This window comes from Grus americana, chromosome Z, assembly GCF_028858705.1.
Source record: "Grus americana isolate bGruAme1 chromosome Z, bGruAme1.mat, whole genome shotgun sequence".
In the NCBI taxonomy this organism is placed as follows: Eukaryota; Metazoa; Chordata; class Aves; order Gruiformes; family Gruidae; genus Grus; species Grus americana.
Genome location: NC_072891.1, coordinates 41,544,289 through 41,688,467, shown reverse-complemented (window position 1 = coordinate 41,688,467; position 144,179 = coordinate 41,544,289). Strand labels below are relative to the sequence as shown.

The following is a 144,179-nucleotide window of genomic DNA, read 5'->3' as shown; positions in this document are numbered from 1 at the left end:
AGCACAAGTTTCTGACTCTGCAGGGTAACAGGCAAAACTGGTGGGATCAGCTGCTGGGAAAATTTGAGACTTGAAAATATGTTTTTTGACACCAGAGTCAAAGCGGTGTGTGACTGCCAGTGACCAGCCAGGAGTGCCGGGGCTGCCACCGGCGCTGGCCAGGGCTGAGGGCCCTGCATGGGAGCACGGGCCTGCGCTGCAAGAGAGCTCCTGGCTCCGGTTCCCTCCAAAGGCGGCCTGTTCACAGAAAATACTTTTCCAGCAGAGAATTCACTGTTCCTGGGGAAACTGTAAACACACAGAAAATGTGTTGGGACCAGTACTGAACGTGTTCATTGACACTGTATGAACTTCAGTAACACCTTGGAGCATTCCAGCATTTGCCTTGTCTGAAATAACCTCTGAACTATACTTTATGGCAAATATGATGCTGAAAGGCTTTCTGAGATAAACTGGACTAAGGACTGTTTTTAGAAAGACCACACAGAGCTTGGCAAATAGAGCAAAGTTATTTCTGCAGGGTTTATTTTCTGCATAGTTTATTTTTATTTAGAGTAAGTACGAGGCACATGCTGCTCTGTTGGGCTCATCTGTTGATCCAGCTGATAACGCCACGAGCTCAGGCTGTCCTCCACGCTGAAAAGTAGCGACGGGGACTGGGAGGGCGCACAGGGGAGTATTGCAATGTGCATGTATTGCACTTTATTCTTCCCTGAGCATCCGTCTGTGACCACTATTGGGTGCTGATTGCTGGCTGGGAGGATGCAGGGTTGGATCTGCTGGGGCCTTTTTGGGGTCCTTTGATTACATTCTGAGCAATAAATCGTGGCGCACATTTGTTAGGGAACAGCTCCCTGTGGGTAGTGTTCAGTGCCTGGTGAGATCTGGCAGCCCAAGTGCACTAAGATCAGTGTTTTATGGGTGTTCCTAAATTTCATTAATGCCTGTGTGATCACCCTAGGATATTTAGGATGTAAAGTAAGAAGAATGAGGCCTAATAGCCTTAACAATCCGTTAGGGGAAAAAATAATAATACTTCAAAAAATCTAATGAGGGCCCATAAACTCTAATACTTTGGAAAGTTTTGACAAGCTTTTACTTACTTTGGCAGTGAAATGTGAGTCAGTGAGGATATCATGAAGGAAATAGTGTCATGAACTGGATGGCTCAGACTGATAGATTTTTTCCAATGACCAGTTCATATCCCAAGTGCTATTTCTGTCTTGATAAATGTGTCTTATAGCTCAACTGGGGTATGCTGAATGCCCTTGCAAGAAAATGCTTGAGGTTAATACTGGATATTCACTGGAATGAAATTGCAGTAAGTGCTAAAATTTGCCAAAAGTTTCAGTGGCTTTTCACTTCCAAAGTTATCTAGAAAAAAAAAAGGGGGGGGGGAATATTTGGGGCCTGCGTTAAGAATAAAGTCTGAACATCTGCGATGACAAGTGTCCCTGGGCAGTTGGGGAGCGTGTGAAGGGGCTGCCTGATGGCATTCGTTTGCTGACCATTGCCTAGCGAGGGGAAGCAGAGAGGCCACCACGACGTGACAGACGTGTGAAGAGTGGACGGGGCCAGACAGATGGCAGAGCCCTGTGCATACTCTGGGTGACATTCGGTGGCTTGAGATTAATTCGGTTGTATAAGGTGGTTCACTGACTTGGACTCAGTCCCAAAGAAGAATTTGACTGGCTGTTTTAAGTAAAACACAAATCCCAGGGAAGCTGAAGTGTATCAAAACTCTGTTGATTACAGACAGCAATTAGATACCTGGTGGAAAGCAAAATACTGGTTCCTAAGTCTCCTAAATGCTGAAATGTTCATTGGCATCTGTTTCTTCCTGTTCCCTCAGACTGGAGTTTGCACAAGAAAGTGTCTTGCTTTTGATACCAAGTGATCCTTACAAACATAATTCTGGGTAGTCCAAATGTCTCGCTGAGAGCCAAAGCTCCACAACTGAATCCCCTGCCAGTGGTACTAGAGATGCCACTACTAAGTTGGAGGGGAGGGAGCTGTAGAGCACCAGCCCCTCCCCACAGAGGCATCCTGTAAAATACTTTGGGATCTACTGATACACTTTGAGACCAGCAGTAAATTTATCAATGTGCAATTATCTATAATCCTTGTAAAAGCTAGGAAGTCATTCTGGGATTAATAAGTACATGCAAGTTTCTGGAAAAAAATCTCAACAAACTAGAGCAAGCTTTCATTCCTGCCTTTTTACTTCTAGCATTTCATATTTTTAAAATTATCCACTCAACAAAAACAAGTAGAGAGTAATAATTAAAGAAGAAAAAACAAAACTCAGAGTAGCCTTGATAGGTTGCATTCTAGGCTGTGAAATCCACCTCTCATTTAATTTTACCATTTTTAACAGTTTCTATTTAAGGGTACTTGGCCAGAAGTCATTGTTCATGTTTGTGGAAAGGAGTGCCCTTGCAGGATTAAGGTTATGATCAGAGCCCCTATTTTCAGCTTGTTATGGATGTACTCTACCATGGAGCATGGATACATTTCATTTGAAGGGTACTTTCTGCTTGAAGGGAAGAGGCAGGAAGCTGGATGCATTATATGTGAATGAAAAATCCTTTGTTAAAGATCTCTGGGCATAGGGGAGTCGATATCTAATGCATGTGATGATACAATAGGTTATACTTAAAGCTGAAATGGCAAATATAGATTTCAGGATTAAATGTATAACTACTTTTCCTTCCCTTAAAATGTGAGTGAGATGTTTTAGAGATTACAGTTATCTAGCCTTAGGCTATTTTAATAAACCCTTGAAAAACCCCATTCTCCAATTTTGTGAATTTTGGCTCAGTCTGTCCATACACACTGGCACACATCCTCAGTTGCTACCAGGCGCCTGCCAGGCAGGGACGATGTACAGAACTGCAAGCCTAGAAGCATCCCTGGTAAATTGAAGCCGCCAATGTTGATCTTTGAAGTGGCTAACTGCCAGATGCAGTTTTGCAGAGCTCCAGGAAATACTAGCCATGGTCCCAGTGGTTGTGATGTTCAACATCAATAGATGTGTTCCTTGGCTGCAGGTTTTGTGGTTGCAGATGCTGAATCTTCACCCATTGCATGTTCCTGGTCCAGGATGAGGCTTGCTGGGACAGAAAATGAGTCACTGTGGCTGCTTTCTTGCTTAGAGTGGATTACTCGAGAGTAGCCATTGAGTAAACACAGCAGTAGCTAAGGGGCTGCCACGGCAGCAGCTGGTGATAGACAAATTACAAGGCAGTGACCTCCAACGGCTGTTGGAATCTGATGATGTGGCTAGGCTGATTCCCTCAGGTGACCTTCTACCAGGTTACTGCTAGCACCCAGCATGATCTGATTGGCCAGCCATTTCAGAACATGGATATAAATACATACCTCATCTGTTAGCAGTTCCGTTTGTATTTTGTGACATGACATCACCGATCAGCCCACCATAAGCCTGCCAGTGACCCTAATGATCCTGGTATAAAAAAAGAATATAAAACTACTGCACTTATGGAAAGCAGGAAACTGAATTCACAGGAGTTCAACTTCTGAAGCCCAGGGCCCAGGTGATCATCAGAGTAAATGTAATTTATTACTAATGTAATTTATTTTACTAATTCCAAAAATATTTATAACTTTCCTTGGAGGGACAAGGCTTGTGGGCAAAGGTAACATTTTATGAGTTGATTTGATGTAGCTGGGAGAGACAGACAAGCGTTTAGGCAGATGAGCTGGTTTTCAGGGTAATGCAGTAGGCCAAGTGATTTGGCAGATGCAGAGAGAGCAGATCCATGCAGCAGAAAAGTTTTGTTTTTATACTCTTTCATGGAGTGCATCCCTGTGGTTTGCAGATGCACTCCAGAAGGCTACTGGTTGAGGGCTTTTTCCTTCCCCGAGGGCAGTGTTGCAGCCTGGCCCAGGACACCCTGCATGCTGTAACCCAGCTCCCTCGTGTGCCTAAGCCAAGTCATTCTGGGCAGACTTTGTCCCTGCTCACCCCTGGGCCCCAGCTCCAAGGCTCGCTTGTTCTCTCCTTCCCGGGGCCGCTGCTCACAGTGACCAGAGTCTTCCCGCTTCCCTGACTGAGTGCAGGTTTGCTTCGGAGTTTCGCTTACCCATGGGCTTTTTTGTTTAACCCCTTTGGAGCTTATCAAGGAAGTTTCTCAACCAAGAAGTCTTTGCTTTTGAAGCACAAGAGCATGGTCTTCTAGGTTAATGGAAATCCTGACATGCAGCAGTCAAATCAGCATTGGTTGGGTTGGACTATCTCTTCTCTCTCAAACTCTTACCCCTCATGGCTGTGCATGTCACTGACCTGAGGAGAAGTGTGGCCCCAGAAACCCCCTCTCTTAAAACACAGCAAGAAGTCCCCTGTCGCATGGTCTGGCCCACCAACTTTATTGTGTTGGTTCCCCTGTGGGGTGCGGGATAATGGTTTGGTGTGGGTTGCAAATCCAATGGATTTTTCTTCAAAAAAGTGCTAAAGCTGTGTGGACTGCAGATGGATAGGTTTGCCTTGGGCAGGCTGAGATGTGCTCAGCACATAACACAAAGCAGAGCTCGTACTACGTTACAGGCATACTCCACCGCATCACACCATGTGCATCTGCATAAATAAATGAAAGGGTCAGTGAACAAAGTAAATAAACAACATCATGCAAGGGAATGACATAGGAGTGAAATTTCATATTCTTTTGTTGAAGGAAGGCAGCCCTGTGCAAGCAGCTGTGCTGAAAGAGCTATCACAGTGCTTTCCCCTGTGTGTTTGATCCTGGTGGAAACATGATTAAGCAAAAGGATAGAGCTTGTAATAAAAGAGGTGAACACTCTGAACAAATAGATGCCTGATGGTTTCTACTTTATCTGGTTTTTTATCTTTAATATTCCCTGGCGACAATGAAAACTGATTTAGGATGCCAAAGAATAAAGAGAAGGCTTTTCTGAATTATTTCCTATTCAGAAATTCACAGTAGAGAGTCTTGTGTCTCCAAATCTTACCTATGTCCTGCTGAAGTGCACCAGCTAATAAAAATCACGGAGATGGCTTTTTTAAAGAGCTGTTTTAAGGAAAACCAGAGATACTGGAGAAGAACCTGGCAACTCTTGTTTCAGCAGATAAAAAGTTGTCAAAGTTATGTAATGAACAGCATGAAACGGAAAACTGAGTGGTCTGAACAACAGCTCACTGGACCTAATGGTTGGAACAAACAGAAAGCAAGCTTGAAAAGTGTATAAAAATCTGTGAGGTCATTGTGAAAGGAAACAAACCCACATGCTTGTGTTTGGAACAGACAGAAGACGTGGTGTAATTGGTGCATGATGTAAGGACATTGGGACCTCAGGAGGGAGAGCAAGGAGAGGACCTGGCTGTTGCCAAAAACTCTTACAAGTTCAAGTGTCCCCAGTGCAGCGGAGCAACTTCTCTAAATCAGAAACAGAAAACGGCAGCGCAAGCTGGGCCTTTGCCAGACTTTCACAGGCACGCTGACGGATCCAGGCTGGAAGGCATTGCCAGTGTGGTAGTAGCTGCAACCAGATGCTGCAGTCACAGAGTGTTTCAGGGCTAATTGTATTACTTTTATGATTTTGACAGGCTTGCTAACAGCTGTATTTCTGAACTTTTTGGAGGAGCAGAGGACAGGGCAGAAGATGGGGTTGGTAGCTAATCCAAGCCCTCTGCCTGGACAGGAGCCCTTGAAGATTCATCCCCCGGGGTTGGGAAACATGAGCTCCCTGGCCTGGTCTGGTGGCCTTGGCAAACAAAAGGTCTCAGTCCTCAGAGAGAGACTCAGTAAAGTAGGGTGAGCTTGGAGAAACAGCTGCCAGGGGAGCTCCTGTCCTGAGGGCTGCAGATCCAGCAGGAGGAAGGTGTGTGACTGCCTGGGTGAAGCGCCTGTGTGTTCATCGCCCGAGGCTGTGCTTTTCTACAAAATACTTTTGTTTTGAATAAATACTACTCAGCTTTGTGAAAGTTGCCTGGAAACCCCATTGTTCCTCCTGAAGAAGCTGAGCAGTACAGCACCAGATTTAATGGGATCCTCAGTTGCCCTCCCTGCCTGGGCAGCAAGGGAGGTTTGAGGAGCTGGCAGCGGCCAGGCAGGACCATGGGCTTTTGCTGCAGAAAGGTGACAGCTTTAGGCTTGAGATGCTTCTGAAGACACATGAGAGGAGGAGAACCCTGGAGAGTAGCAGTGCGTGTCAGTCACTGCAGACAACAAACACAGACCACCTCCTGCTTCTCCATCCCTCAGCTATTGTCATAGAGCTGCTTTTAAGAAATCACGGAGGAGACAAGGAGGTTTAAAGACCAAAAAGTTTTTTCCTATGATGACAACTGTAATTGGTCCCAGCATATACCATGCAGGGGGCCTGGGTGGTGGACAGACCTCCTCCTTGGGTTCAGCAGCGGTGGTGAGAGGCGATGCTTTCTCCGGCTGCCTGGGAGGCACTGCTGCTACCACTTTGCCAAGAGGTCTTGACTCTTAGCCACCAAGCAGTAGCTTAAGCTCATCCTCTAATCTCAGCACAATATTGTGAGCCCAGCTGAAATATTTGTGCAGGCTTTTGTGTGTTTGATTGGTTTGGGGATTTCTTTTACTTTCTTCATGGAATTGTAGAACAAAAGCTTTACCTCCAATAGAAAAGTCACTTGCTTGTGCAATTTTTTGCTTTCCCAAGACACTGAGTAAAAAAATTTGAAAAAAAACCCACCTCACCCTCCAACTCTTCCCTCCAAAAGGCCTTACCAAAATGCATGGTGGCTGTTCCTGATTAGAGGAAGAATTTTCTTTGGAAAACCTAAACTTTTTGTAGATAGGACAAATTTAACATTGATCCACACGGTTCTGTTTTTCAAAACAAATTGTCAGCAAAAAATGTCCACTTTAGTTGAAAAGTTTGCTTTCTACTGAAAAGAAATTGAACCAAAGGCAGAGTGTTGAGTCCGAAGATTTCCTCTTCGGTGTCACAAGCCTTCTTCTAGATTCAGCCAGAATCTCATACGAAGAAGCTGGTAGAATTTCTGTGTTCTTAACTTCAACTCTGAACCTTGATCTAAACCTCATCTGTACCCACGAGTATTGTTAAAATGTTTAATTAACTTTTCCTGGTGATCTAAGAAGTCTTAATAGGTATTAAAAAATGAATCGCTTTGCTGCTTTTTCTTTTTTTTTCTTTTTTTTTTATAAGTAGAATATTTTCAAAAAATCCATAAAGCCCAAAATCCAGATGCTGAGATTCCAGAGAAGGTATCAGTAGATCAATTTTTGTCCTAAGAAATCCTGGTAATATTCTTTCCTGTTTCTGTATAGGAAATACAGAGAAAATCCAAACATGACTGGCAACTTTAAGACATTTCTTGCAAATTTTCTGTACAAATGAGTACCTAATCAAATGTAAATTCCCAAACTTTTTCTGCTTTGTATTTCCTTAATAATGTTTCTCTTGGAGCTCAGTGCTTAGATGCAGTTTTTCTTGTAAAGCTGCACTGTTGCTGAACTAAGCAAACAACTGTGTCAGATATAAACCCCACAAGGGGTCTAACATGTCTGTGGTTACCCTTCCAAATTTTTACAGACAAAATATATAATTGAAAAGCTAACTGGTAGTTTTAGTTATCCCAGTTGTGGTTTTTTTTTTTTTCATTTTGTCAATGGAATTTGGTTTAGTTTATTAACCAGTGTCTGGCATTTTGCCTGGTTTGTGTTATTTACAGAGAGAGCAATCAGTGTATTTTCTGCACTGGTTTGGGGAAAAAGTAGTATTGGACTCAACCCCCCTTCTCCTAAACCATTGATATAATCACTGCTGACTGATATATTGGTGCCTATTTGGTAAGTAAATAAAGAAAAAAATTAAATATAGATTTGGACAATTTGGGTGAATGACTCATAGAGTTAAAGTATAACCAACTGTACTTGAGAGAGATTCTGTATGGAACTGCTTATTAGAGCAGCAAGATGAGAGACATGCATACAGAAGGATTTTAAAGGTCTCATTTTGTGAGTCAACCGCCAAAATGCATCGCTGAATTGAGGAGGCATAGGTTAGCAACATTGGGTCCTAATCCCTCCAGGGCTCAATATTTTGCTTGGACATGGAGGAACGTAAAATGAGCACATGCTTGGTCCTGTACAGTTTGATTCAGCTGTCAAGGAGAAGACAGTGAAGTTACACAGTAGGTAAAAAGTCATTATAGGAATGTGGTTAAAAAGTGCATTGCTTGCCAGCTTGAGTAGTGAGCGAGCGGTGAAGGAAATACATGAGAGTCCCATTTCCCCATCTCCTTTCTTGGTGGTTTCACTGGGAAACTGCTAGCTGTTAGCACACAAAGGTAGTTAGCGATCCCTGGCTGTTGTCCGTGAAGAAGCTTATACGGTGTCTTCACCATAATGTCAAAACCCCATGCCATTCACCAAAAATGGAGAGAAAGTGCAGCTTTCCTGTATTTGCACATCCCTTTATACTGCTTAGGGCTGCATCTACCCCCTGAACAAGTAATTGCCAGGAATTGTATGCTTGTGTTTCTGCGTCATCAGGCTTTTCCTAGCATTTTGTGTCTACCTCTCCTGCTTTCCTGTGATTTTGAAGAGTAGCCGCCTCTTGATAACTCCTGAATGACTGCTATAAATTAAGTGCTATGGGCATTTGGAGGAGGAGGATTTTGAGGAAAAAATTGATGTGGCATGCTGCAAAACGAAGCTGCATGTTACATTTTTAATGAGAGGTTTCAGGCTACAGCACTGTGCATTCATGAAATTCTCCACAGACTGCTAAATACCCTTCTGTTACTCCCACAAACAAGTGTGGAAAGTTGTCTGCTTCCTTACTCCAAGGAACCCTCTCTTTGCATTGATTTGCTCTCACAATTGCTCTGTGTCAGTCCTTGAAGTCTGCATGGTGAGACCTTCCTTTCTGCAGCAATGGCACGTCGTTGCTATTATTGAAATACAGTTTAGTATAAAGGCCATTTAGTCAATGGCAGCATTCATTTGGAAGATGTTTAACATTAGCATTTTCTGTGCTTGGTACTGCAAATTGCCAAGCTCCCCGATCCTGATTAGCAAAGCATTTAAACTTACACATAAAACTCTCTATCAGTGTTCCCATTGATTTCAGTAGAGCCAATCACACACTTAAATTTCCAGAACATGCTAAAATGATTAGGAAGTAGAGAGTGAGAGCACTCCATTTCTGGAGACTGTAATGAACAGGTCAAATTAATCTTTTTTTTTTTTTTTAAAAAAAAAAAGAAACCCTGAATAAGAAGAGAGTTCATGATCTTTGCTCTCGTATCAGTAAGGAATCAGACCAAGTGAAAGCAAGTGTACAGCAAAGTAGAGGAAGCAGAGTCAAGTTTATAGAAACATAATCATCCCAACTGGAAACTCTAAGAGGTTTTCTTTCTCTTTTAAATCGCTATTTTTGTAGAAGAACCTTAGTCTACTTATAATTAAGCCTTAAAGCTAGACAGCCATTTATGCCTCATAGCTGGTAATTTGAGGTCTGCATGTGAATATGTTTTCCTATGTCAACACTAATTTATTTCTGAAAGAAAAAAAAAAGGTAAATATTATAAAAAGGCTCTGTTTCCTATGGGTTTTCTCATGAAGTACAGACAAAAATAGGGCTGAAATCTAAACTGAAATTGCCAGGCATGGATTCTGAATTGTAGGTTTCTTTGTAGGCAAAATGATCCAAATTCAGACTAGCTTAAAAACAAAGATTCTTTTTCTGAACTGGATATTGCCACTTATATCAATTAAAAGCAAATGTGTCAGAAGCATTCGACTTCTGATAGACCTTGGTGATTTGCCTCTGTCCTCCATGCATGTGAAAAACATGCATACCTTGGACTAGAACATGCAGCAAATACATGCTGCATGTGCTAACTCTTGTGAACTAACTTGATATCTGTATGCAAGTGGATGTTTTATGCATTCACATTGTACATAGTGGCAGATTAAGTATTTGGCAGCTGCATTAGGTGCCTATTTTTAAATATTTATGCCTGTGTTTATTTTTCTTTCATATGCTGCTGCAGTAACAAGTTACTCGTACTTAACCAGTGATTTTGTATATTCCTTCAAGAGACTATAACCAGACACAGTAGATACAAAGAGAAATTATGGTAACAGGCAAAAAAAATTCCATTCCCTAAAAAGGGAAAGAAAATGCAGCTTTCTTGTATTTACACAGCCCCTTATACTGCTTCGGGCTGCATCTACCCCCTGAGTAAGTAACAATCATTTATCTTGCATCTCTTAAACAAAAAATGTACAGTACACATGGGTTGCTGTGCACAGTGTCTGCAGGTGAGAGAGGGAGCAGATGCAGGGCGATGCTGTAACATGCACTGCCCAAGGAATCAGGTGTTGTCAGAGCTGCTGCCTGCTCCAGGCATCTTCCCCAGGGCGGGGTGTGGGAGAGGACTTCGGGAACCTCACAGACCAGATCTGTACATGCTGTTTGCCCTGGGGTTGGTGACTGTCTGCGCAGATGATTTTTTTCACGTAGGAGAGAATAGTTGTGAATGTGAGAGGACGATACTGGAGCTCCTAGGAAGCAACCCTAGGGTGGCCTGGTAGAGTTGGAGGATTCAGGCAGGATTTGAGAGGGGAGAGTGTGCCTCAAAGGCAAGTTATATATTTAACATCACTCCAATTGCTGGCGTGTCCAAGTTAAACAGGTGCTTACATATGTGTGGTAACTGAGAACGGGCTCTGTGGTCAAGCGAAATGAGATTAAAGAAGAAGAAATACATGCTGTAGGATAGGTGTGATGTGCTGCTGGGTGAAGGACCGACTTGACACAGTCCCTGACAGCTCTTGCGACTCTTGCTTGCAGCCTGGCTGCTGAGAAATAGTGTCAGGAATGGCATCTGTCTGATATACATTGCCGCTAGGTTAGAAGGATCATTTTCCTGATTATCTATGGGATAATGTTTCAGCCATGGATGTCCTAGCTCGTTTTATTTTTGGTTTTGTTTTTAATTTTCTTTCACTGTTTCACTTGTTTCTGGCATTGCATTCCAGGTTTCTGTGACTCCTGTATCCTGTTTTATTCTTCTGATATTGGTTTTGATGTGTTAGTAAAGTCTATAGGACAAGACTTGTGTTTTGCTGTGATTTATTTATCCTCCTTTTTCTACATGTTGTTTCTTTGGCATTTTTTTGGCCTCCTCTTTTTAGCTTGTCATCCCATACTTGCTTTTGTTCTTATAGAGGAGGTGATATTTTAGGCCCTGCTCCTAAAATATCCACCTGGAGATTAATTTTTAAATAATCCCATTGAGACAGATGATATGTTTAAATGTAACTTTACATTTAGCACTTCTTTTGAATCAGCAGATTTGCACGTTAGTTTTACTACTTATGAGTGTCTTTCTAGTTTTCTTCTTTAAAACTAGAAATGCTTTGGAAGTTGTAGCTATCAGTTTTGAAGAGAAATACTTAAATTGAAATAATAGCTGTTTGTCTTAATAATCTGCTTTACACTGATTTAACATCTTTCTCTGAAGATTTCCAGTAATTTAAAAATTGTGACTAAAAATGGCATGAGACACATGAAGTGGCATTTGTATGGGTATAGTGAGCTATCAAAAGGTTAAATGAGTGGCGGTCTCAATCTCCTGACCTAGCCCCAGAACAACCATTCCTTTATAAATAAATACTTTTATCCAGTGATGCAAAAGCAAAGCCTCTAACATTTATTATATGGATGTGTGTCTCGCCTTTGTTCCCAGGACATTACATTTCTGTGGATACATCCTATGAGGGTGAGAAAGCAGTGCTGTCCAGCCCTGAGCTGTACTCTGAGGAGTGGAGCTGTGTCAGACTGATTTATCAGATAGCAACGACTTCGGAGACTTCACCTGATCCTGCCAGGCTCAACCTGTACCTGAGGCAGGAAGGAGAGAGCTTTGACCGTTTGCTGTGGTCAGCCAAGGAGCCTTCAGATAGCTGGCTCATAGCCAGTTTAGACTTAACGAACAGCACAAAGAAGTACAAGGTATGCCCGATTTTGGAAGATGCTACAGGCTTTCCTGGTGCACGTGCTGTGGCATAAGGACTACTTTTCGAACATTTCCACCCTGGGCCCTATTCTTGGCTTCCACCTCTGTGTGCGTCAGTCAACCCCTCTGTCCCCAAAACCAGTGAGCAGAGCTGTGCCGAGCCCAGCAGGCAGTAGCCTTGCCAGGCAGCGCATGGTGCGGCCGAGCTGGGCGCTGGCAGTGCCTCACCTCCTGGCAGCCATGCGGAGCTACCAGCGTCCCCTCACGGACACGGGACCTCCCAGGTCTTGGGTCTGCAGCTGCGCTCACTCGTTCCTGTCCTCTGGGCCCTTATGAGAGCAGCCTGAATCTTGAGAGGAGAGTATATCTACCCAAACCCCATCAGACCGCATCTCCTGCAATAACGTCCTGTGTGGCCACAGCTGAGGAAGCTGGAGTTCCATACTCTTACATGAAGTGTGGGCTGTTTTGGCCTTGTCTCATTGTCCTTCAGTGTGCTTTCTGTCCTCAAGGAAGGGCACTAACTCCGTCTTTAATGCATTTTGCCAAGCTCTGACAGCAAAAGCACCTGTCCTGACAGTAAGGACAGTAAGTTCTCCACATATGTTTAATTTGTTCTCCTGTTTATCCTGTTTAAATGTCCACGGTGATAATGGAAATGCTGAAACCCTAAAATTTACAATTTGGTTTATATTGTGCAGATTATACTGGAAGGTGAAATGAGACAAGATAAATCCGCCAGTATAGCAATTTTTGAAATTAAAATAACTCCTGGATATTGTATTGGTAAGTACGGTCTGCTCAGCTCCCATATTCTCTGCATAGAAAAATATGCCTTCTTGGCAATTTTAAAACTGAATTAAAGGTCTGAGTTTAGAAAAAAGACAATGTCTTCTTCCTTATTGGAAGTAGGCTGTCATACTCCATATAGATATTTCATTGTTTTTAAGCTAAGTTTGCACACACTTGTACATGCTTTTATTCAGCTGTCTCAGTGATATATATAGACAATTCACATACAGTAATTCATTCTATTCTTAAGCTATTTATTGTTCAAGCAGGAACAAGTGTTATGTTGTCACAGAACTAGACTGCTACAAATATTAGACATAACAGCTGCAACATAATTTCTGCTGTCTGCCTGCTCATGCTTCCTTACAGTGGCATCTTGCAGGCTGCAGACTCAAAACTCTGTTGATACTTACACTTACTGCTATTTCCTCATGACATTTGCCAAAAACCGCTAATGAAGTTCAAAAATTTCAATGTCTAGGGGACTGGGAGACCTTTGCATTTCTGGGGAGCTCTGGTGGAGTCCAATAGAATTGTCACAATTGTTTGGCACTGCAAAAGAAAGAAAGCTGTCTCATTACTGCTGTGAAATACTGGTCCTGCTTTGCTTCTAGACATTCCTGATTTACAAGTGGAACTTTGACTATTTAATACTATGAAGCAGTATATTTTAAATCTATTTTATTTGGTTCTAAATTGCAGCAATCCTATATTGCCAAATAATGAAAAGATAGATTGGACCAAACGGGATGGAAATTAGAATTTCATAGTCATGATCAAATACTCTGGCTAAGTTTGCTTCCATTAATCATAAGCTTTTAAGTTCTGGGTACAGTTTTATAAATGTAGGTGTTAATTGCACTGCCATAGGTAAAATGAGGCTGGTGCTTAGCAATAGCCTCTTTTCCAGTTTCTGTAATGAAAATGTGTGCACTGAGCTGGTGATGTCTGTAATTGCAGAATGTGACTTTGAAGAAAATCATCTTTGTGGCTTTGTGAACCGCTGGAACCCCAATGTCAACTGGTTTGTTGGTGGAGGGAACATTCGCAATTCTCAGTCTATCCTGCCCAAAGACCACACACTAAACAGTGAACTGGGTAAGCAACAAATGTAAAACAGAAGTGTAGTGGAAAATTTGGGTCTGTGATCCATGTATGACTCTTATACTGCAAATTGTTATGTGAGATCTTTCTTTTCTCCTGGCACTGGGTGGGGGAAGAATGACTTATGTCAAAAAAGGGATTAGAAAAAGATGGGGGGAATTTGCAGAAGCTCACACAAAATTTCCTGTAAGCTTTGTAATAAGGTTGTTATGCCCTTTGCTAGGTTTTAAAATTACTCAAAAGAAGGATAAAATTTTGGACAGAGAGGGGGAAAATTCTGTGGATTCTAAAAGTATGGGCCACAATACATTTTAAAATCTTGTACCGCTGCTCTGAACATTTGGCAGAGGTTTTCTTTCCAGTGGCTATTGGGAAAGTTGTGTAGCAAAGCTAAAGGATTAAAACACATTTGGTTAAATTGCACAGGGCTTAGGAATTTTGTTTCAGTCAAATGTAGTGCTGTTAATACTGTCCATCAGAGGCAGAATGCTGTAAAGGCTTAAAGGATTTTCAGCACTTTCCCTTTTTGAAATGATTGTGCCAGCCACCTTGCTGAGAGGAGAACGTTTTATGTAGTCACAGAGAAGGGTTGGGGGATATCTTTAGCCTTTGATATAGTGTTGCATGAAGTACCACAGCAGGCGATGGTCAGGAGACCTGGCTGCTGCAGCACACTCTGTCTCAGACAACGTGATGCTTGTGACAGTGCAAGAAATTGCATCATGAAAAGCAGGGTTGATCCTCTTTCCTTAACTCATGCCGCTGTGCCTTTTTTTTTTTATTTCACAATTGTGTGAGTTGAGTACAGAGTGTCAGTCCAGCCCTGCATAATCCCATGTCACCTAAATGCTGGTAAAATTTTGATGGCAGTTTAACTCACCACAACTTCAATGGCAGACAGCGGCTCTACATACTAACAAGTACTGAATGTGATAGCAAATGCCACCAACTGGGAGGGATCTGTTTTCTTGTAGCCATACTGTTTCTTTTTCACACCAAACCCTCACTCCTTACCCCAGAAGACTGAGAAGACCCCAAGAAGCCAAGAGTCACAGAAGTGTGCTATGAAGGTATATCAACTGTTTGTCAGGGAGATTGTAATTAAGCTATGAAATGTGGTAAAACTGCAGAGGAAAAACAAAGCCCAGAACTTCCCAGGCCAGTACTGCTGAAGTGTCACAAGTCCCCTGGCAGTGGGGAGGCTGGAGGAGGAGACCCAAAGCCAGGTGAGCCCTTTCCCCTCCTCCCACTGGAATGAGGCAAGAAGTGACAACTCCAGGTTTGAGAATGCTATTAGTAATTAACGTAGTGGTGTAGATAGAAACCTAACAGCACACTTTGCAATCTCCAGGCTAAAGTACCCTGTCAGTTTGGCACTTCATTCTTCTGTAAGTTTTCTACTTGTGAAGAGCCATTTTTCCATTCATCAACTGATGATCTTTGATGCTGTGTTTCTGGGAGTGTAGAAGAAGGAAAAGTACAGATGCACAGCATATCTGTGCACATGGATGTGTCCTGCTTAAATTGAGATATCTCTCCCAAAATCAAAATTTGAGAAGCTGTACCCTTTGAAAATCCTGCAGGTCATATTGGCTGTTGAGGGGGAGGGAATCTACTTATACATTTTTCTGTATATGAACATCTCCTAAAAGTCTTTTTTAAGGATTTTACAAAGAAACCAATCTCTTCAGTAAAGATAAAGCATTTAGAAACCAAACCCTAGATAGACCAAGCACAATAATACAGGCAGTGAAGTGTGCAGAATAAAGGTTATTTGCCAATTTATTTGATACATTAAATAAACTGCTGAGTAAAACATAAGGAAAGACATGGTTTACAGTCTTGTTCATTTACTTAGGTTGCCTCAGTAAAAGAAGTTGCACTTGGAAAAAGACTGAATACTATACTGAGCTATTGGGGGGCAGGGAATTTACTCAGTTGTCACACATTTATCCATTTAAGAATGGTTCCCAAATTTCAGACAGTTTATTACTTTCTTTACTAGACAGGTCTCAAATAAAAACTTAAGAAAGAGCTGAGACTGACTTTTTTGCCTGTGGTATCTTAGCCAACCAACTTTGGGTTGTACATAGGAGGAAAGGAGAGGAAAAAATTTCTTAGAATTACTAAAATTTCCTAGGAACCCACCATTATTGTCCAGGTCATAGAGACACATATCTAGTCCCTGCCCATATCTTGACATCTTCTTGTAAGTAAGTGATGTCCTTTAAAGGGTGTCCTTATACGAAGTTTCTTTTATACCTTTAGGTCACTACATGTATGTGGACTCTGTTTACGTCAAACATTTTCAGGAAGTGGCCCAGCTGATCTCACCGAAGACCACGGCCCCAGTGTCTGGCTGCTTATCTTTTTATTATCAACTTAAGCAGGAGAGCAGCATTGTTTTTACTGTTTACTTGAGAGACACGAGTGGCTTTTATGAAGAGATCTGGAAAACAGACAGTGCACTGAGTGCAGACTGGGCGCTAGCAGAAGTTGACTTTAATGCACCGTACCCCATGGAGGTAAAGCAATCATTCCTGTACAGTCCAGCTATGACTTCCAGGTTGCATCAGACATCAGTGCCAACTCAGGCCAAGTTGGGAGCATGGAAGCGGCTGTCCAGTATCTGAGAGATGGTTTTAAATACGCTGGCAATCTGTTGTTTCCTTTGTCCATTGCATAAGGGTCAAGGAGGAATCACTTTCCATACGGGTGTTTGATTTTCAGCCAAGATGAAGTCAGGTGGTGAGGTGCTTGAACAGACCACCTTGGGGTGTTGTAGAGTCCTACTAATGTGAGATCCCTCCGTTCCTACTAAATAATGTCAATTTTCTCTCAGTCTCATATTTCTGTGACATGATGATCCTTTTTCAAGGATCATAAAATAATGCATGCCTCCCAATGCAAAAGAAAAACTTAAAAAATATTCTAGCTCTTTTCTCTACCATATACAATCCTGCAATTCAGTCTGTCTGTGCTTTCATGAGAAAGAGTCTAGACTTGGGTCCTAATAGTCCTTAAATATGAAAGCCAGCTCTCTATGGTTACTGTAACTAATTTCAAGAGTATCAGGAAGAAATTAATTTTTTTTTATTCCTAGTGTTTACTAAAAAAAATCCCAAACCATAGAAGGTTGGAATAAACATTTTGTATATATATATACACACACACAGACATATATATGTATATGTGTGGTTATATATGATATATATGGTATATATACAGATGCACACATATACATTATATCTTTATATAGATCTAAAATATATATTATTCTAATATGTATATAAGTATCTTAGAAGACTGAAATAAAGTGTGTGTGTATTATTTATACACATATGTACTTGATAGATGTATTTGATAGATATATATTATCTATATATATACTTATAATATTAGGATTACAAACAAACCAGCTTTAATTCTGCTTTCTTTAACTTCCCATAAGGCATTTGTTAATTCACTGTAAGCCTGCAGATTTTCAGAAATTATTAGGTGTAAAGCTAATTTTCATCAGATGTTACATAGTCCTTTTATACTCTGTAAAGTCAGTGACCAAGTCATCTGTTGAAATTGTCAGCCTTCAAATGGTATGGAAGAGGAGTTTAGATCTGATAAGGTCTCATAATACTGAATGGTAAGTGAATTACTTATTTGATAAATATTAAGTAGCATGCAAGGAGAAAAACACTCCTAGCATTATAGATGGAATTTGATTAATGATCACTTAAAGCTTGGTGTTATTGTGGGTAGTTTTGGAAAAATATCATCTCAGTTCTTAGTGGCATTCATAAAACCACCCAGAATGTTGGAAATTATCTATACAGGAATAAACAGCAAAACAGAGGATGTCATACCACTGTATGAATACACAGGGTAACCCTCTGTTTGGCAGACTATGCAACTTCAACCTTCTCAGTTTAAAAAGGATATCCTAGAACTACAAGAGGGAGATGAAGATAATCGAAAATATGGAGAAGTTATGTTAATGAAATAACAACAATGACTGAAGTAGAATATAGTAGAGGTTCACAAAAATCATGAATGATACAGAAAAGATGAACTGTCCCCTTTTTCTCAAAATTTGCATTGCTGTTCCAACTTCTTATTCATCAGATAACAGTTTTAAAATAAACCAAAGGGGAGGATTTCTTCCTACATCACCTAACTGCAGAACTCAATTGCATATGGATACCATCATTCTGATCAGTTCAAAAACTGATTAGACAAATTAATGGAAAAGAAGGAATACATCAAGAATGAAATGTGAGGAAAGAATAACTGAAAGCCTGTTGTCATCTTCAGTTCTTTCTGTAGGTGACCTCTTTTGGAAACAAGATGCTGGGCTAGATGGGCCTTTCTTCTGCTCCAGGAGTTTTTATGTAATCCAACATATTAATTATTTTAGAGATCACTTTATAGAAACAAGAATAACCTTGCATATAATTTCTTCAGTTGCTTCAAGAAGGTCTTTCTTGTGTTTCATCCGTCTAAAGGAGGTCTTTCAGGATTCTTTCACAGCGCTCTGCGTTTGGCTCCCATCCATAGGCAAGACATCACAGGCATTGCTTTCACTGAACAGGATCTCACTCTGGAAGCATTTGTCCTTATGTCCTTGTTTTGTCCCTGGGGTTGTCTTGTGATTCAGACCTTTTCTCTAAGTTTTCCTGTAACTCAGAGCTTTGATACTAAAGATAAATTTTAAGACACTTCCTCAAGTGTTATGGACTGTCCTCCACTTACTTGAGGAAATGATGTCTCTTGGGAGTGGCTGAGTACAAAAGTTGCTTGATTTTGTGGTAAACAAAACACAGCAATAGCTTTTCTTGTTCTTAACTGATTTTTTTTTTTAAGGAAATGCCAGCTGATGCCAAGGCATAGGGTTCAGTGTCTGAGGATGTTTAGAGGAAACTTAGTATCACAGGCACAGTTCACACAGAGTAATCCATGCAGTTTGTTTTTTGCTTTTGATCCAGGTAGATACTAGATATAATAATAATTAGGCAGCTTAGGAGTTATAGTGAATACAGAGTGATGACTCTGAATACTGGCTTTATATTGTATTATGACAATAGTTTTACTGCATCTTTAAAACTGATGCTTCATAAAGCACCCAAAGAGCTATGCTCCCCTTGATCTTTCCTTGACCTTGAGTGGACACAGATCTGGCACCAGGGTCAGCTCTGATTTATATCTCTAACTATTGATATAATTTAATTTGGCTCAACACCTGCAGTGCTCTCTGAGATGCCCTGGAGTCAGTCTGAGACATCCAATCAGAATTCTGTAACACAAAGATGTGTACAAAAATTACTGTTGTGTATATGGTAGATGAATAACAAATTATTATAATTTCCAGGTAATATTTGAAGTTGCTTTCAATAGCGCCAAGGGAGGTTATGTTGCCCTTGATGACATTTCTTTCTCTCCGGTTTACTGCAGCAATCAAACAGGTAGGAGTTATTATTGCTATTTACCTTCCTTGTTTTCCCCTTTTGCTTTGCCCCTCTGAGCCGTCTGTCAGTACTTGCAATATTTGGTAGTGATGTGCAGATGCTACCTTCTCCACTGACTACAGCCTCTGGGCTCCTCTTCCTCCTGGCAACAAAACTGCGGATAAACACTAATGCCATTCATTTGATCCAGAAACCAGTCCTTAATAATTCCTCTCCAAAGACCTTGCCTCAGGGATCTGCAACTGGAGCACTGGACTGAATGCTGTATTTGCATCTTCCCAGCTTTTGAAGAAATTACCATTTGCAGGCCTGCCGCAGAAAGACAGGGGGATTTCCCCAGGTGTGATGGTATGAGGAAGCAAATGTCCTGGGCTTTTCATTATTGCCAATGTTTGGTATATCTTCTTCCATGTCACGTACCCTGAGGTGTTCTTCAGAGCCAAAACAGGAGCCTTGCCTTCATATCTTCACTCTTCCAGGAGGTATTATTTATCTCAGAGAGTGGCGTGTTATTAGGTTATCATAGCAGCAGTAGTCAGCTGAATCCACATGACCCCTGCTGTAGAGGCACTTGGGACCATGGACCTTGTCATTTGAGAACACCGCCTCCTGAATAGCTGTGTATTGGTTGCTTGGGTTTTACTGTAGTGCTTAGCAATAGTCAAAAGTAGGGTAGTAGTTTCCCACTGAGCCCACCTGTTCTTTCAGTTACAAGTTTGAATTTTTGACTAATGTTTTGAAGTGATCAAGGAAAAAGATTTTTTTTTTTTTTGCCCTTTTTAATCTGCTTGGAGTCTCTGCTAGCTTTACCTGCACTGCTCAAATGTCAATAGGAAGTATACTCCAGATATAAATCCTCCACTCTTGGGTGAATAAATCTAGTTGTTTCACTAACTCCTCAATGCCTGTTCTGTTTTTGCTTTGTTTTGCAACAAAAATCATGAGTTATGTTTGCAGAGTGCCATGGATTGGAGCTGTGTGCTCAGCTGTGTTTTCCATTTTAACTTTCAGATGCCTTGTATGTGTTGAGGTCTGAGATAAATTTTATAGTATTTTCTGCCCCAACCCCGATTTAGTCACGCTATCATGGCCCAAGTTCAGATATACTTTGACCCCTAAATTTGATAGGTTCAGCTAGAGCTTTGCTTGCTAACTAACTCTGATTTTGAAGTTTTGGTGTTTGGGGGATTTTTTTCTGTTTGAGAAATTAATACAAATCATTTGATGTTTTCATTCTGCTTGCATTCAGCCACAGCAGTGTATATTACAGCATTAAGTTTTTTCCATATTTTTCTGGAAGTGTTGGTCAACAAAGGTCTCAATGTTAGCCAAAGGGAGGCAAAAGGTACCAGAGTATTAAATGAACAAATCAAAAGGTGGGTTTAATGCTGCATGTACCTGGTAGTGCTCTAACTGTGTTTTCTTTAGTTAGGAAAGCAGCAGAGGGAGGCCAGGGCTGCCACTTTTTTCTCTGTAGGCAGCAAAAGACACCCAGGCAGTGCTTAAATCTGGCTTATTTGAGGCTGAAAATACTGCAGGCATCTCTCCTAAGCCAAAATTTTGCTTCTCCTGAAGCTGACTGCCTGTGTCCCTGCCCTTGCCAGGGAGTCCCTCTTAGCCTCCGTGCAGAAGGGTCATGTGTGTTGCTTTAGAGTGATGTTCACAGTGTCCTGGCTCCTGACGTAGCTGAAAATTGCATGATGGCTTCAGGTGGTGCCCCTCCTTCTGCCAGCATATGGTACAAGTGACTGAGGAGGCTTTTAAAGAAGTCGAAATGTTTTACTTTACTTAAAAGCTCCCCATCTCCAGGGACATGTTTTCAGACTAAAGCAAATGCTGACCCATGAATTCCACATCACAGGTCAAGAAGGAGCCATCAGCAGGGCTGGGGGGTTTAGCTAAGCTTTTAACCAACTTGGCTATAAATGGTGCAGCTTTCCTTGCTCCAGTGCTAAAATGAGCGAGGCATAGCTCCAAGGTCAGCTGCCATGAGGTGGTACATGAACCAAAAGCTGTTTGACTTATGTGCTTAATGGAATGTATATGCACGCACACACTATACATTACTACAAAAAGGTTTTGAGAAAAGTACTCTTTAAAAGAATATTAAATGTTGGTGTTAGAAAGCTATCCCCTTGGAAACTGAAAACAGGACAACCATATGCACACAGGCGCACACTCACACTCATTTTGTCCAAATATTTTTTGAATGAAGGAGCAGGACGAAAACAAATGGTCTCAATGTCTTTGTGTGTTATGTCCTGAAGGAGGAATCTTTTCTTAATGTCTGCAGCTTATTTGGGTTTTGTATGGACTGTGAAGAAGGTTTCCCTGCCCCAGCAAAAATATAAGACAGTAACACCCACTTGTGCTAGAAAATCAATAGTTTGATATCAGTGTGACTTTGCAGTATATATGTATAAAATCTTCTGTAATGTGCTCAGCTTCTGTAATGCAAAGAAAGATGAAACAGAGTGTTCTTTGGCATCCTTGTGCTTCAAATACCTGTGCTTATTATACTGTGCTCTTCCTAACAGAACATATCCATCTATCTTTTAGGAATTCCTTTCAATCCTGCTGATGCAGGCTGCAATTTTGAGGAAGATCTGTGTAATTTTTACCAGGATCACAAGGATGGCCCAGGATGGAGCAGAGTGAAAGTGAAGCGTAACGTTTACAGAGCAGGAGATCACACTACCGGGTTTGGTAAATCAAAACTCCTTTTCACTGGAAGAGTCAAACTGGATACAAAGGTTAACTGTTGTATCATTGTTCACTCTGTTAAATAATGTCCCTGTCACACTGGTTAGATTGCCTTACTGCAACCCCCTACCATGAAAAATCAGTGTATGCCACTCTGTCCTAGCTGAGACTCTCTGGCTGTGCCTCCCCACGAGTAAAAGAGGAAGGTAACCTACCAAACAGTCATGCAGGGCCATAAATCAGAGTAACTTCACTGGGCTACACTGATCTGTGGTCAATGAAGGGATGATTCCACAAAAACATGCAAGCAAATATAACAGTAGCTTAATGCATAGCTTTTAATATAGAGGAGTGGTGGGCTTTTAGCTCTTCCAGGCTTAGGATATTTGGGATTTTTAAGGGAAAACTGTAAAATGTTGTGTAGTGAAGCCACATAGTGAAAGGCATGCTAGTAAGTTCTGAAAATATCTTTCAAACTGTTGTAGTGCTTCTCACACATCCCTTTGTGTAGAGTATTCATAGATCTTAATTATATGTGCCAAAGTCTTGCTTCTTTATACTCAGTGCAGGGAATTATATGCCTTGTGCCCCGTTCTTCATTCTTTGGTCTCAGAGTTGTACCCCTGAAACGGCCAGGTTTCCAGTGAGGCCAGCAGGCCAGAGAATTTTTCAGTGTAAATCTGAAAACTGTGTATTTCTGGTAACTTAGCCATGTGCCAGTGTAGCTTGAAGTAGCTGGGATGCTTTTAGAAAAACTCGTATTTCCTTTCAAACAGAGTGTGATAATCTGTTCCCTGCCAGTAGAAACTGTTTTTATAAACAAAGTCTTCTACAACGGAAGCTGCTTTAATAGCAAATCAGTTGTGCTAATTGCTTATTAGAAATACTCAATGATTGCACTGTCTTGCAGGTTATTACTTGCTGGCGAACACAAAATTTACATCACAGCCTGGGTACATTGGACGTCTGTATGGCCCGACCCTGCCAGGAAACTTGCAGTTTTGTCTGCGTTTTTATTATGCCTTATATGGGTTTTTCAAAATGAGCGGCACACTTGCTGTTTATATCTTTGAGGAGAATCATGTGGTTCAAGAGAAAATCTGGTCCGTCTTGGACTCTCCAAAGGGAGTTTGGACTCAAGCTGAAATCTCCTTCAAAAAACCTATGCCTTGCAAGGTAAGAGCCGACTCTTCAAGTCTACCGAAGTATACATGCAGATTTTCCTTTCCTTCTCCTCCCAGGGTTATCTTTGTTATCTGAGGATTAATCCTGAGTGAGCTATACCTGCAAAACAAAATAAAGGTCCCCACGCAGCACAAGGGGGAGTAGAGTATTTCTTCGCAGTGGGGCTCTCATGGGAGCCTCAGTAAAGGGGCTTCTTACCGGGAACGGGGCACTGTTGCTGCCCTGGTGTCCTCACCTGCAGTCACAGTATTCACAGGGATTTCACTTGAAGAGCTATAACAAGAGCTGGTTGTGTCTTGGTGTCTCAGTGGGCTCCACATTCACTCATTTTTGTTTGTTTGTTTCCTATGTGATTCCCTTCACCCTACTCAATTACAGATTCTAATTAATCTAAAAAGTCAGTACTGGTAAGTTCTGGTCAAAATGGGGAGCTGATCCTAAAACTCAACCACTGTGTTAAAATATGAAATCAGAAGTCAGTATAATTTAGAGCAATGGACTTGAAGACTTTGCAATGGCTGGTTGGAGAGGTAAATTTCTTACCTCAGCAAGTTAATAAGAATAACATAGTATTTCAGATCACCTCCTGAGTAAGTCCTCAAGCTGCTGTTACTCCTTATTTCCACTCTTTTTACAAAGACTGACTTTTACACAGATTTGCGTAAGCACTACTCCTGCAGTTATCCTGATTTCTGTAGTGGGTTTTCACTATCTCCAAGTCATCTGAGGTGGACCAGATGGATCACTACTTGATGACACTGAGATATATCCAGCTTTTTTTCAGCGTATGATAGTACTATGAACATATGGATGAAAGCTTGTCTCAGTAACTCAAGTATTTCTAAAGTATAGACAAACATCTTAAGCATTTCCCCACTATAAGGTAATTTTTGAAATGCAGTAGTTATTGAGTTTAACTTTTCTTGAAAAAAAAAAAAAAAGAAGCTTTGCCTGGACGTAAATACACTGTAAAAGAAAAAGTTCACAAAAAAAAAGTTACCTGTGTTAAAAAGGAAATTTACACTGAAAATTTTAGTCCTCATTGTTGGCTAGTGTTTTCTCTGAGGTATCTGATACCTTAAAAAAATGATGAGATTTTTATGCATATATTTTTCCAAGTAAAATGTAACAGTATTTCTTATTCCATTTCAACTGATGCAGAAAAAAAAAACCCAACAAATTTCATTACTGCCCAGCAAGTGCATGATAGAAATCTTTCATAGTATCATCCCAAAATATTTGCAGAAAAGTATTTTTCTGGTTTTTTAATTATGAAAAGGTATTGGTTAAAAAGACAAGCTTATAACATACTTTTGCCATGTCCTGTTTACATATTTCTTTATTCTAAAAATTAGGTTCAGTAGCTTGTGCAGCGTAATACACTGTATAAGTAGTGATGACAGCTGAGCATGACTGTTAAAAAGTGGTTTATAGCCTTGGAGATGGTAGTTTTTTAGCATCTGACATTTACATGGAAAATCTTTTCCAACATGAATTTATTAAGAACTATTTTTATGTTTTCCTAGAAATTAGTATATCTAAAACACTTGTGAAGAAGTTTGCCTGGGATGGAAAGCCTTTACTGAATCGCAGCTTTCGTGTCTGTAGTTACCAGTCTGTAGGCAGTAACAGATGGGGACAGCAGGACAGAGGAGGAGAAAGAAGTGAAAGGAATATCCTCGCTGCTTCTGAGCCCAAAGGTCTGCAGGAGGGAAGAAACCCCATGCCCTGCAGCAGGAGGGTTTGCTGGCCTCCAGCAATTCTCAAAACCTTCAGTGGGTCCTTTGAGTCCTGTGATGGAAAAGCCTTCCTTCCCATGGAAACAAGTTGCAAACGTTTCTGTTGAGGAGGCATTCCTCAAATATCACAAAAAGTGAGATTTATTGGGCTTTAGAGAACTCAGCATGTGTACAGCATATCATAACTCAGACACCCTTTAGCCAAATAACTATGTAATCGGGCAGAGGCAGGAATGAAGTTCTACCTTAGCCTTGGTTTAAACCTATTCTCTCACACTTTTTTCCTGAATTGGAAGATTAAATTAGGTTTAGAATAGGGATTGAGTTGCAGCTTTGAATATGTAGTAGATGCCATTGGTACATAATAAATCATGCGCAAGCTATGAACATTGTATAGTGGTTTTATGGTTTTCATGATAGCTGTGTATGTATGTACACCATCAGTTTATAAAGTTTTCCTTAGATAATTAGTACATGGTAGACAATGGGTGAAGTTCTGAAGCAGAGGCAAATGGACATGTTGATACAGAAAAGTATATCAAGGTAGTATGTTTAAGGCCAAGAATGTAGCATACGAAAGGCAGATGGTGCCAAAATTTAAGCATGCGTCTGCTTGCCATAAGGCAAGGGTGAAAAACTGGTGCAGTTACAGGTTATCTGCATGTAGTATCTACAAACAGGCTTGAATGAAGTTGCACTGTGAACTCGATTCTGGCTTTCCTTGCAATCTCATGCCCAGTTCTTCAATCTTAATACTTTAAAAAGTCCTTTCATGCTTTATTTTGTTTGTTCTTTTTTTTTCCAAGCCAACAGAAGGAAACAAGGGACTGTGGGGCATTGTATGAGCACGTAGGTTTGTTATCCGTAAAAAAGTCTGCCTAGCACCTCGTGAAACAGTTGACAAGTAACACTCATTTCAATGTCTGTCTTCCATGTAGGCCAGCAGTAGAGGTGCATCAGAGCACGTTTTGCCTGACAGCAAGGAGTGGTGGGAGCCAGCAAGACCAAGCCCTTCAGGCTCTGGAGGGAGGCAGTATAGAGAAACATGAGAGAAACAAGCTCACTGAAGCTCAGCATCTCTTATCCTGTCTCCTCCAACCTGTACTTGTGTCTGTTGGCTCCTCACTGATACATCTTTGTCTTATCTATCCTGCCTCATAGTCAGCAATCCCCCCCCCACCACATTCCCCATCTTCATCCTGGTTCCTCAGCTCTGGCCAGTCCCATTTTTTTCCTCAGATCTTGTTCATGTCCCAATCTGTCTACCCTGCTTGTCCTAGTTCTTACAAATTTTAGGTTTTCAAAAACTAATGACATAAAGCATAGTTCTGGCACAAAGACCAAACTTCGACACATTTCATGCTCCTGCTCCAAAGTCTAGGAGTGACCAAGCTTTTCAAAGAATTTTTAAAATAGGGGCAAAATAAAACCTTTTTTCCTAGCCTTGTTCTCGGAAATGATGGAACTGTTTTGGCTTAAATCTTCCAAAACAAGCCTGAAGCAAGGACCCAGCATGGAAAGTCTGAGCTGAAATCATTGTGTTTTGGCAATGTTATAAGCAAGTGAAAACCGCAGTCTTTTAATGGAGTGAGGTGGTCTCAAAATAAGATAGGGCTACCACCTTTCCTCTGATACAGATGTGCCTATCATATTGTTTTCTGAGATGCATCATGTCTAGACCCGCATGATAAGAAGTTGTAGGCATGCACAGTAGTTGGCTGATGAAGGTCTTGGTTACCGGGTGTGACCTGTAGATTGGGTCAGTGCCTGTGGAAACAGTAAACAGTCTCCTGGCAGCTCCTTAATGGCCAGTAAAGTCAGCCGGATGGTCATTATGCTGCTTTGGCCAGGGAGTCTTGAAGGTCACAAAGATTTTGCAGCCATAAAAAAATTGTGCTAAAATACCTGATTACCTATGTCCTTCATCTTTCTTCTTACTATGAACATTAATCCCAAGGCTTTGAAAACAATATAAAATCCATCTGACACATTTTAATTTTGATAACTTTTTTTTTTTCATCAGGACAATAAAAAGGCTGAGATTTTCATCTCTTGGTTTGTGTAATGGTTTTTGCAAGTTCTTTTTGAATTAGCTAACTGCAGTCTGGCATAGATTGCTGGCTTGGGTTCTGTGAGCAGGAAATGTGAAGCTGGCCAACAGGCTTTAATAGGACACTTTGAAAATAACACATTGAAAAGGTTGGGTGGGTATGATCCAGCTAAGCAAGTCATAAATGTTTATACATATATAGTGTGTGTACGTACTGCAAATACATATGCTATATAATGCTAGCAAGAAGGCAGGAATTGTAAAATCCTGATTTCTCACTTTGTACTTGAGGCATCCTCTCTTTGAATTAGCGTGAGTACCTATGGTCCTATACATATAAAATATTGGTTTTATACTCTGTAGTGCCCAGGGAATAAATGTGAGAAGAAAGAAATAAAAAAATAATTTTCTAACATATATCAAAATAAATTAAACCCTTCATGCTTTATTGTGTAAGCCTCTTAAAGAGCAGCATAAAAATCTGAGTCTGAAATACATACATTCTTTTGATCTGATTGAAGGTACTGGAGCCGATCTGCCAATACATGGCAGGAAAATGTCAGAGCTGACTGACAGAAAAATTCATATAAGCCATATTTAACCTGGAGATGCTTACATGTACCATGGAGCAAGAATCTGCATTTTAATAGTGGGGGGGGGGGTTGTGTGTGTGCAAAGATATTTCTTTTATGCAACTGCACAACAAAGTCTAAATGCCTTGATTAAACTACAGGTGTGAGTGCAGTTGGGTCTACTCACACCAGTTCTGTTCATTTCTCCTAGATTTCATTCTCTATTCTAAAGCTCTGGTTTTCAAAAGCAAACATGTCACCTTGTTTGTCCATTCATGCTAGTTCTGCAATGTTACCAAGTGCTGTAGTGCTTGAATGCCTCCCAGAGAGTTCAAAAACAAATCCTCAAAAAGGTAGCTGACATTGTAGCAGTCCACCCTGCTTCCCTCAGAGTAGTTGCGGCAGCTTTTCTTGGGTTTGGATTTTTTCTGTCTACTTTTCTTGCTTTCTGATGTTTGTTTTTCCTTGCTCTCTTTCCTTGAGTTCATCTATTTGTTTTCACCCATCCTCCATAACTAATTTTAGTTGCAGTTGTGAGAAAGCAACATCAAGTGACTGAGTGTTGCACTTCAATATTTACATGTTTTAAAACAAACTAAAGGGAGGACTTTCTCGGGAATGACTAAACACTGAAATCCTTTGCTGCAGGATGCTGTGGAGGCCAATTGTATACATGTATTTAAAAAGAGATTAGGCAAATTCATGGAAAGTGGACCTCACTTTGACTAGTAAACACAGTGATCCAAGGGGGACCTCTATTTCAACAAGTTCTTCAATTCTTTGAGAGCTGAACATAATACAATGGGACAAGTTTCTTTTCTCTAAGCATCCATTATCACCCCTTCCTAGGGCTTGATATGAGGGTCTTTGGACTTTTGTTGTCACATCATAACTGTGACAGCCCCTTTAGACAGTCTGGGTCAGCTGTCCTGGCTGTGTCCCTTCCCCGCTTCTTGTGCCTCTCCAGCCTTCTGACTGGCAGGGCACAAGAAGCTGAAAAGTCCTTGACTTAGTGTAAGCACTACTTAGCAACAACTACAATGTCAGTGTGTTATCAACATTATTCTCATCTTAAATCTGAAACACAGCACTGCAGCAGCTACTAGGAAGAAAATTAAACCAGGACACCTCCCTTCTCTCACCTCTAAAACAAGAAGCTCCTTAAAGAACAGTCACTGGAAATGCTCGTTTAAAATAAGAACATTAGGGTCTGTAAATAGTAGGATTAGTGCTTGCAAAATGTGTACCCCACTGACTGTGGTGTTTGATAGACAGTTATGGAAATGATGTATTGAAACAACTGGAAAAATTATTCAGGTTAGAAAGTGTTACCTAAGTGGCCCAAGTCTTCATAGTAGCTAAGCATGGAGATATATTGCATTAAATATTACATACCTCCTCTTGGTATCTGTGATACTTAACTGACATTTCCCTTTTTTGCCCAGTTTTTGTTCTGGGTAGTTAATATTGTGATATTACGATGCCACATCATCTGACAAGAGTCCTCAGTCTAAAGGCAAAAACCTTTCCCTCTTAGAAAAAGAGCTGAGGAAACTGTTTCACTGAAAAGAAGATAGAGCCATAATAGCAGATTTCTGGAAATCTAGGAGGGCCCTGGGGGGACAGCTGAGGATATCAGTGTTCTGGATACATTTCTGTGCAGGCAGTATTCTCTACTAGACAGTGCAATCCAGTGAATATAGATGTAGTGTTAACAGCCTGTGGCCCTATGTTGTTCTGTTAGCTTTATGTTTCTTTTTCACAGTTTGTTTCTGCAACCCATTTGCCCTTGGACAGGAAAGATTTTCAAAAATTGTTTGTTCAAATGTCACAACCTTATTACCAATGCTTTCCAATTATTTGTGTTGAAGCTTTCATAATCCATTATTTTTCATGCAGAAGCTCATTGTATTTACACGGCAAGAAATTGAACTTGCATGGCAAGTGCCTTTTTAAATCAATTTATTTAAAATGATGAAAGCTTGCAGACATTCTAATTTTGGCTTATAGCTTACTTGTGTTCTTGATAAATGAGTTTCTGTTTAAGCCAAAAAAAAGCAAGCCATTTAAAATCTAGCTTAATTAAACTAGTTAAAAGTAATTTGGGTTACACAGATAACTTTTGTACCAAATAGCCCTGGGACAATGGTTCTGCCTTTCCCTAAGCCGGTGATGGGTTCCTGGCTTACAGGCTTTTAGGGCTGTGTATGGGGCTAACTGAAAGGTCAGGCTCCCTGTTTTGTGAAAACATCTTGAGTGCTTCTTTGTGTCAGGTCACACTTTTGTTTCTGGTGCTCAAATTATTTTTGGATTTTGTAATACTGAGTTTTGTGTCACTGTGTGGAAGTTACAAGAATTGCTTCTCACAAAAATCCACAGACTCCACTGTAACTGCCTTCCTCCTTTCAGAAATGGAACCTAAGTATGTGTCTAAGTGACAGACCGAGTTTTGTGCCCACCCTAGTTCAAACCTAGGAATATTCACTAGGATGGGACAAGTTAAATTGATTTGCTGCACAGGCATAGCTTGCTTTTAAGTCACCAGATTTGGCTGCTGTCCCAGTTTTTCTTATTTTTGGCTGGTCTGGCTTTCTACGTGAGCAACAGCTATACTTTCTGGGATAAACAAGTAGGAAAGAAAATACACAGAATCCATAGTCATCTGAGGGCATCTTCTCTCCTTTTCTCCAGTTCTCAGTCCAACTCCCCCCAAACTTCCTTTCACAAGCTTCCCCATTAGTCCTTCCTTACGCATCTTGATGGAGATACCCTACTGCATGTCCTACTCTTTTGTCTCCTCCAAAAGCAGGTAAACTTAATATGCATACATTCAGCTCACATCTACCTGTAGAGATGCAGAGTGCTAAGGATGAGAAGTCCCTTCTACCTCACTCAGTGTCTGCAGCACAACCCAACAACGTGCCATGGGAGAAGCGAAAAACGCTGCTTGCTCTACCAGTTGTTCTCATGTGGCGTTGTTAATTACCGATAAAATCCAGGATAAATGCTAAGAACTGATTATTGATACTTTAAGGCTGCAGGCCAGGAACATTGATTAAGTACTGGAAAATAAGCAAACCTGCTTCCAGAAATTTGGGCAATGATTTGGAAAGAAACTAATGTCCTGGCTGTGTCCTGTTACTGTAACAAAAAGAGACATGAGAGGAAAATATGTTTTATTTTTCAGTAACACAGGCAACAACTGCCTGCATTTGATAATGTTTTTAATTTAGCCTCCAAGATAGTATGCAAGTCCAGGAAGATTTCTTACCTAGTTTGAAACAATTAGTATATTGTTCATGTCATGTTTTATGAAGAAAGTGTGAGTTGAAAACAAAGATCCCCCTGTTGTCTTCTCCAAGGCATGAGATAACGTCATTAAAAAATATTTTGGAAGAATCAACCTAGGAAATATTTTAATTCAAAACAAAAACAAATGTAAAGCACCATGAGACTGGTTCTGTCAAGACTGCAGAAAGGATTCAGAGAGCTGACATAGGGTGAAAATGAGTAGTTGTGTAGATCCAAATTGATACAGTTTTGGCAGGTAAAGATCAAATATTCAAGGATGTCCATTTAGGACAGAAAAGTACATTTAGGACAGAAGAAGAGTGATTAAATTTGACCTGTTAAGAAAAATGTCTTCTACCCCACTGCTTAAAACTAAGTCAAGAATTTAACAAAAAAATAACCCAAGGGGACAATGGCCAATTTCATTACATTTGCTATAGCTATTATTGGAAACTCCACATTCCCAAGCGCAAGCTCCCCCAACCCCACCCCTGCGCAATTACACAGTCTGCTCATGGCAGCGTGTCACTCAGCACCACAAAAAGCAAGGGGAGAATTAGTAACACTAAAGCTACAGATGACAAAGCTGAACAAGTTTACAAGTGTTACACAAACAGATCAACCCTTTGTACAAAGGCTACTGGTTCAATGGCCTTCGACAGACCAGCAATTATTTTTGCGATGCTTTTGAAATGGAGGGCTTTCTGCAGGATCCAATGGGTAATTACATACCTTGTATGGAACAAATTATTGCAATTTAAGAATAAAGAACTTGATCCTGCTCCCAATGATGTCAATAGGAAAACATTGCTTACAACATAATTCCACAATGTGGAAATGTTGTTTCACAAATGAGGACTGACCTCACCCTTTCATGTGTGGTTTTCTGAAGATTCTTGGGTTTAGGACTATAATATGTCTTTAGTTTATTACAAATGTTCACCAGAATGCATTTATTAAGTCTGGTGAATGACGTCCACCCAACGTCAGTATTTATTGTACTTTTTATTCCAAGAGATGCTACCATTTTTTAATAGATTGCACCTGTTTCTTGAGAATGACCTTACAAAATAGGAAACAATTTTTGTCCTGTTAAACCTTAATGCTAAGGGAGCAGCCCTACTGACTTAAAACCCAAAACTAAGGCCCGTTTTAGGCTGCTATGCACTGAGAAGTTGTGCCTGCTGTGCAGTGGCACTCCTCAAGTCCACCTGTAATGGTTTACAAGACAGATAGTCACTATTACCAGGATAGGTAGCACTGAATGGAAAATGGTTTTGAAAATTGCTCTGTGCTGGGCAGGATAACCCATACATGCTTCAAAAGTGTAAGTGTAGTTACACCTCAGGCTGCACTACAAGCAGATGGCTCAATAAATACTACCTGGCAAAACAATCCAGCAAAGTCTGGCATAATGACCTCATTGAAGGTGTTACTGAGCCTGTTAAAAGAGGACATACTAAATAATGCATAAAGAACTTTTAACAACCTTTTTATACCTGCATGAAACTGTCAGCATTTAACCTCAAATATGTAAGCGAGGTGTTTACAGTTGTTCCAGAATATTAAACTGTTAGAAGTGACACTGAGCCCTCTCCAGTCACTAGCTCAGACCTCACCACAAAAGAATTGTTTTGAAAAGCTCTTCCCAAATTATGGTCATAACCCCAGTGGTCAGACAGCTGGTTTGCAGTAGTTAGGCAAAGAAAACTGCCAGCAGTATTTTCACAAAATAAACCTTATTGTGTCTTCTGTAATTTGAACAGATCTGTGTCAGCACTGGGAGGAGGGCAGCTGGAAATCTTACAGTTTCTTTACATTTTATTTTGTCATCTCATGAGTGACTTGTATTTTCCATGGCAGAATTAATGTGTCGTCAAATAAAACATCTTGGACACTATTTTTCATCTTCACAAACTCAGCTGAACACTGTAAATGATGCTTAGCGTTTCCAGTCTCCTGTGCTATGATATCATGGTCTTGTGTCATTTCTGAATAATCCCATTTTAGGCAGTAGTTTCATCTCATCTCTATTCTTCTTTTTTTTTTGTCTGGGCCATTTCTCTTGGCCATCACTCTGCATTACTCTTTCAAATTTATTTTTATTGATACAACCTCCTGGTTGTAAGGACAAGATACCTGAGGACATTTGAGCTGTTCATGTTGGTTTTTGGGGGAGGAAAAACTGCAACAACCTTGGTGAGTCGTGTTTTCTCAGACACTGAACAATACAGAGTCTCCTAATAAAATGGCAACTTCATACAGAGATATATAATTTGGCTATAAAAGTGACAAAACACTTTCTATTCAATGAAAATACACATCTAAACCCCACTGGATCTAAAATTTTAGTCATTGTCAGTATTAGTATGTGCCAAAACAAAGTGAATTCATAATTTGTTTTCTCTAGATGTCAAAATCATTAGTGTATTTCAAAAAATCTTAAATTTCAGACTCTTAATAGTGCCATCTTTTGTTAGAAATTTCCTGAAACTTCCTTCATGTATTGCAGGTTGTCTTTGTGAGCTGGTGTAAGAGCTTCTGGGACTGTGGACTTGTGGCACTGGATGATGTATCATTGAGCCTGGGAAGCTGCCAGGCTGCTGGTAAGACCATGTATATTTGTCATCCAACAGCTGCTGCCCTCCCCATGCCCTTTTTAGTAAGAGTTCATCATATACCTTCACTTTTCAAGCCTGTCCTACAGCTGGCTTCACCACACTGTGGTTTCTTTTCTTTTTCCAGTAAGTATTGCATTAATCCTATTTTTGCAGTAGCATGCACATAGTCAGGACTGGTTTTTGTTCACAGGGGTACCATCTAACACCTAATTAACTTCACTGATTCTGGTGCAGTTTTATGTAGGTGAGCATTTCTTTTGGGGCATCACAATTTAAAAAAAAAAACAACAGTCGAACTGACAGTAACACAGTTTTCAAATGGCTTTTAGGAAACCAGGAATGGACCCAAAAGCAACATTTTCAAAACACAGCATCATTATTTTTAGTCCAGAGGTACAGTTGTGCAAGGCCAAGACACAGTCCTTTATCTGAGCTGCAGTTCTCTAATGAAGACAGATGAGTCTAACTCTCCCTCCTGTAGTGGGAGGAACTGAATGTTTCTGAGCAAGACTTTACCCCCTGACATGCACAGGCTAACCTCTCTGAACTCACCCAAACTCCCTCTTCTGGGGCTTTTTGAGGTTTGACAATGCAACGATTGTATCCTCATTTGGAAATCATTCTCATGAGACAGGCACAGTCTATAATCCCATTCTTCTTCGGAATAAAGCCATGTCTTTGAAATGGTGATAAGGCTGATCTACCATGCCATTTATATTCCCATGTAATAATAACTTTTTAATGACCTCTTTTGATTGGATTTCATGCATTCAGGCAGCTAACCATTACAGAACAGAGACAAGTCACATGTGTAAAACAAGATGCCATTTTTCCAAAGTATTTCCGATGGTTGTCTGTTTTGCCTTTCTGTAGTTCCTAAGGAACCAAAGCTGCAGAACTGATACTGGGATTTGTCACTGATGGCAATAAAAAAAAAAAAGCATGAAAATGCCCCAGAGTATGTGAGGCATCAAGGCTTCCTCCTTTTCAGAAGGTGAAAGCAGCTTAGAGTGTCTATTCCTGAACTACAAATTCAAACTGTAGCAGACGAGCTGACAGAAACTTCCTAGTGAGCACCTGAATTGTCAACTTTCTTCTGCATCATCTAATAGAACTAAAACCACGAAAATACTCTAGTAATTGCAGCTCTGTGGTCTGTTGTATCCGATATTAGAATTGGGTGCCAAGGGAGCATAGGAGAGCTAAATGTGGTGTTTGATTTCAGATCACAGAAACCCCAGTCTTTGACAAGACTCATTTAATATGCATGTTATGTACGCTGCAGCTTATTAAACTACTTGGGGTGCCACAGTTGTGAAGAAAATTATGCTGGTAGAGCCCATTGTGGAGTAAGAACCATGATGAGATGATAAACTGTACAGATGTTTTAAAGAATGTTAGTACATGTTGAGGAGCCAGACTAGGGCACAGATTTCCCCAAAGCTGTGAAGAAAATGAAATTAAATCTCATGTGCCAGTTTATGGCTAGCTTTTATAGGCTTGTGACTACTGTAAGTAATGCTAGGTAGATACAAGTGATCTCAGTAGGTGAGTGAATGCAGTACATTGCTTGTGCAAGCTCTCCATATATCTGTCTGATATATTTGCAGCTTTAGACCATGTCCTCTCTTTATAGATCTATTGCCACCCAATCCTGGAGAGTGTACTTTTGAAAAAGATGAGTGTGTGTTTACCCAGAAGAAGAGAGGTCGTGGGAGTTGGCACAGGAGGAGAGGTCCAACTCCCACTTCTTACACCGGTCCGAAAGGAGACCACACTACTGGGGTAGGTGAGTTAAGCTCCACATTGAACTTTCAGAAGACAGATTGATAGTTAATCAAAAATACTTTGAAATGATAACCTGCAACACAGAGAAAGTCTTTACTGTTCTGTTGTGAAGAATTATTAATTAAATAAAGCAAACACACTTCTTAGGGACCCATGGATGGTTTTGAGAATGTGACATTTAATCTGAATTATCTGCAGACCAAGTGGGTAATTCAGTCTTCATGTCCTAAAGTAGCTCCTTCCTTTAGGGGAAAAAGGATAGGATGACTCTCCAGACCCCACGGAAAAGCCTTCTTCCAAACTCCTAACTTATGTGAATATTCTTTGAAACTAAAAGGCAAACAAGTGGTTGGGAGCTCCTCTGCATGAACACCTTCCTATTCAAACTTATAAGAAAATACAGATAATAAAAGAGGTCCCACAGACCCTTAATCTTGAAAATCTGCTCAATAACCTCACTTGTGTAATTTAAAGTATTTAGGCAAGTGAGGCCTCCATTAGCATGAACGAGCTGAAAGAAAACTGCATCAGAATTGCCCCCAGACGAGGGGCAGTACCTGGTGACTTTTGGAAATTATGAACTGCATCACTGCATTGGGTGCTCATGTTTCTGCAGAAGACGACCTCAGTAATAACTCCACTGACTTCAGAATAGTGGATGAAACTGCCCTAAGGCTTGTGAACTTTAAATGCTTACAGGGGTTTAAAAAGGCTTTTGGGGCCTTTGGACTTGCCTTCCCTCACAGTGGTTCATTCAACAAGTTATAAAAAGTCAGCTGCAGACAAGCTGTCTTATTTGCAGTAGCCATCTATCCAGTCTGTCAAAAATTGTAGCTGGATTATGAAAGCAGTTGGCCTGTTCAAAAGCCTCATCAAAAGCAAGTATTATTATTATTATTCTGTCAACTGTGATTGAGTGTAAACCACGTTAAGTATTATGAAGCATAGTTATTTCAGCTGTGCATATGAAATCTTGCTCTGTGCAAGCTTAATTCAAGTTACTCTGGAAAACTGTTTTGTTTCTATTTAACAAAATAACAAATGTTTTGTTTTGTTTCTGATCTCTTTATCTAAAAAGATGGCATTGTGAAAATTCAGCAAAATGTTCTTTTCCTACCTCCTAGTAAAATTTCTGTAATAGCTGCATCCTGAGCAGGGTATGGAAACTGACTAGGGTAAATTCATGGCGTGTGGGACTGTTTGGCCAAAACCCTGCATGTGGAGTTGAGAATGCAGATGGAAATGTTTCTCTTTGGCTTGAAATTTCAGATCACCGTTGTTATTTCTAAACTGTACTGATTCTGGGTAGAGATATGAATAGCCTTGAATAGTTTTAAAGCTTAAAACCAAGAAGCATTACTTATAAATCTGATCATATTTTGGCCGGTTCTATTGGCTAAGTTAGCTAAAATGTAGGCTATGTACAAATCAGGAACATTTTCCCAATAATGATACCTTTGTACTATGAAATGACCTTCATTCAAAAGGGAATATTGACATTCTTGTCCCTTTTCCATTTAAAATTTAGATGACATTAGACTGAATTAGATGACATACTGTCTGTAAGTCTTTGTTACCCTTGCTGTCCAGTTCTTCTGTATCAACTAGACATATGATCACCAGCTTTAAAATAAGTGAGAATTTTTCCTAACAGAAAAGTTTTTTTAAGTTTAAATGAACTTTTTAAAGTTCATTTGAGAATTTTTATTTTGAAATGTGGGTGACACTCTCGGAGAGGCATCTGTAGGCCATCTCTGTATTGTCTGGTGTTGACTCTTCTTTTTCTACAAAATATAATCCAAAAGGACCACATCACACTAAAGTTGCTGGTTGTTTTGGCAGGTAGCTACACTTCGTTCCATGAAAGGATTCAACATGCAGGTTTCTTTGACACTTTTTTCCATCTGGTTATTCCCTAGATAATATATTTTATTTTATTTTACTCTTTCATATACTCTATATCCCAGATCTTGTGTTTCCAAGGATATTAACCCTCTCCTTATAGTAGGAGCAACACTTAGGAGTTTCTTGCTGAAGTAAAGGAATGGGCTGTTAGTACAATTTTTTTAATTTCTAAGGCAGAAACTGATATTAGACCTATTTTCAGTTTATATAGATCACTAAGTATTCTGAGATCTGAGACTGATAGCTTGACTTTAGAAATGGTGAAGCAGGAGCATCTTTTAAGCCTGGCCTGTGACATGAAAATACATTTACAACAACGTTTACTCCTTATTTCACACACCTCTTTGCAGCAAGATGTGCTGAGAAATACGTGGTTTTAATTAAAAAAAAGAGCTGATCTAGTCTTTCCAACAAGTTTATGAGTCAAGCCTAAGAACTAAAGGCAAGCTATTTTATTATACTGTAGTATGAGATGTAGGTTTTGATTTTTAACTCAAAGACCTTTTAAGCATAGTGAACATCAAAATCCTCGCAATGGCTTGCACTAGATTTGGTATAAATAACCTTGGGAATTCTCCAGCAAACATGATCTTTTCCTTACAGACCTACGGCTGTAGATAATCTTCCTCTTCACCGTTTCTCTCTACTGCTGCTCACCACCAAACTACAACCCAAGTTACAGGGGATGTCTTTGGCATAGGTTTGTGTAGATAATAGGACTCTGAATATCATGAGACACCCCGATCATCCCCTGGCTGCTCTTGCCACTCTCAGTTTTTCTCCTGCCTCACCCATCCTTAGGAATCCCCTCTGTCCCCGACGGCAATCTCACCACCAGGACTCATGGAGGGAGAAGGGCAGCTTGTCCTCTCCATCACCCCAACATGGGAGCAGTGGGGACTGCATGAAGAGCTGCTACAAAATCTGAGTTCACTGCCTGCTGGCAGAGTGTACATCTCAAAACACGGAACAGCTGCCATATGCAGCAGATGGGACGTGGAGATGCTCCTCAGTCCTCTGACACACCTCGGTTTTGCTCCAATTGGAAATAACTAGATGACGGATCAGGAAGGGGGGGATTGATTTGCCTGGCACCAATTAATGACTAATTTTTCCACAGATCAGAGTTCATGACAATCTTTCATTCATTCATGGATTCTAGAGAGTCCAGTTTTCCTCACTTGTGTCTTCACATCTTGATCACAGAAAGAAAAATGTTATTGATGTCATATGTGATTTAAAAGAGGTATTTGAATTCATTTGCTTTGTTAACAGCATCAGTTCCAACCATTGCCTAAACTGCCCTCAGATGTAGCTTGTACATGCAACTGTCTTTGAATTCCAAGAGATCTGTGAGTTAATTGACCACTGTCAGAGTGCATTCCTGGTTTAATTTTTTTTCTTATTTTGTATTCCTTGTTGCTATGTATTTCATCAGATATAAACAGGTTTTTAGTATTCTTATATTAGCATTCACAAATATTACCATTATTACACTACCCAATTATTACAATATCATAAATATTACAGTTCACAAATATAACAGTCTATGGCATAAAAATCTTTACCAAAATAGTTTTTTATATAATCAGCATGTTGACCATAAGGAATATGCTGAGACACTGTATTCTACTGTGCTAATATTTGATTGTATATGTTTTTAAGGATACTACATGTATATAGAGGCATCCAACATGGTCTATGGACAGAGAGCGTACCTAGTTTCAAGATCACTAAGAGGAACCTCTGGAAAACAGTGCTTGACATTTTTCTACCACATGTATGGAGCTGGGACTGGATTATTAAGTGTTTATCTGAAGAAGGAAGGTGATGATGAAGAGATTCCTTTGTGGAGGAGGACAGGGGAACAAAGCATCTCATGGCTAAGGGGACTGATAGAATATGAAAGTGATAGAAACTACCAGGTAAGAAAAAACAAAACAAAAAGCAGTCAAAAGGGAATATCAGACTGAACTATGGGCCAGAATCCAAGCATAAAATTAATATGTTAAAATGTAGATAGCATGGAATGGATACCTGAACAAGGAGAAGTAACATGTGATTTCTTACAAATGAAGGCAGGGAGGGAATCATTGAACACGTTAATAGATTGCAAGTATGAAAATAATTCATTAATTCAAAATTAATTTTTAAGTATTTACATGCTGTTTTCCCATCATTTCTTGTCAGTAGTGGTAGTATTTATTTAGATCACTTGTGCAATTTCTTTTCCTTCAGCTGTCTAGATTTGACATAACCACTAAGCTGTGATAGAATGGCTGCTTCTTGCAGGAGGGTCTTTCTGAGGTGGTACCAAAGGCAGAGGATGATTAGGTCAACAGCTGGCTGAATATGAGCCAGCAGTGTGCCCAGGTGGCCAAGAAGGCCAACAGCATCCTGGCTTGTATCAGAAATAGTGTGGCCAGCAGGACTAGGGAAGTGATTGTCTGCCTGTACTTGGTGCTGGTGAGGCCACACTTCGAGTCCTGTGCTCAGTTTTGGGCCCCTCACTGCAAAAAGGACATTGAGGTGCTGGAGCGTGTCCAGAGAAGGGCAATGAAGCTGGTGAAGGGTCTAGAGCACAAGTCTCATGAGGAGCGGCTGAGGGAACTCGGGTTGTTTAGCCTGGAGAAGAGGAGGCTGAGGGGAGACCTTCTCGCTCTCTACAACTACCTGAAAGGAGGCTGTAGCCAAGGGAGTGTCAATCTCTTCTCCCAAGTAACAAGTGATAGGACAAGAGGAAATGGCCTCAGGTTGTGCCAGGGGAGGTTTAGGTTGGATATTAGGAAAAATTTCTTCACCAAGAGGTTTGTCAATCATTGGAACAGGCTGCCCAGGGAAGTGGTGGAGTCCCCATCCCTGGAGGTATTTAAAAGACGTGTAGATGTGGTGCTTAGGGACATGGTTTAGTGGTGGACTTGGCAGTGCTGGGTTAACAGATGGACTTGATAATCTTGATATCTCTTCCAACCGAAACAATTCTATGATGCAAAGCCAGAGCTCTGCCTTTGGTCCCAACAGTGCCATCATTTCAGTATTGCCAGAGACAAAGCTTGCTTCAGTTTCTGTCAAAGAGGAAGCTGAAATTGCTATTGACTAAAACAGTGCTGGGCACAAAACTGCATTGATCACTAACCAAAGATGGTGGGATTTTTCCACTTTGCCTTAAGAGCCTGGGAATGAATTAGAAAAAAAACAAACCAACTTTTACTGAAAAGAAAGTTTAGCTTCATCAGTAAGACCACCACCACATAATATTGTAATGCCTTTTTTCCCCTCAAGTCTTGCCTGCATATGGGCAACATACAGCGACACATTTGGGCTGAAAAGCAAGACAGAAATGCCACATCACTAGAGAAAATTTATCAGCGGCCTGTAACACACAGCAATTTCTTAACACATTGTGAGAACAAATTTGCTTCCTTTGGTGCAGCACGCACCCAAATTCTCTGACCAGGGCAATCAGTCCACTGATGGAGCCTACCAGTTTCTTTCCAAGAAGGCGGCTTTCAGATCCTTGAATAGACTGCATAGGGTTTTGGTTTTTTAAGTCGTCCTCCTGTGGGATTCATTAAAAGCTGTGTCTTACCTTCACAGATTATTTTTGAGGCAATCCGTGGTGTCTCAATCAGAAGTGACACTGCTATTGATGATATTCTGTTCCAGGCAGGACCCTGTTTAGGTAAGTTTAAACATACTTTTTTTTGGTCTCTTAGGAGACACCTAGCAATTCACAGTGCTTTTTGTAATTAGGCAGGTGAAACTTCTTCCCTTTAGTCCCCTGTGAATGGATCTGAATTTAGTATCATGCTGCTGGGTTAGTGCAGAATTTTTGTATTCTAGTAGGATGCAAGACCATCTTCAGAATCTAGACTAGTAAAGATGCTGTAACACTTTTTAAAAACTGTACAGCAGTCCCATTTATATCCAGCATGGTAATTATATTGTCTTATGCATTCTTATGTATGATAAAAATACAAATAATTACAGTATTTCCCCCTTCTTTGTATTCTAGAAGTGGAAGAAATTCAATTCTCATCAGGCTATCCTGACAGCTTAAATGAAATTGAGTATTAAATACAGTCTGCTGAAAGGAATGAAGTGCATAGAAGATTTGTATGTGAGAAACTGCACAAACTGCCTATTTTAAAATATGTTTTAAGTAAATACTGGACTGGTTTGAATATGCACCAATGTATAGGAAGAACTCAGAGCACTCATGTTCCTCGCCTTTGCAATGAAATTATTGACTCAGGGCTTCTTAGACTGTTTTTGTTAATATTTTTTCTCTTTTGCATGAGGTATCAGTTATTATACAAAGGCTTCCTGTTTTGCACAGATCACTCATTTTAATGCTCCCCCCCTTTTTTCTTTAACCTTTCTGTTATATAGGTAAAAAGAGGAAAGTAAAGGTGCACAATTAAAATCTAATATTGTGTTAACTTAAATCTGCATTCAGTGAATGTTTTGTGTTGGGTACAGAATGGATTTTGTTAAGGAAATTATAAATATTTTGAAATAATAAAGAAAATAGTATTAGCTACTAGTAATAGCCTACAGGTTAAGTGCAATTATTCATGATGACAAATCTCTCTGGGAAACTCTTAACACTCTGCTGGCAATTTTTTGTGGTTTTGTATTCTTTTTCTATAACAAATATATTTGTTGTTCTTGCCAATAACAAACTCACTTTTAGTGTTCCAGTATAATTCAGTGTAAGCTGCTGACATGTTGAACTATATGAAATGAAACCCTTTGAAGCCCTATGTTTTCTGGTGTACAAGTCTTGGGTTGTTAGGGGGTTTTTTAATAAATTGGTTTGTACACTCACAGAGAAGGTACTTACACTTTACCCACCCACAGATGCCTTGCATTTATATTAATAGGAAACTGAATTCACACAACTTGATAATTTTTAAGATTTTCTATGTTTGTGTATAAGGTTTTGTTTTGAAATTATAACTTCCTAATAAAAATGTAACTTTGAAAATAATCTTACTGCTCTGCTCTAGACTTCATAGTTATTGGTGTAACAAGAAATTGGTGTAAACTGAACCTAATATAATAGCCTGAATTCAATATTTTGAATACAAAAAGAATGAAATGTGTGGGTCACATCACCTAAGACAGCTGACAGAAAGCAATCTGATCTGCAGAAAGTTCCTGTACTGAGCCACAAAAATTATTCTTAGAGCCACCACATTCAAGCTGTTACTACAAGATGTGAGCCCTGAAAAGCGGGATAGCTTTTGCTCCTTTCAGAACAAAGTATAAGTTTTTCCTAACGGCCACTAAGGATCAACAGCACCTAGGACAATCTAGCAGCCCTATGCATCTTTAGTAAGTTTTCATTTTGGCGACACACAATAGAAGAGATTGTTCAGTTAAATACATTCAGTATTAACATGTTTATTTGACCACACAGATTGAAGCAGTTTATTATTTCCGAGAGACTGATGAAGAGCCAAAAGGAATTGACACCTTAACTGCCTATCCTAGCTACCTACAGTCCCCACTGGCAGGTGGTTATGAACACATCACTCTTGCTGCTACTCTGAAAATGAAAACAGCCAGAAAAATCAACTGTTTCCTAAGAGTCCATACAGTTTTACAGTTGTTCTGTAAAGCTTATGCTTCGGTATCAACATTCAGATCAAATTACCTAAGGAGAAAACAAGTGAAAATGAAGTGGTTAAAATCGTCAGGCTTGATGGTTCTCCATACTTCTGATGGGACTTTTCTGGAAATGAAGCACAAAGTATAACTATTGGATTTCTATCTCTAACAATTTATGCAACTCTACTACACTGCATCAAAATAATCAGATTTAGGCTGATATGAGTAAGAACATAAGCAAGGTACTCTATTCTGCTCTCCATTGAGTGTTCTCTAGGGACCTCACTGGTACGATGATTTTGTCAGTAACACCGAGTACTTATCCATGGGGTGTGAAGCACTGTCCTGACTAAAGAAAAAAGAAAAAAAAAAAAAAAGTCCAAGTTTTTCCTTCAGTAGCAAACTACAGTACCTTTCCATTCATTTCTGCTGCAGGAATTAAAGAATGGAGGGAGAATTTGAAAGGTTGCTTTAAATTACTTCAGTGCCTGCTAAATATCAGTTTATAGAATAGGAAATTCACAGACTAGTGAAAGAATGGCTGCAAAACATCTGAAAACAAGGGAATGTACATTAAGGTTTCTCTACCTGCAAACTTGTTTTATGGTTCCATCCGTTCTGTCCAAATAGGAAACTTGTTGTGCAACTAATTTCTGCCCTGGATCCATTTTTGTTTACTATTTGTTCCTTTCTCGCTACTGCAGTAGCCGTACAGGGATCACAGCAGGGGAAAGAACAGTCTGGGGACTTGCTATACTAGGCCTGTTTACTGTCTGAAAATTTCTTCAAAAGCTACTGGAGAACCTACAAGTAATTGCTTTGATCCTGGTTGTGGCACTGTCCATAGAATGGGAATGAAAAAGAAACCTTCAAAAGCAGCTATAACATCCCAAATACTAAAAGGCTTGTATCTGATTGTTCTAAATGTAGCTTTGTGCTGAAGCAGAACTGAAGTTGTCCTGAGATGAGAGAAAAAGCCCTTTTATTGCACTCTTGTTTAATACTCTCTTTATTCTTTAAATATTTTCCATTAATAAGGATAATGACAAAATGTCAATTGATTTCCAAAAACAGGGCCGAGCTCAGATCTCAGCTACGCCAAAGGAAAAACAGAATAACAACACAAAATATTGTTATTCTAGCTATATGCTAATGTAAATGAAACTGTATGCTGGCTGACTATTGTGTCACACAAAAATAAACCTAACATAAATCCAACTTTATAGTCATGAAGCTTCACTAAGACATCTCAAGCTCAGCATTAAAAGACCTGGCATTTTATCTACCTGGATCTGAACACAGCTCACAAGTGTGACCGCCCACACTCAAGAGACCCACTGCTCCAGAAGGACCACTGTGTAAGGTAAAAGGCTGAAGAGAGCCTGTTTTCCCTTCAACAAGACACACCAAGTCAAAAGGTTCTACCCCTTACACTGTGAAAAAAAGAAATCGGTCTCATCCTACCTCAAACAAAAGATTAGGTGTCAGATGTCAAATTTACTTAATTTTAACATTTCCTTTGGCAAAAACATTTCAATTTGTGATTTCAAGTTTCTTAGTTGTGCAAGTATGAATAAGTAAGCTTTCAATACTCCTTTACATTACTTTGATCTATATTAATCTTCTTGCTGTTTTCTTCCCATCCTTCCTGTTGTTTTCCTGCCCACCTCCTGTGCCTTTCTGTTTTTCCCATTTGCATATGGTTTTCCTGAACATCAGCATTTTGGTATCTTTCTTAGCCAAGTGCATATTCTGCTCTGTTCCTTTGCTCACTGCCAAGTACTGTGTTACATCTTGCTGCTCCTATGTTCTATATTAGCTTTTACATCTTCCCTCTCTTCTTTCAAGAACTCCTTTTGGTCAAAGCACTGCCTACTTTGCGGCCTTCATCATCTCTTTTTTTCCAGATCTTACCAGCATCTATATTCACCAGATCCTAGAAAATGCTCCCTGACAAATTCTGGGAAAAACAGATCTCTTCAGCAGTCTCTAGTAGGAATACGTTGAAATGGTTCCTTAATCGCCTTGTTCTCTTTTGGCTGAAAGTCACTGTTACTTAATGAGTCCAACTCTACCTTTTTGGTCTGCAAGCTTGAGACGTAACTGATTTAGGAGGCTACAGTTTTACTGATTAAGTAAAACATTACCAACTAATAAATCAACTAATAGACACACTGGTGTTACTAATTTACAATGATACAATTTCACACTCTAGTACACAGCTATTACAAAGCTATTATCACAAATCCTATGAAAGACATACTTTCAATTTTATTATCCTTCCCCCTTTGTACCATATAGTACTACAGTGCACTCCTATGGTTCTTTATTTCTCTACACCAAGTCTTCTTGACATGGACCTGGTGTAAAGTCCAGTGGGTTGTCCAAAGTGGCTGTCTGATGTCTTGGTGAGCTTGGACATGCAGGTCAGCTTCATTACTGTCTGTGGGCATCTGCACTCATATTGTTGAAGCAGAAGTCCGTTTCATTCTTTAATGGATTTTAGTATTTCTTCCCTCATTTTTTCCCCTGTATCTGGAACAACTTTTTCACTGTCCTTGTACCTCCCTTTGTCTCCCTAAATTCCTCTCAAAGAAACCATCTGCCTTAAATTACTTTTTCCTCATTGGTTCCAATTCTGGTACATCCATACCCAAAGATGCTGTTCTGACATCTTTACCTCCATCTTTGCAGGGTATTACAGTTGCTTAGGACAGGTGGCCTTGCAAGCCTCTGCATGCTAAGCATCTAGTTCACATTGGAAAAAAACTTTGTTTTCCCTGTAAACTTTCTAGGACAAACAGCTCTAGTTATGTGTTGATTCCTTTACCTAGTTTCACTCAAGCACAAGCAGTTCATCTCTTTCAGCAGTCTTAATCAGCCTCCTAGTCCCTCATAGAAGCTTGGGCTAGTTATGAGGCATTGTGCTCCAGCAGGAACTCTGTCTGAGAGAAAAAATAAAGCATGTAGGAAAGGTAAGGAGTCTCAGTGACACTGGTGATTGCCCTGCAGTCAAGATGCCAAGGTCTCATATGTAAGCATTACCCTAGGATCATTTTAAAGGACAACTTCCTACAGACTTCCTGATCTCAGAAGTAACATATGTAAAAAATGTCTTCCGTATTACTTTGCTAAAAATTAAGAAAAAGTAAACAAACCCAGACAGGCGCTGGTATATGAAAACAAGACTTCGCTGGACCGGAACCCAAGCCTGTCCCCATGAAGGACGGGGGATACCTAGAAGGTGCCCACTTCGGAAGCACTGGCCGCCCACCTGCTCGGCTGTGCTGCCACCTCGTGGGAAAGCCGCCGCTACCACCACTCTCCCGCGCCGCGTTACGCTGCTCAGCCGCCAGGGAAAGGCGGCTAGAGGTAGCGGGCGGTGACAGCCGAGGGGGCCAGGGCCGCCCCGGCAGGGGCCTCCGAGAAACTCGCTAAAAGCGGGCCCCGGTGCCGACCGCCTCTCTTCATGCCCCGCGCCGCCCCACCGCAGGGCCTACAGGCCCGGAGGCGCCGTCCTCCCGCCACAGCGCCCGCCGAGAGGTGCGGCCCGTGAGGCGGGAAGGGATTCCTGTCTGCCGGCCGATTCCTGGCCGCATCACGCCCGTTAGGCGCCTCAAGGCTGGGAAGCACGGCCGCAGAATGCGGCCGCGTTGTAAAGCCAAAACCACCAGCGCACAACCTCCTTCCCCGGTCTCCCTTACCACCCCGTTCTCTTCCAGCCAATGGACACCAAGGCGGCACGCTACAAGCCAGTGGAAAGCTTCACCGCGGTTTATTCCCGCCCTATCCGCCAATGAGCGCGCTCCTCACTTGCCCGCCGTTTTCTGCCCGCCAATGAGATTGAGGAGCGGGGCGCGTTCTCGCGACCGGGGTTGGGCTGGCCGAGGGGGAAGATGGCGGTGGCGGCGTCAGGGAAATGGAGCCTGGGCGGCTGTCAGCTGGGAGCCGGCGGCAGCCAGCGGGCCGTGAGGAGCACCGAGGCGCGGCCTCGCTTCGTCGAGGGGTCTATCGTTAGGATCTTCATGGAGAACTTCCTGTGAGTAAGCGGTGGGCGCTTTCTCCTCCCAAGTGGCAGCGGCCGACGTTGGCCGCTGGCGTGCGGTCTCCCTGCCGTCTCAGAGGTCGGTGACTAGCCTGGACGGCCTCGGCTTCCTCCTCGCCCCCGGCCCTGTTTTAAAGCGGGTGCGAGGCTGGGGAGCTGGCTGTTAAGTCCGGAGGGCCAAACGTGGAGCAGCAGGCTGGCGAGGCAGGGATGCACTCGCTGCGGCCGTTCTCCGCCGTAGTGTACGGACCGGGCAGTCTCCCTCACTTAACAGGGGATCTTAAATACGGCCTCGGATACCGAGGCGAGTCGGGGCTGGAAGAAGGAGTGAGTGAAATATTTTTTCCCTGGAATGTGATGCCTAGCTCGGGGCGGGGTGCCGGGGTGCGGAGAAGACCAGCTGTGAGGATTACGGAGTCCCGTGGGTTCTTAGTGCAGCGTTGCTTCTGTGGGGATGCATTCCTCAGTGGTGGTCGTGCTGGCCCTTCTTCTCCTAAGGTGGTGGTTCCCGTTGTCCATGTCAGCTTCTGCATGTTTTTTTTTCTCCCAGTGATAGTCAAGGAGTGGAGACGGGGAGAGTGCAGATGATGTTCATGGGGCAGTGGGGACAGGCCTTGGGAACCACTGAGATAAAATATCTGGTGTTATCTTTTGCACGTGCTTTCTCTAGCTTATGTGTGTTAGGAATACTGTTCTGTTTGGAGCTATCATAGTTACTAGTAGAAGTTTTCAGTCCATTTTCTTATGATTTTCTTACAAAACCGTATTTAAGGATTGAGTCTAGATTTGATAAAATTATCTGTCGTATTTAAAATAATAATAAAGTGGTTTTAAGCAAGTAATTTTTTTTAAGGTGACCTAGTGTTTATAAGCTTCAAAAAATTATCATGCTTTCCAGAACATACGATGTCTGTGAAGTACGTCCAGGACCCAGTCTGAACATGATTGTAGGTGCTAATGGAACAGGAAAGTCAAGCATTGTTTGTGCCATCTGCCTGGGACTGGCCGGAAAACCTTCTTTCATAGGGCGAGCTGATAAGGTAACTATGTATTTGTAATTTTCATGTTTAGCCTGAATTTCATTAAGAGCCCTGTCCAGCAGAGGAGGGTAAAAAAGACTGTCTTCCTTGATTTGCTTTATTTTTATAAAAAGTAAGGTGTCTAAATTGTAGAATAACCTGGTCCAGAGACAAATGTTTTTACCAGAGGGCTTTTGTCTTACTTAACTGCTTGCTGTCTTGGCTGAATTATGAAATGGAAACACCTGAATTGTACTGGACCCTAAGTAGACTAGAAGTTATATTTGAAGATGTCTAAGCCTCCACAGTGGGGTAGGAATAAATAACATTTGATCAGAAATACCACCTAAAGAAGAAATAAATAAATACATTAAAAAGTTTAATTTAAATTTCCAAGTATATAAAACCTGTAGAAATAACGTATCCTTGATGTGTGTGAGAATTTATCTAAAAGCATGGAGCCACTGATATTTAATTTAAATGGTAGTTGGATGGGTTTGAGTTGTTCTACTATTATTTCCGTGTTTTTTGCTCCCAAGAGGGAAGTTTGTATTGTCAACTTTTTAAGTTTTGCTTTTGCTTTCTTGGATATTCTGGTTGGATGGAATATATTTCAGTAGATCTTTGGAGCACTAAATCCAGATACCTAAATGATTGTACATATTCTCTGGTTGCAGCTCAGTCTTGAGCAAATGTAAATATGGAAGTTGACTGTGTGGCAGCACTGTGTGTTGATAGTTTTATTGGCTTTTAATGTTTTTTCATATTATTAGAATTAGCAGTTCTGTTAGTACAAATATTTGGCAATGTCTTTAATTTGTATTGCCTTTGTTCCCTGAATTCGTGAGAACTTCTTCCTGTCTATGCATCTGCTGATTATAATTTGTTCAGTTTTGGAGGTTCAAATTGATCAGAAATTGTTAACCTGTGGAGGAAGTTCTAATGCTGCTAGCTGATGAGGAAGATAATAGTGTCTTCTTTTATTTTTAGTTAATAGACTGCCAAAATAAATTTTAGTTTTTAATTGTAAGTTTTCAATAAAATATCCCTTTACAGCAACTCTATTATATAAATACATATTTTTGTAAGAGATTCCATTTTAATACACTGTTATTTTGCAATAATAATTTCTATAATTAATTTTGTAGGTTGCTCTCTTTGTAAAGCAGGGGTGCTTGAAAGGTGTAGTAGAAATTGAACTGTAAGTAGTAAAACTGTATTTCCTCATGCATTTTGGATTAGATTATTTCCCCACACAGTCATTCACAAAGTTGTGGAAAAAAAATGTGGTGTACAGAGGTCTGTCTTTAAGCTGGTAATTTTTTGTTATTTTTTTTACACAGACTTCAAAATTTTAAGGTTAAAAAATTACAATGCAAGAAATAAGCAGTGGTGGCTGGTCTTGATTTCACTTTCTAAAGCATTTTACCTTGTCTTGATGTACAAAGAATGTATAGGTGAAGATTGATGTATATGGTGTTTCTAGCTTGTGATTACATTTAAAGTTCAGATGATTCAGGTACAGTCAGTATTGCCATCATGATACAGTGTTTGGAAATTATTTTTAAAGAAAAGAAAAAAAAAAACCCTGACAAGGTCTAAATTTTAAAACCAAATGTTCTACCTTCACTTTCTTATACTGATACTGCTGGTATGAGGGGCTGCTCTACATTCTTACTGAAAACATCACATCCTGAAACAAAAGAAGAAAAAAAAAAAAAGTAGATCTGGCTAATGCAGTCTTCTAGGTGAGCTTTTGCAAACCAGAGCAAATGAAAATCATTTGGACATACTCTGTAAAATTCCATCAGTAACTTGTGGTTATAGGGCAATATTACGTGCTTCCTGTAAGTTTGGGGAGGGGGGGGTTGACAACTAAAGAGAGACTATCCTAATAGAATTCCTAAATGGATGCTTTTTCATGGAGATCTTAACATGAAGCTGCAATAATACAGGTAGTTTTGATAAGCCTTAACCTGATCTGTTTGTCTGAACTAAATAGAACATAGAGCTAATCAAAAGATTCTGAGCCCAAGTTAATTTCTATAACAATTGGCCACCCTGATCAAATCGTATACAAAGGAAATTGTGGTAAGGAGAAAAGATATACCAGAACAGGTCTCTGAAAAAGTCCTATCCACTTTTGTTCTTGTGGGAGTAATCAAGTAAGACATTCTTTGGACACTGGCCAAGCAGCGGGTCAGGACGTAGGATGTCTTTCAAGTAGACCGTGTGATTGTTTCAACATAGATCCTGATGTTATTTGAAAGTCTGAAGAGAGACTTGCAGTATATGAAGACTTAGCATTGTTACTGTAGTGGTTGCAATGTAATTCAGTCCTTTGTCTGTTTAGTAGAAAATATTTAAATACAGCCTCTAGGGTGAGAGAGCAAGGATGCCAAAAATTGCTTTTCGAGAGGAATTCTAAATTTTGAGTTCTATAAGCATGCACTGGCTTGGTTGAATTTGGCCCTTGGATTGTAACTAAAATCAAGACTTAGAGTAGTAACAAGGCCTTAATTTGATAAAAGAAAGGAGCATGGCTTTGTAGGTTTTTTGAAAAAAGTCTGATATTTTGAACTAAGGGAATAGATACTTGTGGGAAATAATCATACTGTCTTCAAGAAGTAGGATCATATCCTCATGGCACTTATTCCAAACACTGGAAGCTGTTGAATTACTCACTTCTACTTTCACCTCTGTTCTTAAAGCTTCTAAGGTACACAGCCTCCTAACTGTTATGAGCCCTTATCCTCCATCTTTAGCTATATGCTGACTGAACAGGCACTAGACAATTTCTAAATCAAAATGGTGACCAACGTTTCAAGAATTTATGGCTGTCTCATTGCTCATTTGTTATCGATGCATCTCTACTGGACTAAATTTTTGAAGATAAGTGTTGAACTAGAGCGTAAGTGGACAACTGATGCATCTTACTGTTCTTTAAAAGCAGAAAGTGGAAACAAATTAGTATTTTTCATACTATATGATACTATTTTTTTTTGCAAATGGAATGCTATACACAGCTTACTGATGTACTTCTGTACACTAATATTTTTTACTTTAAAGGCATAGCATTAGTGTGTACCTCCTGCATACCGATTTTAAAGCTTACTAAATGTCATATAAAAAATAACACTTTTATATAAACTATTCCCATCTCTAACAACTTTCAACATTCAGCATGAGTATGTGATTTATATGAATTACTTCCTCTGAGTTAAGATTTGTAGATATTCTTCATGTTTTCCATGTGAGATTAATTCATCACTGAAGTACTGGACATTTTCTGAAGTATTAAATGTGAATCTGCTGCTACTGTCCAGTTAATTTATATCAAATATTTAGATATCTAAAATTTTTAATATGATAACTCTAACATACTTTGACACTTGGTAACCTTTGTGTATTCTCAAAAGTATAAACACTTTTTTTTATTAATCAGATCTAAGACACCTGACAATATCATTATCACACGTGAGATTCAAGTGGTGAACAACACATCAACGTGGTTTATCAACAGAAAGCCAACAACCCTGAAAACAGTAGAAGAACAGATTGCAGCCTTAAACATCCAGGTGGACAATTTGTGCCAGTTTCTTCCTCAGGTATGAATGAATTATCAAAGACAGCTGGTGCAAATGGAGTGCTGTGTTTAGAGAGGGTTTTGTTGCTTATTAGCTTTTGTAACAGTTCAGCAATTTAATGGGATGTCACAAAGAATGAGAGGGATGAGGTAGCCATACTGGTGTGATGGTGAAAGAAAGGAGGAACTGCGTAACCTTCAAGGCTCACTAATTGGATGGTTTTGTATCTGCTGTCAGTTGACACTGAAAGGAAAGCTGCTGATACTCCCCATGCTGGTGTTTGAGTAGCAACACTAGCAGTGGTATCTCTCTGTCTATGAGAGATATGCTGCCGTAGGAATGTTCTTAAACGAATTTTATAAGGTCTTGAGATCTGCATCTCTGACTTTCCCTGTCAATCCGTGTGCCCTGTTCTCTGGTTGTATCAAGTCAGTTCCTCGGGATTGGATCCTGTGCTTTGTAAGTGAAGGGGAAGATTTGTCTGGATTTCTTTCTCCAAAAAAGAGAAGCCAGTCCTACGAAATGACTCTACAGTTGTAAGAGACTGCTACTAGAGCCTTTTTGGTAATGTCTGTGGCTCAACAGTTCCTTGAGCAGCGAGTAGGACTTAAAGATATCTAGATCAAATTATGTAAGAGTAGAATCATCCTGAAGGAAAATAGTGCCTAAAGGAGAGAGAAGATTAAAGAATACTACAAGCAGTTTCCATATCTGAATACACGCCCAGGCATGTCAGCATTTCTGTGCGGATAACTAAGCTGCCTCGCAATTGCACCTTAAAAAAAGTTGTGGTGGGTTCCTTCCTTAGACCTTCCCAGTTCATGTGGATCATCAGAGATGGCAGTAAAAGGAAATCTCACCAGAGCCTAGCCAACCATGGGTTTATTGTTCTGTTCAAGGAGAAGAACATTCAAGAAGACATGCTGAAAAATAATAAAATTTAGAAAGCTAATATTGCAGAAACAAATATTCTGGGTTGTTTTGTTGTGGGTTTTGTTGGGTTTTTTTTATTTACACACAATATTTGTTTAGAACTTTCTGCATACACTGCCAACATAACTTTTGTATTTAAAGCAGCTTTTTTTTCTTTAGGACATAAATGTCACTTCAGTGAATATTACTATGTTGAAAGTTTTGGCACTTTGCTCTCTGCCACTGTAGCATTGTCAAATATATCTTTCACTCCAGTCTTGGACAGCAGTAATGTTTCCTGATACCCCTGGCTGCCAGCCTTAATATTAACTTCTACACTGCTTAACTTTTGAGTTAGTAATAGCATTTATACTGGGAAGGTGTAGCCTCAGCAGCTTGAGAACCAATATTAAGAATACAGTGGAATAAAACCTTTAATTGTCTGTATTAATTGTCTTGTTCAGAAGAAAGATAGCCAATTCAAAAATAATGAACCAATCCATGTCCTCAATAGCTACCCTCAAAACCTGGCAAACTGCTAAGGTTAAAGCTTAAGTCATTCCAGAACAGCTCAAAAAACCCCATGTATGAAATCTTACAAATGTTTAGGAGGGTTTGGTTGCTACTCTGAGATGGTCATCCTATGCTTTGCTTAACTATGCCAGAGCTATCCAGCATAGAGCTGTAAGTCAGATGATGATCATGGGAAGTAGGTTGTGGCATTTAAATCCAGTATTACTGTATCTCACTGTTCTAACTAATACTAGGGGTTTTGTAACTGTTTTTTTTATTTTGTAGGACAAAGTTGGAGAATTTGCAAAACTGAGTAAGATTGAGTTGCTTGAAGCCACTGAAAAATCCATTGGTCCTCCAGGAATGTACCAATTTCACTGTGAATTGAAAAACTTCAGAGAGAAGGAAAGAGAACTGGAGGTAAACAGGCACATTATTGAGACAGAGAGTGGTGACTGTAGGGAAATTAGCATAATAAAATTTAACATGAGATCTTACAGAATTCTAAAGTGGTATTTATTTACAAAGTCTGCGGTAAGTGGGTTTTTACCAAATCATGCTCATCTTATCTCAGAATTCATTCACTCTAACACTCACGTGCTCTTAAGCATGAAGACACGTGTGCAGGTGGTCTGGACACAGTACAAGGGATGCCTGTTGTCAAGTACTCATCACTTCTCTGGGATTCTTGGCTGGCAATAACTTTTCTGGACAGATCTTTTATGCCTTTTAGAAGTCATCACCTGTTACAGGGTGATCCTTTGCTTTAATCTGGCTGACTTCAGCTTCTATAAATTATGGAGGAGATTGTTGTCTGCTACCTATTTTTCCGTGTTTGATATACTAACAAAGAAGAAAAGGGAGAGTGTATACAATAAGCTGCAACCTTGTTGTCATCCTGGTATTAGGACACAAGGTCTTTCCCCGACAGTTACTTGTACTGTAATCTTACAAGAGCACAGGCTTAGTGATCTTTGCAGCTGGATAACTTATTCCTAGTTGGGTTGTTCCCCTCTACTGCTGTACTGAAATGTTCTCTGTAGTGTTAAATTTCTGCTTTAATGTACAGACACAGTGTGGACTATTTCTGAAAAGTGTTTTCACAAAGTAAATACTGTAAAATATGAAAATGTATATTCTTACAGAACTTGTGCAGAGACAAAACTAACTCTTTGGAGAAAATGAAACAGAGGATTGAACGATACAAACAAGATGTTGAGAGATATCATGAACGCAAGCGCCATCTTGATTTAATTGAGATGCTTGAGAGGAAAAGGCCTTGGGTGGTAAGTTTTTCTCTTCTTTTCAGTGTTTTTCTTGCCTAACCCATTTTTTATAATACTGCAGTATTAGAAATATATCAAAAGTTTCTTTGAAAGAAATTTGACCAGAGTAATTTGAATATAATTTCAATTGCTTGGTTTAAACAGGCCAGGCTTTGAAATAATGTTCTTGGCCTAGCATTGATCAGAGGTTTGCTTGCATATGTAGCTGGACTGATGAAGTTGCTTAAAAAGTAACTTTACTGCCCACTTAGGAAAGCTGGCAAGATGGGCCAAGAGCAGTACTCCTTTGATTCCTTACAGACAACTGGCCTCATTTAAGCTGTGCCTAGCCAGTCCCACTTGCTTCTTCCAGCTGTAACTTTTTTTTTTTTACAGAACTGTTGTGGGTTGACCCTGGCTGGAGGCCAGGTGCCCACCAGAGCCGCTGTATCATTCCCCCTCCTTAACTAGACACGGGAGAAAAGGTATAATGAAATGCTTGTGGGTTGAGATAAGGACAGGGAGATTTTACTCACCAATTATCATCACAGGCAAAACAGACTGAACTTAGAGGAAAATTCATCTAATTTATTACCAAGCAAAACAGAGTAGAGCAATGAGAAATAAAATCAAATATTAAAACGCCTTCCCCCCACCCCTTCCTTCTTCCTGAGTTTAACTTCACTCCTGGTTTCTACCTACTCCCCCCTCAGCGGCACAGGGGGACGAAGAATGGGGGTTGTGGTCAGTTCATCCCGCATTGTTTCCTGCTGCTCCTTCCTCCTCAGGGGGAGGACTCCTCACGTTCTTCCTCTGCTCCAGCATGGGGTCCCTCCCACAGGAGACAGTCGTCCACAACGTGAGGCCTTCCCATGGGCTACAGTTCTTCACGAACTGCTCCAGCATGGGTCCCTTCCACAAGGTGCAGTCCTTCAGGAGCAGACTGCTCCAGCGTGGGTCCCCCATGGGGTCACAAGTCCTGCCAGCAAACCTGCTCTGGCATGGGCTCCTCTCTCCATGGGGCAACAGGTCCTGCCAGGAGCCTGCTACAGCGTGGGCTTCCCACAGGGTCACAGCCTCCTTCAGGTGCCTCCACCTGCTCTGGCATGGGGTCGTCCACGGGCTGCAGGTGGAATCTCTACACCCCCTCATCCTTCCTCCATGGGCTGCAGGGGGACAGCCTGCTTCACCATGGCCTTCACCACGGGCTGCAGGGGGATCTCTGCTCTGGCGCCTGGAGCACCTCCTCCCCCTCCTTCTTCACTGACCTTGGCATCTGCAAGGTTTCTCACATCTTCCCACTGCTCTCTCTGGCTGCAAAAGCTCTCCCTAGGTTGTTTTTTTTTCTTCTTAAATATGTTATCACAGAGGCACTACCACCGTTGCTGATTGGCTTGGCCTTGGCCAGTGCTGTGTCCGCCTTGGAGCTGGCTGGCATTGGCTCTATCAGACACAGGGGAAGCTTCTGGCATTTTCTCACAGAAGCCACCCCTGTAGCTCCACCACTACCAAAACCTTGCCACACAAACCCAATACAAGAACTTTTTTTTTTTTCCCCCCAGGTTGCCTTCCCCCTTTGCTAATTTTAATTTATTGAGATGATTGGTGTCCATGACAAATTATGGTGAATAAAGGTTGCCAATCTCAAAAATGTTGGCATTTGGGGAGATGGAAATTTTAAACAAATTTAAAAGAATCAAGGACAGGTCATTTATACAAAGCAAAATAAGTCTTTCTGAACAGCACTTTGTAGTTTATTTTAATGTTGAATGGTCAGTCAGATTAAATTATTATAAACAGTTGAACCTGACACAGATTTTATTATATTGAAGCAATATGTTGTTTGCCTTGTTTGCAAGCTTTACAGAATTTATGAAATACAGATACAGAAGTTATGAAAACTTACATATAATATTTGTGGAGGATGCAGAAAACTTTTGTAGGGTATTTTGTTACAATTTTGCAGATAACAAAGCCTCACATGAGTATACAAAGAAATTCATGTACCTTGTATCTTGAAGGATAACTGGATTTAGGGGGTGTACCTTCACTGCCTTCAAACCTCTATGCTAACAGCATAGAGGGATATAGAAGCAGCAACTGAAATAGATGAATGGTGGGAGGTTCTAAGGAGGAGGGCTATATGCTCAGTGCTGTTAGGATTGAACTTCTGCACTTGCTGAATAATGCAAGTTTTTCCTACTACACATGCATTAACCTGGCTTAGTTAACAAGAAAGAAGAGTTATTAGGAGAGATGTAGGTCTTGCATAGTTAATGTGGACTGGTACTAATTGTTCTGTAAAGATAGATATTTGTAGATACAGAACTCTGGTCAGAAACTGGTGGGGGGAAACTAAATTAAGAATCTTATCTGCTCTCAGTTAAATTGCCTTCCATAAGTTTGAGAGCATTGCTGTTAGTTACATGTTTCCTAAGCAAATTTAGACAGACTTCTTCACACCTCACTCCTTCACTGCTGTCTTCTAGACAGTTTACATTGCTGAGTATATTAAATACTTTTGGTGGGCGCACTCAGTTGCGAGAGATTTAACTTTCTGGCCACCCAATCTGTAGAAACAACAGTGTGTTTTGACACGTGCCTGCAGTTCCAATTTGTAGTACAGAATCAGTAGTGTGTACCAGACTGTTTACCAGAAGTTACTTGCCTGTGGATAATCTACAGTTGAAGTCAAGGGTCATCATCATAATTGTTTTACTAGGTAGAACATAGTTGACCTATAGGCTGCAACAAAATTTCACATTTCATTGTGATCTTTGGTGTACAAGATTGTTGCTATTTTGTGGTTTGTCAAATGCTTCTGATAGATCTGTTGGTATTCTCCTATATTGCAAAATACCAAGCTCTCTCTAAAAGAAGAAATTTATTCCCTTACAAGGGCATATTTCTTTGTCATCTCATCTAGCACTGTTTAATCCTAAGAATAAACATTTTTGATGCCTTAAAATTGGGTTCACCAAAGCTGAGGGTAGCATGGGAGTTCGTTCTTCCTTCTGTGGATCTTCCCCCTCCCCCGTCTCCCCAAAAGATAACTTTCTACTTGTAGACCGAAAATACCTAGCTGTTTAGACTTGCCTCTGTAACAAAACAGTATAGCTAGGTGAGCTTCCAAATCAACCAGGATGCAGATGTATAAACACTGCAGTATGTCAAGAAACAGAGAAGACATGCAACCTGAAAACAGGTCAGCTGAAATATGACACTGGATTGTCTCTTGATCCTAGTGGAAAAGAGGAAGTCTAGTGCTGAACTTGTTTTACTGTTTGACCACTGTAAAACTGCAGTTTTATTCTGAAGACTCCACTGCTCTTCACCTGAGGAACACTTTTCTAGTCAAGTGTGTTTTCTAGCCAGTACCAGCTGCTTATAATGTCTTTTGAGCTTTTGAGCATCTGCTTTAAATTCCATAATATGGACCCTAGGAGTACAGCATTAAAGATTTGGACTCAAGGATTCAGGAGATGGTTTATGTTCTTGTGTGTACCTTAATGCAACTTCCATCAAATGATTGTGTCATCTACAGTCAGTGAGCAGATTTAAGGAGCTACAGTTTTTTTGACACAGATAGCCCTTCTTTTGTAGGGTCTTAAAGAAAAGGGTTTTCTTACCCTTCCAAGCTTAAACTTAAGGTAGTAAGGTATACCATAAGGTGTACTGTCTTAAGGTAGTATAGCAGCAGGGAGTGCTGTTCCTCTTGCAGTAAAAGTCCTGAAAACGTAATTCTGAAAATGTGTTTTGACCAAGTGATGTCCGTTCTTCTTTTCCTTCTCTTCCATTCACAATTGAGAAAAGCTTTGTTATATAGTTTAGGCACAAATCTCTCTTGGGAGGGGTGAAATCCTTTGGAAGTTCTGCACATCTTTAGCTAAGTGCATAATTACAGGCATTATTTACTTAAAGGTTACTAAAAAACACAGGTCTAGTGAAAGTCAGGTTTTCTTAAAGTGTTAAAGGAATTTACTGTATAGAAACCATGGCACAACAATTTCTAGGGAGCTTGCCTTTACTTTGTATCTGAAGAAATGAGGTGTAAATGTATGTGTGTCATTTTGCTTTAACCTTGAAATATAATACCTTAGAACAGAGCTAAATTTTAAGCTTATTCTGTCAGCGAAGTGGACGTGTAATTGCTTTACTTCTGTAACTTTGTAATGGTGGCTACTGATTGTACTCCACATCATAGAATTGCAGCAGCTTTCTTGAAATACTTCTTTGGCTTTATGAAAAGATGCTGTGAAGAAAGAATTTGGATTTGATAGCCTAAGTTGTTTTATTTGTGATTAATTGTATGTATTTACAAGCAAGGTAATTAAGTAACTAACTAGGAAAAAGTGGTAGCAGGTAGAGCAAATTTAGTTAAAGATAGAGCTTGCAGGCTCTCATTATTTATTAATTTTTTTATGCTCCAAAGCTTAGAATAATCCAGGCATGTGCTGTAAACCAGGGGTTTCTTTAGTGCCTGCCAAATCCAACAGCTTTCCTTTCTTCTGCAGCCCCACATTCATGTATCTACTCCTCCTCCCTCTGGTCCTCTGAGTATCTCTTTCTCATGAACCCTTAACAATCATTGAATGTCATGTTCTTTTTTTTTTGTGTGTGTGTGGTTGGGGTTTTTTTGTTTTGGTTTGTTTTGTTTTTTTTTTTTTTTTCTCCAGACAGCATAACAGAAAAAAATTCACTAGTAATGACTCTTTCAGCCTAACCTACTTTCTCCCCAAAATTCCTACCTTCTTGAAGTGGAAGTTCTTAGTCACCACACTGCTTACCATCTCTTTCTTTTCTAGAATGCATCTCCATTTAAGCTCCCTAGATAGTGACTTTTCTGGTATTTGTGGTGTATTGTGGATTTTTGTTTGTTTTCCAAAATTCTGTTCCGTTCTGTCTCTCTCCTTGGTTTACTTCAGGGTTGTGTCTGTTACTGGCTCTGATGATCTGTCCAGCTCCTTCCTTTTCTTTCTCCTGAAGTTTTCTGTGGTTATTTGCTCCTTAGCTTGAGAACTTCTGCCTAAGTGCTCAAACTATGGATAGAAGGGGCTAAAGAATTACTTTTTCCACCATGATCTCAGATGGACTTAGAGGCAAGGTAATTGCAGACAAATTGGTCATTTCTTCTGCTACTTGAATTGCGTATTATTTAAGAACCATTAAATGTGTGTGCTTGTTCACTGGGGACTAAATGTTCCCTACATCTCCTAGTCATAGTGACTAGTAACAGGAGGATTACTTAAGTTGTTGCTCTGATACTAGCTTCTGAATGAGGTTTTTCTCCTAAAGCTCATGTACAATTAAATAAATTGTTAGAGCGGGATAAAATACTGGAATAAAAGACAAAAGTCTTTAATTATTTTACTTTCAACTCCTCCAAGGAATATGAAAATGTTCGTCAGCAGCATGAGGAAGTGAAACAACGCCGAGACCAAGCCAAGGAAGAACTGAAGAATCTGAAAGAAATGCAGTCCCCAGTGACAAAAAAAATCCAAGAAACTGAAGAACATTTTAAGAGTCTGGATATGAAAATCAGAGATAAGGTAGGTATTTTAAGTTCTTAGTTAACGTATGTAATATTTCAGGTGTTCTAGTGTGCCATAATGATGTGTTTCTGAAGAATTTTTCTGAAGTAATTGTGCTGTTGGTTCTTACTGCCTTCTCCATGTCTCTGTTCCATTAAAAACACTAAAACTCAAGGAATACATTTCTTAGTACTGCTTCAGTAGCAACTGTGAAAGTCCATTCTCTTGGTATTATAAAAGCACACAAATTTTATAATTCTCTTCATAGAACCTTCAAAATCTTCAGGGCTAGAATGTTACAATTTCCTTAAGTTAGATACTTATCTTGAATTAGTTGCCTGTTTTCATCTGTGTTGTAATCTGGGTTTGTGGATGCTCTTTTTATGTTTTTAAAATGTAGCTGGTTTGGGTGCTTAATTTAAGCTAAACTACAATGTTTCTGGCCTAAAAGCTTTCCTCTAATATTTAACCTAATTCTATAAGTAGGGTATAATTTTTTTATTAGACACTTATCCTCCATCAGTTGTGAATACTTTTATGCATAAGAGAATTTAATGGTAAACCTACCTATGCCTTACAGCTTACTATTGTTTTTTTGAATAGCTGCTCTCTCTGGGGATATGGAAAATTACTATTTCTGGATGACAAATAGGAAACTACTGTAATTCTTTGTAGGATTTTAACTATCATGTACTATTCAGGCTGCAGAAGTCATTCTGTGCATAGGCTGCACATTCTTAATGGATAACCAAAGTTAAATGATAACATGAGGATGTCTGCTGCACTGAGTTCTGTTTGAAGATAACTGATTCACGGATTCACAGATTGGTAAGGGTTGGAAGGGACCTCTGGAGGGAGATCATCTAGTCCAGCCCCCGGCTCGAGCAGGATCACAAGGATCACATGTCGCACAAGATGGCAACTAGATGGGTTTTGAATACTCCAGACTCCACAACCTCTCTGGGAAGCCTGTTCCAGTGCTCAGTCACCCTCAGACCAAAGAAGTTTTTCCACATTTTAACACAGGAAGTTCCTGTGTTCCAGTTTGTGCCCATTGCCCCTTGTCCTGTCACTGGGCACCGTAGAGAAGAGTCTGTCCCCTTCCTCTAGACATCCACTCTTTAGATATTTATAAGCATTAATAAGATCCCCTCTCAGTGTTCTCTAGGCTAAACAGACCCAGCTCTCTCAGCCTTTCCTTGTAAGAGAGATGCTCAAGTCCCCTAATCATCTTTGTAGCCCTCTGCTGGACTCTCTCCAGTAGTTCCCTGTCTTTATTGAACTGGGGAGCCCAGAACTGGACACAATATTCCAGATGTGGCCTCACCAGGGCAGAGTAGAGGGGGAGGATAACCTCCCTTGACCTGCTGGCCACACTCTTCTCAATGCACCCCAGGATACCATTGGCCTCCTTGGCCACAAGGGCACATTGCTGACTTACGGAGAGCCTGTTGTCCACCAGGACTCCCAGGTCCTTCTCTGCAGTGCTGCTTCCCAGCAGGTCAGCCCCTAACCTGTACTGGTGCTCATCCAACCCACACTTCCTAAGCTTGCTAACGAGGATGTTATGAGAGATGGTATCAAAAGCCTTGCTGAAGTCATGGTATACAACATCCATTGCTCTGCCTTCATCCACCCAGCTGGTCATGCCATCATAGAAGGCTATCAGATTAGGCAGGCATGATTTCCCCTTGGTGAATCCATGTTGACCACTCCCAATAACCTTCTTTTCCTCCACATCCTTATTGATAACCCCCAGAATAAGTTGCTTCATCATCTTTCCAGGGATGGAAAGATGATCATATCAAAGGACTTGGTGTGGAGACACATTTGACACCCGTAAGGGACTGCTGTCGTGAAGCATCTTGTAGAATCACGGTCTGAAACTTCAGTGGGATTTAGTGCACTGAGAGCTAATACACTGTCCATGTAATTTCTTTGAAAAAGCAACCAACTAAACACCCACACACCCCAAACAAATAAACAAAACCAACAAAAAACACCAAACTAAAAAAAAAAACCCAGAAAGGCCAGTCTGTTGCTTTTGTTTATCTGTTGTTCACACCACTTCAGTTTTTGTTGTGATGTAGACTATACCAGGCAATACTGCTTACCCTAGTACGTTGTTATTATTTAAGAAAGCCTTTTGGTAAATGTATCCTTTGAATTTTGTGCTCCACAGTGCTGCAAGAGTTTTTATTATGCTGTCATTCAGAATACCTAAACATTTAAAAATATTGCAGTTTTATTGAAGTGGTCTTTTTTGGGTGTGGTTGGGTGTTTGGTTTTTTTGTTCTTGTTGAAGAGTAAGTGTACTTCCTTAGTGGAAAGTTAACAGCTGGAAGCTTGAAATTTATTTTCATAATGCAGTAAGGGCCTTCATGCTTGTGAAGTGCTAAACTTTGTTTTCACTGCTTGGTATTACCCTGCTAGGTCTTACTCATATTTTTCATTTTTAATTAATGTTATTCTAATCCATTTTTTCAAACAGGAAAGAATTCTACTGAACCATTGCTACCACAGTGCTTAGTGTTCAGCAATATTCATATAAAAGTTGTCCTCTGTTGGTATGAGTTACACTCTGCATGAGAAACCTAAGACAAAACAGCATTTTAGTTTCAACTTGCAGGGAGCATGCTCAGCATAGGCTATGTGCTACAGAACTGTGAAAGAAAGACTGGGGAATGTACTAGCTGATTGACTCATACTCTTGAATCAATGTATTTTTCCATTCAATCTAAGCATGGAGTAAGGCTTTCACATGCTAAACATTCACAAGGTTAAGTGTATGCTGAAGGGGTGCTTAATTTGGGACCAGAGAATGAGTTAGGTGCATTTTATTCTACAGTATTCCAGAAGCCAAAAAGATGGGATGAAGGAAAGATGCTACATGTGAAATAAATAATTTACGGAACATTTACTGAGATATTCTAATACTCCTTTCCAGTGATTATTTACTATTATTTTGATTGTAATGAATAGCTGATACTACATTGTATATAATATTATAATAAGACATTTCCAGACCTTTTGTTCTGATGTTACATATCCACATCTAATTTGAATGATTAATATTCCATGTTGAAGAAGCCCACATAGAGTCAAAAATCATGGAAAAAGGCTTAAGGGAATATATTATATACCTGGTTATGGCATAAACAATTTCTATGACATCAGGCAAGTTAACAAGATATTAGAGGTGTATTGTTACTTTTGAACTTTTGTGACAGTAGCTCTTTTTTTGGCACTGAAATTTGTTTCCCTCCCACATACCTTCCTAGTTGGGCTGTGAAAATGAAGTTCTTTTAAAGGAGAATCAGTGCTGCTTGCACTCTCAGGAGATAGTTTTGACCTAAGGCAAAACCTCAAGGCTTTTAAGTACTGTACCTTAAAGTTGCTTAAATTGCTGCTTCTTCATTAGATTTTCATTTTTTCGTAGATGCTGCTAGAATTTATTGTAACTTGGAATTTTATCTTTGTAGATGCAAGCATTTGATGAGTATTTCACAGATAATTGTGCTGTAAGCTAGCAGGAGTTGATAAATGAATGATTTTATTATAAAAACAGTATAAATATTTTTGGTCCAAAAGTTGGTTTTTCAAGCCAATTTTCAATTTGGCATTAAGGGAAAACAGTTTAGCATTTTAAGTTCTATTTCAGACACACAGACCTGTAGGGACCCTAATTGTCTTCCGGCCCTGTGGTCCAGGCTGATATTCATTATCAAATATCTGTAATCCTGACAGCTTCTCAAGATCTTGCTTTTGGCTTGAGGATATATATGTGAGAGCAGAGATAAACCACCTCTTCACTATGTCTTGTTTGCACTTTGTTGGCCAAAAGCCAGGCATGGTATTGCAGATTTTGCCTGGAAGGAGCTGGACTGAAAGTAAAGGCAGAGTTAAATCTGGGAAGAAAATAATGTATTGAGACACTGCATGACTATTTTTCTTTTCTCTCTGTGTTAAAACCCTTTTAAGGATTTGGTTAGAATTAGAATTCCTGGTAAAAATTTTGTGCTTTGCGTGTGTGGGACGTGTAGATTCTGAAAAAAAGTAATTGCCCATTTTGTAGGAAGAGGTTGATAAAATTGTGTGAGAAGTCTAGAATAGTTTCTGCTTTAGGCTCTTTAAAGGCATTTCAACAGAGTGGACCTTGCAGTGCAGTTTTTTTCAGCAGTATGTGACTGTATAAAGCAGTGTATTGTGATTGTACCATGAAAACCATAAAGACAATTAGTTTTTAATCTGTTTTGTAAGGTAGGTATGTATTAATATATGATAACTGAAAATATAATGATAATTGAAAAAATTAATTCCATTTTTTGGTGGGTTGACCCTGGCTGGAGGCCCTCAGCTGGGCAGGGGAGAGAAAATATAATGAAAGGCTCGTGGGTTGAGATAAGGGCAGGGAGAGATCACCCAGCAATTACCATCATGGGCAAAACAGACTCAACTTAGAAAAAAATTAATTTGTTACCAATTAAATCGGAGTAAGATAATGAGAAATAAAACCAAATCTTAAACACCTTCCCCCACCCCTCCCTTCTTCCCGGGCTTAACTTTACTCCCAATTTTTCTACCTCCTGCTCCTCCACAGCACAGGGGGACGGGGAATGGGGGTTGTGGTCAGTTCATCATGTGTCATCTCTGCCACTCCTTCCTCCTCAGGGGGAGGACTCCTCGGCTCCAGCGTGGACAGTCCTCCACAAACTTCTCCAGCGTGAGTCCTTCCCACAGGCTGCAGTTCTTCACAAACTGCTCCAGCGTGGGTCCCTTCCACAGGGTGCAGTCCTTCAGGGCCAGAGTGCTCCAGCGTGGGTCCCCCATGGGGTCATAAGTCCTGCCAGCAAACCTGCTCCAGTGTGGGCTCCTCTCTCCACAGGTCCTGCCAGTAGCCTGCTCCATGTGGGCTTCCCACAGGGTCACAGCCTTCTTCAGGTGCCTCCACCTGCTCTGGCATGGGGTCCTCCACAGGCTGCAGGTGGATATCTGCTCCACCATGGACCTCCACGGACTGCAGGGGAATCTCGGTTCTGGTGCCTGCAGCACCTCCTCCCCCTCCTTCTTCACTGACCTTCATGTCTGCAGAGTTTTCCTCTCATAATCTCACTCCTCTCTCTGTCTGCAGTTGCCACAGCAGGGTTTTTTTTCCTTCCTTCTTAAATACATTACTGCAGAGGCACTACCACCATCGCTGATGGCCTCGGCCTTGGCCAGTGGCGGGTCTGTCTTGGCATTGGCTCTGTCGGACATGGGGGAAGCTTCTGGCATTTTCTCACAGAAGCCACCCCTGTCCCCCCCCAATACTAAAACCTTGCCATGCAAAACCAATACAGAGTTCCTTATTAGTGGCCTGATTTTGAGAGCCTTCAGGGTTGTTTTGTGAATATTTTGTGTCAGTTTCCTGGAAGAGAGCTTCATTTTCAGAGTGCCTGCCTGAGGTCTTTGGAGAGGACATCACAGAATCAGTAATGTGTTGCAGTCAACTGCAAGACTTAGCTGTATTGTTCCATGTTGCCTTCATGCAAACAGCTGTAGAGTCAGCGTCTGAAATCTTTGTGCATCTTTCAGATTGTGGAAGGGAAAAGATTCTGCATAGTTTTATTTTCTCCATTCTTGATGCATCTTAGCATTTTGTGTGTGAATTGGTTTGTAGGAAGATGGTTGTTCCAGCAAGAGTGTTGTGGTTGGTTGTTTCCATGTCTGCACTGGCATTTACTTATAGTTCTCCATCCTTCAGTGTTCCAGTATTCTACTTGTGCTGTTTCCAGCCATGAAGGTTCAGGGGAGGAGGAATTAAGCTTGTAGAGAAAGTGTAGTAACGATTCCACTGTGTTCAGGACTTGGCTGTATAAGTGCATGGGTAACCTGGCCTAATAAGATCTGCTTTGAGCAAGAGATTGGACTGGGAGATGCCCAGAAGTCCCTTCCAACCTGTATTATTCTGCAACTCTGTACAAGCTGAGAAGAATAGAGAAAGAGTAGAGACATGGGTGCCTAAACATGAACCAACAAGTTGTCAAGCTCAGCTGTGTAGGATATAGCTTTAGCATAATGCACTTCAGAGGTGGGATGACTTTGACAAATTCTGTTGTTGCTGTCCTCTGTCTAGGAACTTACGCCTTTCTTGCTCTAAGTGTAAGCTTTCCTTGGTAAAGTTGGTTTGGAAAAAGAGGCAAGAACATATTACAAGTGTAAGGATTGGAATGTAACATTTTTATTGAAATTGAGGATGGAGTTATTTTAATTTCATATTAGATTAGGAGACTTCCTCTGTCTATCATGCCTGAATTTACAGATCTCTAGCTGAATGGTTGTCAACAGTTTATATGCCATTATTCCGTTGTTCACAAATTGCTGAAAATACATATGTTACAGATACAAGTATGAATAATAAGAAATGGATAAGTATGACTTTGTCAGTAATAAAATAGTGAATAAATGCTTAGTTATGCATATACAGAATGTTCTTTAAAATATGACTGCTTTTTACAGATAGTCATAAATTCAGTTATAGTTATATCTAATTTAAATATCTTACTGTATGCAGGCTGCTGAAATCAAAGACACTTCTCAGAAATGTAAACAGAAGCAAGATTCTTTGGAGATGAAAGATAAACAAGTAAGAGTCTTGATATTTATGACTTTTTTGGTATTTCTTTGCTAATGTGTTAATTCAGTACTAGCTATAGCCTATACTGCATTCAGGTGAAATGCTACTTAAATTCTGCAGTAAAACACAGATATGGGGGGTTTTTGTCAGCTCTTCTGTTAGTGGAGAAGCAAATTTCTCTGAAGAGACTGCAAGTGCTTGCACACTTCACTCCCTCCAGTCTTTAAAATGCCTATTGGTTAAACAGGTATTACTAAGGTACAGGTGCATGCTACATAAAAACAGTTACCTTGATGCAACAAAGTTAGGAATAGACAGTGTGTGTATATATACTATCTATTACAGGCTTTCCTTGTAATGCCGCAGCCTTTATAGTACAGTCATGCACTCAGCATTAAACATGCCCTCAAATATTTTGTTTGAGAGGCTGGCGTTATTTGTTTTATTACGTGTATACATCCAACATTTTTTGAAAAGAAAATGCAAAGATAATGTTGTAAAACAGTTACAGAACTTCATCTAAGCACTCAGTCAAGAAATGTATGAATAAATGTGTAAGGGCGCAGAGTCAGTGTTGTACATTGTCTTTGTGCTTTGAGTTTCATGCAATTTTAGACTATCTTTCAAAAGCGTTAATGAACGTCTTAAGCTTTAAACTTCTACTTTTGTAAAATTAAAGGAACCTCAAAATTGATTTAAAGGTTTGATTGTATTTTTGCTTAAATGTTCCTAAATCTTAACAAAATCTTGTCAATTCTTCGACTGTCATGGGGCTATTGGATATACAACAGACTCTGATGGTTTTAGTGTATGGTTACATCAGCATTTAATACCAGTTGCACAGATATCGTAGTTATTTGTTGTACATTTTGTATACTAAAGTCCTTTAATGTTGGAAATACTCAAAATTCTTAGATTGAAGAAATTAATCAAGCTTTGAGAATGAAAAAAGATGAAGAAATGGACAGACAGAGGAAAATACACAACACTCACAAGATGATAGAGGACTGGAAGAATGAGCTCGATAAAATGGTAGTCTGTGAGAATCTTCAGCCACAAACTGATGCTGTTAATAATGAGCTGAAAAAATTACAAGAAGAAAGAGCAAATATTGATAGTGATATCAGTGATCTAACAGCAGAGAAAATGAACCAAGAGAGGGAAAAGAACAGTAAGTTACTTGGGGGTTTGTTTGGTTTTTTTTTAATTTTATTTTTTGTATGACTGTTTGTACAGAATCTACTTGTCTTACTGTAGTGACATAATTTGAGGCATTTATCTCAAGGCGCATAGTTGTATCTTACATGTATAACAGTCATCTTGTCTGTTATCAGTTTTAATAAAAGTAACAGAAACCACTCAAAATAGAAAGAACAAGAAGAATCAAAAGTGGCAATTGACCTTAAAACTGTCCTTCAAAAAAAATTAGTTTCCTCTGATCTCTGGGTAAGGAGACTGCTTTGCCATTTTCATTTTTTCCTGTTATTAAATGAAGGTCTGTACTGTTAGCAGGATACAAAAAACCAAACCTGAAGCAAAAGCAGTGAAGATGCAGTGAAGTATTTTGAAGATGCAAGGTTTAAAATTATCTCTTTGGCAGTATATTAGCTACTGATGGTGCTTTTGTCCTTTTTGGATGAACTTGAGCTAACTTTAATTATAGTAAATTCCTGTTTACTAGCCTAGAATTTACAATTAGTTCTTTCTAAGAAACAAAATTCAAAAATTATAGCCTGGCCAGTAGGGGGTGTTGTATATATTACTTGGTGAGTGCAGTTTGCACGTAGCTATCCGGCACTTGTCATGGAATCCAAGGAGAAACTGAGGTATAGAGAGACCATCAACTAGGGAAGGAGACACTATATATTTTACCTTGAGAAGCACAGAAAGTATTCGATCTCTGTTTCTCCTGAATAGCAAATGCTTTCGCACACAGTCTGTTGTCACACATTTTGTTTTCTGCAAGCATGAAATAACAGATTTCATGTTGCTGGTCCCACTGCCTCTTTCCTCTTGAGGTGTTTTTGGTTTTAAATACAAAGGTAGAACAAGTTTTGAAGAGAGATATTTTTATGACTAAATTCCTGTATTTTTACTGTGCTACCACATTTTGTTATCCTTTGGGTAAGTCTTAATTTTATTTTAGATTTTAAGCTTTAATAGTTCTTAAGATTTCTTTAGACTAAGCAGGATCTTGATTGTGGGAAAAGAAAATCTTAATTCTTATAATCTCCTAACAGCCTTATTGCTGGAGTAGCATAGTCAATAAATATTGAGAAGTGCTGCTTACAATGTGTACTTGCTATGGACTTTGTTTAAGAAACTGCCTTAAATTACAGGATTAATTGATCGCCTTGGACAGCTTAATAATATAATGAATATGAAGGAAGAGAATCTTAAAGGGAGATTTCGAGACACACACACTGCTCTTATGTGGCTACGAAAGAACAAAGACAAGTTTAAAAGAAAAGTTTGTGAACCCATTATGCTTGAAGTAAGAAAATTTTGCTTATCACTCTTAGCCAGTTACTGTTTAGTTTATTTATGCCTTGCAGGACTTTGAGAATGACTTTAAGACTTTCAAGACACATTTCGAAAGAGCTGCCAATTAGCGCGGGATACATTAGCATGGTGAACTATTTGTAATTTTAATTCCGTAGGCAATGTAGTAATACTCAGCATTGAGTATGATGTGGTGGTTCCTTCCCCTTCCCCCCTCAAGGAGCAGACCTTTATTAAGTATTTCTTACTTGCTGCTAAAAAAACCGGTAGTAGTTTAAAATTGAATACCTCCCCTTATAGCACAACCTGCTCAGCAACAGTTCCAGTATGTCACTGTGATCTCCAGATGTTTTTGTGGTTTGCTTCACACAGCCAGCTACAGACACAAAAATACCTACTCTATCCCTAGTTTTGTTTTGTGTTTTGGTTCGACAGATGCTGTACTAGCTAGGAATAGCAGGGCTAAATTTGCAGGTAGACTATGGTTTTCTAGTGCATGCCACCACCATTGTTCCAGCCTCCTGCAATATGCACTCCATGTCATGTGAAGAGGATTAACTCCCGTGCATTCCTCCTCTTCAGACCTGCGAGTTAATTTTAATATTGTATTGCTACAATTTAAATTAATTGAATGTTGAATATTTGTATAGCAATTCTTATGCTTTGTGCATGTGCTAGAGCTGTTCAAAATTACTTTTGTTTCGTGTAAAATACCAAGCATTTTCTGTTACTACCAGAACTTCCAGTTTTTTCTGGAGCACCACATCAAGTTAATTTTACAAATGTCTTGATAGGGTGCCTTTGCTTTTACTGTAAGACCTCATTAACCTCTGTAACATCCGCTAATATCCGAATTTGTTTTCTTTGGTATAATATAAGTTAGCCTCATGTACTTATAAATTCTATCTTTCAAATTGGTAGTAAGTGTAACCGGCCTTTGGCTAACTTGAGGTTATTACATTGTGTAATTTTGCCTTTGTATATCACATATAGTGACATGTCTAATTACTAGTGAGAGTTACTGAAGAATTCTAACATTAACATTTCATTTAGATAGGAAAAGCTTCATCCATCTTAAATGTGGATTTAAATATTTTTTTAAGTGTTCAAAGATAATTCTTTCTAGGGCTTCACAATTCTATATTTGCATTTGGTGATGTCGACTGTGTCCGCATCAAAGAGAACTGCATATCAATAATTTGTGGAGTGTGGCGTCTTCTGATTTTGATTCCTTGGTTTTATTGTTTCTAAACAGTGAGATACCTTTAGTAGTACTGGAACAGAGCCACTAGACCTGAGGTGGTGGTGGTGGCAATTATAAGGCTAAGGTGGAGCAGAAGAGAGGGAGGTGGTATGATGGGGACAGTGATAGGTCCAGGAGTGCTGAGAAAGGATATGGATGGCTAAAAGCTAAAGACAACGAAACGTGAGTTACTGTAGGTTTCCTCCAAGAGAATTGGTTGCAGAAAGACAGGGAATATGTCTTTAAAGACATTTAAACATTATCTTTGTTTTCATGAAATGTAGGCTTGGATATCATCTGACTGTTTAAAATGTTTTGTGAGGAGTGTTAAGTCCAATTCTATTAATGTTTTGTGAAGAGTGTTAAGTCCAATTGTATTAAATCACTTTCTCAATACCTGTCTTTATCAGATCAATATGAAAGACAACAGACATTCTAAATATGTTGAAAATCACATTTCAGCCAATGACATGCGGGCTTTTGTTTTTGAAAGTCAAGAAGATATGGAAATGTTTCTTGTTGAGGCAAGTAGACACCAATTTTAAAATACTGATGTAAAATTTGTAATCCACCAAGTAAGCCTGTATTTATTAGGTTTTGATCAGCAAGATCATACAAAGTATTCAAAGATTTTCTTCTGGAATAAGGTTTGTTGTTTTTTGGTTTTTTTTAAAGCCTAGACCAACTGGAGGGATGCAGACATGTTAAGAAAATATTTCTTTTTGGAAGTAACTTTTGTCTTCCTTGATAAGGTAGTAATCACTGAGGAGAAAATACTGTGTACAAGAAAATGGCAAGAGCAGGAAACTACAAATTTAGTACCAAGCTTTTCCAGTGCCTCCTGACTAAAGAGGGCATCTTTTGTGAGAAGACAATGGTCCAAGCAGAAAATCAGGCTTATATTTTCTTAATACTGCTGTTCCCTGGAGCAATAAGGAGATTGTTCCCTGTGAGAGCCAGACAGATGATGCAGGAGAAAAAAGCCACAAGATATGACATTAACTGTCATAATGCTTCCCAACTACTGTCCACAGAATAGTATTATTAATGACAAACTGTCCTGCAATTTTTGAAGACCTGTCTGACCTTCACAGAAGCTAGTTGTTTTTATATATGTGAACAGCAGTGGTGATATCTGAGGTTTCAGGGGGCTTGTCTTGACTCCATGGTTGTGGAACCCACTGCAAGGCTGCTGTAACCAGCTAAACTGATCTTTCATTTGTGTCCTCAATCTTTTCTGCTCTGTTAGGATGAGGCTTTTCAGAGCCTCTGTAGTGGCTAGTGGTCTGCCATTACCTGTGCAAAACGGCCATACAACCTGAAAGAGGGGACTTTCTTACTACATTCAGCTTGGCTATTTAGACTGAGTGCCTGGTTCTGGATTTGACTGCTTTTGTTTTCTCTAATGCATGGTCTTTTCAAGCTGAGACATTAACTGAGCTTGGCTTTTAGAGAACTCTGTCATGCCTGAGCCAGAGTGGATTTTTGTGGGTTCTTCCTGAGGTTGTCAGTTTAGAATAATTCAGATTCTCTGAATCGAGTGTAAATACTTGAGGTTTGTGTAGTGAATTTTTCTGCTTTTTTTTAACCAAATAATCTAATGTAATCTATATTTAGATGCGTGATCATCAGAAACTAAGAGTGAATGCTGTATGTGCACCTGCTGAATCATGTGCTGAAAGCTTACCTTCGAGACCTATTGAAGAATTACAGTATGTATCAGATAATATCAGTGGGGAATGGTTTTAGATACAGTGCTTTGGTGTTGTTGCTATATATTAGAATTTTCTGTGCAAATCAGATTTTCACCAATTCAGTTCTGGGTTGGAGGGACTTTTCTGATGCTTCAGTAACTTCAGCTTGCTTACCTGCCAAATTTTATTTCTGATACATGTTTTTTTTTTTTCTTCCTCTTCAGCCGATACGGATTTTTCTCATATTTACGAGAGTTATTTGATGCTCCTCATCCTGTGATGAGTTATCTTTGCTCCAACTACCGTGTTCATGATGTTCCTGTGGGAACAGAGAAGACCAGAAACATGATTGAAAGGGTGAGATGTCCTAAATAGCACAAACACACCTGTGGTCTAGAGTTTTATTTTGGACATTCTTTAGCAAGTTAATGTGGAGAGAGCAAAAAACTGCTTTAGCCTTTTGTTTGGTCTTTAGAAGTGAGAACAGTTCATTATACACAAACATATTGCAAGACATATTAACAAATCCAGTCAATGTAACGCAGTACTTCGCAGAAGATTAAATATATCTTTCAACTGCATACTATTTCAAGTCAGTTATATGAAGTTGTTTTATTATAATAACTTCTTTAAGTGACTGAGATATTCTGGGCAAAATTTTAATCAAACAGTTAATAGTACATGACAATGCTGACCCATTTTTTTGTGTTTAAAGCAACAATTAGAAGCTGCTTTTTTTTTTTTTAAATACGTTAAGATGTTCAGTTTCTGGCAAATACAGTCATATAGCTTCAGTCACAATTGATGTAATAAACAGTATATAAACCTTTTGGATTCTTTCAAATAGGCTAAGAGATGCCAAAAGGAATAATCTCCCTACCTTAGTCTTTCATGGCTTCTTGCAAGCTCATCATTGCTGGATTATAATTAGTAACACACATGACAGTTTTCAACTTAAATCCATATTCACTTCTTTGTCTATACTGGACATCTGTTGTCTATCTTGTATAGAGTGAACTCTTCTTTGAATTTAGAACACTACATTGGGCTCTCTGAGAACAATAAAAGTTGCTTTTTTGAGAAACTCAGGCTCTGCGAATAGAGAATAATTCCTGTTTTATTGGGATAGCTGTTGCTCCTTCATATCTTCTATGGTTTTGAGGCTCTAAGAATAAGGAGGAGGAAAGTAAAAGCGGAGGGAGTCCTATGTGAAAAGCTGTTATTTTTTTTTTTCTAAGCATTTTCATCTTTAAACTGCAGTTCTTCCACCACTTTGTGTTTATCACCTGATGAAGCAGATTACCAATGTAATAGGTCTCTGAGTCACATTTTGTAAACCAGTCAGAATTACTTCTTAGATACTCCCTCCTTTCTAGAGCTCTCTGGGCAGCAATTGAAAAATCACTGGTCTAGGGGCAAAGATGAGACACTGTTCTGAATGTAGTGCACATAGCACTTTCTCAGTTCAATCGTGTAAAGCTTTTTCTTTTGTTTTTATTATTTTTGATTGGGAAATGCATTGTTTGCAATGTTTTGTTTCACACATGCCAGACAAATCCCTAGTTTAAAAGGAAACTTGTTTCATAGAGCTGAGCATGTGGAAAAAGGGCTAGGATGGAAATGTCAAACACAGTCTTAGCTGTAAAGCAAAGTAAACATGGTTTTCAGTGTCCAGGAACCAAATCAACAGAATATTGCTGGTGCTCTGTATATAATCTGAAAAAATCTTTAGTCAAATTTACATTGTGCTATGGAGGCTTTTTGCTGTTCCTGGTTTTACTGGGCACTTCATATCCTTTTGAAGAACTATACTACCTTATATTATGATAAATCTTTAGTTATTTATAATATCCTTTTTGACATGAATCATATAAAAATAGTAACTCTAGTATTTTTATACCTCTTTTTTTCTACAGATACATTTGCTTTGCTGAAGTTCATGCATAATAGCTCACCTTATGGTTTCACCTATTAATTTCTTAAGTACCTTTGATTCTTTGGTACCCAGGCTACATTTGCATGTTATGCATCTACAGCAAGTACAATCCTTGTTCATGATGCAGTACAAATATTAACAGGTTTTTCCAGTGTTTATCTGTAGTATCAGAATAATCGGAACCTGTTCAATTGGTTATGGTAACATACTCTTTTTGACAGTATCTTAACAGTTCTTTGTTGACCAGTCTGAATTACAAGTATCGTGATGCATTAAACTTAGGATCATCTTTTTGCAAAGGCTTGTTAACAAATCAGTGTCTTGCATAAGCTGAAGTTCTTTACTGTGGTTTTAGCTAGTTTATGCCTTGTTCTGAAAAGCATTGCCTTAAGTAATGCTTTTGTCGGATTAATATTTTTGTGTGTTTTTTAGGTCATACAAGAAACCAAACTTAAGCAAATATACACAGCAGAAGAAAAATACATTGTTAAAGTATCTGCTTACACAAACCTAACCCTCTCTACTAACATATCCCTGAGGGCAGCACAGTTTCTCACTAGTTCAGTGGATACAGATGAAAGACGACAGTTGGAAAACCAGCAACAGGTAGGAATTTATTTCTGTGCTGTATATGATGTGAACTACTACCCATTTTATCATGCAATAAGCATTGCTTACTTGTATGTGTTAGTATGGTATGTTTGTAGTAAGAATGCTAGTGGTGTGTGTCCTTTTACTGCAGGACATCAATAACATGTTAAAGTCATTGGATATGCGTTTGACTACATTGCTTGAGAGACAGAAACATCTGGAACGCAGAGACAATGAGCTCAGGCAACAGAAGAAGGAGCTTTTAGAGAGAGGAAACAGGAGGAGACAGTTGGAATCAAAAATTGGTGTGAAGTATGATAGGTAAGAAGCGAACTGTTTCATTATCTATGAAACACGAACAATTTTAGTAACAAAGGTGTTTTGGCTTCCTCTTACTCCAGTGTGCTTCTACCCTTACAAAGTAACCAATTGTTGAGCATCAGATACAGGTGGTAATCAAGACAAGGTGTTTAGATATGCAGATTAAGATTGTATTTGAGAAACCATGTAACAATGTTCCAAATGGTTTCCTGTAGTAAAATAATAGGATTCCAGTGAAGGTTATTGCACTCATTTACTCAAATATTACCATAATCTTCTGTCTTGGTCGGACATATCTGGATAATACCATAATGTACATAAATGGTACTAAGTGTGTCAGGGATCAAGTTGGACCTTGATTGTCCCCAGTATTTGTCTTAATGTATTTTCTGGTTTTGTGGGCCTCTGCAATTAGGTTGTCTGTTACTGCTTTGTCATAAGGGAGAACCTGGGCATGGTTCAAGAGGTATTTCACTTAAGCTTACATTCCCAGAAGGCAGTGTAGACGAGATTGCCCTGGGCTTCACTCCCATAACACAGTCCCAGCAGACCTTGCACTCTCAAATACTCCTATATGTTCTCATGTCATGCTACTTTTCATTTTCTGAAAGTTGGTACTGGTGCTTGCGTGCACAGCTCTTGCATTACTCATGGTGCATTAAACTGAAGAGAGAGCTTGAGAGGAGGAAAAAAAAGGGAAAAGAACAATAGGGCTGCAGGGATGTTAGTGGGATAAAGCTGGATATAATTTTGAAAGTAATATACAATGACAGAATCACTTAGGTTGGAAGGGACTTCCTGTAGTCTGGAGTCCAGCCATGTTCTCAAAGCAAGGTCAACACTGAATTCAGACCAGGGTTTCAGGCCTGTATGCCACTGCATCTTGAAAAGTCTCCATGCAGATGGCACAACCTGTTCAGACATCCTGTTCCACTGCTTGACTGTCCTTATGGGGGAAAAGGTTTCTACTGACATCCAGCTTGGATCTTTCTTGTTTCGACTTATGTCCACTGTCTGTCATCGTTTTACTATGCACCTCTTAGTAAGAGCCTAGTTCCATGCTGTCAGTGGCTTCCTTGAGGGAGGGATAGTGTGTGTGTGGGGTTGCTATTAGGTGCCCCGAAGCTGTCTCTTGTTTAGGGTGAACAAGCTGAGCACCCTTACCCTGTCCTTGCAGGGCTTGTGCTGTAGCCCCTGACCATATTGGTTGCTTTCCAAGTTTGTTCCAGTTTGTTGATGTTTGGAGCAGGGGGCAAAACTGGGTGCAGTGCTGAACAGACAGGAAAAATCACTTTCCTCCTGCCTATGCTTCCAGCCATACAGCCAATGATGCTGGGGGCCCTTGTCGCTCTCAAAGCACACTGCTGGCTTAAGCTTACTTAGCTTATTGTCTACCAATACCTAAAGTCCTTCCCTGCAGAGCTTCTCCACAGCCAGTCTGTCCCAAGCCTGTATCACTGCAGACCCACTTTCTTCCCAGGGGCAGGACTCAGCATTTGCCTTTGCTGAATCTCACGAGCCTTCTGTTGACCCCTTCCTCCAGCCTCAGCAAACCCCCCTGAACTGCAGGCCTATTGCTCCCTCCAGTTTAGCCAAGGTTTCAGATGACACTCGAGTGCCCTCTGCCTGCTACTCCCTGTCACTGGCAGGGAAGTTAAACAGTACAGGTCCCAGGACTTCCTCCTATGTACCTTACTTGTTACTGGTCTCCAGGGAGAATACAGCAGATTAACCAAAACCCTTTGAGCTTGACCATCCAGCCAGTGTTTGTTTTTTTTTTTTTTCAACCTATCTAGTCTTCCATCCATCCAGACTGTAGTCTTCCAACTTGAATGTAACAATATTGTGGGAGACAGCAATGAAAAAGTTATGGGAATGGGTCTGGATCCAGCATCCTGAGAGGAAGGTGAGGCCAATGCAGCTTAATGCTCCCAGGTGCAACCAGCAGTGAGGCTGAACCTGTCTTTGCAGTAGACACATTCACACAGAGCACATCTAAACAACATGTATTTACATATTTACACAGGGCCAGCCACACAGCATGGATGGACATACACAACAGTTGGGCAAACACAGCACCAGTGGCCTCATCATGTTCCTACTCTGTTTGAGCAGCATTGGCCTCCCTTAGTGGGACTCCTGTGCATACATATGGGCAATGTGGATCCCATCAGCAGCTGAGTCCAGACACTCTGAGTCAGCACAGTAGCTGCCCCTGGACCTCAGTCTCCCAGTTGCTGGTACCTGGACATGCAAACTCCCGAGACTGCAGCCCTGCTGCTGTTGTTTGTATAGGGTGCCTCACTCACCCATGTGCACACACATGCAGAACTGGCTGGGACTCCCAGGTTTCCCAGTAACCAACTCCGTAGTCTTACCCTCAGAGATACACAGGCATACAAATGCACAGAGGTAGCCATGACTCCCCCTAGTACCTCCCAATAGCCAGTACCCGTGTTGTCTCTACCCTTAAATGGGTACAGATGCCAGCAGGTCTCACCCCTAGAGACAGCAGACCTCATGGTCTCTGGCAGCCAGTCTGGACTCCCCTGGTCACTCCAATAGCCATCTCTTCCTGTGGTCTCACCCTCAGTGACACACATACCCCCTTGATTCCCAGGCCACTTCATCTACTTGACAGCTAGTCTGGCTTGGACTGTTCTGGGGATCAAACACTCACTTGCACACCTGCACTTTTACCAGGTGTTGGCACCATGGACAAATGGGCCTCTGACCACTTAAGTGGTCAATTAAGTGTGCTCACGCTGGTCTCTCCATTTGGCACCACAAACAAGGAGGCCCCTTCCTCAGATTTGTCACCGGACTGTAGTTGCTTGCACTTAGACTCCCACAGACACACATGAATGCTGAATAGAGAGTCCCTCACCCAGGAAAAGAGTGAAAAATGGAATTGAATATAAGAAGGCACTGTACCAATTGGGTATGGCTGGACAAGCTGTGACGTAAAAGGTAAAGTCTGATGTGTGGCTGAGGGAGGCCCTCCCGTTGAGTCATGAGGTTCAGAAGGGACCCTCCTGCTTTCTGAACTCCTTCTCAGAAAGGAGCCTAAGTGCGGCTAGGTCCAGTCTTAGTCCCAGACTTGGTCAACAGTTCATGTCTAAAGGATTTTATATATATAAAGCCACATACCAGAGTCAGCGTTTGCCTGTCAGAGCCCCCAAAGGACTTGCACTGACTTAGTTTTGCAAAGTTGAAACCAATAGAAAGCTTATTAAAGCGACAGATTTAAAGAGTTTGGAATTGCCATTGATAAACGCACTCACGGCAATAGCACTAATATAGGACCATGATTATAACTACAAAGCTAGCAAAATACTATCCTGGGTATTCTCACCAAAAGGGTGAAATCGCAATTGCCTACCAAGAAGGCGTCCCTGTCTTGCGGGGAGGAGAAGGAGCACAGCCTGCCAACTGCCTGTTTGAGGTCTTCAATTTCTTCCCTCCCCCCCCATTGGGGGTAACTTCCTCAATGTCCTTTATACCCCAGTTTTAGCTGTTCCCTCCCAGGGGCACGTTTAACTGGGTTTGGGTGGAGAGTCGAGTACTATGGTCATATGTTTAGCATGTACTCCTTTTAGCTCATTAGCATACTTAGGGGTGTCAACTTGAATATTCATTTTGTGGATAATGAAGCAAAATGTCTCACTCTGGCCACTGTGGCCTTCAAAATTCTGTGTAGAAACTGTCTTATCTGTTTATTCTGCCTTCTCTAGCCAAAACACGGCTGTCTTGCTGCTGTAAGACTCCCTCCTTCGGCTGCTTCTCATACCAACCTTGTGGATCTCCATCCACAATGTTTGTGTAAGAGATAAGCGGACACCTGTGTTTTTAACCTCTTAGGTGCAATTCCCACTTCATCCCTGCTGTGACTATAGTCACTTGATTCAAGATCCAAATCATGTTTATATAAAGTCAATCTTGGGGGTATCCCTTATGTTTTAAGTTCTTTCCTCTTTACTCCGGTGTAGCTCCAATTCAGTCCCCCCAGACACGATGCATACTTGACGAATAAATGCCCGGGTTAGTATGGATTTAACGCAAGCTGATAATACACAAAACAAAACAATCATAATGATTATTATCAATATGAATTGCAATAAAGAAGCAAGTCATCCTGATAGTGAGAATGCTAAACCATGTAAAAGTTTGTTCAACCAGCCTACTTCCACACTTCCTCTAAGGTCCCTACTTGCTTTTGCTACATGTTTCATGCGGTCTAATTGTTCATTAAGGTTTTGTGTTACATTTGGTATGTGGATACATCAAGTGTCATTTGCTAAGTTCAAGTATCCACACACTCCATGTTCATGCAATAACAACAAATCTGATGTCAGCCTGTTCTGTAATGCCATTTTCGATGTAGCTTGTAGCTGCATTTTCAATTCTTCCAACCCAACACGAGTTGCATTAGCCAATGCTTCAATCTGTCCAGTGAGGTTATATAACATCATTTGATTCTGGAATGCCATTATTTGAGGTGCGACATTTGATTCCAGAACCCATCCAACCGCAGTTCCCGTTGTAGGATGTTGCCAGGGGTCTTTCAGTTATCTTTTGATTTGACCCTGCAGAGCTGGTACAAGAGGTTGCTCACTCCAGAGGGGGCAAAGTGTCAACAGTCCCAATGTGTGTTGATGTTGTCAGCCCTCCACAGATAAACCTGTGGTCCAAGATCCATCACTACTAACCCACACAGTGTGTCCCATAGAGGGTATACTGAGTTTTGAACAAATTATAGCAGAACAGGTATCATTGTTTGTCAAATGAGACCAAGTGTCATTGATTGAAGTGGTGTAATTACGACAAATAAAACCTAATTGGAGGCTGTGAGCTATCGGGCCCAATCTCTGAATTTTGACTTCTCAATTACTGTAATTATAAACTTTAATACAATTCCAATTATAACGTTTTGTACTGAGGTTTGCATATTGGACACCGACAGGTATGGGATTGTCTGATAATCCAATGGTCCCATTCCAATCAATACACCAGTCAGTAGTCTCCATATAATCCCAATCACCATGCTGGGGTGCTCCCCATACCCTGGGTATATGTATTCCCCATGGTGTGTTGGTGCATTGATCCCCAGGAGGACAACAGATTGTCCTGTTGTTTCACCACCAGCCTCAAACTTTGGTAGTTCAGTAATATTGCAGTTACCTGTGGTTCCATTTCCCTTAGGGGTCCATTGTAGGACATATTTTCCTTCCTCAGTGTGCCATGTTAGATTGGTATAGGGGAGTCTGTGATCCTTGGTGCAATTTCCTGGCATTCAGAGTACCTGTGAACACAAAAGAAGTGGTGCTTGGTCTTGATTTGACTGGCAGATGCTGAGTTAGGAGGTGGGTACTATTCCTCAAGTACTGATTCGATGGAGTTTTCCGGAGCTGTCTTTTGCTTCCCAAGTTTGGGTTGTTAATTCTGCAGTGTTTGGTACGGCTGCTGTTAAAGGTGCACTATTGGTATTCAGTAGCCTATAATGAATTTTAAGTTGCCACTGTCCATTTGTTGTTTTTTTTTTTTTACTGGCCAGACAGGAGAATTATAGGAGGAAGTGTGTGTGAGTAATACTCACACAGGTGTGTTAAAAACTCTTTCTTCCAAATCTGTTACCACCCCGTCAATGCCCGAATGTTCAGCTGCTGGCAAGGGAGTACTGCTTTACATAAGTAATTTTTGATGGGGGTAAAGGTATAGACATTTCTAATAAATTTATAGCATTAGGCTCATCCTCTTCAAGCCATGCTAGTTCTCCATCACCTCGTCCGACAAAACTCCAGGTAGACCCATCGGGGAGTTTCCACACTCTGCCATACAACACATCAAATCCCAATATGTTGGTCTTTGCAGCACCGACCAATATTTTGGTGCGGGTCAATTTCTTTTTGCATGGGAGCCACAGGGCAATTTTTGCTGTAGGGCGTTCCTTTAGGATCTCATCAATCCCTGTAAATTTTACCTTACGGCGACTGGGGTTTATATTTAGGCATTCGGTGATCTCCTTGCTGATTACTGACATTTGAGCACCCGTATCAATGAGGACATTTGTAAAAATTATCCTTGGTCCTACTGGAAAGCAATGACAGGTTCATGATGTTTATCAAAGAGCCATTGTGTATGTGCCAGGCAGAGTGACTCTCTGCCCTCCCCAGGGATGCAAGTTTTTTGTCAGGGTGGCAGGGGTATCTGTTAAATCAATTAAGTCCTGATTTGGGGCTAAGGGCACAGATCTGCCAGGAATTGCTTTCTTTCCTGTTGTCTGGCTACTCCCTGCTGAATTCTTTGGCTTAGTGATTGTACTAGAGCTCGGAGGTTGGCAGTGGATGTGCCATATAGTATCTGTCATGGCACTCCCATTGCCAGGGCTCTACACCACAGGTCATTATGTTCCTTATCAAACTTAGGTGTGTGCTCTGGTTTAAGCTTAGTGCTGTGAACCTCACGAACTCACCAAGGGGGTGGTTCTGGTAGTTTCCCCATGGTCAGTTCGATCCAGCCCATGCAGCGGTGCTCGTAACTCACTAAATCTTGTACAAACTCATTCCAGGTGGGAATCGGCTGATTCCTATAATTAGGTCTCCCTGCTTGGGGTGCATGGTAAGGTCCAGTATTAGCCTTCTGAGTGGCTCTAATCCTGTTCTGGACACTGGCTACATATGTCTTTAGACTATCCATGAGGCCACGGATAAGGGGAGTTAATCGTGCTGGATCAACAGAGGCTAGCATTGGGGATCTCCGTAACATATCCCTCTCACACATCGCTTGTATGCAGGCTGCCTTTTGTACAGACGCAACCAAGTTGGAGAATCCTAAGGTTTTGATAACAAGGGGTTCTACTCTGTCTTGCAGGTGTATGCCGCCAGTGCAGTTAGCAGCCTGCATTGTTAATGAATAATTATGATTGCCCAGTATAGTGGTTAAAAACATTCCAGGACCCCAATAGCCTTCAGCTTCTTCCTCACTCAGTAAGATTTAATATTCACACACCCCCTCCCCCCCCATAACGGAGACTCACCACACATATGCTGTCTTGGACTCCTCTGGATGCCTGGAATACTTTTGCTGCAACTTGGCCAATTCAGCAGGAGATCAGGGAGTGGTATGAACATCATCATCCTCCTCATCTGTGGTTTTGATTTTAATTAACAGCCCTATAAGCATGAATTCTGGGGTAAGATCAGAATCTGCCACCAATTCATCATCCTCGTTATCATTCCAAAGGTCTCCATCCCATGTGTTGGGGTCTGCACAGCATATAAATTTGCAGACTTGTTTACTGACACGGAGGATGGCATTTGGTAGTAATCTTTCCTGCAGCTGTTTTTCTTGCCTTTCAAATGAGACTACTAGCAATTTAAATTCCCTAATTTCTGTATTTGTTTTGGTTGTCCGACATAACAAAATGCCAATTGGGTATGGCTGGACAAGCTGTGACGTAAAAGGTAAAGTCTGATGTGTGGCTGAGGGAGGCCCTCCCGTTGAGTCATGAGGTTCAGAAGGGACCCTCCTGCTTTCTAAACTCCTTCTCAGAGAGGAGCCTAGGTGCGGCTAGGTCCAGTCTTAGTCCCAGACTTGGTCAACAGTTCATGTCTAAAGGATTTTATATATATAAAGCCACATACCAGAGTCAGCATTTGCCTGTCAGAGCCCCCAAAGGACTTGCACTGACTTAGTTTTGCAAAGTTGAAACCAATAGAAAGCTTATTAAAGCGACAGATTTAAAGAGTTTGGAATTGCCATTGATAAACACACTCACGGCAATAGCACTAATATAGGACCATGATTATAACTACAATGCTAGCAAAATACTATCCTGGGTATTCTCACCAAAAGGGTGAAATCGCAATTGCCTACCAAGAAGGCGTCCCTGTCTTGCGGGGAGGAGAAGGAGCACAGCCTGCCAACTGCCTGTTTGAGGTCTTCAATTTCTTCCCTCCCCCCCATTGGGGGTAACTTCCTCAATGTCCTTTATACCCCAGTTTTAGCTGTTCCCTCCCAGGGGCACGTTTAACTGGGTTTGGGTGGAGAGTCGAGTACTATGGTCATATGTTTAGCATGTACTCCTTTTAGCTCATTAGCATACTTAGGGGTGTCAACTTGAATATTCATTTTGTGGATAATGAAGCAAAATGTCTCACTCTGGCCACTGTGGCCTTCAAAATTCTGTGTAGAAACTGTCTTATCTGTTTATTCTGCCTTCTCTAGCCAAAACACGGCCGTCTTGCTGCTGTAAGACTCCCTCCTTCGGCTGCTTCTCATACCAACCTTGTGGATCTCCATCCACAATGTTTGTGTAAGAGATAAGCGGACACCTGTGTTTTTAACCTCTTAGGTGCAACTCCCACACAAGTGTATTGACCAGCCAACTCTTCAGATGTAACTGTCCTCTTTATCCCCATATCCCTCTATTTTCCCACACTCTTTTCCGGGTCATTTAGATCCCTCCCTTTCCCTGCATTTGGTTTCTTCCCTGAACAGTAAGTCCTGCAGAGTCACAAAATGCTTTTCTGCTGCATCCTATAATGTCTTCTATACCCCCAGGAAACAACCCCCCTCAGTCCAGAGGGTGCTGCCATGTTGACTTCCTTTGTGGGTTTCACACTTGGACACTAGCACTGAGGCCGTCCTAGGACGGGGTGTCCCTTCCTCTGAGTTCTTTATTTGAGTTCCTGCCTGCTAGAGTGTTCCTGTGCTGCTCTGGGCTTGTGGAGATGGGCATTTCATGGGTTGATGGCTCCTGCAATGGTCCTTGGGGTAGTCAGGGTAGGGTATTATTTGGGCTTCCCCCACCTGCTATTGTCTCTCCTTTTTGGCTGTGCAGGTGAGCTTTTATCAGAAAGCCTTGCTAAAATTGAGGTAAATGGCAACCACTTGATCTGCTGTCATCCAGTTATTTTACAATTGAGTTCATCAGGTATGATGTACCCTTGGTAAACGCTTGCTGATTCTTCCTGATCACCTTCTCTCTTATGCCCCTGGAATTGTTTTCTGAGGGGACTTGCTCCACAATTTTCCCAGGGATCAAAGTAAGAATGATTGTAGTTTCCTGGATCACCCTCTTGGCCTGTTTGAAAATCTCTAAATGCTTTGCAGCTTACTAAACATCATGATTATTGCATATGAAGTTCTTCATAATTATATGTTTTTGAGATGTAAAATGAGTGAAAATTCTGGTTTTCTGCAGTAAGTTGAGGACACAATTTTTTTACTAGTATATATAACAGGAATTAAGCAAACCTCCTGAACTCTCCTATGTTGTATTGTTGCAAGGAACTAGCAGCAGAAGAAAAATGTAATCCTTACACTGATTTTTATTTTTTTTTTAAATCTGACATTTACAGAAGTAATGGAGCATGGTTGCTGAGTGATGGCCTTAGTAGCCAAAAATCAGAATTTCTTTAATTATAATTTTTTTGTCTTTTGAATTCCTTAGGTTTAAAGTGCATAGATTGGGAATGCCTCTAGTGTGTTTGGAATGTTTAGGTATGCAAATTCCTATTCTTGCTAAGTGTTGTTTCATCACCAAAATTAAGAATTTTTGTATTTTTGTACAATTTATTTTTAATCAGGATTAATCAAATATTGATTCCTCCCATAGTTTAAGACAGCTGGAACAAGATGCTATCAACCTAGAGAAGGAATCTCAACTGGCAAATGTAAAGATCAAAGAAATAAATACTGAAAAAGCAAAACTTGTTACTGAATTAATGCATCTCATAAAGGTACGTATTTTTAACTTGGTATGTGTTCCACTATTATGAAGAGTCCAATTCTTGTAACTAAAGTAGGAGATACGCAATATTTGGATGTCATGGTAAACGTTTACGAGCTAACTTGCTTCAAGATAAAGATCTTTTGAAGCTTTTAAGAACTTGAACTTGTTCATCTGTTGTTGATTTCATTTGTAGATCATTTGCTTGCATTGATTTAGACTCGCAGTAACTGAAGTCTTAGAATCCGTGGTCTGATTCAGCAAATAAATGAATGAACTGTGTAACCATTTCAACTTGTGCATTTTCAGAATACTGCATAATTCTGTGAACTATTTCTTCCACCCTAGTTCATAATCTTTTTTTTTTTTGTTTTCATTTTATCGAAAAAAAGAGTAGTCATGTGAAAATTTGACCTGAATCTGTAAGGATCCATGATTGTGGAAGAGGGCTGGGATGGGAAAAGTATTCAAGTCTTGAGGCTCCAATGTCATGAGGTTTTCTTTAACTCAAAAAAGAAGAAAACAATTTGGACTTAATTGTCGCTTGTAGCTTAGCCTGTAAGCCCTAATAATGCCACAAGGGGGCTGCTGTGGAACAGTGAACGAGCGTGACAGGCTGCGTGTATGTTTGCACAAATACACAAGGCAGAGCGTACCTGGCACATACCTGATACACATCAATACTTTACAACCAGTAGATAGAAACAGCTTTGTTCCACGGTTTCAGATTCTGACACTGCTTTTTGCACGTAGTTCTCTTTGTGCTGTTGTCTTTGAATAATCTTAACTTTTTCCCTGTTTCATCTCCTTTCATTATGACTTTTTAATTTCCTGGGTAATTGGTTTTAAACTGTTTAAGTGGATTGGAAACAAATAAATTTATCGCTATGTCCAAGTTCACACTGCAGAAACTTTGTGTTGAAATCACAAAGAGTAAAGATCTCTCAGACCTTGGCTCACTATTGTGGTCAGAAGCTAACACTCTCAAAACTTCATCCTTTACATCCCCTAGGTCTACAGCTGGAACCTTGTCCTCCCTTTCATTAAGAGAGAGCATTCCTTTGTATTTATATGCCGATTATTAAAAAAAAAAAAAAAAACAAAAAGGAAAACCAGTGTTCTCAATGCCCTGTAATTGGAGGTTTGAAGCTGCCCTTCACATCAAGAATAGATTGCTGATTTTGAAGCTTCTAGACCATTCCTGAGCATGACTCGTTTAAAAAAGCAACCTTTTTAATGTCAAAGTTGTCAAACCAGGTTCTGGGCATCAATAAAGCCTGTTATAAAACTTCAAAAATAGAGCCTTCTTCTGTTGTCATATGCTGTTCCAGTTAAAACACAAGACACTAGAGTCACTGTACATCTAGTCAGTCAATCTTGCATCGTCAGTGAGAGAAGCATGTATCTTATGTGTTCATTTTTTGACCTTTTTCCATTTCTGTGTGACATATGAAGTCCACCAAAATGCACCTGTTGGATTTTGTCTGAGAAAGAATTGATACAGCTTTGTCTTTTCTCACATTTCACATGTGAGTATATGGCGCAGGGAAAGAGAATGTGCTTTTTTGGTGTAAAATGTTTTGTTTACAAACGATGTGTATATGCTTACAGATTAAAAGCACATGGGGACTATATATCTTGAAAAGCTTGGGTCACCAATAAGTTGCCTTTCTTTTTCATTGAATTTGACAGACAGCAGTGTGGAAAAGCTGAATGCAGAGTGAGATTGTATGCTATGACTAAAAAATCGATAGTGATCGTATCAGGTTTGAGTCTCTTGTGGAAAAAAGTGACATTTTCTGTTTTCCTATATAGAATTGCATATCACTGAACATCCTCAAAGCAGATTTGGTTCTTCAGAGTGCTACAGTGGCTGCTGAGAAGAGCAGACTAGAATCTGAGTATAAAGCTGCAAGTGTACAGCTAAGAGCTGCAGAGGTAACCATTTCTATAAATACTGGGATATCTACTATGAAAACATCTTCTGTGGAAGCCTTTATGGTATAGAAAAGGATACTTCTGTGTCTTTGTTTAGAAATGGGTATTAGTATTGCTAAATATTTAGCCTTTATTTCTCTAGTTTGACTTCAGCCTCCTCATTTAAAGCTGAATAAGAGCTTTGCCTTCCTCAGTTAAGACAGCTAAATTTCTGCAAAAATATCCTGAACAGTCATCATGTCCTGGATCTTTTTATTGTAATGTATAGTGGGTGTAAAAAGGCTCGCTATTGTTTGGAAGTATTATCTTTTTTCTAAGTCTGTCGTAGACAAGTAGCTCCAACTCACATGGGAGATGCAAGATCAAGATGAACCAGAAAGCACTGTATCAGAGTAGAGTAGAGCTGTTTTTACCTTTCTTTCATAGCTTATTTTCTCATGTAATTAAATGTCTTTTTTTGGAGGACAGAAAGGATTATAACTGGTCCTTCTATTCATCATATTAGGCATCTGTGCTGTGTTCAGGTAAAAAGACAGTCTCTGGGGACAGTACAGACAAGTACTCTTTTCTAAGAACAGAACATACTGTGATCTCTCATGGATTGGTGCATAAAGGTCAATTTTTGTATTTGCGTAGTAGTACAATCTTTCAGTGTACCTGTCAAAATACAGGATGGTACGTTTTCTCTTTATCTTGCAAGAGTCAGCTTAACCTGTTGCTAATTCAATTTGATAAAAAAATATAATTGCTGCTAAATTGGAAAGCAGTTTAAAAGGAAAGTGGTAGTTATTTTGAATGGATATGCACTTACAAAAAGAATGACCTTGTAATATATTTAGAAATCCACTTGAGGTTATAGGTATCATCATTTGCAGGAAAATTAGGAACAGGAACAAAAAATAACTTGAAGATAGAGATGAGACCACCATGTTACTTGGAAAATCACTGTTGCATCAGATCTCTCATATGATGTGGCTGTTATTCAGACTTTATCCAAACCTAATGTACATCGCTTCATTGCTGGAGCACAGTAAGGAGTAAGAATGTATTACAGAGCTGGAACTTCATGTGAGGTAGTGTGTATCGTCACTGGGAAATTTATTTAAACGTTTTTAGTTCTTATTATTCCTGTTGTCTTCATCATTTAGAGAGTAGCTTGAGCTGGTCATAGGCTGATGTCTGGTCAGATCAGTAGACAAGACTTGTAAGGTAAATGTTCTGATTATTCTTGGCTGAACAGAAATTGCCTCCTTCCCTAGTGGAGAGGTGTTTGAGTCAGCTGAGGTCCTATTAGTCGTTGTTACTGGGTTACATTCAACCATGTAAGTAGAGGAAATCATATCAGAACTTATCTCTTGGATGGTTGGTTCTGGCAACATTAAAACAGAAAAAAAACAAACCCTCAAACTGGTAATCCCAGTGATTAGAATTCTGAGAAGTTTAACTGCTCTGGAGGAAAACTCTTCTGAGTATTTGAGTGCATCTTAAGTTTTCGTATACGTGGAAGGCCACACTTGCCCGCGTACTGCATGTTGAGCCTTTGAATTCAGTCTTTAGCCCCTTTTTTTAGAAGTTCTCTTTCCTATATTGTCCTGTGAATTATGTATGTTGTATGCTCTGTGTTTTGTTTCTTATTCTATGCCTTGAAATGCGCTTTCATGGGGAAAAGTCAGTTTTTCTTAGCTCCATCTCAACTTAAGTGTTATTTGAAATAAGTGTTATTTGAAAGGTACTATACCTTCCCTCCAACTTCTTAGTGGCTTTGGCTGTGATAATTTTTTTTCTACAGCAGTATTATGTTAAGGTAGTCTTGCTCCAAAGCTGCCCTTGAGGATGCCATCACATCACTTCGAGGAAGTCTTGCAAACAGTTCCTGCATGTTTTTGTACAATAAATAAACCTGCAAAAAGAAAGCCAAACAGAAACAGAAATAAGTATGTTGTACAAAAGCTGTGTAGTGAACTAAATTAAAGCCTAATTACAATTATGGGACCACTAATTCTCTATTTCATCATCATACACTTTTGTAGGTCATGTGCTGGTTGTGATGCATTCATTGAAATTGGAATGGTGGGTATCAGCCAAAGAAGCTGCGAAACTTTTATTAATACTTGGCACTTACTCATGCTGTTTATCTCCCCAGAAATCTTGCGTCTTTATAATACCTGAGTAAATAATCTGATTAAGATTTGAAGCAAACACAAACCTCACTTAGTACATCCAAGAGATCACATATGTTCCTTTTGTGAGATCTTGGCACTGGGATACTGTGGAGAGAGCAGCGTGTTTGTTGCTTTATAGTGGGGGTTTTTTACCACTTAGGTGGAAAGGCCAGAAAAGTACATATTTTCGAACAAGTCAAGTTAGCAACAACAGATTTCTGGAGTTTGTATTTTGTCATCACAGTTCAAGTGGGAACCTTAGTGTTATTTTAACAACTTCTGGTATTTAATTTATTTAATGAGCCTAAGAAGCAAATCTCTGTTTGTGACCCATACTGAACATTAGGGAGGAGTGTTAGCCCCATCTGCTTATTAGATAATTGGCACAGTTGCATGGGTGTTTATTATGGTTGTTTGAAAGAGTCTTGCTAATTGTCTTGCTTTGATAGCTTGTTAATTTTCAGGTTCATTTGGTGTAAATTTGTTTAAATAATTGGTATTAATACTTACTATGTACATCACAGCATTTGCTTTTCAAGCTAAGTTTTAAGAAAATGCAGATTCTGTTTTGCTATGTATAAATTTCCAAATTTCAAATAATTAAATGCTGTCACCAAGTGTGCGTTCAAACACAAATTCGTGAGAAAACATTGGCTACTGGTAACTATATTTTCCTTAACTGGCTTCTTGTTTTGCACTAAACCAGTTGCAATACTGATGAGCACAAGAGAATAAAAATTGCTTGTGCATACAGAATGTAATTGGTTTCTGCTGTTCAGTAGATGCCTTTCAGGAAGCTGTAATCGGAGCCCCGCACTAGTACAGAACTTCCCTGAAGTACCCGGATAAAGCACTTTCTAAATTGGTTCTTACGCTGTTGGCTAAAACAAATACTAAGCTCTGTCTAGGCTGTGATTTATCATGGTAGCATCTCTGTTCAAAATGGTAATTCTTTCTGCTTAGAGTTACTTTTTAGCTAGATGGGTTTTATTGAGGCACCTTCAGGAAATCAACGGGAACCTTAGCATTGCCATACTCTTTTCAATATATAGGAGGGACAAGCAATGAAGACTTGTGTATTTTTATTTATTTATATTTATTTAACTTTTATTTAGCATATGGCCATGACAATCAACTGGGAAAGCTGAATGAAAATTGAGACTTACCTTGTTGAACTGTCAGTGCATTTATTCTAGAATGTGGTTCATAACTACATCAAATGTCTATTGCTTCGCAGTCTTCCTGTTGAATGCCGAGGTTTTCCTTGCCCAAACATGTATTTTTCTTTTCACGCCCTGAAGAAGTTTACTTGCCTTAAGCTTGTGGCAGGCATATTCAATGTTTAATCTATTTCAGGTTTTCAGTGCCTAGAGATCAACTTGAAATCTTGTTTCATGCAGCTCTGCAGGGTTCAAGTGGGAGCTTTATATACAATTGACAGCTGAGATTCCCCACCACAGATGATTCAGAATTGACTTTGGCCCTGGAAATAGTCAAACACATAAGTATAAAATCAATGTTTATTGTATAAAAAAGTATGTGTGTTGCCTTTCACTGGATCCTTTGCCTTTGTTATGAGGTCAAACACATCTCAGATAAAGCCAGTTGGCTTTTAAATTTCTGGGGTCCAAAATACAGTCCAGTTTTAATTTAGAACCTTCTAAAATATTCTTTAAAAATTGTTTATTGAATGTATTACAGGGCATATTCAGATATGTAATGGAACATAAGCGTTGTGGTGTACAGTTTTATTTGTGCTAATTCAGAATGATGTAAGATCTTGGCTGTAACCAAAAGGAGGGCCATCCTCCACTTACTGCTGTTTTATATGTATAGTTCTAATGCCAGTCCTTGACCCCACGTGACATTTATCTCCTTCTCTATGACAGACTTTATGAAATGGAGGTGGGGAGGAGAAGAAAAAATCTAAAAAAGGCTGCTGTTTTGGGGGGGTTTTTTACCTTTCTGAAAACATCAACACAGTGTAGAAAAATATCTTTACAGTGTGTTTGTGAAGATTGTGAAATGCTTACCTCTAATGCAAATTCTGTTTCCTAGTGCTTGGTAGAGGGAAGGGAAAACAGGATTTTGGAGTTGATATATGCCGTAGAGAGCAGCAGCCCCAATTCTTCAGTGAGTGTGAGAACTCCACTGATGATCACTCATAATCATATCTGTTACTACCTCTTCTGTTGTGTATAGTAAATAAAGACTAAGTAAATTGCCAGAAAGTCATGCAAGTTGCTGTCAGCATCTGTGTCCTGTGTTTTAAAAATGTGGAATAAACATTTATCTAACTGTATAATTTCCAAATGAACACTTTACAATTTTTTTTGCCACTGGAGGGCTCCCATATTTAACTAAAGTACACAACAATAGAAATTGGGAAGATAAAGCTCTCCCAAGTGTAGGAACATAAGTAAGTTTTCCAAACTCTCAGAATAATGTTCTGAAGCAAAGTCTAGTGCATGTGGATTTTGAGCTACAATTTTCTGCCTCTGAAAAAAGTGAAAACAGTGTATTCCAGTGGTGTAACTGTCTATTAAAAAGATGGGTTGCATGTGTAATCACTGAGTAAATGTATAGTAAAATAGGATTCAACTCTCCAGTATCTTGGTGTGTATTCCTTTTCACTTCTGTGTGGTTGGCTGCTCCCAGCCGTTGGCAATTGGGTCCTCACCTGAGCTGGGAAACAGCAGCAAGCAGTTACTCCCAAGCACTGCCAGCTCAGCATTTGGAAGCAGCAGGCCTGTGATAGGGACCATGCATATAGACATGAGTGAGATTTCTGGGCACAGAGAGGAAGAGATACTTGACGCTCTCCAAGCTTTTTGCCTGGATACTGCTTACATGAGATAATCTTTAGCTTATTGTTTCATGATGGTGTCACATTTTGTGTATTGCCTGTGGTGACATTGCATAAAAGGCATAGGACTGGGCTGGCCACTTACTCTAGTAAGTTCCAAAGAGTTTAGCCTCTACATGACTGTTAAAAACCAGAAACTGTACCTGCTTTCCACTTATTTTTCAGCACTAGTTTAAAAATTGTGTTTGCATTATATTTTGCCAGCTGTATTAGAGAGGGTAGAATATGAAACAGCAAAGGAAGTACTTCTGATTGTGTAATTATGGTGTTTACTCTGTAAAATTTCAGCTAAAATACCATTCAGTATACATCATGTCCTCTATGTTCTCCCAAGCAGATAAATACAGTTAAGTGGGAGCTAACAAAAGATAAGGCTCACAGTAGTTGTGTTTTGGCTTATAGGGAATTTTCTGTAAAATTATTTTGAGCTATATGTTGAATCTACATGCACATTTGTCTAGTTGAGAGAAAATAAATTTAGCTATATTACAAGAAAATGCTTTTGATCAGTTTACCTTGGCATCTGTTGACTTCGAGCAGAGAGGCATAATGAGTTCTCTGTGTGTTGAAACAAAGATTTTGTATGATCTTTAAGCAGTCTGATTGCACCTACATTCTCTGATTTGGATGTTGTTTGTTGCCAGTGTGCTAGTGTCACCTCTGGATATTTATAATAAAGTTTAAAACAAAAAGTATTTTAATATCTTTAATATCTTTTCTAACAGCAACAATTTCATGAACTGGATGATAGGAAGCGAGTTCTTACAGAGAACTGCAAGGAATTGCTGAAAAAAGCTCGACAGGTCTGCAAACTGAGTCCAGATCAGTATCTTCCAAAAGAATTTCAAACTGTATGTACCAAAACAAATCTCCACATATCTCTTAGAATGGTTTATGTCATCTCAAATTTAACTTCTCCAGCAAAGAATACTATATATTTTATATTAGAAGGCCACCAGTAAAGGATCACGTGTACTTCTGTTAGCATTGACTCATATATTGTCACTTAGCCTTTTAAAGCATTTTTAAGTAGTGCTGGGATATCTTCTAACTATCTCTCACTTTGTTCTGTGCACAGAAAAGAGAAAATTTGACCTGAAAGTTCAATTAAAATCTATAGTCTTGTGTTCATAGACATAATTAGGGGCCATGTTTTTCTAGCTTCTTACTCTAATGGAGCAACACAAAAGAACTGAAATCTGGGCCCACCTGCTTACCTGGAGGTCTTCCCAGCCTCTAGAAGTATTTGCATGGCTTAGCGAGCATAGCCCCTGGCTTATAGCAAGTCTGTGAGAAATCTGTACCTGCACAAGTTAGGCAACTAAGGAGCAATTAATTGTGTATCTTTGTTATGTACTAGCACTTCTAGCCTTCTTTCTCTGTCCACAATAGTTTGTGAGGGAATCTTGCTGTGATAATTTTGACTGTGTGACATCCTGATTAAAAGTAATAGAATTTTTTTTTGGCTTGTTTGATTTCTTTTTAGCAAACTTGAGTCCTTCATTAGCATTGCTGTGTAACACATGCATCCTTTCTTTTGTAGGCTTTTCAGGCTCTTCCGACCACGTTGGAGGAAATTGATGCTTTTCTGAATGAAGAGAAAAACAGGGCCTCCTGTTTCACAGGCCTGAATGCTTCGGTATGTTCACTGCTTTCCCTCCGCCCTCCCTTCCTCCCCCTCCACCCGTATTGTACTTGCTTCCCACTCTGTGCTAGATCTCGTGGTATAATAAGCTAGACAGCAGGAACAATGTGCTGTAAATGCCAGATTCTGCATCTATTAGAATTTTAAGTAGGTTCTTCCAAAAGAACAGTGTGTTCTGTGCCTTTAAAAAAAAAAATTGCAGTAACCTGAAATAAGCAATGTTTTACAGTTTTTTTGCTTTAAAGCTAGAAAGGTGTCTTGTTCAGTGTGCAGTGCAATAATCTGTATAATTGTGTTTGAACAAAATCAGTGCAATGTGATAGTTTTACAGTCAGGGTTAGAATTGGCAAACATTTTGTTGACTGCTTGTTTTTTTATTCTGGCAGGTTGTTGAAGAATACAATAAGCAGACACAAGAAATACAGCAGTTGACAGACTATCTAGAGGAAAAGAAAAATGAACTGGATAACTATAAGCAAAACATTTCACAGGTAATAGCTGAAACTATCACTTCTCTATCACTGTGTCTTTATTAGAATAGAACGTACATACATAAGTAAAGGATAACATTCCAAGTTGTCTTGAGTGTAAATTGAGATGTTAGCCTCTGTAATTACAATATTTTTTAATTTAAATGCTGTCTAAAGGAAAATTCAGTTATTAAAAATGGTTATGTCTACTTCTAGGTCAAAGAAAGGTGGCTAAACCCCTTGAAAAAGCTGATTGAGCAAATTAATGAGAAGTTCAGTAACTTCTTTAGTTCTATGCAGTGTGTTGGTGAAGTTGATCTTCATGTGGAAAATGAGGTATTTATTTTTCATATGGAAGAATAACATTAATATTTTCATGCATCATCTTTTGCTTGTATATCGCTAGAGAAAAAATAACAAGTCATTTAGATTGTAGGAAAGATGTTATTTTAAAAAAAATAAAGACCTTTTACTGATGAACACACTTTTTAGTGCTAGAACTGACTTACTGTCTGTTTGAAGGAAAATTAGTCTTTGTCCAGAGGCATAGGGCTTCAACTCACTGACTTTGGGAAACTTCTTGCAACTTACAGAGCTCGATTAGAAGCATTGTATTTACTTTAGCTGTAACTCCGATTTATTAAGTTAGTGAATTAATTCTACATTTTTAACTGATTTGTGCTATTATCATTTAGTGGTTAAATCTACTATTATTAAGTGTTGTATTGATTTGGTTCTACATGAAGTTTCTACTCAAGTCTGCTGGCATTTTGTCTGTTTTGGAAGTAGCAGTCATTTGGCCCAGCCTGTTATGTCCTCAGTAACATTTATAGGCAGTTTTACCTCTGATGAAGAGTTTAAAGCATCAATACTACTTTGGGGAGAAATATTCAGTGCAGTGGGCTGAAGAGAAACTGGGTATTTTGTTTTAAATTGATCTCTGTAATTATGATTTTAAGACCCTTATATGCAATGTATAGGCTCCACAATAGTGAAAGTTGAAATGTAAACATTTTTTTGCTGTTTTAAGTTACTCAAGCAGCTTTCGTAAAGTATTTGAAGTGGCAGTTATTATTAGGGGCAGAATAGTGACTGACAAGGCTCTTTCTGTGAACTGCATAAAATTGTTTACATTGAAACTAGTGTTATGAAACAGTAGGACATTAAAACGTGGACTTTTCAGTTCTTTTGATAGTTACCTACAGAGTCAGATCTGTATTACACAAATAGTATATTTTATCTAAAAGTAAGCTGGGAGAGAGTACACGGAAAAATAGTAAAGCGTTTTAAAAGCAAAGGGACTCTGGACTGTCTTTCTGAATATCTTTTTTGGAAGGTCTTGCTTTTCTCTTGCAAATATGTCACAAATAGTTTAAGAGGTTAGCTAGTGGTACTGTGCCAATGACTAAAACTTTTTCTTCAAGGGATCAGCACCTATAATAGAGTTGGATAATCTGTTTTACAGCTAGGATTCCTTACCCTTCTTCTCTGCAAGAGACTCTTTTGCCATGACCTGTAAATATCAAAAGAGGTTCCTGCAGAATTATGCAGGAACCTTGAGATCTGATGGTGTCCTTGGTGATAGTACTTACTGTATGAAGCACTTCACTAGGTTCTTCCGTGACATCCTAGCAGAAACCTCAGTGAACATTCTGACTTTCCTTGTTAACACTTGGTAACCAGAATTCAGAGTGGTAGCCATGATAACCCTCACCTTCCCTGATTCCCCACAGGGAGTTTTGAGCATCATTCTTGGTGGGTCCTGGATTATCTGTCAGTTATATGATCTGGAATTCACAGTAACCTGGTAACAAAGGCCTTTCTGATGCCATTGTGGCTGTGCTGGAGAGCAGATCTTTTCTACAAGCCTCTACCTTGTAAACTTCTCCGAGCCTAGTTTCAGTCTGTGTGAATGCATCTGAAAGTACAGTGGTCCTAGAGGTCTTATGTCCTGTTTTTTATTTATCCTTACATGAAGTCATTGTGTTCTTGATGTCCCACAGTCCCATCCCTTTCCAAAGAGTGTAGCAAAAGCTCTACAAGTATCTGTTACAGAATCATGGAATGGTTTGGGTTGGAAGGGACCTCAAAGATCATCTAGTTCCAACCCCCCTGCCATGGACAGGGACACCCTCCACTACACCAGGTTGCCCAAAGCCTCATCCAACCTGGCCTTAAATGTTTCCAGGGATGGGGCCTCCACAGCCTCTCTGGGCAACCTGTTCCAGTGCCTCACCACTATCACAGTAAAGAATTTCTTGCTAACATCTAATCTAAATCGACCCTCCTTCAGTTTAAAATCATTACCCCTCATCCTATCACTACACTCCCTGATAAACAGTCCCTCACCATCTTTCCTGTAGGTTGCCTTTAGGTACTGGAAGGCCGCAATTGGATCTCCCTGGAGCCTTCTTTTCTCCAGGCTGAACAACCCCAACTCTCTCAGCCTGTCCTCACAGGAGAGGTGCTCCAGCCCTCTGATCAGCTTTGTGGCCCTCCTCTGGACTCACTCCAACAGCTCAATATCTCTCCTGTACTGGGGCCCCCAGAGCTGGACGCAGTACTCCAGGTGGGGTCTCACAAGAGCGGAGTAGAGGGGCAGGATCACCTCCCTCGACCTGCTGGTCACAGCTCTTTTGATGCAGCCCAGGACACGGTTGGCTTTCTGGGCTGCAAGCGCACACTGCCAGCTCATGTTGAGCTTCTCATCAACCAACACCCCCAAGTCCTTCTCCACAGGGCTGCTCTCAATCCATTCTTCTCCCAGCCTGTAGTTGTGAAGAAGAAAGAGTGAAACTAAGTTGTGAACTTAAGGATATTTTTTCACTCCTTTCAAGTGTCCTGTTCATCAGCAAGCCAGACTGTGGATCTGTTGAAATTGATCCTGACAATGAAGTACCAAGTCCTACTAAAATGGAGAAAGTTCATCTAAGCTATGGTGCTGTAATCTTCACTTATTAGGAGAATGTCTTATTAGCTCCCCTTAGCAAAAATACCACCTCCAGAAAGGACAGTGCAGCAACATTCATTTGTTCTGAGAGCATGCCCGTGATTTTCCTTCTTAGACTCCTGATTATCAGGCATGGCTATCAAACTACAATCTGCAAATCCAAGAAGCTAATTATTATTCTGATAAGCTGCATTAAATGCCAAAGAAGAAATTTCTTTCATAGTGGGGGAGAATAAAACAGTAACCAAAATCAGCTTGCAAATAGTTTCAGTTGCTTTAAGCACTGCTTTGTTCTAGTGTGTCTGTCATGGTCATCTAGCACTCCATCTCTAGGCAGGTCCTCAGTTTGTCTTTGGAAGTGCCAACTTGTAGCTGACAGGGAAAACATCGAGGGTGAGAAAAGTGACCTGTCTTCAAAATTGGAAAGTTTGCAGTTGGCAAACATGAGTTTATAACTACGTCAGGTCACCTTCATTTTCTCCTAAAGTGTGTGGGTATTTGCCTCAGCCTCAAGGATTCATAGTTCCATATTTGTATGATACTGGTACACCAGAAGCACCAGAGGTTTGTAGTACATGAAAAGAAATACCTTAAACAAAGTATAAGACCTTACACTCTTCAGTCCTGAGGATGTTTGTCTGCCTGCAGGTGTAGTAAAACACCAGGAACACCAAAAGATGGCTTGTTCTTCTGATTTAGCAGATTAGCTGATCTGAGAGGATTTGATAGATCCTGTCCAATGTCTGATGCTATCTGGTATGTACCTTACTTATCCCAAAGCGAGACCTGAAGGTAGCAAGAAGCTGAAAATTGTTTCTACAGACTTGAAGTTCCTTAAGGCAGTTTTAAGACTTTAAGATGGTGTGGCTTATTTACTTCATGGTGGCTTTTAGACCTTGTTGTGCTTCATAAAAGCCAGCCTACAATGGGACTCAGTTCTGCCAGGTCACCCAGGTTCATACACCTTTTGATGACTGTGGTATGTGGCAATCCGAACCAAACTGGCATGTGCCAGCTTCTATGGGATGGGCTCCTCATTGTCTCTTTGCCACAGCTGTCTTTTCTAAATCTAGAAGTATTCTGTAACCATCATGAATCACCTCCACTCCTTTCCCCTACCCTAAGCATTAAAATTGTGTTATCAGAAGAACGTGAGTTGATGACCTCCAAGTGTGGGATTTACGCTTCCACAGTGAATATGGATAGTCCTATTGGAACTCATATTCCTGAAAGTTTTAAATCTTCCCTGTAGCTCTCATTAACTTGATAGGTGCATATAAAGATTGTGTCTTATGTAGACCAAATGGTAAGCAATCACTATGGGCTTTCTCCACTGGGTATTGCATTCCCATTTCTGCACTGAGCTTATCTGAACTTCAGAAATACTAGTAAGTACTCCAAAGATTTCTTGTTTCCCCTCGGATCATGAGTGTATTTCCTTGCATGGGCCTTCTTTTGAACCACATCTGTTACCCCCACACATTTACATCATTGACTCATACTGCTGACAAGTGTCAGTTTTCTGTTAAAGAAAAGGCCAGGGTCAGAATGCTTATGTGTGGTTTTCCTGACAGTATGAAAGGAAAATTACTGTCATGGCGGATTTTGTAGGGGCTTTGTGTCTCAATCTGCTAGTGGAGGAAAAGTGAAGGATTATAATTAGACTGCTTGCACTTGGAGAGGTTCAGATGGGATCTTAACCTACACACACACACATCATCACCCCACTGTTCAAGTTGATAGCATCACATACCCTATTGCATTTTTTTCTGATGAATAGAATTTATAGGGGCATTGCTTTCTCCTTTTTCTAGCCAATTTTTTTTTTCTTATCAGTATTCTTAGTATGCATGAAGTCTTTCTTACTAGCGATTCAGAAATTAACAAATCATTGTCATGGGGATGGAGCGGTATTCAAAATTCTCTATCTAACAAGAATAGATCACAGTTAAAGGAAATATATGAAACAGAATTCATATATTGATATCAAGTTGAACAGAAGTAGTTCATAGACCCCTGTAGAACGTTTGACATAAATTTCCTTTAATTTGCATATCATTATCAAATAAGCTGTAATACAGAGAAACTGAATTTAACAGGTACTGCCTTTTATAGGAGGAGTATGACAAGTATGGGATTCGCATTCGAGTCAAATTCCACAGTAGCACTGAACTTCATGAATTGACTCCATATCATCAGAGTGGAGGTGAGAAAAGTGTTTCCACTATGTTGTACCTGATGGCTCTACAGGAACTCAACAGATGTCCTTTCAGGGTTGTAGATGAAATAAACCAGGTGAGGATCAATAGTGCAGTATATAACCTCTTATTATACAGATGCTTATGACATAGTGGAGAGAACAGACCTTTTTTTTTTTTTTTTTTTTTTTTCTTCTAGGGAATGGATCCAATGAATGAGAGAAGAGTTTTTGAAATGGTTGTGAAAACTGCTTGTAAAGAAAGCACATCTCAGTACTTCTTTATTACACCAAAGGTGCGTGGCAGAAAATGAAATTGAAAGTTTAATGTGTAGGAGAGTTGAGTTTTGTGTGATCATATCCCCATAAACACTGTATAACTTAATCTCTGTTTCACCTAAGAACTTAATGTTAAAAGGTAACTGTGAGAGAATTTGTCCATCTTGAGGACAGTCCTGGCAGGAATTCAGACAACTTGTACCAAGACTCATCTCATCATAAACATGTTCTGGAATTGTGGCCTCTCTGGAAGTATCACAAGTTAACCACCAGTGGATAGGGGTATCATGTAACAAGGCTGTCAAAGGTAATGCTTTTAGCTCACACAGAATTGGGATTGTAGCAGAGACCAACTTCCAAACAAGTCAGATAATGATATTGGAACAGGCTAGTACTGCTGACATCAGAAGAACTAGAGGAGTCCCACATTAATGGCGGAAAACTATTCAGGTAATAATCTGAGACTTACAAGCTCAGAAAAGGTCGGTACTACACTCCATGGAGAATGGCTTGAATAGGACTTTTCAGTCAAGAATGACCAGTGCTTAATTGTGCTCTTCTGTGAAAATTAAAAAAAAAAAAAAAGATAAATGCCTTACGAGGTGATGCGGTGATGTGATGCTGTGGCTTGAGAGGACTAGTAAGTAGGGTGGCTGTTCATCTGCACCTTTAACGGTGGCTAATGTTATGTTCAACTTGATCCAAGCAGATTGAACCAGTAAAGGTTACTAAAGGAGGCAAACATTCAGTAATGGGCTGTATGCTTTCTAGTAAGCTATCAGTTCTCCTGCATCCTGTACTTCACTGGATTTTTAAAAATCTGGCTGGCGTGTGCTCTTTTCTGTAAAAAGCAGTTGTAGGACCTGAGAAAAGCCACCTGCAGCATTTACCTGACTGAAAGTAGGAGGAAGGCGATGCTTGTTGTTCCTTCTGATGTTGCAGTATACTTACCTCCACACAGTTTGGTCATTTCCTGTCCACATTCCTTCTTGTTCTGTGTGTTAACCATCCCCTTTTGTCTTGCAGTTTCTCTCTTTATTGGATCTGCTTTTCTGTGCTCTCTCCTACTTTGAGAAATAAGAGAGTGGTTTGGATGTTGAAAGGACAGAGACAGCTCTACTAACTATAATGCTTCCCTTCTATAAGGATAAGGAACTGTAGAAAATTACTGTCTAGGGTTCAGAGTCTGTTTTCAAAGTTGTGGTCATTGTCAAATTACTAAGAATAGAGAAAGGGGGAAATCTTGTGCAGAGCTAACCGGAAAGATGAGAGTAAAATGAGAAAGCAGAAGTAGGAAGTTTCAGAGGCTTAAAAAAAAAAAAGGCCCACTTAACATTATGGTAAGAGGAAGATAAGAAACGTGTTGCACCACTATTCAGCAGCAAGACATGGCATTATGAAAAGATGGCTGAAGGTATTTCTTCTTTCCTGTCTCTTGATCAACTGCAAGTAGGTGATCACCACAGTTAACATGGTGAAATTGTAATGGCCTACCACGAAGAACATTATTGAGGTAGCACTTCATGTAAAAGGTTTTAGCCGATGAGATAGTTTGAGTGGGTTGCAGCAGAGGATAATTCAAAGGTTGTACAGAGCAGGCTGAGGATAAAGCCAGGCTCTGCTCTTCCAGTGGCTTACCTGTACTTCCTGAGCCTACGCTAAGCAAGTATATAATCACATACTAGAAAGTATGACAAATTGTCATACTAAGCTAAGTTTTGTGTATGTATCCAGTGGATACAGGAAAAATAGTTATCGTGGATTTTTTCACTATGTTGACGCTTTTCCCAGCTATATTTTTAAGCAAGCTACAGAGGGGAAGGGATGTAGATTAATATGCGGAAGAGTTGATTAAGAAACTTGTATTCTGAATAGTTGTGATTCACTGTCACAATGAATAGATGAACGGAATGTGTTCCTTAGGAGTGAGTCTTGACTTTGGAAATCAGTATATCAGTCTGTGCTGAAACAGATTACATTTATTAAACATGCAAATAATCACCATGTTAGATGTGAATGCTGCTTGGCTGTAGAGCAAGATTAGAATTCGAGACAATCTTGGATTCGATAACTTTATTTGAAAACAGGATGCATTTCAGCACAGATAAGGATAGGATTTGGTATTTAAGTGGGCAAAATCAACAACAGCATCTGGTCTAAGGCATAAATACCTAAATAACTGGGGAGAGGGAAGTTACTGTGGATAATAAGTTGAGCATCAGTTGCAAGTCAATTGCTAAAAGTCATCCTGAAGCACAGCAGATAACCCTATAGCTTGCATGACATATATCAGTCTGCTGGGCTTGTGCCTGACAAGATTTAGACTATGGTAAGAGTCCAGAAAAGTAGTACAGTGGCTGGAGTTACTCCAGAAGACAGCAGTGCAATTTCTAAGAAGTTTTGAAAGTTTTGAGTTTCCTCTAATGGAAATTGCTTAGCTCAGAGGAGCACAAAGCTGAAAAGAGACATAATAATTGTGCCCAAGTAACTCTACCTCCTGTCCTGGCAAAAAAGGAAAAACAGCCAATATTCTCTGCCCATTGTGGATACGGCAAAAAAGTAATGACCTCATTTGCAACAAGAAAGTACAGATTAGATACGAAGATTTTCATGTAGTAAAAATAGTGAAGCATGGAAATTGCCTGAAGGATGAGTGGAGCCTCTTTGGGGGTTTCTAGGAACAATCATCTGTCAGAAAGGCGATAATCCTGCTATATTGACCTTTTGAGATCTAAGGCTTTACATAGACCTCCTTCACCTTTGTTAGGTAATGGGGAACATCTATTCTAGCTATTTTGACTTTATTTTTTGTGTTTTTCAGCTCCTGCAGAATCTTACTTACAATGACAAGATGACAGTGTTGTTCGTCTACAATGGACCTTTTATGTTGGAGGCAAACAAATGGAATTTAAAGGCTTTCTGTAGGCGGCGGCGGCGACTTGGAAGGATGGATGAACAGTGATACAAATATGTATATGTATATGAAAACTATATAATGGTTTTGAAGAACTTTTTGGAACATCTGGCTTTCAAGACTTAAGAAATTGTGAAAGATGAGAACCTGCAAAAAATTGATGATTAAGAACTTTAATTCTTAAAACTTTTACAAAAGTGTAACAGATTTGAATTGCATGTTTTGGGTTTTTGGGGTTTTTTCAAATCTTTTGTAGTGGCCTCTCTCTCCAAAGAACCTACTTTTTCTCAATAGTAATTTTAAATAAAAAGGAAGTTTCTTGTATTTTGCTATTTTATCAGTAATGTAGCATCAGAAGTACAGTTAATTTTTCTAGGTTATACTGGACTAATCCAATGTCTGGGGTCTTTTTGGTTTTGTTGTTGTGGGGGTTTTTTCCAAAAATTGGATTTGTTTTTGGTAAATTGTGTTTCCCTAACACAGATAAGGATGTTCTCCAGACTTTTACTGTTGAAATGGAAACTTTTTTTATTAATGAAAAATAGAGTAATATACTTTATTATTGTTATTTATTATTTTTAGCTGATGTTCCATTTTGTATTCCTGGAAGGATAATGTCTTTATTTTTCTAGCAAGTCTCTCTCAGCAAGGAGACTAATAAAGAGCCAGGTGTTTTTGAAACAATGAGCTAGTTAGCTTGCAGAAGTAAAACTACGCAATATATAACTTTTTGTTGGTTTTTTTTTAAAGTAAAACTTGATATGTTTTTGGTGATAGATGGAGAAAATAGTCCTGCTGATTTCACATGTAAATTAAAGCCAAGAGGCTTTTTACAAGGCTCTAGCTGCATTGGAGTGATTGTATATGCAGTGGCTTTTCAACAGGTAGCCATAAAATTCATTAGTGGAAGTTTGGCCACAGCTGTTAAGCATTTGAAAGTAGATGTTATCATCAGGATGCTGAATACGTAAAATAAAGTCCCAGTTATTTAGTTAACTATATAAAAAAAAAATAAATTAATACTGAGTTGTGAAGAGTATGATTTGCAGAGAAATGGAAACTATGGTTGGTATATAAAATGTATCTAAAATTGATTGAGTCCCAGGACACCATCTGAAAATAGGCAGTATCCTTGTTTTCACAGAGGGAGTAGCCTTCAATAGAATTTTATATACAATTTGGTGTCCACTTGATTTTGAGTGGGAGGTTTTCTTAACTGCCTGTTGTCAATGAACTTTGCCAATAGAATTGATATGTAAGGCTTTTTACATCAGAATGTTAGAAGTAAAACAACCCACTGCAAAATAAGCTAGGATCTGAAGGGTTTCCAGTATTAAACATTAAGTACTGTAATTCTTGTTTTGAATAGACAAGCCTTTAAGGGAATAGAGAACTGCACATTCTGATATCACAGGCCACTGTTGATCATTGGAGCTCTGACTGTGAAATGAGTTCTGGAATAAGTTCCATGAGGATTTGTGTCCACACACAAATATTTGATGGAAGAACTAAAAGAGTGGAAACTTGGGCTGTAGTCCAGGGACTGAGTGGGCCAGCAGAGTATCTTCAATTTAATTGAGGCTACAGGCCCGACTGTCCAGTGTATTACAAGATTGGGGTTCTAAATGTGTTCTTTGGTCTTCAGAATACTTGGCTTCTCATAACCCTGAACTTTTAATGTTTTGGAGGTTTTTTAATTGAATGGAAAAACATACATTCTGTTTAGTCTCTGAGGATCACTATATGAAAAGTGTGATTTGTTTTCAGTGTCTGAATAAGTGAAACTACTTACGTGAGCATGTGTTAGGACTCAATTCTATGGCTAGACAGCACTGTCTGTCTGTTCTTAATGCTGTCAGCTTAGAACTTTGTGGGATTTCTTCCTAGAGGTCAGTTCCTTTCTTGTGTTTTAGGCTGAGGTATGAAATGTAAGTCTGACTTATTTCAAGAGGATGGCGTTTCAGATCCTATCTCAAACGTTTTGTCTTCTGCATATGTGCCTGCCACACTGCACAGCTGAAGAGGATGATGGGCTTGCTTTTTTCTTGGGAGATCTGTTTTTGATGTTTGCTTTTTTCTTGGGAGATCTGTCAGCTGTTGACTGGAGGTTCTGATTTCAACGTTACCTGGCTACAATCTTAATATGGCACTGTCATTCATGCTAACTTACCCCAGACAGTGTAACAAGCTGCAAAACCGTACCACTGTGATGTTACTGACCAATACAGCTTCACTATCCAGCAGCTCTGCTAGCTAAAGCCTTGCAAAAAGAACCGTAAAACCAACTTTTTGTAGAAAAGCAGCCACTGGTGTTTGCAAATGGGCTATACAGTATGTTGGTAACCTGCTAATTCGCATGACAGGTGCATCCTCCCCACACACGGGGACCTTCTGGCTTAAAAGGAAGTCTTTTGAAGGGGGTAGTGTATTCAACCATGAAAATCCACACTGAGTTGCTTAGTGTAGCTACAGCGCTATTTAACATTCCTTACCCGAGTCTAGGGCCCTTCCTGCTGCCAGCTTCCTCGTGCTTTGGTGCTGCTATTCAGCTCCTCAGGGACTCTTGCTATAAAAACCCGTGGAATTAATTTCAGTATAATGTTGAGGAGGAGGGGATGAGTGGGAGTTTAGGTTAAATATACATGTAGTATCCAACTTTTCCTGCTGACTACACAGGACCTCTCAAAAATGGAGAAGTGGAAAGACCCCCAATAATCCTGAAAGCTGAAGTATAAATTGAGCTTCCTCCAAAAATAGGTACTTTTCCCTGTTGTTTAGACCAGCTGAAGACTATGGCAAAGATCCTCTTCCACCACCATCTGCAGTTTTGACAAACATCTGCATCTGCTCATGTATTGAGACAGAGAGAAGCAGCATGGAAATTGTGACTTACGGTGAGAAATAAAAAGATCTTGAGAAACCAAATACTGAAAAGCATTTATAAATCACCTTTTACTGTATTTTATGACTATAAATGCCACTCATGCATGTATGTTAACTAGGAGAGATTGCTTAGTCAAATCAGCAAACTAGAATGAGGAGGGGCCCTTGCACAACTATGATGCTTTTAACACGCTTACATGAAACTTAGGCTTTTATTGGCCTGGTAAAGCTGTTGCTGACTGGGAACATCTATTCTCCAGACTTTGGAGTTAGCGAGAGATGAAGAGACGCACCGAGCTGGCCTGTGCTGCAGGGTGCTTGCTGAGAAGTATGGTGGGTGCTCTTTAGAGGCCTGGATGGGCACCTGCTCCAGGCCCTGGAGCAAACCGCTTCGAGTTCACGCTGCCGGAGGCTCCTGTGCATGGTTCATACCAAGGTGCTTCTCTCTCATTGCTAAGCTCGCTGGCTGATGCTTCCTTTCTAGAAGCTTCTGGACCATCTTCAAACACTGCTCCCTATGGATCATGGAAATGGGCTTGGGTGTCTTCCATGAGCCTGCAGTTACCTGCCTGTTCCCTTAGCAAGGCCTCTTCATTTTCTCATCGTCCCTTACTAGTAGGCCTTAATTTTCACTTTCCTTCCCCAATTCTCGTGCCGTTCCATGGTGCCTTCTGGAAAGGCAAGTGTTAGAGCAGATACGTAAGATGTGAAATTTGTCATTCTGTTTTACAAATGCATGCAGAACATTACGTGTTGTCTGGCACTGTCCATGCTCAGGATTTGGACAGAGGGGTTTACCCGGGGGAGGGAAGGAAATGCAAGAGGGAGATCTGTAATTAAAGAGTCTGGGAAAGGAGCACCACACTGAGGTGAAGGGCTGTGTTGGCTCAGCAATATCCTAGTAACTTTACATAGAAATGTATTGTAATTTTATGGAAATTGTTTTGATGTTGCATGCATGATTTCCCTCTCCTGTCCCCCGCCTTTATTTGGCCCGCTTCTTGAAGGGTGCGTAGTTTCTTCTGATTTGATCGGCACAGTATCTGATGGGAGGTGTCTGGCGGGAGAGCTACATCATGGGAAGGGGGGGGACCTTGGCACTGTAGCTTCACTGTAAATAACTTGGAGCCAAAATTACTCTCTTCAGTTCTGACTCACTGAAACACAATGTCCAAAATAAATTTTCCTAGAACTTTTTGTTACAGAAGCCTTTTTTTTTTTTTCCCAGCGCCTTGCTAATTCAGAATAAAACCAGGATTCAGTACATCATAATTTGGAGAGGAAGGAGATGGGAAAGAGAATTAAATCCACCTCTGCTCCAGGAAAAATCCTCCCCTGTCCCAGCCTGAGCATCAGAAAATGGCAGAACTGTTTCTCTGCTGTTGTGCTCAGACTAGGCTTGCCAGGAGCTACGCTTCCCCTACAAGGCTCATTGATTCAGCTGGCCTTTGCACATCAGGACAGCCTGGATGAAAGAAGGTGTTCTGTATGCAGAGAGTGAGTTAGCAGTAACTATATATGGGGGGTTTGTTATGGTATTTGGGTGGTGGTGGTGGTTTTCCTGAATAACTGCAAACAGAATAAATCCGAAGCAGGTGATCAGCACAGGGAGCACAAAGGGACTTGCTCTCAGACACCACCGACACTATCAGCCCCACTCTGTGTTGTTGCAATGGTGCTTTGAGGTCTGTTCAGGTGAAAAGCCACTGACGTTACAGTTTTTTATGGGTGACATGGGCTAAGGAACATGGATCCCCTCTGTGTCTGCTTCTGAGCCCAGCTGTGCTGTTCATGAATGACTTTTGTGGTCAGAATGTTTGCACTATTTAAAATACACTTTGCTGTATAAAATGTACTGGTTTGATGCCAGTATAATTAAAGTGGTACAGCCTGCAGTGTGTATGCAGTTCCTCAAGCATCAATATGTCAGAAATCAGTATGGTCATGAAAAGTTATTGGAGTAAGTTATATTGGCAGAATCGCCTTTATTTAAACTTGAAGGAGTTTACAGTAAGGCTATCCCCCTTGAAATGTTTCAGTTAAAAAATAGTACCCCTGAGAAAAATGGTTCATTTGACATAAGAGCTGAATGTAGCTTAGCTTCTAGGTAAGGCCTGGATTGGCTTTCTGTAATCCAGTAAAACAGAGGCAGTGATTTACCACCAGCAATGCATAGACTAATAACAAAATTGTGGTCTCCCCTGGCTTTGTGATTTTTAACAGCAGTTGTGCATGGCTTTTCATAGGCTCTCAAAAGTCTTTTCTGCTTGGAAGTGCTATTCAAGGCCACCAAAGCAGTGGTTGACAGCAGAAGAGCCCAAACCACTGTATGGGATCTCTCCAGGGAGTTCTGATGTACCTTACACCTCCATCTCCTGAAACTTCTGCTGCTGTATTTCTCGCCTCTGACCATTAGCCAGAAGAGGAAGAAAAGCGCATTTGGAAAGCTCAAGACTTTTCTACGCACCTGTCTAGCACAGCGCCAGGAGGGCTCTGATACTGCCTTTAGTTTCTTTCTCTGTGCTTTCTGAATTCCCACAGGGATTTTTTGCATCTTGGGATGCTAAGCTGTCCTTATCTACTAAGTATTTCTCCTAGTCCTGTGGTTTACACTCACCCTTCCTTTGTACCTTGTGTTCAGCTGTGCGAATGTCCACGTGTTGCTTTGATTGGCATTACACGGCCTAAGAGGCAACAGACAATACCGAAGCAGAAACTGATAGCTTTTGATATGAAAGCAAAAGCATGTTTATCAGTTGTCAATTGGGGGCCACAAGCCGGTAAAAAACAGTAACAGTTGTAGCACTTCAAAAATACAAGCTAAAAGCAGTAGGGACTCTGCTCTCTCTCACCCCAAAAGGCATACATGAGCTTCATAAAGGGATACAAGAACTGGAAAAATACAGTGTGTAATACAACAGAAACAAGTGTTATTAAGAATTAGAACTGATGCCAGTCAACACCTTCCCTTTTCAAAATGGGAAGATTTCCATAGTACCTGTGGAAGTGTTTGAGGAGGTATTTTAGGGGCCAGGACGTTTCTCAGCTGAGGAGAACATGGTGCCGAAAGCACAGCGGCTGCAACACTTTTGTCGTTGGGAAAGCGTCCCCTGCTTTAAGGCAGTCCCTTTAAGAGGATTTGGGTAAGTACCTTGTTCTGACCATTTTGAATTAAGTTATTAAGTTATTGATGACAAACCTCCCTGATTCCTTAGCCCTGAACAACATTGGTTTAGATTCCCGTGGAGGTGAAAGTCATCCTAGTCGCCCTAGCAGGCAAGTTCGCAGAGACACCCCTGCATGTGGCTTTCTGAACCACTCCGCAGGCATTTCACTGGACCTTTGGCCCATTTCCTTCCCTCCCTCCTCAACGGAGAGTGGAAATGAAAATTCACCTTGTAGAAACTGTGCTCTCTGGCTCAGTTGGTCTATGTTCAGGGTTACCCCTCCTCACCTCACTGTTGGAGTCTCCCTGCCAGCATCCACCGGGCAGCACCCAGTCTTTGTATGCCATGCCTGTTCCAGCCAAAATTTACATCACTCCTGACAAGACTATTTTGTAGAGTGTATTAGATCTCAATGGCTGGAAACATTCTTCTAAGGCTAAGGCTTTATCTACACTAGGAAGATTTTTAGTATCTGTTCCAATTACAGCACTGAAGATATATATTAAAGGGTTTAAAGTGAAGAATGATAAATTTATGGAAAGTCCTTTATGCTGGGATTGCAGGGGAATGAGGCCAATGCCACAGCCCTTTATTCCTAAAAACGACAACAAGCTAAAAAAAGAAAACCCTATGCTGAGTTTGTGGTATCTGTCCTTTGGCTATCCAACCCGAGGACAGAAAATTCCAACTCAGCATCAAGTCAAAACCTGGAGGCTGCTTACAAGTTTTGTTCCAGATGCAGATGGCACTCTTCCACCCCTCTGTCTCTGCCTGCATCGCCAGAGGGCTACATGTTCCCTTGGGTTCAGGGCCTTATCGTGCAAGCACACTCTAGCACTGCTTCCATATACCAGGTTAAGTTAGTTTAGTTGCTTTTAGCTAGTCCTGACCACCTTTGAAGCCAGCTCATACACCACTCGACTCATGGATTTCATCATGTGCAGCAGTATTTTTTTTCATAATCATCCAGACTGGTTTACATGACCACTCCTTGACTCCAATAATTCAAAACAACAGGTTTTTTTTAATATTTTTCTTTATTTGGACAATATATATATACATATGTACAAAACCATCTATGCCTACTTTTTTTTTTTTCTTTTTTTTACAATTTTATGTGATTTACAAAACAGGACAGCAAAATAACTTATAAAGGATACGAATACTGTACAAAAATAAAACTGATTAAACTGTTTGAAGTTGGTATTTTACAGTTTACAGATCACTAGTCTGTAAAACAGCATTTTGAAATATGTGTCCAGTCTGGTGTATGCTGGGCTAAGTCCATCTCCAAACTTAAACCGATGTGTAATACAGGTCATGAAAAACCATTCAAAAAAAGAAATATGTTGTATCGCTATACCTTTAAAGCCATGACTTCTCTATAGTAATGAGCTTTCTTAACCAAGGAAAGAAGCTGTCCTAACTTCAGCACTATTAAGTATTTCCAAAATAGTACAACAAGTACATACAGTATTAGAGAACCTGATTTTCCTTTTCTTTTCTAACATTTGCAACACTCTTTGAAACTGAACTTCACAATGCAAAGAACTAACCTGCAGTTTATGTGTTAGAGACATTGTTTGCTTTTACTAAAAGAAAAACTCCAAATGAACAGAACAATAACACGAAATCTCCAAACTTGATTATCCCCAATATATTGTTAGTGGTTAATGAATTACATTAATCCCGTCTGTCCAATGCTGAAATACAGCATGCGTTAGAGCAAATGGGTTACCGTTCAGGAAGGTTTTTTTCAGAAACAGGATCTTGCCACACGCAATGATGACACACACCTGTATGTCCCACGGACCAAAGTACCCCCCCCGCGTGTTGAGTCTTTCAGACCGTGCAGGTACAATGATGTTTCTTTAACCATGCGTTCTACCCCAAATACGCAAGGTGGAAACCGTAAATCTGCCCATTAACTTCCATGTGTCAGTTAATCCTGGTAGCTAAGTGACCGAAACATCTACGTACTGATTTAGAGTTGCTTATCAGCTGTGGCTTCCCATGGTGGTTGAGAGGATGTGAGGGTGTCTTGTGTTTCACAGGATCAGGCCTCAATTTTCCAAGTGCTGCATTTGTCCTACCAAATGGCAACAATCCACACTGCAGGATGGACCCGAAAGCCTGTGTGATCTTCACAGAGAAGAATGAAGATGAATATGCACGCACGTTGGAACCTCCCTGGGCTACACCTGACCCTGACCCCACTCAACAAGGCAGCATTAACAGTACTGGTAAGCAGAACACTTCTTTGTATTTCTAGATCAATAGAAATACTGAGGCTACCTATTTTTTATTAGGAAGAATCTATGTCCCTAGGACTCAATTTGGACACCAGAAATTAAAGTTTGGTTTCTAAAATAAATGTTTCAAAAAGCTGAAACGGAGGTAGAAAGTGTGCTTGGTTTCCTGATGTCTTCACTGAAGAAAACACATCCCTTTTTTACTCCACAGACTGCTCAATATCCCTAATGCCTTAAAAGCAGTTCTCTTCACATAGACGGAATTTATCATGAACTACACAGGTAAAAACACTATATGCAAACTGACTTCTAATGCTGAAAACCTTATACAACTGTAGAAGAAAACACTCTACTCTCTGAGTTCATTTTTTTGTTTGTTTCTAGGAAGCAAGCTTTTTATCAGGTAAAACAATAAGATGCTGTAATGGCAGGTGTACTAACAAGATTTCTTATGTACAGAATTTTACAAGATGACCTAAATTCATCTCCAGTGGAAACAGTTTGGGTTTCAGTGTGATTACTCACGAGATGAATTTGGCCCTAAGTCTCTATAGTAGGGCTGCACCTCCCCTTCCTCTTCCGGAGGAAGGGGTAAAAACCAAACAGGAGAAGAATGTTTCTGGAAAAAATAATGTGTAAACAGAATTCTCCCCCCCGCCTAAGCAGCTGGAGAGGGAAAAAGAAATCACCAATAACCTCTTACAGTTCATGCTTTTAACATAAAAAAAGATTAAATACTCAGCTAATGACCACAACTTAAAAGTTTTCTTTCAGTGATCTTTCTGCTCCACTTAAAGAGCAAAATGTAGCTTTAAAATCAAATATCATCCTTATCAGTATTTGATGTGCCACGCAGGGCACAGGTACAACGCAAGGTACCGAGAGAAGCTTATGTCGTAAGAAGTATTATGACATGCCTTCTGTGCTGTATTTCCAATTAGCTCCTGGTTTTCCCCCATACTCTACAGAAACAGTGATCAAGAGATACAGGAGCCCTTCTGAAGTGCTCCTTACAATAACTTCAGCTGTTTCCATTAGCAGAGTACTCATAAGGAAAGGTCTACTCTCTCCATAAGCACACACAACTCCGATAGGACTCGGCAGGAGTTAGGCAAGGGTATGAAGAGAATAAATCTTTAAGGCAAGTGTAGGAAGAGAAAAAAACCTTTAAAAAAGCAGCAGTTTATAAAGATGGTAGCTGCTGTTATGCATCCATTCAAACAAAACACAGCAGAATAAAGCACTGTTAGTGGCATTTCTATAGTACAGTACTGTATTTATTGACAAATGACAAGTGTAAGATCAATTGAGAGACGTATGCTTCTGCTCCCACGCTGCCGCCACATTATCTAGGCTGCCTTGTATTTTTCTGGGTAAGTGAATAATAAAGCTAAATACACGGACGGTCAGAAAACGACTGAACTGTTGTGGGGTTTTTTTGCTCTTAGTATCTGCTTGAATTGTACATGTTTTTATCGGAAAAGTGCAGCTTATATTCAAGAGTTAATACAAAGAAAAATTAAAAAGACCCATTTGCTTTAATGGGCCCTCTTGAGTATAAATTCACCTTATCTCAGTATATCAATCAGACGCTATTAGTAACATATGTAATGTTTCTCTTAACAGTTTCTTTAAATGCAGGATCATTCTGAGACAGAAGTAAACCCACGTCTACAATGTGCTATGGAGTTTTTATCTGAGAGTTATTTATGTGACTCAGAAAGTGGTTTTACTCAACAAACTCTAAATACAAGCAGCATTACACTGTTCAACAAAACATGTTCATGACACAGCAATCACAAAGACCTTGGAGTCACACTACTGTGGCGGCACAGGCCGGACCATCCAGTAAGATGTATGTACACCAGCATCGATGCTTTATATTAGAGGAGGAGGTCGTCTCCTCTGCTGGCCATCCCCACCCTCCTCTCACCCCACAGTTCACTTGCTCCAGACTGCTGCTCCCAGCAAAGGGCGGGGAGGTGGAGGACAGGGAGTGGGGCACCAAGTACTTATATTTTTTTGAGTGTCAGCTACATGTGCTTTGGATGGCGAGCGTGACTGGCACTGCGGCGGATGCTCGTGCCCCGGTGCTGCTGCCTGCATCCTCGCCGCGGCTCGCCTGCCCCCCGCTCCCCTCCCCGGGCCAGCCCTGCCTTCACAAGGAGCTGCTGGAGGTGGACTTTTTGGATCGCTTGATCATGCTGGGGTGAAACTCGGTGTGGCGGCGGGCGTGCTTTGTCAGGTGGTCACTCCGCATGAACCGCTTCTCGCAGAGAGGGCACCGAAACTGTTTCTCGCCGGTGTGGGTTCGGTAGTGCCGGGTGAGCTCATCGGAGCGGGAGAACTTTTTAAGGCAGTTGGGCCATGTGCAGGGGAACGGTCGCTCACCTGTGGGGAGGAAAGGATGAGAAAAGATTTAGGGGGTGTGGGTAATGCGGGCCAGCACGTACCAGCTTTGCTGAGGAGCTGGGAAACACACTGCTGAGGGAAAAAAGCTGCTTTTGTTTCCTGCCATGGTGCCAGCGTCTGTGGAGTTGTTGATGACTCGCTTCCTCAGGTTTCAGTCTCACCTCTAGCAGAAGCCAAAAACCCCTCCAACCGCATGAAACTCGCACTCTGGTGCAGAACCCTACATGACCCCGAAGACTGTCAAAACAACAGATGAGCTCTGCCTGTGCCTGTATGTTTTCCATGTTGGGCTCACTATGGCAGTTTGGGAAAGGAGCACCAGTATTATTCCTCTGACACTTCCATTCCTCTGAATAAAATCATTTGTAACCATTAGAAAAGAAGCCAAAAAAAATCTTTTACCTCGGACAAGTCATTCCGGCCTGGGGAGAACTGACTGGGGAGAGTGGTGCAACCTTGGGGCTGCAAACATAGAGCAAAACCACTGTGGCTGCAGAGAGAAGTGCCATGCCCCCCTCTCCTCCCTTCCTCCAGAAATCCAAGCTGCTCCAGAGAGTAAAGGTCTCCCCTCAGTCTCTTAGATAGCTGATTTGAGGACAGGAAAACTACTGAATTATTCACAGGTCTATTGGTATAAATGTTTGCTACGATGGTGAAGAACGAAACCAAACACCTTAACCCAAACCACACCGCACCTTTGCTTTTAAAAACAAGGGTGTAAGGATTGAACAGCACTCCCTGTGATCTTCCTGGCACCCCACATCCCTGCAGTTCACCTCTGTGGGTTGCACAGGCTTTGCCTACAGGCACAGACCTGACGCCTCTTGATCGGCAAGGCTGACTCTAGTCCATGGCGTGGACAGAAATCAAAGGTGTGTAAGTTCACACAAAAGCTTTCAGTCACAAACATCACGTACCGATGCAGTTTGGTGCCTTAATTCACTTTCTTAAGGAAAGTCTCCTGAAGGTAATATAAATGACAGCTATGTGACAGCTATTTATAGTCAACCGTGAAATATAAAAAATATCCCAGGAGTTTTCCAACTTGAAAGAGTTGGAAAGAAACTCAAGAATTCCAGTATTTCTTGGTACCGTGAAATCTGGCACAATAAGTGAGCTTGCTTTACGTTTACAGATCACAGAAAAATGAGTCATTTACAAGAAAACGTGCCTTACAGTCCTCCCCAGACCAACAGCAGCAACAGAAAGCTAAAGAGTCGAATGAACAGCCCAGACGCCAGGATGACCAGGGGTGGAAAGTATGGCAGAGCGGTAGGGAGGAGAAAGGGGGCTGGGGGGAGTGACTGATGGCATTCAAAAGGCCAAGGATGAGGACGGACCAGGTAAGCTGAGATGTAGAAGGATGCAGAGGGAGCAGAGGGAGCCAAGCCAGCCCGGTGCCCAAGCCTAGTGGAGGCACAGCTGCCAGCCATCCAGAGCTGGGGATAATTTTTTTTTTTTTTTTTTATGAACAGGTTTCTTGGCTCCCTGCTGTATGCTTTTAGACATGGTTGGAAGCCTTTCCAAACAATCACCGCCTTTATAAAAGAAATTAATTAAAATGGTACGTAGGCTCACAGGTGCATGAAGGCCATGACCGCAGCTAGGCAGCTGAGCAGCACTGGGAGCCGTACAGAGCAGGCCATCGGTGCCCACCACCATCCTCCGTGGCTCTGCCCTGCCCAGTGCCTGCCCTTGGCACCCGAGGCAAGCATTTCACTTGCACTGCTCTTTTGCCATCTATCTCACGGTTTCTGTCACAGCTCCTGGAAGCAGGCGGCAGTGGGAGGTGCAGAACAGCTTTCTAGCTCCCTCCCGGGAACGTGGGAGAAGTGCTATACATCTCGCGTGTGTGGAGGCCTCTAGGATATAGCTCTGTGTCAGGCACTTAGACCCCAGAGCAGTGGGAGCAGCTCAGGCACCCTGCCCCATCCCCAGAAGCCACGTTTCCAACCATCCACCCCAGGACAGCTCTTCAGCTTGCAGAAGCACCTAACTGTATTACAGGGAGACCAGGTGCCTAGGCTGGATAACAAGGATCACAAGTCTTTGGGGTGCAGCATCTACATTTTAGGCACGGTATTATCCAACCCCGTTGCCTAAAAGCAGTGTTTGAACCTGGTTCCATGTAGCCCTTGAGAAACTGGGCTCACCCCCCACCCCTTCCCGAACTGCAGATGAGAAGATAAAATGGAGCCTGGTTACTGGAATTCCCTCTGAAACGTGATGGAAGCAGCGTGACCTCCCCCATCGCTACCCCGCACACCCGTTTCACACACCAGGAGAAAAGCGATTTTAGGTTACGCAGCGTAACCACAAAGCTGTGGGGAAAAGCAGGGCTCGCTCAGGATCCCTTGTGTATGTTTGGCACCGCACTCCCCGGGGAACCAGCCCCGGGCTCGGCCAGGGCAGCCTGGCGTGGTGGAGGCATGCCCTGACGCCAACGGCAGAGCCGCCGTGCACCGGGATGCAAGCGCAGCAGAGCTACCGCCAGCACCCGCCACCGAGCCCGCAGGTACAGTGACGGAGACGGGCTTCACCACCTTGGCAATACAAGCCCGCAGAGGCTGTCACAGCCACTTTGGAAGCGCGTATGTGAAAGTAGGCCAGGCATAATCCCCAGCACCAGGACGCATTAAACTCCAGACTTCTCAGAGCAGAGAGACAAGGGGGAGGGAGGCTTTCCCAGGCCCTCAGCGGCTGTCTCTGAGCCTGAAGATCTGCTGCTCCCCTCGGTGACAAAGCCGTAAGGGATGACACCAGCCCAGAGGGATGGTGCTCCAGTGACAGACTTAATAGGTGCAAAGCAGGGGTGGAGCGTGCATCCAGGAGGCTTTTAAGGCAAGGCAGAGATGGCTGATGGCATGTGATGATTGTCCACTCAGCAAAGCTGGGCGCTGTATTTGCTGGCTGCATTTGACGCACTGTACGTTTGTGGAAGAGTCCACAGAGCAAACAGAACTTGCAACTCATACGCAGCCAGGCAGGCAACGGCACACAGAGCCGCAATGCAAGCTAGTGCTGCCTCCGTCTGGAGATACGGATTTCTGTGAATAGAAATATCTTTTCCATATGATTTTTCCCCTTTAGTTTTGGGAGTAGTAATGCTAAAGCTTGAAATGAGCAGAATGAACCATGAAGATAGGGTGCTATTATACACCGTTTCCTTTGGTGGCGGTATGCTACTTAGCATTTCAGATATGCCTCAGATGGGATTTCAATCAAGAGATGAAAGAATGGCCAATGGTGTATCACAGTACCTTGAAACTATGTCTGATAGGATCTGAACACAAGAGATACAAGATGCAAATAATTTTCTTAAAAAACAAAAAAAAGATATCCAGAGCAGTTTACAGAAGTAACAAGTGAAACAAGCTGATTTACAGGTTATAGGAATAGGTGCATCTGCAGAACTCCCATTCTTTGTCCTATGTGCCACCAGAAATGCAGTGGGAGAGTTTATGCTGAGCACAAGCTCATGGTGGCTCTTCACAGGTCTTCTCTGAAGTCTCAAGAACTCCTGCTCATGCAGCCCTGGCTTGCTTTAAATCCCTCATGGATATAAAGGCATTTGCAGATCCTTTCGATCTTTGTTCTCTTGCTTCACCTGACCTTTTCTCCCTGATCCTTCTCCCCACCCTGTACTGCAAATGGTAGTTTCTTCTTTGAGAGTTTAAATTCTGTATCCAGGCTGCTTTGTATGACCTGAGGCAGGTCCATTTTATTTTATTCCTCTTCCACATTATTCTGAACATAAAGTAAAATATTTAGCTTTTTTGCCCTACCCTACGACACTCGAGATTTTTGCACATTGTAGTCTTGTGCAGGAAAGGTTTCTGAAACAGAATACAGAGTGGTTATTAGCAGACTCATGAGCAGTACAGGTATCCCGATTCATTATCTACCTTCTCACTACAAAATGCTGCTATAGATGTGGAATGACTGAGGTTAGGAGCTGCAGTTCGTGGTGGCTTTAACAAAGATGAATTTGTTTGGACAAACAAGGTGTGGGAAAATAAGGGAAGACTGGGAAGGAGGATTGTAAACATGCTCAAGTGACTTGCAGCTGCGGTGTTGAAAAAACACATATATCATACTAATCATTGTTTGGCCTTGTGTGTTGGACAAGTAGAACATCTGTGTTTAGATAATGTAGGCCTGTGATAGACCCAGAGGCACCCTATCAAACATATTTGAGATTCCTGCTCTGCTGTGGGAAAGATCAAAGCAGAATGGCAAACCACGCCTGCATGAATCCCTAATACACAGGTGAAAACAGCAGGTTTGGCGATGGTCTAGCAAGGACTGAGCTACCCAGTACCTGCATCCCGCCTCTGCCCAGGTGCTGCTTTGGGGATCCCCTGGTTCCCGAGGTAGCAAAAATAAACCTACTCTTTGCATTTCATCTGTGGTTTTCCGGTTGTTCCTGGGTCCTGCCTACGTCAGCTCACACACAAGGGATAGAGAAGTTCTGAGTGACTTTTTTTTCCCTGGGAGAGGGGAGGCTGAGTTTGAAAAAGCTGAGGACAAAGTTTGTGTCTGCACTTGGGCAATTCTCCTGGCGTGTAACAGGACATGCACTAGGACAGGAGCACACTTTTTACGTGAATTACTAAAATTGTTTGAGCATGGGCTTTACAGAAGACATTCAGAGATTACCAGTGATGTGGACGGAAGTCTGTCCAAGATGAACGGTTTGCTAGGCTCACGCTGTCTTCCTTGCTGACAGAAGTGAGGTTGGACACAGCCATGAGTCCAGAGTCTGGCATTGGTACTTGCTAACACAGAACAGTTTGCTGTCAAATAATGCTAATGACACTGCTTCACACATTAACTAGAAAGTGAAATGGGCTGTAGCCATAGCTGTAGCTGCATGAATGAACACCTAATCAGACACCCTTGACTGACCCATGTTATTAAAGATGAGATCACCAAGCACATGGTAGGACTGTGCTGCCTGGTATTCATGGCAGCAACTATTTTAAGTATCAAAACTGAAGAATAGTTCAGATCAGTTGCCAGATCACTGAAGAATAGTTCAGTTTTGACTTCTGGGATGTGGTGCCTGTGCACGACTCCCACTCTCTGCCCGGCCGCCGACACGGCTCAGCTACGACGGGCATCCACCCTGCCTGCAGCACCTGCCCCAAAACCCAACCCGACCCAACTGCAGCAAGGCTGACCCCTCCTGGCAGAAACCTAAAGCACTTGATGGGAAAGGAGAAGGGAAAGCGCTCAAATACGGAAACCCCAAATAGCAAAAATCTCTTGCCACCAGGTGAGAGCAAAACCACTTAGCAAAACAGGACTGGCATAATCAGCTCTGTGTGGTTCAAATGAGAGAATCTAATCCTCACTTCCATCTTCCAAGATACTCCTGTACCTCTGTTGCTGCTGGAGCTTGAAACTTCCAAAGAAATCTTGGTAGCCTAGGAATGACTGGCCCTGAACCACAATCCTTGATTTAGAGATGACAATGATAAACATTTTTTTTTTTCTTTTCCCCCTGCGATCCCACTCAACGACCACTCTTGCATGTTTCAATGTCTCTTGAATTATGACACGTTCTGTAGGTGGATGTCAAGAACATGGTCCAGTTTATTGCAAGAGGGAAAAAAAAAAAGGCAGGCTATCTTCCTTGCTGCAGAACAGCTGTCTCAGGTCTCTATCACTTTTACCCTCCCAGTGCATTGCTTGCCCCACACACCCTGAATGAGCAATTTCCTGTGGGACACTGGATTTTGACCGATTGTCCACATGCAAGATATTCTGGCGAAGATGGATCTTACTGACATCTGTGCATTCACTTCTGGGCAGAGAGACCAGAGGCCTTTCAAACAGCCTTCTCCTCTTCTGAGATATTCCAAAAGCATATCATTAAAACATGTGGCAACCACAAGGTACAGATGTTGGTACGAAACAGCACAGAGCGAGATCAGTGGTGAGGATGCTAGGTACCACGTGCCTAAAACAAGGGTTTCTGCAACACCTAAACCACAGCCATCCGGTCTGGCAATAGATCAGACAGACACTGCCTACGGGATAGGCAACGGATGGATGGGTTGTAGCAAGGGGTTTATTCCGCCAGCACTCAGGACTAAAAATCACAGGATGATTCAGGTCTTAAAATGCCGCTTTCAGCAAGTGTTTAGACTGCTCTGACATCCTCAAAACCACCAGTCAACAGCTGCTTGCACATGCAGGTGTTTGAGTCTCTTTCAAAAGACCACATGCAAGCCACCTGCTAAAACCCACCGCTGCTGAGAGCCTGAACCCCAGTGAGACTCAGTCTTGCTGGTACCCTCATCTGACACAGCATCAGATGCAAGGGATAGCCTTACAGCTTCTCTGCCAGATCACAACCCTGCTTGACTGCCTTGGGGGCTTTCTTTGGGGCACTGTGCCTCCTTTTATATATATCAGTCAGGGAGGCTACCCAGGAGAGCAGAGACCTCCCCAAAGCTCACCAGAGAGTTAAATCTGCACTCACAGCTGAGAGGAGTGCCCTCAGCAGTACACTTTTGGGTATGTGGGACAAGTTCCTACCTCTTCTCCTCTCCTATCTTATCTCCATTTGAACTTCCTCCATTTTGCAGCAATACTTAAATATTAACCGAGCAATGGAGAGAGACCAAATCCCAGGCTGGTACTTAGGGCACTTACCTGGGATCGGAGCACACTGGGTTTAGACTCCTGTCCTGTCTGAATGATTAAATGCTTGCTAGGCAGAAACAGCTTTGACAGGGGAAGGTCAAATGCAATTTTACATGCATTCAGAAAGATAATATTTTTTTGTTATTTCACTATGAATTTATTACCCAGAACTTCAATGGACTCTTCCCTCAAGTTTAAGGTATTTATAGAGTGGTCTCAGGATATTCACAGTCATCGTTACTTGACTATAGACAGTGAGCTACACTACCACAAGTAAACACTATGTGAAGCGTAGTGATTTGCCATCACTACCCCAAACTCTGGCCCTTTAATCTTGGCCCCTCCCTGCTCTTCCAGCTGCAGGTTTGGGGGCTGTGCAGGGCCACAGGGGCTGTGCATGGCCATGGGCAGCAGCCTGGTGCAGAACAGCGCAGCGGCGGACGAAGGGGAACGATTGTTCCCGCGGGGATCCTAACAGCTGGGGCTGCAAGACACACAAGCTAACAAGAGCAGGGCACACCCACCACACGGTTTTCAATGCTACAGCACAACAGCGTGCAGAAAGTCCGTAAAGCTGCATTTTCAATACACCCACCTGGAAACAGGAGTCACACTCTTACGTGTGATGCCTGCTCACTGCTTCTTGTCCTACATGTGCGCTTCTTTACATTGACTCAATATACAAACCTTTCTGGAGTGCCTTCCCACTGTGACGCATACACCTGCTTAATGTTTTTATTTTTTAGCAGGAAAAAAAGCAAACACAACTGGGAGTCAGGCAACATTGAACTTAATCTTGAGGATTTTTGCCTACCTTACTCAGCTGGCAAGGCTTCCAGTGAGTGCAATTGTGTTTCTCTGAGACCTGGAAACATGCCCATTAGGACTTTGGCAATTTGTACATTTGCATTAACCCTTGAGAATGGGCATTTCAGATGGAGGTCTGAATCCAGCAAAAAAAAGTCCTGCTGGCTCTACTTTCTGCTCTTCACTCTTATTCTAATGGATCTTGCAAAGTGACATTGCATGAGCTGGATAAGAGGGGCTTAAAATGCTAAATTTCAGATTATGTTCCCACAAAATACCCAAAAAAACTCCCAGTGAGCAGAGGATTGTCAACACATCAGCATCTGTACAGTCTGTCAAGCTAGTGGTAATCTAGAACACAAATAACAAAGCAGCACAGTCAAAACCAAACTGGTACGGGGGCATGATCGATGTGGTGATATCTGGAGTGCAGTATTAGGCAGCTGCAGCACTTGTCTTTCCTTTCTACCAGAAAGGCTTCACTGTGCAGACTGCAGACCCACGCCTCTGCCTACAGCCCTGCTACCAAACATCAGCAAGAACCAAATGCCAGGAGAGCTCAGGGGTGCATCAGCTGCCCGATGTAACAAAGCTCCTGGTATTGTTTGGACCCAGCCTAGAAGATGATGCAGTTGGCTAAAAAACCTGGGTCAGCTGAGTCCCTCGCTTTCTCCTGATGTCTGCACCGCTTCCAGGGCTTGGGTCTTGTGCGTGTCTTGTCAATGCGTCTGGGCCTTTCTTTATGCTCTGAAGGGAAACTCTGCAAGACTTGGTCATGCCATCTCAATGCTCAAGACACCCAAGCAGACTCACCACTTGTAATCCCTCCTGCCATCACCAAACTTCAGCAGAGTTTACGTGTCCTATACTCCGATAACACCATCCCATAAGGGATGGGGACACCTAAGGTGTGGTCACGTTGTGGAGCTACCCTTACACCTGCCTTCCCAACAAATTGGTTTTTGGCTTGTGAGCCATCGGGGATAATACGGTCTTTTGTCTCCTACACCAAGCGCCATGCACCTTGGAGATGCTACCAGAAACAGCTCACGCAGAACCTTACCTCTAATGCTCTTCCTGCTCAAGACACCAGAACTTAAATAATAAATTCCAAGTTACTTTTGGATGGTAGTGAAGGGACAGAGGAGGCAATAGTTCAGTTTCAGTGATATTCTTGTCCTTGTATCCCCAGGCCTTTACAAATTAATATGTTTTGAATGTAGGTACACATACGTGACGAAATGAAGAAGTTCTTGATCCTATCACAGAAGTGCCAGGGGCCTGGTGAAGAATAAGAGGACTATCCCCCCTGGGAAGGAGCAGAGTTCAGGCTTCCTTGGCTTCCTCCTACAAATCCTGCTCTACTAAGTCATACTTAGTTCAGTGGAACTGGTGACATAAGCGAGGGGTCTGTTTGCACAAGTGGGATGTGCAGCACCATCCACTCACCTTTCTCTGTTAAGATCAATGCAGAAGACAATTTCTGATGGATGGCTAATTTGGATCTTCTGGAAATCGAACTAAGAGTCATCATCAAAGGCCCGAACTCCAAGCAAACAGTTATACAGATATTTTTAGTTTCTGAAATATGGAATGCCTTTGAGCCAACAAGTTTAAAGACTCATTAATAAGATACAGACCTCTAACCTCTCAGCATGAAGTCTTTGGTCTTCTACTTTTACTTGGTATTTCATTTCTTGCTTTGCATTAGCTTACCAAGGATGGTCTGGTGAGTGTTTAGATTACCACCATTACACAGGACTGAGCAGTATCCAGAGCTTTCCACCTTGCTTGGTTAGTATCCGTTGAGTAAAAAGCGCTGTGGCTACAAGCAAGTTCACGGATGTGAAGGGAAATCCTAAAGCCAATTTCCAAGATAGAGAGACTGGGATTAAATATTAAAAATTTAAGACCTGGAAGCTTCTACTGTTGGCTGCGTACCTACTTCCACTAAAGGCTACACAGCAGCAAGTAACCCAGCTGGTGGCCTGATGAAAAAATGGCCGGTAGATGAAAGCGATTCAAGAGGCTTAGATAAATCAGAGAGAAATTATTTGAAAAGAAATGAAAGACAATGGTACTAAGGAGGGAGCATTAATGCTCTGCAATACACAGTTATGAATAACTCAAGAGGTCCCATTGAATCCCACTGTTGCTAAGGAATTGTTCTGCCATCTATAGAAATACTTAACATTAGCGGTATCGCTTAGCATTTCAGTTAGCTACAATTAACTACTCACATTAGGAAGCTCTGAAAGTTCATTACTGCTTGGTATCTGTAGTGGTTTTAATCACACAGAACTACTGCGATGGTCTATCAGTGCATCTGACTCAAACATCTCATACTCGAGCTCAGGCCACCCACTTGTGCGTAGCACAAGCTAAACCTCATGCCACTCCAGGAGATATTTATTATAACACTACTGCTTACAGCAAGCCATGTGGGTTGTACAGTACATTAATTTATGTGTCATCACCGAGAACGCTATCCCCGTCGATGTCTATTTCAGTTCCCCTATTGGAGTGGATATCTGGGCATGGGGCAGTAAGTAGAAATGATGCTAACACATTTTCTTTGTCACTTGTGAGCCAACATTTTGCAAGGCATCAGTTACATTCAGCCTCCAAAAGAGCATCAGAACTGCAGTCTTTGAGCCGGTAACACAACAATCCTTGGCACCAGTCCTGAGGTCAGTACAGGGTCGTCACTGACCATCCTCTTTCCCGGCTCACGGAGACAGTCTTAACTGTCTAACCACTCAGCTCACTGCTGAGCCACATCCAATAATCCTCCTCCTCCCCCGATCTCTCCAGCTAAGCACCCGGCAGATCTGCCAGCAGGGCACAGGTAGGCAACCTGCAGCAGGTTGTCTCCTCCGCAGCGCACGTGCAGCTGGGTGCACTGGCAAGCCAGAGCAACGGAAGTTTATCTGGAGCTCGGATGTGGCCATGCCCTACCCAGGCTGCGTTAAACACTACAGCAGTGCCTCACGGGATGTTCCTCAGGTGATAAACCCGTTTTGTACTTCACCACTTACCATCACTGCCAACAGACAAAATCCAGAAAAGAACCACCATCTACAGAGCAGATGTGAGGTACGTTGAAATAAGTGTTGGCAGCGTTTGTCTCTTTTGATATGCTCCTTCCCATACTCGCACACGACCCGTTAGTTTAGAACAATTTTTAAGCAGCCCTGTGTGCTGCGCTGTGACCCCAATTGCAATTCAGACACGTAAAGGTTTTTGTTCACCCACTTGCACTAGAGGGCTTTAAAAAAAAAAAACACACCGAAACCCAAACCAACCAACCAAAAAAACCCCCACCAAAAAGCAACTACACATTAAAGTCTACAACCGCCGTCCCCTGAGCGCTTAGGCAGAGCCGGAGGAAGTACGAACTGCTGCCGCAGATATTTTTTTATCTCTAGGTTTCCATGTTGCCACACCCTCCGAAGCGCCCGGGCGAGCAGAGGGGTACGGGCGCAGGCAGCCCTGGCGAATGAACCCCTTGTGCCACACGCCAAAGCTGGGTCGCGATAATCGATACCGGGAGGGACAGCCGGGCAGACGCCGGTCCCCTACGGACGGCGCCCAAATCTCTTCGGCCGGAGGAGCCGCGCCGGGGCAGCGCTTGGAGAGTAACCGGCTCCCCGCCGGTGTTCTGCTGCACCGGGAGCCCGTGGGGCTGACACGCCGGTTTTTAGGTGATGTGCTTCTCAGCTTTTCTCCTCCAGCCCGGTGGGTCCTTCAGCTGCTGGAAGGGGGTGTGCCCACAAGCCCCAGAGCTGCGGCTCACCGCGACGCGAGTGAGACGCCGCCGCCCCTTCCCGCGGCACGGCGGCACCCCCCCACCCGCTGCTCCGGCACCACGGCCCCGGGGCGTCCAGCTCCCCTGCCACCAAGTAAAGCTCAAGGAAGGCTCGGCAAAGGCGGGCCGCGCCGCGGGGGAGCGAAACGCGGTTTCCGACGGCAGGAGCAGCGGCGGGGGGGGACGACGGACACGACGCGGGCAGCGCACGGCGGTCCGCAGCGCGGCGGGGGCTCTCCTGCCCCCGGCTTGTTTGGGGAATACGTGCCAAATTCTGCCCCGCTGCAAGCGCTCGCCCGCCCACAGCGGCAGAGAACCCGATTCCCGCCGCCCCGGTGATTTCCTCACCGACGCCCCGAGCGGGCTCGGCGTCCCCCGGCGCAGCCGGTGCCGCGGCCGCCAGCGACGGCGGGGCCGGGTGCTGCGGCGCCGGCTTGGCAAGCCTGGACCGGCGGCCCCGGCCACCGCCCCCCGAACCGCCCCGGCCACGCGAAGTTTATTCCGCCCCCCGCGCTGCCCGCGGCGGACGGGCGGGCTCCCGGCCGGGGCAGGCGGGCAGCAGGCAAGGCGCGGCGGGAGGCGCTGCCGCAGCCCCGCCCGGGGCAGCCGCCCGCTCCCGCCGGACCCGGGGCGCCGGTCCGAGACCACGGCGATGAGGGACGGGAGGGGAAGAAAGGGGCGGGGGGGGAGGAATAGGGAAGAGGAAAGGAATGGAGGGGCAAAAAAAAAAAAAAAGGAAAAAAAAACCCCGACCCCGAAGCGGAAAGGCAAGGCGCGGGGACGCCGGGCGCGCCGCCGGCCGGGTTCATCTGAGGACAAGCGCTCGCTCGCTCCCTCCCCCCGCTCCTTCCTCCCTCCCTCCGCCCGCCGCCGCCGCTGACCTGTGTGCACCCGGTAGTGCGCCTTGAGGTGGGAGGACTTGCCGTAGACCTTGCCGCAGCCGCTATAGGGGCACTTGTGCCGCTTCTCGGCCGCCAGCTTCCCCTTGGGGGCGGCCCCGGCGGCGCGCAGGCGGGGGGGCGGCCCCGGCGGCGGGCTGCGGGCTGGGCTGGAGCCCGGCTCGGTGGCCGCGTCGCTGTCGGATCCCGCGTCCTCGTCGGGGCTCTCCACGCTGTCGCTGCAGACGGAGGGGGCGGGCAGCGGCCGGTACTTGTTCAGCTCCAGCAGGCTCTTGGCGATGGCCAGCAGGGCGCAGTAGTCCTTCCAGGCATCGCGGGGGTCGCGCAGCTCCCGGGCCGCCTCCCCCTCGCCCGGCACCTTCAGCCGCGCCGCCTCGGGCACGGCGGAGCGGTTGGAGATGGAGACCAGGCACTGCGCCGCCACAAAGTCCACGTAGGCGACGGCCGACATGGTGCGGCCGCGCCCCGACGACAAGGGAGCTCCGGGCGCCTTCAGTGCGCGCCCGGGGGGCCGGCCGCGCTGCCGCCAGCCATGGCCCGTCCGCGGCGCGGAGGTCTCTGTGGCGCGGAGAAGAGCGGCGCGAAGGAGAAGGGGGGTGTGTGGGGGGAAATAAATAGCGGGGCGCCGGGCAGGTCCCTCACCGCCGCCCCCCGGGGGCGGCGCGCAGCCGGCGGGGGGGAGCACCGCCCGCCGCCTGCGCGGCCGGCCCGGGTCCGGCGCGGGGGCCGGGGGAGAGGAGACCGCCCGCCGCGCCGCCCGCCCCGTGCCCCCCGCGCCGCGCGCCGCCCGCGTGCTCCTGCCCGGGGACGGCCGCGCCGAGTCCCATCACGTCAGGTTCAGAGCCCCCTCCCGCCCCCCCGATTGGTCAGCGGGCAGGGCCGGCCGGCTCTGTTTACCTTCTCCCCCCGCCACTCACAGCGCCCCTTTTCTAGGGGAGGTGTGTCCGCCGGGCGGCCGCCCCACCAATCCCCGCGCTCCCTCCCCAGGCCGCGTGCTACTCCGGGCGCCCCGCCGCGCCCGCTTAAAAGGGCGACGTCGCCGAGGCGGGGCGGGAGTGTCGCGGCTCCTTCCTCACCGCCGGCGGCCAGCCGCCGGCCGCGTCCGCTCCCCGGCCGAGTCGCCGCCGCCCCCGGCCGCGGGTCCGCGGGGGGGACGGGCAGCCCGGGGCGGCGGGGCCGCGCGGCGCCGAGCGGGTTAAGTGCCTCCCTGGAAGCCCTACGGTCCCAGCAACCGGCCGGCCAATGGAAAGTGAGCCGGCTGATGTCACTGGCAAGGCCCCCGCCAATCAGCGCGAGGTTCCGAAAGGTGCGCAACACTTGTAAACCCGGCGGGCGCCCGCGACCCGCCCGGCCCCGCCCACCGCCCCGCGGAGAGCCGCGGGGCAGCGCGCGCCCCTGCCCGTGCCGCTGCGGGTGCAGGCGGGTGGGGTGGCACAGAGCCCCCGAGCCGCGCCCCGCGCCCTGCCCCGCCCCTCCCGAGCGGCGCTTCGGTGACCGAGGCACGAAGCGGAACCGGTGCCCTCCTGCCCGCGGCGCCGGGCCCCGCGGGACGAAGCTCTCCGCCCGGTCTCGGGAAGGGGGTCCCCGGGCCCTGCGGGAGCCCTGCGGGGCTTTCCTGTGCGGGAAGCGGGAGCCCGGGCGCGCTGCGAAGCCCTACGAAGAAGCCCAGTGCCATTATCGTTTCATCGTCACAACGTCATCACTGAGACACACGGTTCCTTAAGATTCAGAGAACATGGGTGGTGGGTGGGCTGCTCTTGGCTGGGCACGCAGGTGTCCCGACGGGAGCTCACCCTCTGGACCTGCACCGCGGCAGAAAAGTTTTATTACTTTACAGAAAGGCTGCACCGCTGTGCTGCCAGCGCGGGCGGGTTACCAAACAAAGGTAAGGCTGGTTTCCTATCACCCAGCTCAAATGGATCCAGAAAACCTGCCATCCCAAATAACATATCGCCTGCCGCCATCTGCTCCAGCGAAGGTACAGAGCTTACCGCGCACTGCAAAGATTGACCGACCTGCACTCTACAAGAGGAGAAGGAAAAATTATTTTCTAGGTGAAGCGCTATTTAAAAAAAGGGAAAGAAGTTGCCATCATCCATCCATAAACCATCAGCGAAGTACCATCAGAGTACTTCCATCCATAAACCATCAGAGGCGAAGTACGTCACTTTGTATGTCTTGCTGTTTTGCAAGCGTCGGGAGAGAGCGTAACGGAGAAGGACTCTGCCTTTGAAATAATGTACATAGGTCTCTATATAGCATTTCGTCAAAGTAAAACCAGGGTGCCTCTGAAATCACTGTACAGCTGCAGAAGTGCTCCTGTCAGACGGGCAGAGGAGTTTTACTCTCCTTTTATGAGCTGCGGCCCAACAAGACCGAGCCACGGCAGCCCAGGGTCCCTAATTGAACCTCACTGTCCTCAACTGCAGCTCGTCCTTCCTCACAAAAACAGGCAGCACCCAAATGGTAAAGGGCTTTATGAATCGCTATTAATCTCTTTAACTGAGTATGGAAATGATGAGGAAGCGGCTACAGAAATGAGGCAGCGTGGCTCTGTTCCTGCAGGAAATAAAAATTAGTAGATGTCAGCCATTTTGTACGCTAGCATGCTAAATCTCTAGGTACAACCTCGGGCAATAATAATCCTTTGTCATAGATAATTGGCATAAGGCTGAAATAATTTTGCATGTCATAGCTGGGGAAAAAAAAACCCCAAACCCACAAACAAAGCAAAAGAACTAGAGGCTACATCGGTAACTGGATCATCTGTAGAGTGATGAAGATCAAATAGAAAACACGCAAGAACAATTCACCTAACAAGGCAGTTGTCAAGGGATGAATGTCACTTTTGCTCTGTTCCCAGAGCATTTTTCCCAGCTGATTTTTCCCAGCTGATCCGGCATCCATTGGCCTTCGGTGCTTTCAAGGCACCAGGCAGAATAAGAGGCCATGATCTCCAGGTCTGATGGGAAGAAGGAACAGAAGGGATTTTTGTTCCTGTACCACTAACCCTGCCAATATATACATCTCTCTCTGTTTAGCACTGGTAGCTACAACCTTCTCTTTCCTTCAGAGGGGCAACAGCATTTTACATGGAAAGCTGCCCCCCCACCGCTGGCTCATTACTCTGGACATCTGGGGCGTAGCTTCGAGTTGCCCCTTCATCAGCTTTTTCCACAGCACTTTCAGAACTTCTTTGGCTGACACTGTCCAAAAGTTCCTACTAGGAGATGTCATCGTCCACCTTACAGTGGCACAAAAGTCACTTCCCAGAAGATGACTTGCCTAATCCCAGCCTGATTATCACATCAACAAATCCTCAGTTACATTAATTTATACAGTTCAGAGAGGGAAGAGTGAATAACCAATTAACCAAATACCAAACCTTTTTTGTTTGCTAGCTTGCTTTGTTCTACTCTAACTCTTGGCATCTAGTTTAAAGGCTAGAAAATAATCTGTAGCCAGTTCCATAATGAGAAAGCATACCAAGCTTTTAAAATAATTCCAGTATGCCTCCAAGAATACATTGCCTGTTAAAGACAAAATAACGCCTTTCATTTTGATGTATGTAGCAGTGCAAAGCTCCAAGACTCCAAGCTAATTAGGTCCAAACGCCACTTTTGAAGGGATGCCAGTGGAGTTTTATACTTGGACATTGTGTCAAAATGACCGCAGCTGCTTTCTGAACAGCAGCATACACCTGCTGGGGAACGGGATTGTGCTTGTGAACTCCTTTGTCTCCGGATGATCCAGATGGTAGGGGACATAACTTGGATTTGACTCTGGTGATGGTAACATTTCAGTTTGGTTTCAGAGCACCCATTTAATCCATAGCTCGGGTTTTAATTCACAGCAGAGCTAATTTTTTGCAATGCTTAGGCTAATCAAGGACAATTATCCTTAAACCCACTCTAGCACTTCGACACAGCCCTGCCACCTTGGGCACCTTCGGAACCAAATGGCACTCGCTGGCCAACACCTGGAGTCCAAATTCACACCACTGTTTACGGCTCCAGACCAGCTCCTTGTAGGCAGATGTTTGCCCTCTGCGCGGTCCCCAGGTACGGGAAGATAGCACATCTGGCCGCTCCTTCCCAGGAGCTGCTACTCCACCGGCGTCAGGGTGGAGGTCACCAGCGGCTGTTTTTGGGGCCGCTGCTTGTTCTCTGAGCCAGAGGAAAGGTGCACAGACAGGAGCTGTTATGGGGGGCATAAGTGAGGAAGATGGTGACCCCCAGGGAGTGAGGAAGGCATGGGTGGGGGCTCAGGGGCTCACACTTGAGGGGAGGGCAGGGAGACATTGCAGGGGGAAGTAGCAAAGAGGGAAAGGAGAAGTGAGATTCAAGTTCCTGCAGAGACAGAGAGGGAGAACCAGTCCGTGTGTGTACATGAAGGAGAATGCCGTCCTTCCCACGGCTTTCCGTAGCAGAGAGATGTGCACAGGTTCTGTGAGAGAGGGGAAGCTGCGGAGGAAGAAGAGCTATTTATTATCTTTGATGCTTTCAAAAATGTCTTCTGTTTCCAAAAGCAGAAATTTTCAGAGTAAAAACCATGCCAGCTCTCCTTTTCTCCACACCCCCCAAATCTCCTGGGCCTTGACCCTGTGCTTGATGTTAGCCTAAAACACCGCACCCTTTTTTGGAGGATGAGGACAGCACCCAAGCGCCTGGCAGGCACGCTCGGAGAGACCAGCAGTCTGCGGGAGCCATCAGGTTGATGTATTCCAAAAGCCTCTTTGTGTAAATGACCTTCAGTGCCGCTGTGACTGAGAAGACTTTCTTTTGAGGAGCAAGTGGGCACATATAGACTGGCAGCAGCCAGACGTTCTGCTTCGAACCTTGTTCACTTGCTTTCCATGGGCTCTTCTACAGAGCGCAGAAGTTTCTTCTCTGACTATGTGTTCATGACAAGACAAAATAAAGAAATCCATCCTGCTTCTGCATTAACATCTGCTAATATTTTGAAGGCCAGAGGCTCCAAGTGTTATTACAGTTTCTGCTCTGGCTTTTTTCGTTCTCCAGGGCCCTTGAAACTATGTGTGGTATAAGGTACATACAATTTGACAAGATGCTGAGGACTGATTGATGGTTAGAAATGGCTGAAATTATACACCAAGATAAATGGCCTGTTTGCTGACCTGTGTTCTTGAAGCCTGTGAGGATGCTGAGAGTTTGTTATGTGATTGATATTCTGGCAGCATTACAGAACAGTAATTCAGTGGTCATATAAATATGAACGCGTTGTAAAGTATTTTATACTTGTGTGGTACCTTTCATACCAACATGCTTATATTACCAGGGAAATACGGCAACCTCTTCCATCAGACAGCAGCAACTGCCCATTGCGAAGCCTGGTGCGGTAGGAAGGAAGTGTTTTAACATTTTGAAGAAATGCATCTCAGTCACTAAACACTCAGAGCGGACAAAAAGTTGCTTTATAAAGCCATCTGAAGTAACAGAAGCTTTCACATTCAACTTCTCTAGATCAGAAAGGGAAAATGAGAGTCAGCACAGCTGATTGCTATATAAAGGCTTGCAAGACACAGTAAGTATGCTGAAACTAGTTTTTAGACTAGCAAACTGGCCTTCCATTTTAAAAGCAGCTGTGCAGTAGAAGGCTACTTACAGAAGACACTCCTGGCCTCAAAATCTAGGAGTATGGGGACTAGTGGTCTCAAATCCAACTTTCTTTAAAAACAAGCGCTGTGGATACAGAGCTGTAGCAGAGTTTGTTCCTTTCCTGTTTACTACTCGAGCGTGGCAAATCATTTGCTACTTGGAGAATTAGTGTTTCTCTGTTCTTACCTTTAACTTCTGGTCTAATTTCATCCATATTCTGCACAATGGGATGGATCGTGAGTCTTGATCTTGAGCCCTTTCTTGTATCTCCTGAATCTCAGCTAATGTCCTTAACTGTGACCAGTTCTGCTGATCCTGAACCTTGGGAGGAAGGACGACGCCTACCTCCCGGGGCTTAGCAGATCCTTGGTGCCCACGCGAACTGTAATGTCATTGAGGCATAGACATCCCCTGGTAATCCTGCACCCTGCAGGTGGTAAGAACCCAGGGGATGTTTATGCCTCAATGAAATTACAGCTCACATGGGCACCAGGGATCTGGATTTAAACTTGTTTTGGGTACTGGTAGTGGTGTAGCCATGGCAGCATTGAACTCAGCGTGGGCTAGCTGCTTGAGTATGCACCCAGGATCCCAGATGGATTTTACAGCCTGCATCAGACGCCATCCTTCAGTGTGCTTATGGGTGTGTGAGTCTCAAGTTCAAAAGCAGAAAGCTAGACTAACGTTAATTTGGGAACGTCTACCTTTGACTGCGGCGAAGACATCCAATGAAAAACAAACTGGCAGCGGAGCCAGCATGTAGCATACGTGGGGAATGTGGGCTGGGGATCAGCTTCAGTTTACGGTTAGGTTTAGAGGATGGTTCCACTTGATTCAATGGTTCACACTGTTTTCATAAACTGATCAAAAAAACCCATTCCAGCCCCTGCTTCCTCAAGATTTGTACCACTGTACCATGTGAAAATAGCTTTTTGTCATTTCTATCAGGGAACGGTGGGTCATCAGGTAAGTTTGTTGAGCACCTTTGTACGTAAGGCCTTCAAAACTTCCTAATTAACACTGACATGACAGCAAGAGTTCGTGACAGCTCTGCCATTCCATTGTGGAAGGCTGTCCCGGGGAAGGCGTGCTGTGACACGGGCGATAAGCACCGTCGGGCAGCTCACCCCCTGGATGAGGCATTGCAATGTTTCATTAAAAAAAAAAAAAAAAGGAGAGGGACGGAAACGCAAGGAGCTGAAGTGCAGTCCATGTGCTTCGAGGAAGGCGTGAGGTCTTCGAGGGTGGAGATGGATCCCCGGTCAATGCACGCAGGGGTTCGGTCACAGAGCCAGCTCGGCCCCCCCGCCCGGAGCCAGAGACCCTGTACCTCGCCGAGGACCCCGGGCGGAGGGGCCGCCGGGCAGCGCTGTCCGCCCCTCCCGAGCTGCCCGCAGCCCCGCTCCGCACTGCGGGCTGCAGGCGTACGTGCGGCGCCGCCAGCGGTGGGTCCCACCGAATGGTCGGCGTCGCCGCTTTAAGGCTCCGGAGCAGGCAGGGGGAAGCAGGCAGCCGGGTTCATCTGAGGACACAGCCCCAGTTCTCAGAAATCCCCGCGCTGCGGGAACATCGAGCTCCCGTTACCGCAGTTGAACAAACTGCCCTAGATCGGGGGTGCCGGGCCCGCCTCCCCCCCCCGCCCGCGAACGGCCCACGTGAGCCTCGTGGAAACCGCCCCCCCCACACACACCCCCCGGCCCCCGCACCCGCTGCCGCGGTGGCACCGCGCTCCCGGGGCTTTGCGGCTGTTTACCTCTCCGTGCTGTATCACCCCTGTCGTATTTCATTGTGGTGGGGTTTTGTTTAATTATTAGTATTATTTTTGTTTTGATTTTTCTTTTCTTCATCCCTGAAAGCCCACGGCGCCATCCTTCTCAACCTTCACCGTGGCCAGTGCCACACACGAAAAAAATTATATATATATAATTTAGATATATAGAATTTAAAATATATAAACAAAATATATATAGTATATGCATAGTGTGCATAAATATAATATATACGCATATATCTTTCTGGTTTTTTATATATAATAAATACCTATTATACCTGTATATTACGTTTATTATTATTTATACATACATGTATATTACATACACATATATAATAAATACAATAGATACATATTTAAGTAATAAATATATAAAATCTATCTTTAATTTAATATTTTTTTAGCTTTTTGGAGAGGGGGGCGTGGCAGTGCATCAGACCGCAGGCGGGCGGGCTGCGGGGAGCGGAGACCCGGCAGCGCACCGGGGGCCCTCGGGTTGTTAGCCTGTGGGAGCATACTTTTATTTTTTCGGGGGTGGGGGTGTTGGGTATTACAACCACCGCGCCGGGCTGCTGCGGGTTATTAATAGCTCCGCGGCCGCGCCAGTACGTGTGCGGCGGAGATGCCCCAAGTCCCAGCATCCCCCCGCCCCCCATCTCCTCCAGCCACAGCCCATCCTCCTCCTCCCAGGGAAGGGGACGGGCGTCCCCGTCGCTGGCTCCGCCTCGCTTCACCTCGGATGCCCTCCGCCGCCGCTCTCGCCCACCGCCTCCATCTTACTCCCGCCCGCCCCGCGGTAGCGCAGCCAGGGCGGCCGCCTCCGCTAACATGTCCGCCTCCCCTCGCCCTCCTTGTCCGCGGAACTCGGGGCCGCCCGGCTCTCGGGGCGGGGGGTGGTGGGGGTGGGGAAGGCGGCGGTCACCGCCTTCCCCACCCCCCCCCCACCCCCCCCCCCCGAGAGCCGGGCGGCCCCGGGGACCGCGCTGCCCCGGCTCCCCCTGCCCGCCCCCGGTGTCCCCCCCCCCCCGCCCAGCTCTCAGCATCCCTCTCTTCCCGCATCCTAAAACCGGAAAGCTCCCGGTCCCCTTACCACTGATGGGCCTTCAAACTGAGATGACGTCACGTTAACCCCTCACCAAACCTGAGACCCGTCACATTAACCCATCACCAAAACTGACGCGGTACCAAGAGGTGAGGCGTCACCTTGTTGCTGCAGCAAAGCGCCAAGACCCCCTCGCATTTCACCGTGGCTCCTGGCCTCAGTGTATGCGCAGCTCCTGAAAGCGTTAATTTTCTGCAAAGCCTGCAAATCTAATATAGCAGGTTATTCTCCTTTAACTTAATTGTTCAAGATTTTCTGCATGACAACAGTTTCTGACAAGAAGGTTTTAGGGAGGGCGAGAGGCAGGGAAACAGCTTGGGCGATGCTTGCATTGTGTATCTTGAAGATCAAAGTTATTTTTTAAATATTTTCCAATACAGTATTTGGTTTCCAGTTATGTGCAAAAAATCACCTCCTTTACTTCCCATTTACTGGTGTTTTTCATCAGAAACAAAAGGGGGGGGGGTGTGGCTGTTGTCTGACTTTACATTAGTCTTCCCTAGCGTTTTAGCTGAAATTGAAGACATCTGTATTTTTCTCCCTGGATGATTCTCCTCAGGAAGTGAGGATCTTTTGCAGTCTCCCACCATTGCGTTGCTACTACTGCAAATCCTCCAGCAGTAGGAGTCCTGAGGCATTAGCATAGCTTGGCTTCGGAGCTTTCTCAACTATAGTACTGGGAAGCCATGCTGGATGCTGTAAGAGTATTGGCAACTAAATTTGTAATAATGTAATTGCCACAGGTGGTGGCATTACGCAATTCAGTTGCAAGAGTTTTCCTTAGGAAGTTTAATTTTTCATCATTTGAAATTCTTTCCCAACAAAATAAGTTTTTGGAAAGCAGCTTTGCAGTAAAAGGCTGGGGGTCCTGGTGTGGTGGGGGTCCAAGGCGAACACGAGCCAGCAGCGTGGCCTTGCAGCAAAGAAGGCGTATGGCATCCTGGGCTGCATGAGGAGGAGTGTTGCCAGTGGGTGGAGGGAGGTGATCTTTCACCTCCTCTCAGCGCTGGTGAGACTGCACCCGGAGTACCGTGTCAAGTTATGGGCTCCCCAGTACAAGAGAGACATGGGCATACTGGAGCAAGTCCAACAAAGGGCCATGAAGATGATGAAGGGACTGGAGCATCTCTCCTGTGAGGAAAGGCTGAGAGAGTTGGGACTGTTCAGTCTGGAGAAGAGCAGACTGGGGGGGGTGGGGTGGCTTTTATTAATATGTGCAAATACCTGAAGGGAGGGTACAAAGAGGTGCCAGGCTCTTTCCAGTGGTGCCCAGTGACAGAAAAAGAGGCAGTGCACCCAAACTGAAGCACTGGAGGTTCCTTCTGAGCATCAGGAAACACTTTCACTGTGAGGGTGACCAAGCACTGGCACAGGTTGCCCAGGGAGGCTGTGGAGTCTCCATCCATTCAAAAGCTGCCCGGACACGGTCCTGGGCAACCGGCTCTAGATGGTCCTGCTTGACCAGTGGGGGTTAGACCAGATGACCTTCAGAGATCCCTTCCAACCTCAACCAGACCGTGGTTCTGTGATCTGATAGCTGGATGGGTTGGTTAGTAGTGCAGGTTCAGAGTCACTGTTTGGAAATATGTGACAGAAAAAGCAAAGGGTTTAAACATACTAAATTCCTTACATAATTTTGGGTACTGCTGTGTTTACGGGTACTGATGAAGGGGTCTTGTGGGTTCTATCGCTCATGCCTCTAATGCTTTTTCAGCTTTTAGGATTTACTTGCTACACAGCCTTTGTACATGTAGTACAATATGAATTGTACTGTGCTTGAATATGCCTGTGCTTGCACATATGCCATATTATCATAAATCATCTCTAAGGACAAAAGAGAGACTAGAAAGGCTGCTCTGGATTTAAACCCATCCTCCTAGAAGATATCCCTGTTAAATAAAGTTTTGTCTCAGAAAGATGTACCTAAACAATACAATAGTAGATCTTGTTTTGCTGTCTGGTTGTACCACTACAAGCTTTGTTTAGCAATAATCATTAAGAATATTGCCTTAGTCATTAATGTTATCTTAACTGTTACATTTACACCACAATGTGAAAAATGCTATTATAACCCTAAACTGAAGAAAATACTGGATTGTTTGTTTTAACTTAAAAAATGCTTTTCTATATAACAATCAACCACCGACTTTTCACTGTCACTTCTTTTCTATGCCCCTGTTTTAATGTTAGCCTGTACAGAGTTTAGGTAAAATCTCTTCTAGTCAGTCTTGCACTGAAATCAGCTTAAGCTAAAGACTGCGGCAATTCAGCTTTAGCTAACTTGATTTTGGCTGTTTTGCAAGAAAGCCAGAAGAGTTTTTAGATACCTAGAGCAGCATGCAGGCACATAAACTCTACACAAATTCAAAATCGCAAAGACCTGCTCCACAGTTGACTCTTAATGCTAAAAGAGCTTAAACTCCTAACTTCTCTTAAATTTCCTTGATATTCAGCTCCTCTGAATGCCCTCAGATAATTAGGTCTTCATACAAATAAGCATTCAGTTTGTAACCTGGCCCAGATTTCAGCCCCTGCTAAGGACGTGAAGGCAGCTGTAGCAAGCCCATCAGGCCCACCGTGCTGTCTGTAGCAGTGGCCTAGGGAAGAGTTTAAAAACCAGCTTCAAACAAGCTTCAAAGCAGCTCAGAGGCTTTGTGATATCTTCACTTGATTGCAAAACGCTTAGGAGCCCTTAGAGTGGAGCCTGGGATTCAGATCTTGCCCTGTTTCACCCAAGTATCCTAAGGAAGGGGCTCATTCTCATTCGAAGTCAAATGGCTTTAAAAAGAAGGGTGGAGACCATCTTCTCCAGAATAGCCCAACAGCCTGAGTGCTTGGTTTCAAGGTGAGAGCCGCGGGTGTGAATCCCCTCAGGAGACAGGAAACTCCAGTTCTAAGGATTAATCTCCTGGGGACAACTGGCAGCCTCAGAGTGCACCAGGGCTGGGGCCCAGGCTAGAGACCACGAGTTGGGGAAAACCCTTCTCTGGCTTGACTGAATAAGACTCCTAACTTCCAGAGAGGAGTGTGGCTAAAGGTAATAGTTTATCCTTCGTATTTTCTTCTTGGCTGCTCAAAATGTCCCACTACTTAGTGCACTCTGTGGTTCTGAAAGCCTTTCCAAGACTGCCATTGTAAGGCAGACAAAAGCACGCTCTGCCCTTGCTTCTGAGATAGCTGATTGCAAGTCAGCTCTGCTGTGGGCAGTTAACACGGTGCTAAATTAAAGCTGATCAGTCCTGCTGGGGTAAAGAGGATATTAGGTCGTGCTCACTGTGCTGACGTGGCTGCATAACTTCTAGTTTGGAGCACGAACAGTGCTGGAGCAAAGATGCGTAGCACGGCTTGAGTTATTCAGCTCTTCTCTCCCACTGAGTATGGAACCTCAAGCGCCTACCTCAGAGCTCTGACCCCCCCAACATGTCCATGAACAGCACATAGATATTGTCACATATGTACCATGAGATGTCTCATTGTTTCCTCAGTAATGGCCAAAGCGGATTCCTGTCAATGCAAAGGTTCAGGAGTGAGAAAGTTGTCACTGCAATTACATTGCTGTCTGCACAAGAGATGTATTTTTCTTCCCACCCCCCGCCATCCTCCCTTACAGCTGCCAAATAATTTCCACCTAATCTTCCCAAACACTAGTGCCTGTAACAGTGTAGGATCTCTGCCATCACAAATGTAACGCAGGCTCCATGTCCAAATATGTATTTTGTGCGCGTGTGACTTTACCACGGTGGATTGTCATGCATGTGGGCATTGCAGACTTGCATAGTTCAGTATGTAGAGAAAAGACTGTAAAGAGAATGGCTAAAGGATTAACCAAGATGGCAGTTAGCAGAATTTAATTATATGTCCAAGGACTTGGACAAACAGATGATCTAAAAGGTGCTTGATTTCTGAGGTAAGAAACTGGGAGAGGACGTGATTTTCTTATGAATGTGTGCTCCTTCTTTTTAATGCAGCTATTTATATATATCTCATTTGTTTGAAACCTAGTATGAACAGTAATCAGTACTCATAGTGTTGAGTGCTACTTTTTTGTGTTACAAATATCAACACTGAATCCAACAAATAACACATCTTCTTGTGGGTTCAGAGCTCAGTAAGAATATCAGAGTGTCGGACTTCAAGATTAGCAACGTGCTGTTCAGCATTTCAGGTAAATTTTGTCACTCAGAGGAGTAATCAGGCTCTGGTTGGGTAGGTCTAGCCGACTCTAAACCAATTTGTCTACTTGTTCAAGATACACAGAGAACAAATCTCAGAAAGACTGTGTCAGTGAAAATACCAAGTTCCTGGTGGCCTTAGACTGTACAAATAATGGTGCTGACATTTGAAACCAAAGTTTAACTTTGTGTAACAGCTGCAGAGGTTTAGTTTTTGAGTGAATCAACTTACCAAGACAGATTCAAGGGAACTTTGCAGGACTAATCAGACAGTACTTCTAGCTTTGTCTTCTGTCATGGTTTAACCCCAGCTGGAAACTGAGCACCACGCAGCCGCTCACTCACCCTGGGAGGAGGATGGAAAAAAAGCCTCGTGGGTTGAGATAAAGATAGTTTAATAGCATAACAAAGGAATATGATAATAAAACCAACAATAATAACAACAACAATAACAGCAATAATAGCAAAAAATATTAACAACAACAACAATAATAATTAAAAAAAACCAAAAAAACAAAAAAACCCCAAGTGACACACAAATGCAATTGCTATATGGAACATGACATTCTGTGGTAGGGAATGTCCCTTTGGCCAGCCTGACTCAGCTGTCCTGGCTGTGCCCTCCCAGCTTCTCGTGCATCTGGCACGGTGTGAGAAGCTGAAAAGTCCTTGACTTAGTATAGATGCAACAACTACCTAGCAAGAACTAAAAACATCAGTGTTTTATCAATATTATTCTTATACTAAATCTAAAACACAGCACTATATCAGGTGCTAGGAAAAACCCCAAACCTCTATCCCACCCCAAACCAGGACAGTCTTTTAAACCAATTTTCTCTGTGAAAAAGTGGTTACTGTCTCAGTAATACTGCTCAAGGAGCAACTATTGCTGCTGCAAATACAAAACTAGTATGAAATATCCTTTCATATTTTTGAAGGAGTTGGGTAGAGAGAGACAGAACAAGTCTATATTTAGACTTTCTTAATTTTGTCTACTGCCATGAAGCCCCCTTCACCTGACTTGGCAGAACTTGGAAAACTCTTTTTTATGTTCCAGCTTTACTCTGGCTGAGAACCTCCTCTCACAAATGTATATGAATCAGAAGTCCAGTTATATTTAGCACATTCCTGGACAAGTCACACCAGCCAGAAGCAGTAACACAAATCAAAAATACCAAATCTTTTCTAACAACCTGTAATGCAAACATACATTTTGCTTGTCTCATTTGTATTCCAGCATCCCAAAGACCAAAGACATTTAAGTATGCTTCCACTGTTTGCAAGAACGGAATTATAATAAAATTAGCACTTGGTTGCTGCCAGCATTGCACATGAAGTTCTTTATAAATATTAATCTAAATTACCTAGATTGCTAATTAAGTAGTCATCTGCATACGGCAAGTGGTACTTTATGGTATGCAATGGTTGTTTAGCTCCACCCAGTAGTTACACATACAAGGAGCTTAATGCTCACGATGCTGAATCTGACAAGAGCTTTGTTCAGATCCACAACTTGTCCTGCTTAGAATTCAATATAAGAACAAATAATAAAGGTCAACTTCAGTAAACATTTACCCATAGAAACAGCATTAAATGACTATGCTGTTCCTCTTAATATCCATCATGCCATATTTTGTGCGAGATTGTGAATGGAAATTCAATTTACCTGTTGATATTTACACCAGAAGCTGTTTTGAGAATTTCGGCACTCATTTCATCAAGCAAGTAAATATTTACTATTCTATTTCTCCTAAAGCAGCATTAGCTATTACATGATAACAAAAGAAGTGTTGTTATTTCTGCAGAAATGAATACATCTTGATTTTTCCTCCCAGGAGTCACCTGACTGTGAAAGGTAGGAAAAGTGATTAAATGTGCATTTAGGTAGATTTACATGTACACAAAACTTTGAGAAGCCTACTCTCTGTGCATGTTAAGAATCACAGCTGTTGACTTCACTGCCTATGTGGTTCTACTACAGCCACTACTTCTGAAGTGCAAAAAAAAAAATTAGCAGGAACTCGTAATCCCTATCTTTTTTACTGTACATGTAAAAAAGACCATCACTAAGACTTTCTTCCTTTTTTACATGTAAGTGTTTGCTGACTTTCAATCTGCTGTACCAGGAGAGCAATAATGCTCAGCAGGTGCCAATAGGGACACAATCTGAGAGCTAATTTTATATGCTTGTCAGGTTGCTGAAGGTACTAGTTGGAATTTCCCTAAGTATCTTCTTCCCCTCTTAGCTTATAAAAGAAATGCACTTTATAGAGTAGGTACTGAGACTGGAGTGAATACAGAAAGAGTTCATTCTTTCCTACAGATGCAAATTGCATTTTATCTTGACCAGTTGTTACAGACTCTGAGAGCGCACACAGTTGCCATTGAGAAGTTTCCGTATAGAAGATCGTGTAGTATCTTTACTTTGTAGTACTTACTCTCTTGAGATACAAACCTTGGGCTTTTCAGTAAAAGATGAGTTTTTAAAAAAAACTTTCAGTTATCATTGCAACCTTTGTTCTCAGTCAGATAGTTTCAAAGTGGTTGCCACATTTAATAACTAATATTATTTCATTGTGGAGTAGTTTGTCCTCCAAGAATGTAAAAGATGTGGAAGCACTCTATCAGAGTGATAAAGTACCATAGCAGTTCAAAGCAGTATTTCTTTTTGCATGAGCAGTGAATACTGGAACAATCGCAAACACTTCCTGCCTTATCTGGATTATGGTAGTGGAGATCTAAATTACACATACAGTGCCCTCCAGCTGCTTTCGGCATGCAGGAATGCACAGCCTCCCAGCAGTGGTTAATGCCCCCGCTTTGGGAACAGCTCACACAAGAATTCTCTGAAAAGCTGGCATATACATCCCTGAGCAGCTTTTCTGTAGTCACAATTTCTGTTGATGACTTGATATCTTTCCATGGATTTGAGTTGTTTGTCCTACTAAGTTCTGTGTGTGGCTAGTGTTTTCACTGCTGTCCAGAATGATTTGTAGCTTTGTAAAAACACAGTACAATACTTAGAATAGACTTAACATGCCGAGTATCTTGTGTTATCAGCCTTTTTTCAGTGTTGCACAACGGACATGCAGTACAATTTATTTTTAGGTGATACAAACAATAAACATCACTCTTGGATTTGTTGTTGTTTTTCACAAACACTGTATAGTGAAAAAATGTCCTTGGACAAATGTAAACCAGGGTCTACTTCTCCAAATTAATCCCTTGAGGTATTCAGTTAGTCACTAGGGCTTTCTGATTGTAATCAATAAGAAAGATGAAGATTGGATAGGCACATAGTGACCATAAATTAATATATTTTTGAAACAACATTTTGTTTCAGAGACTGATGCTAACTGACCTATCAAAATAAGCAATTAATGGAACCTTAAAAACTAATACAGCAAGTTAGTATCAGTTTTTTTTTTTTTTTTTTTAAGGTACAGTATCTCAGAATGTCAGCACACTGTGAACTTCTTCAGATTCTAACGTGTTACTTTTTTTCTGGTGCTCTAGAGATGGTCTTTGAAAGTGAAGTAACCCTCCAGATGAACTCCGCTACGTCCACGTCCATTGTTCCTGGTAAGTGGAAGATTTATGGAATTATTAACAGAGTCGGTCTTTTGCTGTTTCAAGCAGACGTTTTTATTTTCTAACAAAATGCAATAAAGGAAAGAACTATGAGAAAGCAGAACGAACCTGCCTAGTGGCTAATAGAGCTTGAGTATGCAATGCCAACTTATTTTATACAGATGGTACCAAAAAATCCTGCAGCATGTGTTGCACCCCTGACCCGAAGCTATTTGCAAATTGCATTTGGAAAATAAAGATCCTTACAGTCCAGCATCCCCCGGGTCTCTGAAAGGTGACTCGTAAATAGATACTTAAGACGGTGTAACTTCATCTTGGACTGCCAAGAGAGTTAGCAGATGATCATGATATTCATTCTGTATCATACCCTCTTGAGGAATCTCCAAATATTTGAACAGCAAGGCATGGGAATCATCATTTCATCCTTTGCTGAAAGAAACTATTTCCTCACAGGAATGAAGATAAGTCAATTCTCAAACAGCACAAAAATATAGGGCAAGAACTGAGGAATGCTTTCTATGCAGCTGTAGAAATACATCCAGAGTGTAATTATTTATGTTGGAATTTGAACAGGAGATTTCAACTTCCAATCTTTCATTCTGGAAAGTACAATGGCAACTTTTTAGCCACCTCATATAGACATGAGTTTCTCTGCAATTCTCATTGCAGAGCATTTCCTAACTCCATAATTTCTAATTCCCACTGGTTTCATTCTGACCAATGTGGAACAATGCTACCTTTTGAATTAGTTGTTTTTCTGAAGTGTCTCCATGTCCTCTGGAATTTTTTTATCCAACTACTGGTCATACCTATCATGACTCAGCTGACAAGATCTGGTCAAACAGGTATTGCTAGACAATGTTTTTCATTAAAAATACCTATGTGTTTTTAATGCTCAAGTTGTTTTAACACTTGATGTGTGCATAGGGCGGTTCTGCAGCAGCGCTGAGCTGCCTTCGGTAGGGGAGAGAACTTTTTAACTCCCAACTTCCTGATGCTCTTTTCCCCCCACCTCAAGTTTTCTGTGCCTGCAGCCTGGTGCGCATGCATCCATCCCACTTCGTTCTACCGCTTATTTTTAAGCCAGCAGCCTAATAATGAAGCTCTTGATGAGACTGTGAAACCAGTACCAACAACAATGAGTCTTCATTACTGCCAGAGAAGACTGGGGTGTTTGATATGCAGGAAGCTTTGTGCCGACAGCTACAACTATAAACTGCCATTTGTTACTGTCAAACAAATAAGCGTTACAACTGTTTAGACGTGTTGCTCTTCTCTAGCAAAGGATTTATATTTGAAAAAGAAAATAGAAACTAATTAGTACTTTATCTTTGTTTCATCCACACTTTAAGTGTGGATGTTGGCTGATGAACAGAAACCCTGTTCTCTATTATTGCGTACTCAAGGGGGCTGGAAATTATAAAACAATAGGCTTGATTATATTATAAATAAGTGAGGGAAAGTGGTTGTCACCTGAGACCTAAGCCACCAAATATTTGTGGCTATTTGTATATAGTTACTATGTTTGTAAAATATGTAAACTTTTCACATAACTGTATGTTTGTAGAGTCTGTTTTTAATATGTAACACAGAGCCTAAAAATCTCACATGCTCTTAACCCATTTTGCTTTCAGTTGTGCAGGAAGTGCTGCGCTTGGCATATATGTTGCGGAAAACCAAGAGAAAAAAACACTTCATTACAAGGTACTCCTCCCACTACCATCTCCCAACCCAAACCACTAACGTTTTATTGATAACAGCCTGAGTGTCTGCAAGCAGTGTAGCTGATAAGTTTCCTGTCTGCCCAAACAGACCCAATATAGCATGCCTTATCAAAAGATTTAAAGTTGTCTACTATATTCAAATAATTCTCAACTAATTTTTTTTCTATATGACCAGAACATCTTATTCCTTTAGTAAATCTTAATGCCCATGGATTTTGAACTGGTGTCTAATTTATGTTTGTATGGATGAGGCATCTATGGCATCTTACTGAGGAAAAACCTTTTGATATGATGGCTAGAAAAAAATACAAGGTTATGGAATCTAGCTAGTTACAAAAATCCCAAGCAATTGGACTTGTGTGAAAACTACAAAAGGAATTCGATTTATGTGAATATTCCAGATGACCCTCTTCATAATACCTACCAAAAAAAAAAAGTATACATAATATTTCTCTGCATGCTCTGTAACATACAGGAAGACGACTGGTAATTGCCATTTTCTTTCTCCTGGGGCTTACAGTCTGTAGCAGGAAAGGTAAGTGGGAATGCTATGCATTTATATGGTTGGAACTGTATGTGACTAGATGGTACTAACAGGAGAGTTAAAAACAGCTTAATATTTCTGACCTGCATATCATATTTCTACATGTGTACACAAACACACACACAAGTACACACGTGTATGCACATGTCTTTGCCCCTGTACTCCACCATTCAATAAAGCTTTGACTGCAAACCGTTCTGGCACAGTCATTGCAAACCAGGAAGGGGCCTACATAGATGATGTTGCAGCATTCATGTGCTCACTTTTAGTCCTGTGGCTGGCACATGCCAAGGACAAATCTCCATAAAACAAAAGAGAAGAAATCAAAGATAACTCCTACCACGTTTTTAGCAGGTGGCTGAACAAATTCCTACAGCTTTTAATGATCAAAGCAATTGCTGAGCAAGAGTAGTTACTAGGCCAGGGTATTTTACTGTGTACAAAAATAAATAAACACAGAGGACAAGGGAAACTGAAATGTATCCCTGAGCATGTGTTTTACTCAATACCATATTCCTTTGGTGTAACTGGTCTTTTTGTAATTTCTTCCTAGGACATCAGAAGTGCAAGTTGAAGTGACTATAATTTTATGTGAGCAGCTAAACTGTGGCCTATCATTCTCTCTTAATCTGAGTTGAGACTTTATTTCTACCTGCTCCCATATTTAGACCTTTTACTCTACAGTACTGGGAGGTAAAAGCCTGTTGATCCCTGTTCTGATTTAGTACAAAAACGTGGGTCACTTGGGGCTGTTCATTCATTCACAGAGAAATCAAGACAAACTTTCCTCTGCCACCCAGTGCCAGCAAGGGCTGCAAGTTTGATGAGAGGTAGCAGTCTCACCTCTGTAATAAGTCATGGCACTCGACAATATCAGAGTGGATTACTATTTGGATATGCTTACTGACCTCACTGTGGGAAGCTTGTCAGATATTTGCTTCATGTCCACAGTGTGAATATTAAAGTAAAAAAAAAATCATAATAACTTACATAAATTGCTCAAGAGATTCCTCAGCA

At 41.9% G+C, this 144,179-nt stretch overlaps 3 protein-coding genes across 6 annotated transcripts in view; 2 read left to right on the top strand and 1 right to left on the bottom strand.

Annotated features, from left to right (window-relative positions):
• Nucleotides 1–42,198, top strand: part of MAMDC2 (MAM domain containing 2) — a 60,749-nt gene extending 18,551 nt beyond the window's left edge. Inside the window, exons 3-14 of the mRNA XM_054809865.1 lie at nucleotides 11,735–12,000; nucleotides 12,706–12,790; nucleotides 13,757–13,894; nucleotides 16,169–16,425; nucleotides 19,263–19,356; nucleotides 21,919–22,065; nucleotides 22,973–23,238; nucleotides 33,412–33,505; nucleotides 35,157–35,309; nucleotides 38,879–39,138; nucleotides 40,811–40,895; nucleotides 41,229–42,198. Of these exons, the coding sequence (XP_054665840.1) occupies nucleotides 11,735–12,000; nucleotides 12,706–12,790; nucleotides 13,757–13,894; nucleotides 16,169–16,425; nucleotides 19,263–19,356; nucleotides 21,919–22,065; nucleotides 22,973–23,238; nucleotides 33,412–33,505; nucleotides 35,157–35,309; nucleotides 38,879–39,138; nucleotides 40,811–40,895; nucleotides 41,229–41,290 (1,907 nt within the window). The 3' untranslated portion in view covers nucleotides 41,291–42,198. The remainder of the gene's footprint in view (nucleotides 1–11,734; nucleotides 12,001–12,705; nucleotides 12,791–13,756; nucleotides 13,895–16,168; nucleotides 16,426–19,262; nucleotides 19,357–21,918; nucleotides 22,066–22,972; nucleotides 23,239–33,411; nucleotides 33,506–35,156; nucleotides 35,310–38,878; nucleotides 39,139–40,810; nucleotides 40,896–41,228) is intronic.
• Nucleotides 42,199–46,707: 4,509 nt separating this feature from the next.
• Nucleotides 46,708–105,799, top strand: SMC5 (structural maintenance of chromosomes 5). 4 transcript variants are annotated; one of them, XM_054809981.1, is made up of 24 exons: nucleotides 46,708–46,868; nucleotides 47,773–47,914; nucleotides 49,042–49,094; nucleotides 51,339–51,501; nucleotides 53,191–53,325; nucleotides 54,051–54,191; nucleotides 59,558–59,719; nucleotides 66,255–66,326; nucleotides 67,233–67,488; nucleotides 68,657–68,811; nucleotides 70,473–70,586; nucleotides 71,680–71,774; nucleotides 71,981–72,113; nucleotides 74,125–74,298; nucleotides 74,435–74,604; nucleotides 84,224–84,347; nucleotides 86,153–86,275; nucleotides 92,029–92,154; nucleotides 92,847–92,942; nucleotides 93,335–93,439; nucleotides 93,635–93,754; nucleotides 98,484–98,663; nucleotides 98,766–98,861; nucleotides 101,666–105,799. In XM_054809981.1, exons 1-24 carry the CDS (start codon nucleotides 46,726–46,728, stop codon nucleotides 101,804–101,806), a joined length of 3,219 nt encoding a protein of 1,072 aa, XP_054665956.1. In that variant the 5' UTR covers nucleotides 46,708–46,725; the 3' UTR covers nucleotides 101,807–105,799. The 4 variants fall into 4 exon arrangements, with proteins under 4 accessions (XP_054665956.1, XP_054665957.1, XP_054665958.1 ...); XM_054809982.1 differs by having other exon boundaries at nucleotides 46,721–46,868; nucleotides 98,968–101,800; XM_054809983.1 differs by lacking the exon at nucleotides 70,473–70,586 and having other exon boundaries at nucleotides 46,721–46,868.
• Nucleotides 105,800–108,826: 3,027 nt separating this feature from the next.
• On the bottom strand, nucleotides 108,827–125,546 carry KLF9 (KLF transcription factor 9). The gene is made up of 2 exons (XM_054809136.1): nucleotides 124,623–125,546; nucleotides 108,827–112,451 (listed from the first exon to the last, which is right to left on the bottom strand). Exons 1-2 carry the CDS (start codon nucleotides 125,089–125,091, stop codon nucleotides 112,219–112,221), a joined length of 702 nt encoding a protein of 233 aa, XP_054665111.1. The 5' UTR covers nucleotides 125,092–125,546; the 3' UTR covers nucleotides 108,827–112,218.
• Between the last annotated feature and the right edge of the window lie 18,633 nt (nucleotides 125,547–144,179).

Coding starts and splice junctions, on each gene's coding strand:
- SMC5 (XM_054809981.1), top strand. CDS start 46,726: ATGGCGGTGGCGGCGTCAGGGAAATGGAGCCTGGGCGGCTGTCAGCTG. Junction 74,605..84,223: donor ATTGGTGTGAAGTATGATAG/GTAAGAAGCGAA, acceptor TTCCTCCCATAG/TTTAAGACAGCTGGAACAAG. Junction 93,755..98,483: donor ATCTTCATGTGGAAAATGAG/GTATTTATTTTT, acceptor TGCCTTTTATAG/GAGGAGTATGACAAGTATGG.
- KLF9 (XM_054809136.1), bottom strand. CDS start 125,091: ATGTCGGCCGTCGCCTACGTGGACTTTGTGGCGGCGCAGTGCCTGGTC. Junction 112,452..124,622: donor GCACTACCGGGTGCACACAG/GTCAGCGGCGGC, acceptor TCCTCCCCACAG/GTGAGCGACCGTTCCCCTGC.